General features: G+C 39.9%; 2 protein-coding genes, 1 non-coding gene and 2 pseudogenes across 5 annotated transcripts; 2 read left to right on the forward strand and 3 right to left on the reverse strand.

Moving 5' to 3' along the window:
* Window positions 1-24925: 24925 nt before the first annotated feature.
* On the reverse strand, window positions 24926-84051 carry APOO (apolipoprotein O). Its single transcript, XM_020285057.2, has 9 exons — window positions 83764-84051; window positions 58081-58188; window positions 55811-55930; window positions 53098-53152; window positions 49268-49363; window positions 44164-44255; window positions 40766-40846; window positions 29544-29609; window positions 24926-25091 (listed from the first exon to the last, which is right to left on the reverse strand). The coding sequence occupies exons 1-8, from the start codon at window positions 83770-83772 to the stop codon at window positions 29574-29576; spliced, it is 597 nt and encodes a 198-aa protein (XP_020140646.2). The 5' UTR covers window positions 83773-84051; the 3' UTR covers window positions 24926-25091; window positions 29544-29573.
* LOC142866081 (U6 spliceosomal RNA) lies at window positions 46266-46372 on the reverse strand. Its single transcript, XR_012916149.1, has one exon. It is a non-coding gene; the product is annotated as a U6 spliceosomal RNA (small nuclear RNA).
* On the forward strand, window positions 64744-74646 carry LOC105882310 (cell division control protein 42 homolog; annotated as a pseudogene).
* On the forward strand, window positions 83573-116098 carry CXHXorf58 (chromosome X CXorf58 homolog). Of its 3 annotated transcripts, none has more exons than XM_012784599.3 (9): window positions 83573-83660; window positions 87169-87307; window positions 88336-88435; window positions 90564-90658; window positions 94195-94306; window positions 102432-102563; window positions 112656-112885; window positions 115113-115269; window positions 115827-116098. In XM_012784599.3, exons 1-9 carry the CDS (start codon window positions 83615-83617, stop codon window positions 116001-116003), a joined length of 1188 nt encoding a protein of 395 aa, XP_012640053.1. In that variant the 5' UTR covers window positions 83573-83614; the 3' UTR covers window positions 116004-116098. The 3 variants fall into 3 exon arrangements, with proteins under 3 accessions (XP_012640053.1, XP_012640052.1, XP_075855782.1); XM_012784598.3 differs by lacking the exon at window positions 83573-83660 and adding an exon at window positions 84149-84267; XM_075999667.1 differs by lacking the exon at window positions 83573-83660 and adding an exon at window positions 84149-84267 and having other exon boundaries at window positions 115113-115263.
* A 5479-nt stretch (window positions 116099-121577) lies between these two features.
* LOC142865963 (uncharacterized) lies at window positions 121578-121696 on the reverse strand (annotated as a pseudogene).
* Between the last annotated feature and the right edge of the window lie 3021 nt (window positions 121697-124717).

Below are 124717 nucleotides of genomic sequence, written 5' to 3' on the forward strand. Positions count from 1 at the left end.
TCCTTGAACTCCCATCTTGTACAGCACAAGCCTGCCATATAGTAAGGTACCAGGTAAGACTTGGTAGATTTGGATGTTTTTTCTTATGCCAGAAAGTATAATAAAACCAGAATGTGATCACATAGGTGGCTGCTTCAGGAACCACATTTACTGTGCATAACTTACATTATCTTGTTTAATCAGGACAATCAACTTGTGAGGTGGATGTTCAAGTTTATGACCTTGGAATTTGGAACTGAGTTATAAATTGAGATAAAAACAAGTACCTCTGACTCCAAATTCTGCATAGGAAACTGCCTATAACCCCTCCACTTCATCCCCGCTCACCAACCAACAAGCAAAATTGCACCATATTATTACTAATATATCCAGAATCAGCTGGGCAGCCGGGCGGCCGGGCGCAGTGGCTCACGCCTGTAATCCTAGCACTGTGGGAGGCCGAGGCAGGCGGATTGCTCGAGGTCAGGAGTTCGAAACCAGCCTGAGCAAGAGCAAGACTCCGTCTCTACTATAAATAGAAAGAAATTAATTGGCCAACTAAAAATATATAGAAAAAAATAACTGGGCATGGTGGCGCATGTCTGTAGTCACAGCTACTGGAGAGGCTGAGGCAGGAGGATTGCTTGAGGCCAGGAGTTTGAGGTTGCTGTGAGCTGGGCTAATGCCACAGCACTCTAGCCCAGAAATCAGAGTGAGACTCTGTCTCAAAAAAAAAAAAAGGAAAAAGAAAAAAAGGAAAAAAATATATATATCCAGAATCTCAGGGAAAAGGACATTCAAGGACAAAGCCTTATTATATCAGGGGTCCTCAAACTACGGCCCTCGGGCCACATGCGGGTGTTTTTGCCCGTTTGTTTTTTTACTTCAAAATAAGATATGTGCAGTGTGCATAGGAATTTGTTCATAGTTTTTTTTTAAACTATAGTCTGGCCCTCCATCGGTCTGCAGGACAGTGAACTGGCCCCCTGTTTAAAAAGTTTGAGGACCCCTGCCTTATATGCTAACTAAACTAGGACAAATTCTCCACTTGAGTTTTGTCAAATACATCTCCCAAGCAGCAAAACTATGTGATTCAGCTTTAGGAAAAACCAACCACTGAAGCAGACAACACATTTGCTTAGAGAGCCTTAGGCCAACCTTCATAACCCTGCCTGCGAAGGAAGGCCTCCTCCATCTGGGGTGTAGGAGGAGGGAAGGTGCACTGGAACCTTCCAACACCACAGCTGCAGTCCTTAACAGGATAGCTGGCATGGGCCTTTCATTTGCTTTGACTTCATGTTTGCGTTTCATTCCAAAGTTGCAAATAACAGGAAATGAACCATGGCGTTAGCCAGTTAACATCAAAGGTAGAAGGAGACCAGGACGAAGGCTGTTAAAAAGAATTAAAAGGGTAAACATTCCAGTGAGTCACAAGCATTCAATACTCATGATGAACCACAAGAAGCAAAATTGCGTGGGAATCTACAAGTAGACATCCCAAGTAAGAGCAGACCTGGAGCTCTTTGAAAAGTGGAAAGTTCTATACAAATGGGAGAAATGATAGGTAAGCCATAGTGAGGGTAAATAGTTATAAGATTGAAAAATGATTTTGTTCATGGAAATTAATTTGGGGACACACCAATTTGCAGTGCATATATTTTATCCATTTGCTCATTCTCATAGAATGATCCTTGAGGGATCTTTGCTGTTATATTTATCAGCCCATAAATGTCACAGGACTATACAGCACTTCAACTTTGAAATGAAAGTTTGCGTGTTGTTCTTTAATAAGATGAATTGTTGTTCTTTTTTTTTTTTTTTTTTTTCGAGGCAGAGTCTCTCTTTGTTGCCCAGGCTAGAGTGAGTGCCGTGGCGTCAGCCTAGCTCACAGCAACCTCAAACTCCTGGGCTCAAGCAATCCTCCTGCCTCAGCCTCCCGAGTAGTTGGGCTACAGGCATGTGCCACCATGCCCGGCTAATTTTTTCTCTATATATTAGTTGTTGGCCAATTAATTTCTTTTTTTTTTTGAGACAGAGTCTCACTTTTGTTGCCCTGGCTAGAGTGAGTGCCGTGGTGTCAGCCTAGCTCACAGCAACGTCAAACTCCTGGGCTCAAGTGATCCTCCTGCCTCAGCCTCCCAAGTAGCTGGGACTACAGGCATGCACCACCATGCCCGGCTAGTTTTTTGTATATATATTTTTAGTTGGTCAATTAATTACTTTCTATTTTTAGTAGAGACGGGGTCTCGCTCAGGATGGTTTCGAACTCCCAACCTCGAGCAATCCGCCCGCCTCGGCCTCCCAGAGTGCTAGGATTACAGGCGTGAGCCACCGCACCCGGCCTTAATTTCTTTCTATTTATAGTAGAGACGGAGTCTCGCTCTTGCTCAGGCTGGTTTCGAACTCCTGATGTTGAGCAATTCGCCCGCCTCGGCCTCCCAGAGTGCTAGGATTACAGGCGAGAGCCACCGTGCCCGGCCAAGATGAATTGTTGTTCTTTAAAAACCATGATGCTGCTGGGAAAAGCAGTTGTCATCTGCTCTTTGTCTTAGGCACAGTTCTCAGGCCTGGGGAGCTTTACAAAAATACTGCCTGTGGCCGGGTTTGGTGGCTCTGGGATGTGGAGGCGGGCTGACGCCATGGCACTCACTCTAGCCTGGGCAACAAAGTGAGACTCTGTCTCAAAAAAAAAAAAAAAAATACTGCCTGTGTCCCACCTCCTAGGGATTCTGACACCTTTTGGTCTGAAATACTTCCCAGACTTTGGAATTTTTAAAATTGCCCCAGGTGATTTGAATGTGTGGGAAAGGGCAAGAACCACTGTCTTCTAGACTGCTTAGGAAGCAAGGCAGCTGCTCAGAAAAGGAAGGGAATTATCTGAGGTAGTTGGAATCCACAACCCTGATTCTATCCTCTTTGGTTTAGCACTCACCACCCCAGGATGTCCTCAGAGAGTTTCTACTCAAGAAACCTGGGTTTGGCCAGCCACAGTGGCTCATGCCTGAGCACTCTGGGAGGCAGAAGGATGGCCTGAGCTCAGGAGTTTGAGACCAGGCCTGAGCAAGAGCGAGACCCTGTCCCTATTAAAAATAGAAAAATTAGCCTGGCATGCTGTGTGCCTGTAGTCCTAGCTACTCAGGAGGCTGAGGCAGGAGGATTGCTTAAGCCCAGGAGTTGGAGGTTGCTGTGAGCTATGATGATGTCACTGCACTCTACTCAGGCAACAGAGCAAGACTCTGTCTCCGGAAAAACAACAAAAAAGAAACCTGGGCATCACATAACACCATTTAATCTTCCCATTCTTTCAGCAGAAAAAGGTAGAGAGGAAATGTCCATGGCTGACATCTGTCATGTTGGTTTGCTTACCTCCACCATTTAGGCTAAGAGTTTTGACACAGAAAATGTTCAAAAAGACACTATTTAAGAGATTGGACCTTCTCTGTGTGTGTGTTTTAAGAGTACTTTGGTGTAAAGGCGTAGCACAATAGTGCTTTATGTGAAACTTCTCATGCACATAATTTTAGCCATAAAAATAGTTATGTAACAGTGAGCATGCAAGAGCTTTGGTTTCTGTCTAGGTGGGCTTTTTGTTGTTGTTTTGTTTTGTTTGAGACGGGATCTCACTCTGTCACCCAGACTGCAGTGTAGAGGCATCACCATAGCTCATTGCATCCTTGAACTCCTGGGCTCAAGTGATCCTCCTGCCTCAGCCTCCCAAATATGTAGGACTACAGGCGTGCGCCACGATGCCCAGCTAATTTTTATTGTTTTTTATAGAGACGGGGTCCTACTATGTTGACCAGGCTGGTCTCTAATTCCTGGCCTCAAGCAATCCTCTCACCTCAGCCTCCCAAAATTCTGAGATTACAGGTGTGAAACATCGTGCCTGACCTCTATCTAGTTTTATTTCACCTGTTTTATAATTAAAGAGAGCTCTAAAAGAGAAAAAGTGTTTCAGTCTCAATTATCTCCTTGTGATTAACAAAAAGAAAAAAGTAATTAAGTAAAATAAAATAAATAAAAGAGAAAAAGTGGATCTCTAACTGTTCTTTATCTCTGAGAATTCATTCTAGTAGAGGAACTATGGTTTAATGAGAAGAGGCCACAAAAACAACATAAAGAAGTGAAAATCACAGGTGGAAAATGAATATAAATTTTGAAGAGTCTGATATCAAAATGAAACCGTTATTGATGTGACTCTGTCATAATTTCATTTTGTAATTTCAATTTGACATAAATTCTGTTCCATCTTTTTTTTCCTCATTGTCTGCCAAAAACATTGGCGTTTCCTTTAATCTGCAAACAGATTAAAATGTACATATCTCTGGGTTAAAATCAAAGGTGGAAAACAGTATGGAGGTTCCTCAGAAAATTGAAAATATAACTACCATATGATCCAGCAATCCCACTTCTGGGTATATGGGCAAAAATGAGTTGAAAGCAGGGTCTCAAAGGGATGTCTGCACACCCATGTTCATAGCAGCATTATGCAGAACAGCCAAGAGGTAGAACCAACCCAAATGTCCATTGACAGATGAGTAGACAAACAAAATGTGGTATCCACACAATGGAATATTATTCTGCCTTGAAAAGGAAATCCTGTCACATGCTACAACATGATGAACCTTGAGGACATTACACTAAGTGAAATAAGCCAGTCACCAAAAGACAAATACTGTCTGATTCCCTTTGAATGAGGCTCCTAGAGTAGTCAAGTTCACAGAGACAGAAAGTATAATGGAATGGGGGTTGCCAGGAGCTGGGGGCGGGGGGAGGAAATGGGAGTTGTTTAATGGGTATGGAATTTCAGTTTTGCAAGATGAAAAAGTTCCAGAGATCTTTCTCACAACAAGGTGCATTTCGTTAACACTACTGAACTGTACACTTAAAAATAGTTAAGATAGTAAATTTCATGTTATATGTTTTTTTTTAATCACAATGAAAAAAATCTTGGTTTCAAACACCAGAAACAGAATCTACGTAACTTAAGGCCAGAAAATTTTGGAAGCCTATGTGACCCCTCACAGAATCTCTGGGAAGATTAAAGATCCAGTCTTCAGTCTGAACTTCAGCTGAAGTTCTTCAGCCTAGATTCTACCCTCGACCGAATCCAAACTTCACAGAACAAGTCCCTTTATTAAAAGGATTTGGGCTGGGCGCGGTGGCTCACGCCTGTAATCCTAGCACTCTGGGAGGCCGAGGCGGGAGGATTGCTCGAGGTCAGGAGTTCGAAACCAGCCTGAGCAAGAGCGAGACCCCGTCTCTACTATAAATAGAAAGAAATTAATTGGCCAACTAATATATATAGAAAAAACTAGCCGGGCATGGTGGTGCATGCCTGTAGTCCCAGCTACTCGGGTGGCTGAGGCAGGAGGATTGCTTGAGCTCAGGAGTGTGAGGTTGCTGTGAGCTAGGCTGATGCCACAGCACTTACTCTAGCCTGGGCAACAAAGTGAGACTCTGTCTCAAAAAAAAGGAAAAAATTAGCCGGGCATGGTGGCACATGTCTGTAGTCTCAGCTACTTGGGAGGCTGAGGCAGAAGGATCGCTTAAGCCCAGGAGTTTGAGGTTCCTGTGAGCTAGGCTGACACCACGGCACTCTAGCCTGGGCGACCGAGTGAGACTCTGCCTCAAAAAAAAAAAAAATTGTTCTATAAAATTTGGACTCAGTCAAAAGGCTCTACTCAAGGATCCAGAAAGCCACATGTGGCCCCAAGGCCGCAGGTTCCCCACCCCTGGCCTAGAACAAGATGGGAATCATGAAATGTGTTCCCTTAAAGTTTGGGAGATGTGAATGTTCCCTTGACTGGGAAGCATCCAGTAATAAATCTCAGCTTTGCAAATATCACGAAAAAAAAAAAAAAAACAAAACATAAAAAAAGAGGAAGCCCGGGGTAAAGGAAGTCAAAGGGTTTAGGCAGCAGGTGCACCCCGTTCTAAATTAGGAGCGGGAAGAGTCGTGCAATTGCAGATTACGAAACAATGAAAGGCAGAGGACTCAACAGTACTCCTGAAAGATATTCCACTGTGACGTAAGTATTTTTGATCTGAGTCTGTTCTCATTGTATTAAAAAAAAAAAAAAGTCTCTCTTTGGTGGGAGCTAAAAACAAAATCTGATTCATAGCGAATTTTTTTCCCAAAAGTTACACAAAGGGAAGTAATAATGCCAACTGTGAGAATCGAAGTGAAAATCAGATCTCAGCCCAACCTGAACAACCAATGGGAACAATAGACAATAACTGTGACTCTAATGAAATTTATTTCTCAGCTGAAGGCACTGGGCCGGTGTTTCTCTTGCAGTGGCCTTCGTACTAAATCAAACTTTTTTCCCTTTCAGGGAAACAGCTCCCTTCAGAGTGAAACAATAGATATTCACACTGCATTTCATATTTTCTGGGTTCTCAGTGTTGCCTAAAATATCATGACCTCCTCTTTCCCCCACAAGATGTGACAAGATTGCCTCTCTCATGAGGGGGTCAGAGCTGTTTTAAGGACATGAGTGTGTAGAGTCAGGGTAAGTGGTACAATCGGCCATGCAAGGCAGCAGGAGCAGTAGTGATAAAGTGAGGGAAGACACAAATATAGGATATGGATGAAACCTGCAAAAATAATCTTGCAGGTTTAACCCACTTGCAGGGTAAAGTGGGAACTGACGACAATGGAAGGCAAAGATGACACCCTACATTCCTTTGTACAGTAACTTCCATCTTGTGGGAAACTCCTGATTAAACAGGACCTGTGGTTACAAGTGACAGAAAGTAACTCAAACTAGCCTAAGCAAAAAGGAAGTGTGTTTGGTCCAAACAACCAGAAAGGCCGAGATGGATCTAACTGTACTAACTGTGGTCATGATTAGATGCAAGGTTAACCACCAGGCTCTTTTTTTTGAGACAGAGTCTCACTTTGTTGCCCAGGCTAGAGTGAATGCCGTGGCGTCAGCCTAGCTCACAGCAACCTCAAACTCCTGGGCTTGTCAAGCAATCCTCCTGCCTCAGCCTCCCAAATAGCTGGGACTACAGGCATGCGCCACCATGCCCGGCTAATTTTTTCTATATATATTAGCTGGCCAATTAATTTCTTTCTATTTATAGTAGAGACGGGGTCTTCCTCTTGCTCAGGCTGGTTTCGAACTCCTGACCTCGAGCAATCCACCCGCCTCTGCCTCTCAGAGTGCTAGGATTACAGGCATGAGCCACCTCACCCGGCCACCACCAGGCTCTTGTCATCCCATCTCCTGACTCTGGAGGAGAAATAGGCTCCAACCCACCCAAAGCACAGGGAATATGTTTCTCAGTGGAAAGAGGGTTTATCTGATGAAGGGGGATGGAGTCCTGGGAAGACAAAAACAGCAGACACCCACTGGACAGTGAGATTTTTAAGATTAAAAACCATGTCTTACTATCTTTTTCTCTCCAGTGCTATGCCTGGCATTTACTGACATTCAGTAACTGTTAAAAGAATAGGATAGGCCGGGCGCGGTGGCTCAGGCCTGTAATCCTAGAACTCTGGGAGGCCGAGGCGGGAGGATTGCTTGAGGTCAGGAGTTCGAAACCAGCCTGAGCAAGAGCGAGACCCCGTCTCTACTATAAATAGAAAGAAATTAATTGGCCAACTAATATGTATAGAAAAAATTAGCCGGGCATGGTGGCGCATGCCTGTAGTCCCAGTTACTGGGGAGGCGGAGGCAGGAGGATCCCTTGAGCCCAGGAGTTTGAGGTTGCTGTGAGCTAGGCTGACGTCACGGCACTTGCTCTAGCCTGGGCAACAAAGCGAGACTCTGTCTCAAAAAAATAAAATAAAATAGAATAAAATAAAATAAAAGAATACGAAAAATAAGTTTAGTATCTTTATACCCAACACATCGAAATGAGCTCAAAGTTTTATGGTAGAAGTGGTTCTTGTATTATGACTGCTCCATAAGTGCTAAGGGAATGTGTGGTTGAATCAACTGGATTCCTTAGTGACCATGCCCACTCTGGCTTTTAGGCTGTTGTGGTACAGGCTCTAGTTGCCTGCTAAATATCTACTCTCCAGTTCTCTCTCAAAGGAATCCCAGTTTTTTCACTTGGCATACTGCTTCTCAGCTAAAAGGTACATTTGTCAGACTCCATTGCAGCTAGGTTAAGTTATAGGCAATGAGTAAGCTAAAATATTGGGTAGAACTTTTGGGAAGTCTTAGAAGGGAGATGGCATGTACTCCTTATTTCCTTCTTCCATTCTACTGCTTGGAACTATGATGTGATGGCTGGAGCTCCAGCAGCCATTTTAAATCTTAAGGATGAGGACCATACCCTAGGGACAGCAGTATGGAAAGCTGGAAGGAGCCTGGATCCCTTATGTCCATGGAGTTGTCATACCAATCCTAGACAGCTTATTTCTAAATTTCTTTCATTTGAGAAATAAACTTTTTAGCCACTAGTTTTAGAGTCTCTATTACTCACAAATGAACTCAATCCTAGTTGATACAGCTGTGGTCTCAGACCCCAGAGGCCCTCTTCAAGCCATCAAATCCAGTCTAGGAAGGGTACCAGTCCTCTACCTCCCAAAGGTATCCCAGCTTGGACTACTTTCATGATATATTCCTGTATAACCGTGAAGGTAGTTTAACTTGACTGGCAGTCTTTTGGCTCCTGACTCCTCTGCCTTGCTTCTAGAAGCCAGTTCAGTACCATAGTGCTTACCAAAAATTCCCCTTGCCTCGTCAAGGCCTACTTTTTCCATATGGCAAAATTGTCCAACACCTCCTTGTAATCTGATTAAACTAATCCATAGTAAGAGAATGAATAATAGTCTTAAACTGGGGAGAGGGTAGGAGCACACACATTCTCCAAGTCTCCAAGTATATAATTCAGAATGCAGTTGGGTTTTTCTGTTATTTTCATTTTAACTTTAAATTTCTTTTTTTAGAGACAGGGTCTCACTGTGTTGCCCAGGCTGGAGTGCGGTGGTGCAATCGTAGCTCACTGCAACTTTGAATTCCTGGCCTCAAGCGATCCTGCCACTTCAGCCTCCCAAGTTGCTAGGACTACAGGTACGAGCCATCACACCTGGCTAATTTTTTAGTTTTTGTAGAGATGCGATCTCGCTATCTTGCCCAGACTGGTCTCAAACTCCTGGCCCGAAGTGATCCTCCCACTTTGGCCTCCTAAAATGCTGGTATTATAGGCATGAGCCACCACACCCTGCCCAGAATGCATTTGTAACAAGCAGAATGCATGGGGATGTTTTGGGTGTGCAACAGTGGAACATCTGAGTAAAATGACTCGTCAAGGCCACACAGGCAGTGAGCAAAGAGGCGCAGACCTGGGACATGAATCCAGGCCTTTTAGCTCCTGTTTCAGCATCTTTTCCTTTGAGCCAGGCAGTCAGGCACCCTTGGCACTCCATTTCAGAATAGTTGCTACAAGTCCAAGATTACCATTAAAAGCCTGTGTGGGGCCGACTTGCACCTTACAAGTTCTGCCAAGTTAGAATGTGTTAGCAGAGCCAAAGCCGCAGGATGCCACCAGAGAGGGGGAACAGGAAAGGGGGATCATGGGTTTAACCTTCTACCAGAAGGCTCTGAGCAGCACATGATGGGAAAGGGAAGCGGTTCATGTCCTGCGCACGTGCCTTCTCTCATGTTCAGGGAAATGTCCCAAAGAAGAGATGAAACCATCCAGAAAGCTTCTCTATAGCTTCTTCCAGGGCTGAGTTTCTGGTATGAATCTCCTAGCTTCTTGGTGATATTCAGAAATAACCGATTATATAGGAATTGGGTTTGTTTTTTTTTTTTTTTTTTTTTTTTGAGACAGAGTCTTACTCTGTTGCCGGGGCTAGAGTGCCGTGGCGTCAGCCTAGCTCACAGCAACCTCAAACTCCTGGGCTCAAGCGATCCTCCTGCCTCAGCCTCCCGAGTAGCTGGGACTACAGGCATGCACCACCATGCCCGGCTAATTTTTTCTATATACATTAGTTGGCCAATTAATTTCTTTCTATTTATAGTAAAGACAGGGTCTCGCTGTTGCTCAGGCTGGTTTCGAACTCCTGACCTTGAGCAATCCTCCCGCCTCGGCCTCCCAGAGTGCTAGGATTACAGGCGTGAGCCACGGTGCCCGGCCTGGGGTTTGTTTTTTTAATGTGGTAAACTTCACATAAAATTTACCATTTTAACCACATTTAAGTGTACAGATCAGTGCCATTAAGTATATTCTCATTATTGTGCAACCATCACCATCATCCAGAACTTTTTCATCTTCCCAAACTGAAACTCCATACCCATTACACAACTCCCCATTGCTTCTCCCCCAGCCCCTGGCAACCACCATTCTACTTCTGTCTCTATGGATTTGACTACTCTAGGAGCCTCGGTCAAGTGCAATCAGACAGTATTTGTCTTTTTGTGACTGGCTTATTTCACTCAGCATAGTGTCTTCAAGGTTCATGCTGTAGTATGTGTCAGCACTTCATTCCTTTTTAAGGTTAAATAATAGGCCATTGTGTGCGTGTATACAAATTGCTTTTAAAGAAAAAATACATACATACACACCCATGTACATCTATACATAAACGAAGCTACTGAAAAGATCTTACTTACACTGTACAGGGGGTTTGAGTTTGGTTCTATGGGGTTTGAATTTTGATTTTATGCTTCATGCATAAAATGCTATTGCTGTTAGCTTTGCCTCGTATCGGTGCCAGTCAAGAGAGGTAATGCAATGCAGGCTGTCCTCCAAGAGAGCTCACGGTCGACCTGGGAGGCAGACGCAAGTAGCTAGCTTTAATACAAGGTGACAAATGCTATGTCAGAACTGAGGACAAGCAGCTGAATTCTCCCCAGGGGCGTCAGAATGATTGCATAAAGGTTGACCTTTGTTGAGGCCTTTAAAAACAATGAAGACAGACAGGGGTACCTGGACCAGTGACCTCAATGGCAGGGCTGCAACGCTCACAGGTGGAGGGTGGGTGTTCCAGTTACTATGGCTGCATAACAAATTATCCCAAAACTTGGAGGCATAAAAACGACCATTTACGGACGGGTGCGGTGGCTCACGCCTGTAATCCTAGCTCTCTGGGAGGCCGAGGCGGGCGGATTGCTCGAGGTCAGGAGTTCAAAACCAGCCTGAGCAAGAGCGAGACCCCGTCTCTACTATAAATAGAAAGAAATTAATTGGCCAACTAATATATATAGAAAAAATTAGCCAGGAATGGTGGCGCATGCCTGTAGGCCCAGCTACTCGGGAGGCTGAGGCAAGAGGATTGCTTGAGCCCAGGAGTTTGAGGTTGCTGTGAGCTAGGCTGACGCCACGGCACTCACTCTAGCCTGGGCAACAAAGCGAAACTCTGTCTCAAAAACAAAACAAAACAAAAAAAACAACCATTTATGATGCTCGTGGATTCTCTGAGTTGGCAATGCTGTCTCGGCACAGCATGGACAGGTTCTCGCTGTTCACAATGTCTCAGCTAGAAGATCTGAAGGCTGGGGGCTAAAATCATCTGGGGGCTCACTCTGTCACCTGTCTGATGGGTGATGCTGGAACAACTCCACGTGGCTCCTCCACAGGGGCCTAGGCTTCCTGACAGCATGATGGCTGGGTTCCGAGAGGGGCAGGTAGAAGGCTTTGACCTAACCTCTGAAGTCATGCAGGGTCTAGAGAAGGAAGTAACTAGGGTCAGCCTATATTCAAAATTAGACTCCACCTTTCGGTGGTCAGGTTCTACAGGAACATATGGAACCAGAAATATTGCTGTGGCCATTTTATTGGCAGCAGGTTTGGCAGTTATGTGCCTGAGGCTGGAACTGCCAGGGCATGCACTGGGACCTCCCTCAGGATAATGGCTGAGTCCATGAGGACAAATCAGCTATAGGAGTGGTACCTTTGGGCGACTGCTCCAGCCCTTGCAATTACTAATTTTCAGTAGTGACCAGGTGGCAATGACCACATGGTTGTCTTTCACTTAGGACTGATCCATTCAGACCTATACCACCCCGACAGTCTTGTCTTTTCTTTTTTTTTTTTTTTGAGACAGAGTCTCACTCTGTTGCCCCAGTTAGAGTGCTGTGGCGTCAGCCTAGCTCACTGCAACCTCAAACTCCTAGGCTCATGCGATCGTCCTGCCTCAGCCTCCCAAGTAGCTGGGATTACTGGCATGCGCCACCATGCCTGGCTAATTTTTTCTATTTTTGGTAGGGGGGGGGTCTCCCTCTTGCTCAGGCTGGTCTCGAACTCCTGAGCTCAAACAATCCACCTGCCTTGGCCTCCCGGAGTGCTAGGATTACACCCATGAGCCACCACACCCAGCCAAGACTTATACCACCCCGAAGTTCTTAAATACAATTTAGTGGCAGGCTGAGAGAGAGCACAACTGGATTGCCTACTAATTTAGGTATATGCATGTTTAAGCAACTGACTATAAGAAAGTGACACTCGTACCTCCAAGCTGGTGAAGTGGTCATAGATACTACAACTCTAATATGCTAATTTGTGTGCGTGCCTGCCTGCCCCAATACCAGATTAGAAACTCTTTTGAGGACAGGACCTGTCTTACCTGGTCTCCCCAAAAGATTTAACGATATGGGAACAACAAGCCAGTTAGCTCCTTGGAAAAAGCTTGGGCTTTGGAATCACACAGCCCTTGATTTAAGTCTCCACTCTGCCACTTTCTAGCTGTGTGGCCTTAGATATGGTATTTAATGGTGCCAGATTTTAGGGTCTTCATCTCAGAATTATTAATAGGATTAAATGACATTATTTTGTACTGTAATTAGATGATGCTTAATAAGTGTTAGTTCTTTTCCCACTCAGAAATATCGAGTGGCCAGGCAGACATGGACTCCTCCGACCCTACCCTTCCCCATTTAGTGTATTTATTTCCCTTGAGTCCTTCCTCTCCCCTACTCCTCAGATTGCAAGATTGAAATGCTCCAGAAACTTCCTTCAGCCCTGCACGTTCGCTTCCCCCAGGGGTCCCCCAGGAGTTTCACTGCTTCCCACCCTCCCCCATCAACTGCAGGTAGGAGCTGGTTTAGGCCACGGACAGGAGGGGGTGCTGGCTTGCGGGTGGGGGGAGGTGGGGTGCAGGGAAGAGAATTGCTACCGCAAGTTAAATTTTTCATTCACTGATGAAACAAATAGTGCACCTCCCTAGGTCCCAAACACTGTGCAAGGAGCTGGGGATACAACAGTGAGGAGGAACCAGGTCTCTAATCTTTGCAGACTTTTGGAATTTATATTACTCATTAGTGTATTGTATTTGGGGGGCGGTGGGGGGGCAGATGGTGTAGGTAAAAGATAAACCAACAAATAAAATGTAATATAGTGACAGTGCAACAAGGAAAATAAAACTACCTTATGCTGGCTGGTCAGAACCCAACCAACCAAAGGTTGATTAGGTCAAGACCTGGATGGTAACGAGTTAGCCTTGCAAAGGGCTAGGGCTCACCCCCTGCATGACTGACATTTGGAGCCGGGTAATTCTTTGTTGAGGGACTGTCCTGTGCATTGTAAAATGTTCAGCGGCATCCCTGGCCTCCGCCCACAAGATACCAGTAGCACTCCCGTCCCGAGCTGAGACAACCACAAACGCGTAGGGGACAGAATCACCTGAGAACCACTGGGCTAAGGCAAGGACATTTCCGGCAGAAGGAACAGTGAGTGCAAGGAAGGAAGAAGGCCTCAGCTTGCCCCTCTCTCTGGGTGAATCTGTCAACTGTGACAAAGTGGCCACTGATGCTCAGTGGGAAAAGGGGGTAGGAAACCAGGAAGTGAGAGCGGCCAAGGGGGTGGAATACTTCCTGCTTCAGTGCTTCAGTTGTGGGCTGCTCGTCTTCCCCACCTCGCAGTCTGAAACTGGGGCCAGACAGTCTCCGACTGCATGAGGGCACACAGTCAGGCGGGCAGCATGGGGCTGGGCTCTGTGTCACTTCTCCTTGCTGCCCACCGAACACAGAGAAGAGCCAGACACCCACTTTTCTATCACTCAGGACCAGATTTTTAGTTGCTTTTAGCAGCTCTCTTAGTTACTGGAAAAAATAAACCCATACTACTCCACCTCAAAGTTATATCCTGTAAATTCGCTGTCTCTAGCATCAGCTTCTTAGAAATAGGTAATAAAATTAAACAAGCCACAAAGAGATAAATAATTGAGCCAGTATATTTTGATTTCCCTAAGTATATTTTGATTATACATTGAGAAAGTTCCTCATTCTCATTTTAGAGACGACGTACAACACTGTATGTGACAGAAAAGGGTGTCAGAGCAGAGTTCAGGTAACAGGGGTGCTGTTCAGGCCATGCAGGACACAATCTTTTTGTTCATTTTTTTATTGTGGTAAAAACACAACATAAAATTTACCATCTTAACCATTTGAAGTGTACGGTTCAGCGGTGGTAAGTACATTCACACTGTGCAACAGATCTCCATAACTTTTTTGTCTTGCAAAGCTGAAACCCTACACCCATTAAACAACATCCCTTATCTCCAGCCCCCAGTAACCACCATTCTACTTTCTGTTTCTATGGATTTGCCTTCTTTAGATATCTCATATAAGTGGAATCGTGCAGAATATTTCTCATGAGTGGCTTATTTCACTAAGCATAATGTCTTGCAGCATGTGTCAGGATTTCTTTCCTTTTTAAGACTGAATAATATTCCATTGTATGGATAGGCATGTTTACCCATTCATCTGTTGATGGACATCTGGGTGGCTTCCACCTCTTGGCTACTATGAATAGTGCTGCTATGAACATGGGTGTGCACATATGCAGTTTTTAAAACATCTTTATTGAGATATAATTCATATATTGTAATTCACTTAACGTATACAGTTCAATAGTTTTCAGTATAGTCAAAGTTGTGTAGCCATCCATCCAAAAAGAAACCCCATAGAAGTCACTCCCCATCCCTCCATGGCCAATTTATGTGTCAATTTGACTACAGTCCCAGGTGTTCACTCATCTAGCTGCTGCGGTGAAGGTTATCTTGTAGATGTGATAAAAGTCCATTATTGGCCGGGTGCGGTGGCTCACGCCTGTAATCCTAGCACTCTGGGAGGCCAAGGCGGGCAGATTGCTCGAGGTCAGAAGTTCGAAACCAGCCTGAGCAAGAGTGAGACCCCCCATCTCTACTATAAATAGAAAGAAATTATTGGCCAACTAATATATATAGAAAAAATTAGCCGGGCATGGTGTCGCATGCCTGTAGTCCCAGCTACTCGGGAGGCTGAGGCAGGAGGCTCGCTTGAGCCCAGGAGTTTGAGGTTGCTGTGAGCTAGGCTGACGCCACGGCACTCACTCTAGCGTGGGCAACAAAGCGAGATTCTGTCTCAAAAAAAAAAAAAAAAGTCCATTATCAGTTGACTTCCTTCGATCTAAGTGGGCCTGATTCAGTCAGGTGAAAGGTCTTAAGAGCAGAACTGAGGTTTGCCTAAAGAAGAAAATCCACCTGTGGACTGCAGTGTCCACCTATGCCTAAAAACTCTGCCCTTTCTCATTACCTGCCCTATGGATATCGGACCTGCCTAGCCAGCACCCTCAATCACTGAACTCTTTGCAATAAACCTCTCAATACACATCTGCTTGTTCTGTGGTTGAACACCGATTGACACTCTCTGCCCTGCCCCAACCCCTGCAGTCCTAAGCAACTACTGATTTACTTTGTTTCTATGGATTTGCCTATTCTGGACATTTCAAATAAATGGAATCATATAATATGTGTTCTTTTGTGACTGGCTTCTTTCACTTAGCATAATGTTTTCAAGTATCATCAATGTAGTATGTATCAGTACTTTGTTCCTTTTTATAGCTGAACAATATTCCATTGTATGAAAATACATTTTATATATCCATTCATCAGTTAATGGACATTTGGTTGTTTCTACTGTGGCTATGATAATGCTGCTATGCATATTTGTGTATAAGCTTTTCTGTGGACACATGTTTTCATTTCTCTTGGATATATACTGGAGTAGAGTAAAATTGCTGGGTCATATAACTCTATGCTTAACATTTTGAGAAACTGCCAGACTGTTTTCTCCATATCCTTGCCAAAACTTGTTCTTGTTTTTTTTTATTTTAGCCATCCTAGTGGGTATGAAGTGGTATCTCACTGTCATTTTCATGTGCATTTCCCAGATGACTAATGATGTTGAACATCTTTTCAGATGTTTAGTGACCACTTGTATATCTTCTGAAAAATGTCTGTTCAAATCCTTTGTTCAGTTTTAATTGGGTTATTTGCCTTTTTATTGTTGAGCTGTAAAAGTTCTTTATGTATTCTGGATACAAATCTCTTATCAGATATATGACTTGCAAATATTTTCCTGTATTCTATGGGTACTTTTTTTTTTTTAGTGCTATATATAGCTGTCAAATATTTTCTTGATGGTATCATTTACATCACAAAAGCTTTTAAATTTTGAGGTAGTCCAATTAATGTATTTTGTCACTTGTGCTTTTGGTGTTATATCAAAAAAAACCACTACATAACCCAAGGGCATGATTTATTTACTCCTTTACTAAGATTTACTCCTATGTTGTCTTCTTAGAGTCTTATAGTTTTAGCTGACATTTAGTTGTATGATCCCACACAGACTTCTAAAAGTCTTACCTATTTGGTAGTGCTTTCCCAGGGAAATATTTATGGCACCATCAAAAAACAAACAATTCAACTATTGTGTTTAAAACAAAACGTGCAATGTGTGCTTTTTAGCATTCTGATCTAGGCTGAGAACAATATTTGAAATGAGCCAGCGCTCTCTCTGTAGGACAAATAAATGCTTTCATAAAGACGTCACTTTTGAATGGAGCGCAGTTTATGACCTATTTACTTATGAACCAGCCCAAACCGCTTGCCTCCATAGCGTGAGGAAGGAAGAAAGACTCTACTGTGAGAATCGAGGAAAAAAAAAGACCCAATCTCTAATTTGGCCTAAACAAGGGAGCTTAGAGTTTTCTGTGGCTTTCAGAAACTACTTTCTCTTTGCTTGAGGAAGATGAATAAAAACTGTTTTTTTAATGTCTTGTGACCTGGAAATACTTAATGTAAATATAATAGTCCTTTTATTTATGTTTTTCTTTTAAAGCTGAGGGGAAGATGACATAACATAAATAAAACAAATACCATCTTAACATGCTGTTTTTTTCAGGGCCCCTAAGATTTGCTTAAAATCACTCACAGGACTCAGCATATAGCTGTACTTATGGCTTAGGTTTATTGCAACAAAGGGTATACAAAACAGGACCAGCAAGAGAAAAAGACACAGGCAGAGTCTGGAGAAATCCACGTATAGGCTTCCTATGCTTTCTCCCTCCCAGCCTGGGAGGGGACACGTTGAGCATGTTCCCTTCTCCAGCAGCAAAAATGCAGCCACATGTGTGCAATGCTTCAGCCCAGGAAGCCTATTAGAGACTCAGCACCCAAAGTTTTTACTGGGAGCTGGTCACGTAGGCATTCTCTACCCAGCAACTACCAAAATTCCAGGTTCCCAGAAGGAAGCCAGGTGTTTGCCATAACCCACACCATTTGCATAATCTATGTGACCTGATACAACAAGGTTTGGTGCCCCAGCCTTATGAGCATAGGGAACTTTTGGGAAGCTGAATTTCCTAAGGGCCAACTCTGCAAACAGGCCTTTCTCAAGACGGCAGGCTCAGGCCTGCTATGTTAACACTCTTCCACACAGAGGCTACGCCATGTCACTCACACAAGCTTGAATTTTAAGTTTACTGAAGGAAATGCTCAAATTTGGTGTTTATTAATATTTTGAATTTGTAATCATTTTAGGGAGCTAAAGTTTATCCTATCTATGAATAAAAAAATGTAAGTATATTACTACAGTAAATATTATCTGGTGGCATATTTAAGCTACTAGGAGATATTTATAGGACAGTGGCATGCCTTCTTATGCAAATTGATATTAATTCTAAATTAAACATATCTATAAATTAAATCAGGGCATGCAGGATCTCAATTGGCACTATTCTTACCCAGATGTTCAAATCCCTATTCATATGTGAAAGTAATAAGACACTATTTTTTATATACAATAGCATTAATGAATGAACTAGAAGAATACATCAAGAGTGGCCCAAAAGCCCAACCCTGGGCAAACCCTTGTTGGACTTGCAAGGGACAGAAGGTGTTCCAAGGGAAAAACTGTGATCACAAAAAGAGCATGAGATAATCCTAACTCAGCAGAACCATCCATCCAAAGCCAATGTCCCCTCTTTTACAGGGCTTGTTTCCTCTGATTTACTTTCCTTACTTATCTAAAAGAGTTAGTGTAGGCCGGGCATAGTGGCTCACGCCTGTAATCCTAGCACTCTGGGAGGCCCAGGCGGGAGGATTGCTCAAGGTCAGGAGTTTGAAACCAGCCTGAGCAAGAATGAGACCCTGTCTCTACTATAAATAGAAAGAAATTAATTGGCCAACTAATATATATAGAAAAACTTAGCCGGGCATGGTGGCACATGCCTGTAGTCCCAGCTACTCGGGAGGCTGAGGCAGAAGGATTGCTTGAGCCCAGGAGTTTGAGGTTGCTGTGAGCTAGGCTGATGCCTTGACACTCACTCTAGCCTGGGCAATAAAGGGACTCTGTCTCAAAAAAAAAAAAAAAAAAAAAAAAAAATTAAAAAAAAAAAAGAGTTAGTGTACACAAAAAACATAAAACCATTGTCTAGGTACATTCTATTTATGTTTTTGACAAACATCCTTGGGTGCTTCTTTGCACAGACCAATATGGGCCATGCGCAGTGGCTCGAGCCTGTAATCCTAGCACTCTGGGAGGCTGAGGTAGGAGGGTTGCTTGAGCTCAGGAATTCAAGACCAGCCTGAGCAAGAGTGAGACCCTGTCACTACCAAAAAGAAAAAAAAAAAGACCAATATATGAAACTACTACCATAGATATTTAATTTGTACATTATGATAATGCTGCCCTGTAATTACTCTGATTGTTTCATGTGCTTGCTTTGTCTTTGAATCTGAATTGCAAAGGGTATTTCTTCTACCTGCTCACCATAACAGAATATCTAGACCATGCATTCAGTGGGTGCTTAATAAATCTAATAGGGAGAAGTCACAGAGATTGAAGGTCTTTGGAGAGGACCTAGCCCAACCTCCTCTGTTTTCAGATTTGGAAGTTGGAAACATAGGGACACATATTCTGAGGCTGGTGACAAATCAAATACTTATGGATATCCTCTCCCAAGGCTCTTATTGAAACAGAGTAACAATACAATTTTGAACTTTCAAGAATTCACTCAGCACACATTCACAATGTATGTATCACTGCATTAGGTCAGCATTGTGGGAACACTAAGAAGACACTTGCCCTGGTCTCAGGAAGATTATAGACTACTAGAGGAGATCAGGTGTGAACTAATAAGGGTAGAACATGCATGAGGCCATAAGAAATCTAGAAAATGATCCAGGAGTTCAGAGAGAAAAGGTTTTCATGTCTGGAAAGTCAGTTCTTCAGAAAAGTACCAGTCATGGTGGATTCAATAGTGGCACAAATAAGTTTAAAAGCTTTTGAAAGGGTGCAAGCTTTTCCTAAATCTTGAATCTTGCCAATAAATGAGTAACAAGAACAGAAGGTGTCCCAAGCAATCACACAAAGAAGTCTATTAGGAAAAAGTTAAGCATCTTTAAGTGAGCAGGACCACAAATAGACAACAATAGAAAGTGAGGAGTAGAGAACAATGCGTTTGCTTGATAAGATAGAGAGGAGATATGGAAAGGAGACACATTCTTCTCTCCACCCTCACAAAGAGTAGCAAAGTATGAGGGAGGAAAAGCCCGAACACATCTTTCAATCCTGGGAAACATGCCCCCCGCAACTGGTCACAGCCTCCCTCTTGAACAATGACGCAATTAGAGGTTGCATTCCTGATAAAAAAAATTCAGAAAATGAATAAAAGCTTTGACCAACAATGCCACAGACACAAGGACACATCATAATCTTCTAAAAACTTTTTTTAAATGGGGAGAAATGTATCATATGCCTTCCCTGTGGGAAGGATCCCAGTGGATACACAGAATCAAAGTTTACAAAGTAAATGTGAGACTTTAAATATTAACTCCCTTGTTTTTTGTAGAATTTGTTTCTAAACATTTTCATTATTTTTATTTGTGTCAATATTACATGGGCACAGAGTTTCAAGAATCACTGAGTCTGTTGCAAAAAACAGAAGTCCCATTGTCTTCCTCTCCTCATCCCTTTCTTGTGTGCTAATACCATCTTAAAAATCCCTTTGCTCTTGTCTTCCCAGGGTTTCAGAAGAAAATAACATATATATTAATATACTACCACTACCTGAAAGCCATTTTCTCATAATTTAGAAGGGACATGGAAGATAAATTAGATGGCTGATATTAAAAACCTGATATTTTCTCAATAGTGAACAAAACATTTAAAATCATCCTCTGACCATACACAAATCTGGGGTCACTCCTAACAAAATCCCAGTATTATGTCATCTAAGCATTTGAAGGACTTGTTATGACTTTACTTTTGAGTGTGGGGAGCAGAATTTGAATCCTGTATTATTCTCTATCTTTGCCTTTAACCTTCTCTTCTATACTCTCATCAATAAATCAGTGTTGAAGGGGGAGTCTCACAAGGTGTACCTGAGAGGAAAAAATTACAGACTAGATGGATATTCAGTCTTAAGACTATTTCACAGGTTGGGGGTGGGCAGGGAGAAGAGTCACTTCCTTGGTTATTCTTTTGCCTTCAGAGTCACAACTAAAGGACCAGCAACAAAGCTCTATAGTTGATTAAGAAGATAAAGGCCCCAAAATACAGGTGACTTAATTCTGCACTGCTAAGTGAATGAAATGTGAAATGCTTGCTGATGAAAACAAACTTTTCTACCACCAAGGAATTTCCTTGGCTATCATTTCATAAACATAAATAAGCTTGAACTTTGGTCACATCTGGAGTTTGACCTAATTATACCTTTAGTGTTATGTGCTGGCTAATTATAGATTGAGCATCCCTAATCTGAAAATCTAAAATCCAAAATACTCCAAAATCTGGAAACTTTTCGAGCACTGACATTCCTCTTCACTCTTTTTCCTTCCCTTTCCTCTCTCCCAATCTCTCTCTCTCTTTCTAAGAAGATAAAACAAATTTTATACTTTTATATCCTCATCTCAGCATTAAAAATTTTTCTCCATTCATGCCAAGTGGAAAATTCCACACCTGACATCATGTGATGGGTTGAAGTCAAAACACAATCAAAACCTTGTTTCACGGCCAGGTGTGGTGGCTCACGCCTGTAATCCTTGCACTCTGGGAGGCCGAGGCGGGAAGATCGCTCAAGGTCAGGAGTTCGAAACCAGCCTGAGCAACAGCGAGACCCCATTTCTACTAAAAATAGAAAGACATTAATTGGCCAACTAAAAATATATAGAAAAAAACAGCCGGGCATGGTGGTGCATGCCTATAGTCCCAGCTACTTGGGAGGCTGAGGCAGGAGGATCACTTGAGCCCAGGGGTTTGAGGTTGCTGTGAGCTAGGCTGACACGATGGCACTGTAGGCTGGGCAACAGAGTGAGACTCTGTCTCAAAAAAAGGAAAAAAACAAAAACCTTGTGTCATGCACAAAAGTATTAAAAATATTGTATAAAATTACTTTCAGGATATGTGTATAAGGCACATATGAAACATAAATGAATTTTATGTTTAGACTTGGGTCCCATCCCCAAGGTATCTCATTATGTATATGCAAATATTCCAAAATCCAAAAAATTCAAAATCAAAAACATTTGTGGTCCCAAGCATTTTGGATAAAGGATATTCAACATATCAGAAGGGACACAAAATATCAGACAGGAGGAGGTTTACAGGGTGAAAACCAAAACTTGAAGCGAGTTTATTTCAACTAGTGGTGAACAAAACCTTCATTTCAAATATTTACCTTTCATGAAAATTAAGCCTTGAATGAGAGTTTAGTCACACAAATATAGTGCTGGGCTCCTGACAGTGGTTTTTGTATCATCTTGGTTGGGTACATTGAATTAAAAAGTGAAAACTGGCTAGGTATAGGGGCTCATGCCTGTAATCTCAGCACTTTGGGAGGTACTTTGGGAAGTTGAGGCAGGAAGATCACTTGAGGCCAGGAGTTTGAGATCAGACTGGGTAACACAGTAAGACCCCATCTCTACAAAAATAAAAAATAAAAAAAAAATAGCCAGGCATGGTGGCACGTGCCTATAGTCCCAGCTACTCAGGAGGCTGAGGCAGGAGAATCACTTGAGCCCAGGAGTTAGAGGCCGCAGTGAGCTGGTGAAAACTTTAAGACTCATGGTAACTCATTCAGTTTATATAATAAGTATGAATATTGCTGGTCACAAAGAAAAGTGTTCTCTATATGTTAAGACTTTCCCAAAAGATGAGTGCAAAGTGCATTCATTAAGACAAGAACACAATCTTTGTCTATTTTTTTCCTGAATTCAAGGATTCTGAATTATATCTTTACACTAATAAAAATCAGTAATACTACATGGTCTAATTTTAACTGTCACTGATTGCCTATTAACCTCAAGCAAGTCACATTTTTCCAGCTATGTATGTTAACACAGGCATTTTGCCTATATTGTGAATTTTCTTTAGGCTATTTGCATATAACACCATTGATCTGTTAGGGTAAATGCTTTCCATCATATGGGCCACGGTTCGGCAGGATCCAGCATTGCATTTAGGACAAAAGCTGCTGACCTGGTTGCTCAGGGACCTGTACTCCATGGCCCTAGGTTCTTCTAAGTATTAATATTGTTTTGATTTTGCCACAAAGTGTGATAAAAGTCATAAGACTGCTTTAAGCATTCTTTAGGGCCCTGGTCACTTTTTTCCCATCGAAGCAACTGCTTTTAAATCTTGATTTTTGGCAAAGCCATCCTTCTTAAGAATCCAACTACATTCCATACCACATTTATCTCTTCAGAGGAGCTTAAATCACTCTGTATAGTAGAGAATGTTCCCTCCAAAGTCTCTAAAGTTATTCAAATAGAACTATGTTGATTAAGTCACAGATAAATTGGATGGAGAGTCATAGTTTTTATTACAAGGAGAAATGGTCAGAAGAGATGGAATGAAAAATACAAAAATAATAGAGAGTATTACCTTGGGACAAAGAAGACCAGAGTACAAATGTACTGAGGCCAGGAATAAGCCTAGGGAGGAAAGATATAAAATAGCACTTTGAAAAGTATAAAGAGCTAGAGAAACGCAAGATATTAAAGTATGCATATTTTATATTCCCTACAGTTCAGGATGCATGGAAGGCATACAAAAAGTGTTAAGGCGGCACTGGATACAAACAACCATGAAAGGAAAAGATCTTTGAGCCACCGTCCATCAATTGAAAATAGTTTAAAGGGCAACTGGGCTGTCCTAGTTGGGAGGTGATTCCCCTGCTGTACTAAACATAGATCAGACACCACTAGCAGGTGGCTCTATGATGCCTAAGCACACAACCTCACAGAGGAGTTAAGATGTTTTAATGCAAATGTTTCAATACTGACTAACGGGTTAAAAATGGGAGATAATACCTTACAGTGAGGAGGCACTCAAACACCTATTGATTAACAATCTCCAGGGCATGCTGTGGTGTAGGCCATTTCTTCTTAATCTTCTCTAGATCAGGAGATCTCAGGAAGAAACACCTGGCATTTCTACTTTCCAGAGGTGATGTAGGAAGCCAAGCCAAATGAAGAAAGCCTGAAATAATAATAGCATATTTATGAGATATGATGTAGGCACAATTTCAATATATTTGGATGATTGGTACAGTAACACAAAAATACTTTAGCATAAAAGGAAATGATCCCCCTGTTGTACCAAACACAGATCAGACACTACTAGGAGGCGGCTCTGTGACGCCTAACCACACAACCACACAGAGGAGTTAAGATGTTTTAAAGCAATATACAGCAGGGGAATCATAAAAGACTTCTGGGTGACCATGGGGATCATTCTAGGGACAAATTTGCTTCAGCTCATTAATCTGGTAACAATGGTGGCACTGTTCCTGCCATTTTGGCTCTATTAAATGTATTTATTAATAACACTAATATGTGTGTGTCTATTTGTGTATTGCTATCTTCCCAACTGCTGTCCATTCTGGAAGGTCAACAATTAGGAATTAAACTGATAATTTAAGAATACAAAGACTTACAGTTTCCAAATCTGATTAAAATTTGTAAATTCTAAATTCTCTTTCACATACTGTTCCCCTGCCATCCTTCCTGGCTGGCTGACAAGTTAAAAGAGGCTCCTGTTGATTCCACCAGTGCTGGGAATAGAGTTCAATGAGTTGTGCATTCAGGGGCCACACAGGAGGGGAATACAAGCCATACATACAGAGAACCCATACACACAACCACATCCCCATTCATCTACTGGCAGAGGACACATACTACTTCATTATGAATCTCTCGCTAGTATGCAAGAACCGGAAGATCTATACAACTAGGAGGTGATAGCCACAACAAGGGAGTCACTGTTACTGTTTTCTTTTGTATGTCTTTTAATCATTGTCAAGCAAACTGTATTACTTACACATTTTGTTCTTTGTGTTGGTTATTAAAGCATCATTTCTAAGCTTCAGGGCTACTCTACTTTGTGCTGTGGGATCTGGACTCTGCAGACAGCCAGCTGATACTGCCCTGAGAATAGTTAACAATTGTCTTTAACACACACACACACACACACACACACACACACACACACACACACACACACACACACACACACACACAAACACACGATGCATGTACACAGAAACATGTGCCACAAAACACAAACACACACACACGCCATGCACACAGGCACCAGATACACTTAAACTGTCACTCAATGATATCAGACAATTTTTTTAACTTGGATTTTAATTATGTACATAAATAGCAACATGAGAATGAGGAGTTCTAAGGCTTGTACATTATCACCAGGTGAAAAAATTTCAGATTAGTTTGCTTGTAGGATGGTATCACCCAAGAAAACAGAGGCCTAGTATAGTTTTTCCTGAAGAAGAAAGCCAGTTTAATACATTCAATACTGACTTCTCTGCCATTTTTCTGTAGAAATATTGATTTACTGTATGGAGTTTCCAATGTTTACCTATAACTAAAGGAAAGAAAAGAAAAACGTAAGTAAACGGTGTCAGAAAAAAATAAAAACTCCAAAATTTTACCTTTTGAAAATTCTTTTGATTTAAATACAGAATCATAAGCCAGAGAAAACTAATTATTCCTACTTTACAGATAGTTAAACTAAAAATCAGAAAGGTTTTGTGTTCTCCAATAGTACATTCAGATTCTCAACTGGCTGTGCATCTGAGCATAATGAAATAGATGAATGGATGAATAAATAAAAAATAAATGCCTAAGTGACATAGCACACACCACATCTCTTCCCCTCTGAAGATCACACAACTATATTTCCAGCTATCTGCTGGAGAAGAGCATGATTATATCACACTCAGCCTATTGTGTACCTTTTCTCATATCATCCCCATCATTCTTTTCTGGAATGAAACACACATAAATTCACAGACACACCAAAGACAAACCGAGTCTTCTCCAGATTGTTTTCCTAATATGTAATGAATAACTTAGCAATTAAGGTTTCTAAATATTTTAGAGGCCAGTGACGACTCACTTGATCTTTTAATATAAAAAATTCTTAACCATGTAAATCACTAACTTATCTTTTCTATTTCAGTTTATTAATCTGTCTTTGGCTTCTCTAAGAATTTGATAGATTTATTGTACTGTTAAAAACTAAAAACTAGAAACGACCTATGTTAATAAGGAGTAAGTAAACCATGGTAGTCCATATTAGGAAATCATTAAGCAAATAAAAAAGGAATGAGGTAGATCTATAAGTACCAACAGGGTAAGATGTACACAATATAGTAAGTGAAAAAAGCACATTAATTAATTAATTCATTCAACATAGCTAAACATAGTGCCATGAAATATTCTTTACAAAAAATTCAATCTAAATCTGATTAAGCCTTCAGGTCCAACTGTTTATGGGAAATACAGAGAAGAAAGGAACCAAGCGATAAACTGGCTCATGCCTGTAATCCTAGCACTTTGGGAGGCCGAGGCGGGAGGATTGCTTGAGCTCAAGAGTTTGAGACCACTCTGAACAAGAGCGAGATTCCATCTCTATTATAAATAGAAAGAAATTAGCCAAACAACTAAAAATAGAAAAAAATTAGCAGGGCATGGTGGCACGTGCCTGTAGCCCTAGCTACTCGGGAGGCTGAGGCAGAAGGACAGCTTCAGCCCAGGAGTTGGAGGTTGCTGTGAGCTAAGCTGATGCCACGGCACTCAAGCCCAGGCAACAGAGTGAGACTATGTCTCAAAAAAAACAAAAAACAAACAAACAAAAAAAAAAGATAAAAAAAGCAACACTAAATAGATGCATGCAGCCATGGCCAGAACATGGGAAATTCTTTTCTTTTTTCCCCCAGCTCAATCCCAGTAGAACATGGGAAATTCTAATGGACAAATAAGACAAGCTTTTCAATAAACAAATGGCAAGGGACAATGAGGGAGAGGGAACTATTACAGTTTAAAAGAGACTTAAGAGATCTATCAGTCAAACACAACAAGCAGATCTTGTTTGGATCCTGGTTCAAACAAAACAACTATAAAAAGTTATTAATGGTTGGCTGGGTGCAGTGGCTCACGCCTGTAATCCCTAGCACTCTGGGAGGCCGAGGTGGGAGGATCACTCAAGGTCAGGAGTTCGAAACCAGCCTGAGCAACAGCGAGACCCCATCTCTACTATAAATAGAAAGAAATTAATTGGCCAACTAATTTATATAGAAAAAAAATTAGCCGGGCATGGTGGCACATGCCTGTAGTCCCAGCTACTGGGGAGGCTGAGGCAGGAGGATCGCTTGAGCCCAGGAGTTTGAGGTTGCTGTGAGCTAGGCTGATGCCACGGCACTCACTCTAGCCTGGGCAACAAGGTGAGACTCTGTCTCAAAAAAAAAAAAAAAAAGTTATTAATGGGACAATCAGGGAAATATGTACGTTGACTGGATATTACACATATTAAGGAATTAGCGTTAATTTTATTAGGTGTCATAATAAAATTATGATTGTGCCTTCAGAAAGTTTTCTGTGTACTTGCAGAACAATATGGGGAATATGATCCCATTTTGTCAAAAAACCAAAATATGCATGTATGTATGGAGATATATGTTTGTGTATATATGTATATATAAATTAAAAAGCCTGAAATGGCTGGGCACAGTAGCTCATGCCTATAATCCTAGAACTTTGAGAGGCCAAGGAGGAAGCATAGCTTGAGGCCAGGAGTTTGAGACCAGCCTGGGCAATATAGTGAGACTCTGTCTCAAAACAAAAAACAAAAAAAACCCGCTAGAATGATATATCAAACTATTAACAAAAATTACCTCTGGGAAAGGAATAAAGAATAAGATAAGCTTTTAAAATATTTATCTAAAAAATTTTTGTTACAACCAACATGTATCACTTTTATAACTGTACCTCCTTAAAAAAAATGAAATCAAGGTTATATATACAGCAAGCTGAACTCTGGTCCAGAATATCTTTGAAAACTGAAATGGATATTTACCTAGTTTCCCTTTATTCTATGTCTTATTCATTGTCCCTGTAGAGAAATACAACCATATTCAATGTAAAGTCTCTAGGTCAGGGGTCCTCAAACTTTTTAAACGGGGCCAGTTCACTGTCCCTCAGACTCTTGGAGGGCTGTTGGAGGTGCGGCACATTCCACACATGCGCACTGTGGGCCCGGGATGAGTCAGCTGCTAAGCAGGACAGGCAGTGGCGGCAAAAACACCCGGTGCAAAAACACCCGGTGCAAAAACACCCGGTAGGCTGGATAAATGTCCTCCGCGGGCTGCATGTGGCCCACGGGCCATAGTTTGAGGACGCCTGCTCTAGAGGATATGTGTGGCTCTCTGGTTGTGTACCCTCTATTTGCCACCCCCCCCACCCCTGTTCTAATGGCACATGCCATGCACATCTGGCCCCATTTCCCAGAGAAACTGAGTCTGGGATGGGGCCTAGGCTTCTGCCTTTTAACAAGTTCCCCTGTAAGTTGTATCTAAGATCTACTGGCTTTGGGTTAGTGTATGAAGGGCTGTGATGTAAAAGAGGAACTGGATTTGTTTTCTGTGACCACAGTGTAGGAGTCACAAAGAGACATATTTTTTGCTTAGGAGAAAAACAGCTTCCTAAAAATCAGAACTGCCCAAAGATGGCTGTCCCATGGGGTGAGTTTCCTATCAGTGGTGGTATAAAAGGAGGAAGATACAGGGCTACAGGGGAGTCTGCTTGAGGCTGGGGGCTGGGCCAGCTGACTTCTCTCAAATTCTAAGTTTATATGACTCTCTGGGTCTCTAAAAATATGAAGAAAGCATGAGAAAGAAAAACTTCAAACCCAGGGTTTTCATGAATTTTAAATAGCAGCCATGATTTACAATAAATGTAACTGAATTTTTAAAAAGTTTCTGATTATTAAATAAAATTCATATTCCTTGTAGAAAATTTTTAAAAATACCGAAAACTAAAATGTAAATATTATCTTACTACTGAACGATCCTTAAATTTTCTGTTGTATCTCCTAGTCTTTACCCCTTCGAAAAATGTATCACACTACCTTTTTTTTCACTTAACAATAATTGTGCACATGTTCCCATGTAATTAAATATTGTTGAAATAGAATAATATTCCTCTTTATGGATATACCATAATTAAACAATTTTCCTATAGTTGAATATCTAGGTTGTTTCCAAAATCAATATAATCTTCTAATTACCAGGAAATCACAAGTGCTCTTATACAATTTTTAATATATACACAAAATATTATCAATATAACTACTGTTTTTGTACTTGGCAGGTGCTCAATGAGTAAATACTGAACAAAGGAAAATAAATTGTGATTACCAGAAAAAATCTCATTGATTTTCTGACTTTATCTGATATCTCACATTGCTCTAGCCTCGGGTTATTCAATCTTTAAAGAAGGAACAATTAACTCGAGGGGGGGAGCATGAACAATATATGTAACCTTAACACTTGTACCCCCATAATACGCTAAAATAAAAAAAAGGAACAATTACACCTAATAAACAAGGAATTCCCTATATCACTTAAGGTAATATTGCTATATAATCTTGAGCTTCTCTAAAATAGTCATGTATTCAACAAGTGTTTATGGAGTATTAGATGAATATAAGTGTGCTTCCTATAATAAAATGTTGTTTGGAAAAAAAATAAACTTAATAACGGTACTTTTCAATTGTTTGAAATAGATTTGTAGACAAATCCCAACTGTCTAGTTCTAGCTTATCTAAAAAACCCAGGTAACATCACTGGAACAAACACAAGTAAATAAACATGGCACTTAAGTCCAGAAATTAAAGATGGAATAAAAATGACCCTTCCTTATGTTTCCACATCAAGTTGAACTGCTGTAATTAATTTAATTAAATTAACTAAAGACAAGTCATTTCAGCTAGCACTAATAATGCTGAAAATAACCACAGTGTTTTATTGTTCTTTACCTGATTAATATGGGCAGAGCATGGAGTTTTCTACTTATTTCCAGGTGAATTCTTCACATTTCCTGGCTTGTAAAACAAAAGTAAGAACTTTAATGCAGTTTGAAAAGAAGGGCTGAACACAAACATTAAATATTATTATTTTGGCAAGGGGACAAGCCATTTTATTGAGGGCTTGGGGGGTGTCGAAGAAAGGCTGAGGGCAATGAGATCCCATGTTCGCAGTTGCCAACCATTAAATATTATTTTACTGCAAAATGATCCATTTCTCAGCAAACGGAAGAAACTGCTAGGGCTCCCTGAGGCCCTGCTGTAGAGAGTGACTTGGGCACAGAGGGCAGGAAATAAAGCTCCATTAATCCTCATTATTCAGGTTCAGCCAAACAGTTGAGTCTATAAAAAAATCAAATCAATAGTAAAAGGATTTCTTATTTCCTGAATGAGGAAGATTTATTACTTCATGCCACTGTCACAGTTGAAGAAGGCTTTATACCTATGGGAAGGCTTCTGTAGGTACTCTGCTCCGTGCATTAGCCACCACAGGGGCCAATTCATAAAACATGTTTACTCTGTAAGAAGTTAGAATGGGACCACACCCATTCTGCCTGGCCGCCATCCGAGAACATATAATTAGGCCATGTCATCCATGAGAAGTGGTGTAGGAAAGTTTCTAGTGGGAAAAGTTCACGTGCTAAGTGTTTAAGGCCTTACTTTCTTTTCTATAGGTTTTTAAGACTTTAATTCTGAAAACATGTTAATAACACCTGCTTTCCATCAAAAGTCTGTGCTCTCGTCTGAAATGTACCAGGTTGAAGCTGGGAGGGCAATGGTGCTGTGATTCTGTGCTCCAGACTTGGTGCAGGTTCTCCTGGTGGCCCTCTTTGAGAGTTATTAACAGGTGAAGGAGGGCAAAATATGTGAAAGAAGGAACATGTGACCAACTCTGTCATTTCAGAGCATGGTTTCTAGGCAACTTTGGGGCTCACTGGAGTGGCTGAGAGCTTGGTCTATAAAATATGGTTTTATATTTGTCCCAGTATAATTAATAGTGTCCTGTTTCACCCTCAAGAGTATCCTGGTTTGGATGATAAATTATATGGTCACCACATCCACTTGAGAGGGGAGTTCTGGGGAACAAGGTTATATGCATTGCTTGGTGGATGAACGTACAATACTCAGGTCTACTTGATGCTCTGGAATGGAGTTCTACAGGACTCAGCACCTGTGCCCTTATCCTCATACTCCAGAGCCACCCCCTACCCCTGTGCCACATGGTCACACACATGAACACACACACACACGATACAGCGCCAGAGGCCTTTTCACTGTTGCGTGAACTTGCCCAACTCCTTACTGGGATGAGACCTTTGCAAAATGTACCCCTTGATCTAGATTGGTCAATCCCAATTTTTGCCTGGCTAAATGCTATTCATCCTTTAGTTCAAGGATTTCTTTGTATCCTGCCCTTCAATTCAGGTTAGAACCTTTTATTCACTTTCATAGCACCTATGCACTTCCCTATTTGTGTAATTATTTCTTTCATGTTTGAATCCTTCATTAATCTGTAAGCTTCATGAGGACAGACTATCCCTGGGGCCTCCTAGCACATGGTATTCAAATATCTGTTGAATAAACAAATGAAATGGGATAGAACCTAGAGATCTGATGAGTGTAAAAAAAAAAAGTTTGGGTATATGATTAATGAAGAACAAGAAGAAATAAAAAGAGGCTTTGAGGATGGGTCAGATAACCATGTCCAACAACTGGGTCTGGCATAAAAACAATGTGGTTCTCTACCTAGTTAAATGTATTTTAAGTCTGAATTAACATAATGCTTGGCAAGTACTGCTAATGATATTCTTATATATTCTACTATCTATGCTTGCCAGTACCTCAATCTCAAAAAATAAGATGCTAAATTCATAAGCTTTCTTATCTTTTAGACAAGAAGAAAATGAGCACACAAAATCATTCTCCTGATTGAGGAAAACAACTCTGTTGTTAGGAAAATTTTCTTGTTTGATTACGTATCACTTACAGTATAATAAAACATGACAGTCCAATATCTCACTAAAAAAATATTGAGCCCATCCACCGGCCCTATTACAAATAAGACCTCTCTTGGCAGAGACTGCCATGATCTCAAAGAAAATAACATTCTGACTTCAAAATGCAGTTCGTGATTTAGCACAAGCCAGAAATCTTTTTTTTTTTTTGCATTTGTAGACAAAGAAACAGCTTATTTTTAAAAAATATTTTATAACTGATTCTCCTTATAATCTAATTTTAATACAGATCTGGTTTTGGATTTTAAATTTATTTTCTTACCATGTCCATGAACATGAAGGACAATTCCTGTTAGCAAAATTGGAACCTTTTTAAAAATCAAAGCATTGATTTCTTATTAGTATGCGCTGCCATGTAAAGAGGGATTGCCAGACAAACCTTTGAGCTACAGCAGCCTACTGAAATGTCTGAGTCTCTCAGAAGTTGAATTATTTTCATCAATTACTTAACTTCTCCAAAATGTAGTTTCCTCACTTGTAAAATGGGGGCAATAACAGAACCTGCCTCACAGACTCTTCCTGAGCAAAGAGCTTAGTGACCAGGGCCAAGTTCACAGCCAAATGCTCAATAAACATTACCTAGCCTATATGGTAGGTTACTTAAATTTTTTTTGATGAAAAAATAAAAGGTAAGGATAAATGACCTGTTAAAGATCCCAACAAAATTCTATTTCATTGGATGTGGTACGCAGGATAATGCCCCCCCAAAGACGTCTTTGTCCTAATCCTGGAACCTGTGACTATGTTATTTTACATGGCAAAGGGAAATTAAGGTCCCATTGGAATTAAGCTTGCTATTCAGTTGCCCTTAAAATAGGGAGATTATTTTAGATGATCTGGGTGGGCCCAAACGAATCATAGGAGTGCCTGTAGTCTAAGAGGCAAGCAGAAGAGGAGGTCAGAGAGAGGGGACTTAAAAAGGACTTGCTGCAGGCTTTGAAGATGGAGGAAGGAAGCTGGGAACAGTTCTTAGCTGACAGCCAGCAAAACAGTCCATGGTCCTACAACCTCAAGGAACTGAATTCTGTCAACAACCTAAATGAGCAGGAAAGGAATTCTCCCCTAGGGCCTCTAGAAAGGAATGCAACCCTGCTGATTCCTTGATTTAATATTGGACTTCTGACCTACAGAGCTAAGATAAATAAATCTGTATTACTTTCAGCCTGTAAATTTGCAGTCATTTCTTTCAGTAGCAATAGAAAATTTAAACAAACATATGTGGACTCCTGACTATGAGGTATGGTTTGATTTTGTATCAGTAGACAATATCTTCTGAGGCAGGAGAGAAATTGTGCAGTGTCACATGAGCGGTAGTTGGTGACTATCATGTGCTAGAGTCTGTCCATTTTATGTGTTCCTCATATGGAGAAACTCAATCCTCAAAACAGCCCCAGGAGGTGCTACCCCCAGTTCCCAGAGTGCTGGAGTAACTCGCCAAGGTTCCAAGGCTAATAAGAGGCAGAGGTGGAGTGGGAGCCTTGCTGCTCCTCTCCTCTTAGGCCCCTTAGCCCCTGGGCAACGCTGCATCCTGCCAGCAGATACCATGAAGAAGTGATTTTTTCAAGGTTTCTTTTTATTTTGCTAAGTAATGGTGTTTGAAAAAGGAAAGAAGAATCATTGCCTAATACCTTTATTTCTTAGAATTTTAGACAGCAAAAAACTAGAAAGGAAGGGCCCAAATGCAGAACAACTTTAGCTTTCTAGAAAACCCATCACATTGTCTTTATTTTTTAAAACAAGTTTTATAATCATAAGAACACTTAACATGAGGTCTACCCTCTTTTTAAGTGTACAATACAATATTGTTATCGATAGGCACATTGTTGTGCAGCAGATCTCTAGAATTTATTCATCTTGCTTGACTGAAACGTTACACCTGTTGATTAGCAACTCCCCATGCCTAACTCCCCAGGGCCTGCTTGGCAACCACCATTCTAGTCTCTGCTTCTATGAGTTTAACTATTTTATTTAAAAATTTTTTTTTTTAGTTTGACTATTTTAGATACCTCGTTTAAGTGGATTCATGCATTATTTGTCCTTCTGTGACTGGCTTATTTCAAAGATGAACATTTTTAAATTACTTAATTTACCTTCAGCTAAACTTTCACGTGTTTACAGAGAGCTGAGGAATTTCGAATGAAGGAAGAAGCAGCAGGGCATGTTTGCGAAGAAGGGGGCGGGTAGCTGCTGCATCCCTTTCATTTTCCCCCTGAGCCAGCAAGGGCTTAATAAAACTTTTTTTTTTTTTTTTTTTTTTAAGACAGAGTCTCGCTTTGTTGCCCAGGCTAGAGTGAGTGCCATGGCGTCAGCCTAGCTCACAGCAACCTCAAACTCCTGGGCTCAAGTAATCCTGCTGCCTCAGCCTACCGAGTAGCTGGGACTACAGGCATGCGACACCATGCCCAGCTAATTTTTTCTATATATATTAGCTAACCCTGGTGCTACTCCCAGTTCATCTGTAGAAGGAACTCCCATCTCATGCAAAGTATATCTGAACAAAAATTCCAGCCCATTTTTTGTAATCAACTTGTAAGCCAATATTTTTTCCCCAAGCTTCTTTCCCCTCATGTCTTGCAAAGCTGTTGAGGAAAGCATTCTGATCTTATTTATTTTTTATTGATTGATTGATTGATTGATTGAGACAGAGTCTCGCTTTGTTGTCCAGGCTAGAGTGAGTGCCATGGCGTCAGCCTAGCTCACAGCAACCTCAAACTCCTGGGCTAAAGCAATCCTACTGCCTCAGCCTCCAGAGTAGCTGGGACTACAGGCATGAGCCACCATGCCTGGCTAATTTTTTCTCTATATATTAGTTGGCCAATTAATTTCTTTCTATTTATAGTAGAGACGGGGTCTCGCTCTTGCTCAGGCTGGTTTCGAACTCCTGACCTCGAGCAATCCACCCGCCTCGGCCTCCCAGAGTGCTAGGATTACAGGCATGAGCCACTGCGCCCGGCCAATAAAACTATTAAAAGCTCAGTTTTAGAAGTCATGCTCAGTTTTCATGTTGGTAACAGGTTTTATGTTTCTGTATGCATTTTCCTGCCCTTTAAATCATTAGTTATTGTTGGCCTTTAACAATCATCCTAACGATTCATAGTAACTTGTTGCATTTCTAAAAACCTGTGAAAAACTAGACTATGACATTTACTGAGACACACTGCTGTGTTTAGCTAATTATAAGACAACTTTAAAAAAGCCATGAAGCCTGTGGCCCTGAGGACTGACACCCACAACTGGCCTCCACCGCTGATCCCAGACCATGGGCTGGGACTATTCTGAAAGGGTTTCAGATTAGCAATGGACAATCAATAAATATTCCATGTTTATATTAAGCTCCTAGAGTCAAAAAGTGAAAACCATATTGGAAAAGAGCAGTCAATCAACTACTTAAAGAACTTCTGATCATCAAAAGACACGAAAACTATTAATAAAAAGACAAGCCCCTCGCCGGGCGTGGTGGCTCATGCCTGTAATCCTAGCACTTTGGGAGGCTGAGGCGGGCGGATTGCTCAAGGTCAGGAGTTCGAAACCAGCCTGAGCGAGACCCCGTCTCTACCAAAAATAGAAATAAATTAATTGACCAACTAAAAATATATATACAAAAAAAAAAATTAGCCGGGCATGGTGGCACATGCCTGTAGTCCAAGCTACTCGGGAGGCTGAGGCAGTAGGATTGCTGAGCCCCGGAGATTGAGGTTGCTGTGAGCCAGGCTGACGCCACAGCACTCACTCTAGCCTGGGCAACAAAGCGAGACTCTGTCTCAAAAAAAAAAAAAAAAAAAAAAAAAAAAAGACAAGCCCCAAATGGGGAGAAGATATCTGCAAATATGCAACCAAAACTATTAACATCTAGGGAAAAAATAAAGAACCCTTATAAATCAATAAGAAAGGGACAAATGACCCATACCAAAAATGACCAAAAGACATGAACAGGCATTTCAAGAAGAAACCAATAAACATGTGAAAAGATGCTCAACCTCACTCGTAATGAGGGAAATGTAAATTAAAACCATGATGAAACATTCTGGAAACATCCTGACATGCCAAATAGCAAGAAAACTACCACATATGACTTGGGTCATGTCAAGAGGATCCAGGGCCAACTTCTACTAGCAAAATGAGACTGTTTGAACTGTAATAAGGATAAGAATTGCAAAGCATTCAAAGCCATAAAATATGTTTAAATCTATAAATATTTTTCCCTCATCTTCACCAGCCAAAATAATGACATTTTAAAAAAAAACTAATTGGTGACCTTCTTAGGATGAGAGAGAGCCAGTTCATGATTTTGAAACCAGGGGAATAAGAGGGAAAAAAATCAAGCATTTATTCTGTTTTTCCTATATAAACTATAAATAAGTAACTAAATAGTAGATGAGGAGATGGGGTTCCTTGTCAAAATATTCCATCTAATAATGTGCAACTGAAATGACAAGTGGAATATCATCATTTTCCAACCACCCAGTCAATGGGTCTAAGCATTAAGCATTAACAGTTGCTACCACCAAAAAAGCAAAGCAAAAACCAGACTATGTGCCTATATAGATCTACAGCCTTGCCAAAAGGATCAAAGAGGAACCAGATCAAACTGCCTCTGGATCTAGCTGCCAATTTTCAGGAAATACAGGGAACATATTGTACTGCACCATAAATGTATAATCAGCAAAACCCAAACTTTTAGTAACTCTATAGGTCAAATGGGCCAGGTTCTTCTAACAGATATACTGTAAAGCAAATAAAATGATCGAAGGGGAACCTGTAGATTAAGAGAGACTTAAGGGCAAAAAAAAAGTTGAAAAGCATATGAAGTCAAAAATAATGGGCAAGACTAAACTAAAGTGACAGGGATGAATACTTAAGTGAGAAAGCCATAAAGAAAGAAAATAAAGTTATTACAATAAAAGTCAGGATAGTAGTTATTTGGAAAGGGAGGAAAAGGATTGTGACTGGGATGGGCTACATTGAGGGGCTTTGAGGGGGGCTGGCAAAGTTCTATTTTTTTGTCCTAGATGATGGTTTACAAGGGTGTTTGCCTTATAATAAATCACATAGCTATAAAAAAATTAAAAAGTTGTTTAAGGAAAACACATTATTGAGGCAACTAGGAAAATGAAAATATGGGCTATATAGTACATAAAATTTATATAAACAATGAAATGTTAACTTTTCTGAATACAATAATGATACTGTGGTTATATAAATGAATTTCTGTGTTCTTAGGAAATACATGCTGAATTAGATATGGGTGGGAAAGTACAATGATACCACTAACTCTCAATTGGTTCAAAAAAATAAAATATATGTGTGTGTGAACACTGAGCATGTGTAAAAAGATAAATAGAGCAAATATAGCAAATGTTAATTAGTGAATCTAAGTGAAGGGTAGATTCATTGTTTACTAGTCCTGCAACTGATCTATACTTTTGAAATTTTTTCAAAATCAAAATTGGGAAATAAAGTAAATCACAAAAATACACATGCACACCACAACAAAAAACTCTTTTAAAGCCACCAGACTGGCAAAAATGGAAAGAACCACTTGGCATCATCTAGTAAAACTGAAGATATTCACACCCTATGAACCAGGAAATCAGCCTAGAAGAACTCTTCATAAATCATGAAGCTTTGCTCACAGCTGTGTGTGTAACAGCAACATACTGAAAACCACTCACCTAGCCACCAATATGGGTATTTTCCCACAAAGAATAGTCTACAGCAGTGAAAATGAATAAACTACTGCCATGCATAGCCCATAAACATAATGTTAAGGGAACAAAACAAGTTGCAAAATAATACATATAGTAACACTCCAGCTAGATAAACTTTATGTATGTATATATTTATCTTTCGTATATTTATATTATTAAGGCAAAAAACAGGTAAATTCAACTATAGTGTTTTAGAATATATACATATATGGTCAAAAGGAAAGAAAAGTTTAAAGAAAAACAAGGGAATGAAAAACAAAAATTTCAGACCATGACTCCCTCTGGGGAGGAAAGTAGTTTGGAGGACTTGGAAGGCATTGGTAATTCCCTATTTTTAAAGGTAGATGATGGGTTGGTACATGTGTGGTCATTATATTGTTGGATTTTAAACTGTATACATAGGTTATATATTCTTTTATCTACAAAAAAAAACTAACCCACACTATGAGGACAATATTTCTGGACACATCCATCACAGTTCTGACAGTTCATTTTAGCTGAAGCAGATAAATTCCTCTCAAGTGACCAGTGACAATGACAGATTGAAAGACTACTTCATCTAAACTTCACTGGTAGAAGACTCAGTGCAAACACACAGAAACAATTCCTATAGGGCAGCAGGATGTGGCAGAGCAGCAAAATGCCATAGACTTGTTTTATATATATATAGCCCCTTGGGAAAAAATACAATTAAGAATTGAGCCATCATTTGTATTATTTAAAACTTCAGGGCCCTGTTTAAGCATAATGTCCACAATTTCTTTGACTATGTACAACCAAAAGCATGTACATCTGTTACATCATTAAAGTACAAACAATTATGAATTAGATACTACCTAACTGAGACTGGTAATTAAAGCCTGACTTGAAAACCAACTTCCAAACAACCTAAGAAACAAACAAAAAACCTCCTTCATGAAATGAAGGAACCCCCCTGGTTCCCTTCAATGACACAGGATCTCTTCATCTAAAAGTTTATATTTGTTTTCTGTGCCTTTATTCAGGCACTTACCACATTTTGTCTTGTATTTTGGTTGCATGCTTTCCTCATTGCCTTTACTAGATTATGAATTATTTGATAGTCTATGAATACACTCAGCTCCGGGGCCCCAAAAGATTCCTGTTCCAGGGTAGCTTAACTCTTTGCTCTCATTAAAAAAACAAAAACAAAAAACTCTAGAAACCCACAAAGTCTAAATGGGAGATGGTGGAGGGAATCTGCAAAAAACCAAGGCACTTCATTATCAAACAATTCCTAAAATCTAAATATAATGAATCTCGAATTAATAGGGCCTTCTGACATTTTTCCTTTAAACTAGTAGTAAATGTTTAACATAGTCAACATCAATTTTATTACCTTCTATTGAGAACAGACAACTGTCAGGAAAATTATGCTTGGAGAATAAACAGATAGGAGAACACTTAAGATCTCAATGACTCTGAAGAGGGCAAGGATATAAAAGAGAAAGAAATGCAAACCAACCATTAACTCACTAGAAATCTTTACCACTCCACTCCAAAAAGACCCTCATATGAGTAGCTTTAATACCTAACGTTCAAATTATCACAAAATGCTGGCCTGTTTAATTGGCGTTCCAACCACAGTACCAATGCTTCTGCACTAGCTGGATTCTCAGCAGAGAGCTGTTTCCAAGCGAGGGGCTCCTGCAGCTCCCAGTTTAGCTTTGGTGTGTACATGTGTCTGCATAGACACTGCAGGGAGGCTCAGAGGGTCCTGGGGCAAACCCCCCCTCCCGAACGCCGCCACCCCCAGCCTCAGTCTGCGGTCACACCACAGTGAGCACTCGGAGTTGAAGCTGATTTAGTCTCACTTTTCACATTTCTTTCTAGGCCTGTGTGTAGTTTTCTTGACATTTTACTTCCTTTCCCATATAAAATTCAGTGTGGACTTGTTAAGAAATTTTTTTAAGCAGGAAAGAAAGCTTCCATAGAAAATGTCAGAGAAAAGAAAATAAAACTATGAATGTTTATTCTTTAAAAAGGATTGCCAAAGGACACTTCATATTGATACAGAACTTCCTACTCAAGAGCCAGTTTAAACAGGCTCAAGAGGAACTAATTCTTTTAGAAACCACCAATATAAAAATTAGTCTTAAGATTTCACTGGAAGATTATTTACATAAACAATGAAACGGGCTTATAATTTATTCTATACTGTTACTTCCAAACTCCAGTTCAAAATTCTGGATTTTAATTTTGAGACAGTCATTTATATATATATTTTAAAAGTATTTTCATTTGAAATAACTAGAGTCGAAATGAACTTCCCTCAATCTATGATGTAGAAGGTATGTTAATATAAGAACTCTAATTTGGCAGGGCATGGTGGCTCACGCCTGTAATCCTAGCACTCTGGGAGGCTGAAGTGGAAGGACTGCTTGAGCTCAGGAGTTCGAGACCAGTGTAAGCAAGAGTGAGACCCCATCTCTACTAAAAATAGAAAAATTAGCCGGGTGTCATGGCTATAGTCTCAGCTACTCAGGAAGCTGAGTCTACAGCCGTACCACCCTGAATGCACCCAGTCTCTCATCTGATCCCGAAGCTAAGCAGGGTCAAGGCCTGGTTAGTATTTGGATAGTGGGGGAAGCTGAGGCAAAAAGACTGGTTAAGCCCAGGAGTTTGAGGTTGCAGTGAGCTATAATCACACCACTGTACTCTAGCTGGGACAACAGAGGAAGACTCAGTCTCGAAAGAAAAGAACCCTAAATCTTCCTTAGCTGGCTATACCCCTTAATGCTTAGTGGAGACATAATGCCTTATTCTGTACTCATTCTTCCTTATCAGGGGAAAGGGAGAATGTTCCAGCAAACACAGCAAAAGGGCAACATTTAATTAGCTACGTGGCTGCTAGAAGAGATGAAAGGTAACAAGTTCTTACAATTACAAAACCACTATCCCCCTGCCACTCATCCACCAGACAGCATAGAAAAAGTGGCCTGCAGCTGGTGGCCAGTCCCCAACATACCAGGGCTCACACTCTCAGCTGAGCCGAAAAGCCTGAGGGATAAACAGAAACAGCACTGGCTAAAGGAAAGAACAGAGCTTAATGATAAGTGAAAAGTAAGAGGAGAATTATTTGTCTTTTTTTCTGGGAACACAACATGTTCCCTTTGTATCCAGTTTTGATAAAACTTTCAGATAATATGTTACACTTTGAGCAAATTATAAACACAACAGAGTGGAAATTATGGCCTAAGACTGTGGTGGAATGCATTTTATGGTCATCACTTATTTGGCCCTGCTGATAACCAAATGCTCAGCAGTTCTATTGCTCTTCCAATAAAGGTCACCAGAAAATCTGAGCTGGAGAGTTAACTAGAAACAAACAGAAAAAGCAAGTAAAGCAACAGAGTTATCAGGTATTTTACAAAACCCTAGAGAAAACACATATTTAAGCCAAAAGGAAAGTAATGAAAAAGATGTTTCTCACCTTTTGAAAGCTCCCCTTCCATAAATCTTCTACGACTATGTATCCTCGTAAACCCCAGTCATATAATTTCTCCCCGCTGACCTTGAAACAAAATAGAAAAGATCTATTGCTATTTCATACATGACTGGTAAGGAAGAGAATTTTCTATTTTCTTTTTTCTGTTTCCCAAAGAATTATATTTAAGCATATGAGTACTACAGGAAATCTTGGGCCATATACATCAAAACTGTATAACATAAGCCAATAAAAGGATAGTAAGAATGATAGACGATCTGTCTGTTGCCTTTCAGTATATAAGAAAAAAAAAAAGAAAAAGTAAAGAAAATTAAATATGTAAAAAAAAATAAAGGGGCTGGGCGCGGAGGCTCATGCCTGTAATCCTAGCACTCTGGGAGGCTGAGGCGGGTGGATCGCTCAAGGTTAGGAGTTCGAAACCAGCCTGAGCAAGAGCGAGACCCCCGCCTCTACTAAAAATAGAAAGAAATTAATTGGCCAACTAAAAATATATAGAAAAAATTAGCCTGGCATGGTGGCGCATGCCTGTAGTCCTAGCTACTTGAAAGGCTGAGGCAATAGGATCACTTGAGCCCAGGAGTTTGAGGTTGCTGTGAGCTAGGCTGACGCCACGGCACTCACTCCAGCCTGGGCAACAAAGTGAGACTCTGTCTCAAAAAAAAAAATAAATAAAATAAAAGGAAAAAAAAAGAATGATAGAAGAAGAAAATATTGTCTGGTTGTGTATAGTTATCTTTTAAAATAATTTGCCATAAATTACAGGTATATATCCTAAACTTTCAAAATTTCAAGGAAAATAAAATGTAGGAGACCATTGCTGATATGAGAAATTCCTGAAAATCAGACACAGAAAGAAGGCTTCTTCTACCTATCACATCTAGCATCCCACCTGGCACATTGCAGCCAACCACGTCACATTTGCTAAGCTGAAAATCAATCATTCATTTTAGAGGCTTAGATGAAAAATAGTTGAACTCAATGAAGATGCTCTCAGTTTTCCCAGGCCCCTTGAAACATAAACTCTTTTGAGTTTCTGCAGGGATTTTAGAGGTAACCTGATCAAGAATTGTCCCCCACAACATCCTGAGGTAGGCCCCAGGGTCAGGGAGCTTATGACTTTAAAACATGCTTGTTCACCTTTAGCTTGCTGGCTTGAATTGCTGAAAACTTTTTATTTTTTAAGTACCGAGCTTTCCAAAAAAATGCTTCTAGTAATTTACATCCACTGGTCCTATTTATGACAAGAATATTGATTACTTTTTACCATGATAGTACTTCGAATTTCTGAAAGCAGTTACTGTTCTCTACCTAATTTTTATAATAATTAATCTTTGTGTATAGCATTTTGGTTTACAAAGCACTTTCACATGAATTATCTCTATCCTGTGTAACAACTCTGTGTGGTACAGACAAAGACTACAAGGAAACACTCAGAGGCCTAGTGACTTGTCAAGGTCACAGTGCTAATCTAGCAGTCTTTGCAACATGCTGCTTTCTTATAAGCTATCTGCTTCCAGTTGCTCCTACTGTTCTTAAAATATATGACATGATACGATTCTTGGACCCATCAGTAGACATATTGAGCATTTACACATATGGCACTGTTTCCAGTGTTTTACATTTTTTTCTCTCCTTTCTTTTTTAAGAGACAGGGTCTCACTCTGTTGCCTAGGCTGGTGTGTAGCAGTACGATCATAGTTCAACTGCTGCCTCAAACTCCTGGGCTTAAGCAATTCGCTTGCCTCAGCCTTCCAAGTAGCTGGGACTACAGGGACATGCCACCACGCCCAGTTAATTAAAATAATTTTTTTTTAGAGAGATAGGTTCTTGCTATGTTGCCCAGGCTGGTCTAGAATTCCTGAGCTGAAGTGATCCTCCTGCCTTGGCCTCCCAGGGGCTAGGATTACAGGCACGAGCTACCACGTCCAGCCTTGGTTTGATTTTATTGTGGTAAGAGAAACATAACATAAAATTTACCATTTTAACCATTTTTAGGTGTACAATTCAGTGGCAGTAAGTATATTCACAATGTCATATAACCATTACCACTATCTTTCCCAGGACTTTTCCATCATCTCAAACAGATCACTAAGGTTTTATATCTAATGAAAATAAAGTTAATTGTTTGTTTTGGCTTATTCTAGGTACAAAAGACCAAAAAAAACCTCTTTCCCACTGACTTTAAAAATAAGTAAGAATGCAACTCAGATTTGCATCCTACAATCAATCTTGGTTGTGAATACAAAAAGATGCTTTGCAACATATGCTGTGGCATATGGAGACAGCCACATATGCTTCTCAACCAGTAACCTAGCCCACCCTCCCCACCTAGCTACTTACCATTTAAATCAAAACAGACTGAGATGATGTTTAATTATTTTCATTATCTAGGGTGGGCAGACATTACTCACTGTTTCTGAGCTAGGGCTAGAGCAGGGACAGGAACATTCACTATCTGCCTCCAGGACCATTATAAACAATGTCCCACAGCTGGGGCCACTGGAGTCCCACCTACAACTGTAGCTCGATTCAGGAATGTGGCCTGAATTTTGTCATGAGGAATCCAGGGAGCTCAGTATCAGGTTGAACTGGCTCAGAGCCTGATTCTAGTGACTGCACTGCTGTCTCCTCCTGGGACTGAGTCTCCATGTGATATGACAGTACTGGCAACTATGTCCCTGACTCTATAATCTGCTCAAGACCTCAAAACCTAGAGCATACCTTGTTCTTGCCAGTTTTCTGAGGGACTGTATGTCTGGAATCCCACTAACTCCAGACATCACCCCTCTCAGGCTATCTACTGATCTGTATCAGTGGTTCTCAAACATCAGAGGCAACAAAATCACTTGGAGGGCTTGCTAAAACATACTGCTGGCCCTTATCCTCATAGTGTCTAATTCAGTTGGTCTGGGTAGGGCCCGAGATTAGTCTCCTGAGTCCCCAACAAGAAAAGCAAGGCCTGCACCAGTACCAGGATGAAAGCATGGAGGTCAGAGCACAGCCTGTCTTGGCAAGCCCAACGAGAGCAGGTTGAGACCAGACATGCCTAAATGGAGCGACCCATAATTATCAGTTTTAGAATTTGAGTCTGTAGATTTCCCCGTAAGTATGCAAAAAAGGCATCTTAAACTTTGTTTGATTAATATTCAAATCAGCATGCAAACTGGTTTTCAAATTCTCTGAACACTGGCAATACTGGATGGAGGGCTGAAACTGAGGTATATAGTGGAGAAAATAATTTAAATCTGCTATAGTTCATCTATATGTGCAAACAAATTTTAGTCTGGTGTTGTACAAGCTGCAAAATAAAAAGTAAGCAGCAAATCCACACATATACAAGCAAGAATGAGGGACATCATAGCTTACTGGGCCATCTACCTTACCTGGACAAATGTGATGGCTTGTTGTGGATAATAGATAGAGGCAGCTAATCCCATGAAACCAGGTGGATATACCAGCTTCTTTACTTTTGAACCTAATAAATAAAAGGTTGTACATACCATCAGATGATTCATTATCCTTATCATCACAATTTACCCTATTATTTAATATTGAATAAGATTTCTTTGGTCCTAAATTGAGAGAATGTGTCCAATAATAATCATGCATACCAAATAGAACCACTACTTTTTCACCACTTTCTTGGGATACAATTCACTCATTTAAAGTGTATAGTTCAATGGCTTTTCGTGTATTCACAGTTATGTAACCATCACCACAATCAAGTTTAGAACATTTCAATCATCTCCAAAAGAAACCCCATACCCATTAGCAGTCACCCCCTAACTCCCCATACCCTCCCAGCCCTAGGCAACCACTACTTTCTATCTCCATGGATTTGCCTACTCCATACTCTGGACATTTCATATAAATGGAATCATGTAATAAATATGTGGTCCTTTGTGACTGGCTTCCTTCACCCAGCAAATGTTTTTCCAGAAAACTTCCCTTTCCAAGGGAGCAGAATAAAAGATTGTTTTGAAAACAAATAAACAAACCAGTATTTTGGTTTCTAGGGTTTATATTCTTTCACAGCAACTGGCTTCCTATTCAAATACTAAACACAAGCATTCTTCTCCTCTCTTTTCTGTGACCCCATTATAATAACAGTAAAAGAATAATACAGATTAGTAAACCCACAATGAAGAGATAATGTGTGGAGAGGCCATCTATAGCTAAGAAGTAACAACCAATTTTCAGAAAATGGAGAGTGAATGGAAACAAGAAGACATGCTGCCTTGAAGTCTTGAGAAGGGGCTGTAGCCTCAAAAGGAAGCAGATCTGTCCCAGGCAGCCCTAAAAAGGCTCCAGACCCAGAGATGGCAGGTACTGTGGGGAATGATGACAGCAATCAGGGATCAAGACAGGGGAACGGGACAAATACAAGTCCTATACACTGACCAGTTGACCCTTTCTTTCCCTATGCCATCCCAGTACAAAATCGCCCATGGCCAGGAAGCCACACCAGGCCAATTTTTTTTTAAAGGGACAGGATATCACTAAAGAAACCCCATGCATTTCCTGCTGAGAACCAAGATAGCTGGGAGGGGTGTGTGTGTTACTGCCTGAGAGTGAAGCCCTCCTCACACTGGCACTGGGTATAGATGCCCCCATGTAAGGTCAGTTCCCATCCAGCTCCCTGCATCAGCAGGCCCCATCTATGCAGAAAGAGTTCTTACACATGTTTCGATTGCCTCATTCTGAAACATGACCAGACAACCAAGGATCACCAGTCATTTGAAGAAAGCTTGAAACACAAAGGAGAAAGATCAAGACAAGGATGAAGGGCCGGGCAAGATGGCTCACACCTGTAATCCCAGCACTCTGGGAGGCCGAGGCGGGTGGATCGCTCAAGGCCAGGAGTTCGAGAACAGCCTGAGTAAGAGCGAGATCCCGTCTCTACTAAAACTAGAAAGACATTAATTGGCCAACGAAAAACATATAGAAAAAATTAGTTGGGCATGGTGGCACATGCCTGTAGTTCCAGCTACTCAGGAGACTGAGGCAGAATGATCACTTGAGCCCAGGAGTTTGAGGTTGCTGTGAGCTAGGCTGAAGCCACCGCACTCTAGGCGGGGCAAGAGTGAGACTCTAGGCCGGGCGTGGTGGCTCACACCTATAATCCTAGCTCTCTGGGAGGCCGAGGCGGGCGGATTGCTCGAGGTCAGGAGTTCAAAACCAGCCTGAGCAAGAGTGAGACCCTGTCTCTACTAATAAATAGAAAGAAATTAATTGGCCAACTAATATATATAGAAAAAATTAGCCGGGCATGGTGGCACATGCCTGTAGTCCCAGCTACTCAGGAGACTGAGGCAGGAGGATCGCTTGAGCCCAGGAGTTTGAGGTTGCTGTGAGCTAGGCTGACGCCATGGCACTCTAGCCTGGGCAACAAAGTGAGACTCTGTCTCAAAAAAAAAAAAAAAAAAAAAAATTAATAATAATCCTTATGCAGTTCTAATATAATGTAAGTGCTGTTTATTGGTTGTTTTTTATGAAACACTTCATGAATTTGTGTGTTATCCTTGCACAGCGGCCATGTTAATTTTCTTTGTATCATTCTGATTTTAGTACATGGGCTGCTGAAGTGAGCACTATTTATTGGTTTTAAAACTTTGAGCCGACAAATCCCCACAGATGGAACTGGGGTTACAGAAGATAATACAAATGTTATCAACCTAGACTATTCATAAATTAATGTTTCTCTCTTGGTCCTACTGCCTGGATTGAAAGGATAAAATTATCCTAGAAGAGAAAAGCCTGTGACAGAAATGGGATCAGCCCCTGACTCCAGCCAATTGAAGCTTTAAGCTTCTGGACAGCTCACAGGTGAAGACCAGGGGAAGCACAGCAAACCTGCCACCCAGTCATTTTTGACTCCTCTAGAGAAAGATGGTATGTGGCAGCCTTTAGGCCTCCAGCTCCTGCTGATTCACGCCATGAGCTAAAGACCCAGAACCCCAGGAAGGAGGTGTGATCACATGCTTCCGCCCCCACCTCCATGCCCACACCTCCCAAGAAGCCTGGTGGTGTGGGCTGTAACTATAAGCATTGCCAGAGGGGAACCACTGGCCAACACTGCTGGGGAGAGCCATCAGAAGGCAACAATAGTGGCAACAATCACCTGCCACCTTTGAGTGCGCTGACTGGGCCCACTTCCTCTGAATGATCATCTGCTCACCTCTCTGGGAGCCCCTTGTCACCACCACAGTCATGGCCATCCTCATCAACTGAGGCAGACTACCTTAGCAGATACACTCAAGAAACCTTACCAGGAGGGACCTTCTGCACCACTATACCTATCCTGCTGCCGCCAGCATACAGGCCCATCTACCTGGCGGGGCCAGCAAACCATTCTGGCCACCTGTAGACCTACCTACCATCCCACTCATCTTGTTTGGTGAACCTCTTGGATGTCACTCACCTTGGCCCTTCTACACCTAGTGCCCATGGGAAAAGATCTGCTGTTGTGCATGTATGAGTGTGTGTGCATGCTCATGAGAACATTCGTGAAAAAGAATTAAGGTTTCAAATTATTTTAATACTACTGAGCCCTCCCAGGAAAAGGATAAAGAGAGATAGGAACAAATGAACAAACAAAAACAAAAGAATAGGACCCAGAGTAGCGGGAGTCCTCATGCTGCTGCTGCTCTGCCCAGGTGAGCATGGTCCCCATCCTCCTCAGGATGGTCACACTGATGGATGTGCAGGGGACAATACCTGACAGTGTAGGAACGTACTCATAGCATACAGAGCTTTCTGTGGGCCTGTCAGACTTCTCCACAAACCTTAACCATGGACAGGAAGGGGGACGCTCATCTCACTCAACCCCACAGCCCCATCTCCTGAACAACAGCCCAAATCCCAACATCTTGGCCTTGGATGTTAAGCAATCCTAAACACTATCTAAATAAGATCGAGGCTGGGCGCGGTGGCTCATACCTGTAATCCTAGCACTCTGGGAGGCCGAGGTGGGTGGATTGCTCGAGGTCAGGAGTTTGAAACCAGCCTGAGCAAGAGCGAGACCCCGTCTCTACTATAAATAGAAAGAAATTAATTGGCCAACTAATATATAGAGAAAAAATTAGCCAGGCATGGTGGCTCATGCCTGTAGTCCCAGCTACTCTGGAGGCTGAGGCAGTAGGATTGCTTTAGCCCAGGAGTTTGAGGTTGCTGTGAGCTAGGCTGACGCCATGGCACTCACTCTAGCCTGGACAACAAAGCGAGACTCTGTCTCAATCAATCAATCAATTAATCAAAAATAAATAAGATCAGAATGCTTTCCTCAACAGCTTTGCAAGACATGAGGGGAAAGAAGCTTGGGGAAAAAATATTGGCTTACAAGTTGATTACAAAAAATGGGCTGGAATTTTTGTTCAGATATACTTTGCATGAGATGGGAGTTCCTTCTACAGATGAACTGGGAGTAGCACCAGGGCAGCATCTGCCCTTTAGATTTGAAAAAAATGGTAAATGCACACAGAGGGAAGATTTTTAAAACTGGTGGAATGGGTACCAAACTAGTCTCCATGGTTTTCTTTCATTCTCCATTAGGAATTCTTGTAATGTCTGAATTTATGCCATAAACATTTATTTTATAATCAGTGAAACTCCAAGTAGTTCATAATAAGTTAATTTCACCATTGTGAAGTATTTTTTTTTTTTTAGACAGAGTCTCACTTTGTTGCCCAGGCTAGAGTGAGTGCCATGGCGTCAGCCTAGCTCACAGCAACCTTAATCTCCGGGGCTCAGCGATCCTACTGCCTCAGCCTCCCGAGTAGCTGGGACTACAGGCACGAGCCACCATGCCCGGCTGATTTTTATTATATATATTAGTTGGCCAATTAATTTCTTTCTATTTTTATGGTAGAGACGGGGTCTCGCTCAGGCTGGTTTTGAACTCCTGACCTTGAGCAATCCGCCCGCCTCGGCCTCCCAGAGTGCTAGGATTACAAGCGTGAGCCACCGCGCCCGGCCCATTGTGAAGTATTTTATCACCCTTTACTTCCTATAGATGTTTTGTAATCAAGCACTGTAGTGTAGTAATATTTTTAAGTTGACATTTGTTAACTTTTAATTTTAAGCATTTTTAAAGTTTTTACATCATCACTGACTGAAGCCATGACACATCAAGTAGTTAATAAAATCTAATAGTGAAACATTTAGAAATAGTTTATTTCTCAGGTGTGAAAGACTTTGAGCAAAAGTTTACTCTTTCTGTACCAAAGACCAATAGGGACTTGATCAAGTATGTATACCTATAAAGGATAACTAATTTCTTTTTTTTTTTAACCAAGAGTATACAATTTCTGTGTATGCTTAAAATCAAATATCATGGAATAAACAACCATATCAATTATGCATTAAGAAGGCCATATTTAGAAACCAACTTCTTATTCTGAAAACTGGTAAATGAAAGGAAAAATGTAACATATATCCTATCTCTCTCATATGAACTGTTGAAAAGAAAACCACATAAATTGCACCTACCTCTAGCCAAAAGGAGTCCAACAAGTCCAGCAAAACCAATAACACCAAGTCTTGGGAAAAATCCAGGAGGTGCATTTTGGAGATATTCATAGCTGTCTACAATAGAATCAGATCAGGAAGAGGTCCCATAAATTGCTCATTAAAAAATAAACAAAAAAGTCTTATACAGTATCAAAGGCTTTTTGAATCATGTATGCTTTGCTTTCTGCTAGTATGCTTCTTTTCAAAACATTCTTTTTATGTGATACATAAATAAAATTTATTCACATAGCTAGTGTCCAATTTTCAAACACTTTTGGTCTGACAACCTACTGACGATAAAGTAACGTTAGATTACCTTCACATTCCTGAAGGCAACGCATTGAATTAGCTATTAGCTATTTGCACAGGGAGAAATACAAATAAAGGGATCTCTCGCTATCCAAACTCTCGTTATCCAAACACAGAAACAGAATAGATTTAGATAAATCTTTGGATAGATCTGTTGCTGTCTGAGGCTTTACCACTTGCTCTCTGAAACTCAGGAACCAAATACATTAGACTCAGAAAAATATGAATTCTTTGCCATCTGAACTCATTATTTGAACTGAAGAATAGAATAAATTTGGATAATGAAGGAAACTTGTAGTACAAGTTCATGCAGGAAACAGCCACTGTTGCTAGTGATAGAATAAATAAAAATAAATCCAACTTTGTAAGCCTATTTACCATGCCTGAACAAACCTTATGACTTCGTTCACATGATGCCTTCTCTCCTTTCTACTGAGCCAGTCCCACTACATAAAAGCCAGCTTGAGTCCTATCTTCTCAGAAAAGCCTTTCCTAAGCTTATCAGCCTAGACCTCTCTTCTTCCTCTAAAGTCCCATCGTATTTATTCTCTTTGCCATCACTTGGTATCTATATCCTATAGTACCTTGTGTTTAATTATTCAGGTGTGTATTTGATGTCTCCCCAAGGAGAATGTAAGCTCCTTAATGTTGGATTGCTTAGACTTCTGTGTTATCTTCCCTTAGTGGTGATAGAGGATGTTCATTCAACAGATTTTATTAAGAACACTGCCAGGAGTGGACGAATACTGGATGAATCAACAAATGAATTTCAGTGAGGTCATGATTTACAAAGCCCTCATGTCTCTCTCTCTCAACTTTATCTTCAGCACTCCCTATCTGCTTACAGTTCCCCAAATACTGAATATCAAGTCACACCTCTAAGCCTTGACCATGTTGCATGCACTGTGTGGAATGCCCGCCATCTGAAGTCCCACTCCTACATCTTGGTGTGGATAACACTGCTCCAAGATTCATATCAGAAATCATTCCCTCTAGCACTCTGGGAGGCTGAGGCGGGAGGATCGCTCAAGGTCAGGAGTTCGAAACCAGCCTGAGCAAGAGTGAGATCCCGTCTCTACTAAAAATAGAAACAAATTAATTGGCCAACTAAAAATATATAGAAAAAATAAGCTGGGCATGGTGGCGCATGCCTGTAGTCCCAGCTACTCGGGAGGGAGGCTAAGGAAGGAGGATCGCTTGAGCCCAGGAGTTTGAGGTTGCTATGAGCTAGGCTGATGCCACAGCACTCTAGGCCAGGAAATAGAGTGAGACTCTGTCTCAAAAAAAATAAATTAAAAAAAAAAAGAAAAAGAAATCCTTCCCTGACTGCTCCCATCTCCCCAATCTCTATTAAACTAGTCTCCTTCCTTTGTACTTTCAACAGTGGTCTGTGATTGTCTCTGTATTTGTGCTAGTATTGAATAATTTATTATATGTATCTCAGTAGCTGTGACTACTGTCTTAATCAACCTCAATCTTCAATGCCTGCCACAGTGGTGACTTAACAAATGTATGCTGAACTGAACTAATAAACTGGAAAACTCAGTAATTCTCTCTCCTAGGTAATACAAGATACATGCCAGTTTTCCTTTTCCTGGGTTCTTTGGAAAATGCAGTGATCATTGTAAATACTACTATAGGGCTTGTGTTGTTTTGCATTAATTACTGTCTGCCCTTTTACTTATTTTGCCTTTAACCTAGTTTTTATTTTCCATCCTCTAGTTTGGGTCATTTGAGGCAATTTTCGACTTCCCTTTATTTTTGCCTACCAGCACAGTGTTGCTCAATTCTAGATGTGAGCACAGAGCAGTTAACAGAAGGACACCCAGATGGCTTTGGTGAGCTGCGCCGAAGTGGGTAAATCACAAAGAAATGGGAAGGAAGATATGTTTTAAGACTGCACTGAAGCAGAAGCCCAGATTTTGGTAACATGCCTTGGCTGTGACTGCTGGAAACTGGACTGATCGCCTTGGCAGACAATGACACAATTCATAATGGAATGCTTCTCCTTCACAGCCTTTGCGATAACCATGAGTCCAGGAGAAGACAGACAAATGTTACAAATAATGCCTATTGCTATGAATTAATGGGAAATGATATCTGTACATTCACACATGTACACATAAAAGACTTTATCAGGAATTCTTTAGTTTTCTCAGATAAAAAAAATAAGGATAATAAAGTACCTGTCAGGGTTGTTATGAGGATTAAATAAATATTTTTAAAGCACTTAGAATAGTGCCTGATACACAGGCACTAAATGTTTATGAAATTAATAAAATTAAGATGTTACTTATTAACATGTCAATAATTAAAGAACCAGTAGGCAGCTATTATTATAATATATCAATCTTCAAATGAAAAATTTATTTCTCTGATAGTCTTAGGGCAAAGAATAAACTGTACCCATAGCCGGGCGTGGTGGCTCACGCCTGTAATTCTAGCACTCTGGGAGGCCGAGGCGAGCGGATTGCTTGAGGTCAGGAGTTCGATACCAGCCTGAGCAAGAGCGAGACCCCATCTCTACTATAAATAGAAAGAAATTAATTGGCCAACTATTATATATAGAAAAAATTAGCCCGGCATGGTGGCGCATGCCTGTAGTCCCAGCTACTCGAGAGGCTAAGGCAGGAGGATTGCTTGAGCCCAGGAGTTTGAGGTTGCTGTGAGCTAGGCTGATGCCACGGCACTCACTCTAGCCTGGGCAACAAAGCCTAGGCTTTGTTTTTTTTGAGACTCTGTCTCAAAAAAAAATTAAAAAAATAAAAATAAATAAATAAACTGTACTCATGTTTATTTTGTTCCATCATGGAAACAAACCTTTATAAAAATAAGATTTTGATTTGCTGAGATGCCCAATAAGGGGAATGAAATATGACCAGTGTCTCTGTTAATTTACCAGCTCCTGACTGAGATTAGTTAGAACATAGACTGTGAACCCAGATTATGAGTATATGTGTGTAAGTGGCCCACATGTGAAAAACAATCAAGGACAATAAAAATCAAATAAAAAATGTAAGAATACTACTAATTATATAATAAGATCTTTCCCAGGCATAGCAGCTCAGTTTCTTCCTGCCTCGAAACTTCTATAGCATGTATTAATGGCAGTGCAAATGAGTTACTCTGATTCTGAAAATCTATTGAGGAGTTAATGTGGTACACCTGGAAATAGGTTTCTTTTTGTTTGTTTTTAAATGCAGTGTATCTGCACTTGCTAGCCCAACAATCCTAAAGATTTTTTTTTATTTCACCCTGCAGGAGCTTTGACTAATCCTAAAGATTTTGAAGGGACTTGCCTGACTGTTTGGGAACACTAGTCCTCTGAAATCTGAGGAAAACAATAGATCCTCTTTCCAGAAAAATCCACATAGCTCTAAAATTCTGTATATAATTTTAAGGAATCCACAGATCTCCTGGAGCCCGTCCATACAACCCCAGATAAAGAGTCCAATTTGTTAATGAAGTAACTGATTATGCCTAATTAAAAATCAACTTACCTAACCCACATTGAATCAAAGTTTGTATCTTGGGCTTAGTTTGAGAGTATGTTTCCTAAAAACATAAAAAGAAAATGAATGAGTAGGATTTGCTGATTAGAAAGTAACAGAATAAATACATTTGTCTTTACTGAATAAATTATCATGTTATTAACACTTTTTGAACAAAGGGATATACTGTCTATCTGGGTTTTATTGTTTTTGTTTTTCCTTTTTTATTTTCCCTTCACTGCGAACCGCTCAGCAGAATAGCTTATGATTGCCACAGGAATCAAAGATTACAAGTACAGTAGTTTTAATAATCTAGCCTCTTGACTCTTCTATTAAAATTAAAGAAAACAGACTAAAACCAATCCCCTTGATAATTATAGTGGCAAGATTCCCCATGAGATTAAATCTTTCATATTAAGTCTATTTTCCGATTTTCCATTAATTAGGACCTATATCTGGAAACTGCCCATGTGAAGCAGGAATGACTAGCTTTAATAAGACAAAGGAGTCTTTATCTCAGTTTGGAGAGATACCTCAATCCTGAAGCAAATAAAGTGTCAACATTATCTTAACAACAACAATAAGAAGCCTTTGTACATGAACATCAGATGATACTAAAGGAAATGAGGACTAGCTAGAAAGTACTCACCTTCAAGAAGTCTACAGTAAAGACAGGAAAAGAGATACATGGGTATCAGAAGATATCAGAAATAGTTGCCACTTGGAAAAGGATTTGTTTTGTGTAATTCAGTTCAAGTCAGAACAAGTTATCCTCATTCTTTTAAATGGCCTTAAATAATAAATGCTGAATTTAGGGGAAGACATTAAGAATTGAATATCACTTCATTAAAATCCATTATTGATTCTTTCTGTGCATAAAAAAAGGAAGAAAATCTACGCATCAATGTCTAGAGTGACTGCCCACTTCTTTTGCTAGCTTAATCTTTTCACTATGAAAAAAAATTAGTTCTTTAAGAAAAGGGCTAGAAATTGCTAGTCTGAAAAAAGAGTCAAGAATTAGAAATATTTCTATGAAGACTTCATTCTACCTAGGAAAACAAAACTATTATAATTACAAGAAACCTTTTGTATTTAGTAGTGCAAATAAACATGTTAATAGCTAGTCTATCATTCAGAAAAGTATTTCACTGCACTGAGTATCATGCACAGAAGAAAACATAAAAAACAAAAATCAACCTTAGGTTGAAAGGTAAAGAGACAAAGTACTTTCATTATTTAAAAGAAAAGACAGACTAGAAATAAGAGCAATAATGCCTACATGATACAAAAATATTTGCACAAATTTACTGATTTTATCTTCACTACCAGCAGATGGTTTTTAAATCTTCCAGAGCAAGAGAATAAAGTCTAGTGATTTATAACGTGTTATATATAAAATCTTTAGGTATTTCTTAATTTAATAATATGGTTTTGATATGTAAGTATAATGGCCTAAGTTATATTGTTGAGAGAGCCCATGTTTATTGTTTTCTTTCTAAATTGGTAAACAGAAGTTCAGCCGTGGCACAGACAGTAGAGATTAAAAATTTTAAAACAAGCTCTGGATGAAAACTGAATTTGTAAATCTCAAACAATGTAAATCTAGACCATTTCACACACATCTACATATTAGTTTTTATTAATTTGCCCTCAATCTTCAAAATCAAGATCAAGTACAGGATGCATGGCAGGACGCGGTGGCTCACACCTGTAATCATAGATAGCACTCTGGAAGGCCAAGGTGGGAGGATCCCTTGAGCTCAGGAGTTTGAGACTAGCGTGAGTAAGAGTGAGACCCTGTCTCTACTAAAAATAGAAAAAATTAGCCAGGCATGGTGGTGTGCCCCTATAGTCCCAGCTACTCAGGAGGCTGAGGCAGGAGGATGCTTGAGCCCAGGACTTTGAGGTTGTTGCGAGGTACACTTAACACCACAGCACTCTAGCCCAGGCAACAGAGTAAGACTCTGTCTCAAAAAAAAGAAAAAAACAAAAGTACAGGAAGCATATGTATCAAAGCCTACAAAAGCATTCTGTAGACTATAAACCTCAGTTTTAGATGTTAAAAATTAGAAACACTTTTATTCACATTCAAATTTATTTCATTCACTTTCATTCATAATGACAAATGCCTGATCTAAAACATGGAAAGGGACAGAAGCCAATGTGCATATGTAGTTCTTCAGTCACTGGGGCAAATAGTTCAGTACTCTAGTATGTAATTTGACCCTATTTTACTATCTATCCTCCTATTATAGCATTCAAAATGCTCAATAACTATTCCTGTTTAAAGTGATACTCATTTGTAGACCCTCTGAGGGGAGAAACACTTCACAATTTTGATACAAATGCTTACATTAGATCTTTTTCCTTCCATTAGAGTGCCAGCCCCATATCCTCTATGGTAGATTACAACGTTTTTACAACTGCAACCAACAGGGCAGTTCCTAGTCCTCTGCTCTCTAGTCAAGGTACCACACACTACCCAGCAAGAGGAAAATTCTCTCTGCAGCTCTGGTGGCAACAGCTGCCACTAGGAAGCTAGGGCATCCTGGCATCTCTGTACCCCCTTCCCCAGATGGCACTGATGAACATTTGTAAACTCGGGCACTCTTAACTTGGGGCCCTTTATCATGCCTTTTTCCAAAATTATGCGGCTAACATAGACTTTTCACTATTGACTCTAAATAGAAAAGTATACACTCCATTTTTAGAACAGCTGTACCTGACACCAACGTGTATATGGCTCGCAGTAATGTCGGAGCTGTGAGATGCGTTCTTCAAGTTGGGTCCGTGGTTCTTCCACATATTTAGATTGACCCACGGGAACTGAGTAGAGTGAAAGCTGCACACGTTAAAAATAAAAAAAAATTTTTAAATAAAAAAACATATACAGTAATGAGATGACACAATAAATGATCAAATTTATAGGTATGATATTTCTAATAACTCATGAATTATTAGACTCTAAGGGTTATGTGCAACCTGAACTTTACTTCAAATGATCTTTGCACCTTACTTATTTCCTTAATCAACATGGACAAGGAGCTGGGTGCAATGGCTCACACCTGTAGTCCTAGCACTCTGGGAGGCTGAGGTAGGAGGATCGCTTGGGGTCAGGAGACCAGCCTGAGCAAGAGCAAGACCCCCGTCTCTACTAAAAATAGAAAAATTAGCCAGGCATGGTGGCACATGCCTGTAATCCTAGCTACTCGGGAGGCTGAAGCAGGAGGATCGTTTAATCCTGGGAGTTTGAGGTTGATGTGAGCTAGGCTGACACCAGGGCACTCTAGCCAGCAACAGAGGGAGATTCTGTCTCAAAAACAAACAAGGGGCCGGGCGCTGTGGCTCACGCCTGTAATCCTAGCTCTTGGGAGGCCGAGGCGGGCGGATTGCTCAAGGTCAGGAGTTCAAAACCAGCCTGAGCAAGAGCGAGACCCCGTCTCTACTATAAATAGAAAGAAATTAATTGGCCAACTGATATATATATATAAAAAATTAGCCGGGCATGGTGGCGCATGCCTGTAGTCCCAGCTACTCGGGAGGCTGAGGCAGAAGGATCACTCAAGCCCAGGAGTTTGAGGTTGCTGTGAGCTAGGCTGACGCCACGGCACTCACTCTAGCCTGGACAACAAAGTGAGACTCTGTCGCAAAAAAAAAAAAAAAACAAGGCCAAGGCCAACAGGGCAGGGCTATGAGATGTCCTACTCCCTTCCCATCCATTGAGAGCAAACAAAGCAGCTCCTCTTTATCTGTTTTATATAGTGGTATTTGGGATTCCACCTTAGATTTACTTTAGAAAAAGGATTCTATTACTTTAAATGGTGGGTGAGGAGGGTGAAGAAAAAAAAAGCTTGAGAGTAACTGAAGAGCAAGTTACTTAGTTCAAATGATCAGTCTGGTGCTAATCAAAGCAGGACAGCAGGTTTGTTCTCTACCAGAGAAGAAAATTTTCACAGCCACTACTGGCTTCTTTCTTTACCCTCAAAAATGCCACTGTCCCAAAGACCTGAGAAGAGAGTAAAGGGCAAAAGATAAGCTAATTAGCTTTATGTAAACACTGTTCACATAGCCCTGCCCAGAACAAAGGTAGATCTTTACATCACTTTACACAAATGCAAGAGAAACCAGAAATCCAAAATAATCACTGGGAAGTATGGATAAAAAAGAATGTAAACAATGTAGAGAAGATTTGTCTTATTTATTTAGTATTTATTAAGTATCTGCTTAGGAGCCTGTACTCCAGCCAAGAAACAGAAAGAATCCAGATCTCTAATTACTTAGAGAGGGAAAAATGTGAATATTGTCTTGGCTTGAGAAGAAGAATTAAGGTAAGCCAAGAATCAGGCAAACCACTTAGAAAAGTGAGTTGTCCTTTTAATCTACTGGGACATAGTAGATTCCCCACTAAAAATCTATAAAATATTCCTTAATTATGCTTTAGCTAAGTACGATTAAGGTTTACCTGTTGAAAAGCTATAGTTCAGTAATTTCCTGCAAAGAAAACAAACTCTAAGGAAATATGGTACCTTCTTTTAAATACCTTCTACACAGTCTTTTCTTCTTCTTCTTCTTTTTTTTTTGAGAAAGAGTCTCACCATGTTGCCTGGGCTAGAGTGCCGTGATGTTAGCCTAGCTCACAGCAACCTCAAATTCCTGGGCTCAAGTGATCCTTCTGTCTCAGCCTTCCGAGTAGCTAGGACTACAGGCATGCGCCACCATGCCCGGCTACGTTTTTCTATATATTTTTAGTTGGCCGATTAATTTCTTTCTATTTTTAGTAGAGATGGGGGTCTCCCTCTTGCTCAGGCAGGCTGGTTTCGAACTCCTAACCTTGAGCGATCCTCCTGCCTCAGCCTCCCAGAGTGCTAGGATTATAGGCATGAGCCACTGCACCCGGCCCAGTCTTATCTTCTTGATAGACAATTCATAAAAACTCTCCTACAGTAACTAAATCAGGTGTTCAAAATATATTACAGCATGATAGCATGTTACCTCATCAATCTTCATGGGATATGGGGGAGGTGAGTCCTTTTTCGGTGCTGCATAGACTTTTAAGGTGAGTAGGCTCAGGCTGGCTGGCCCCACGGACCTCTGAATTACCTGAAATGCAGAAGCAATCTTAAGCCTTCTCTCCATGCTACAGACCAAATGTGCAAAACATGAACATATCCATAACCTCGGCCACTCCTGCCCTGAAAGGCTTATTGCGATTTATGAGAAATAAATGCATTCCTGGAGTTCTGAGGAAGTCAGAATCTAAAACACATGTTCTCTCAGACTGAAAATTTCAGGTCAACTTTATCTTAATTTCCAAAAGACAATAGTTCCTAAGTTTTTCTACTTTAGCCTTTCAAGTAAAATGAAACATATATTAGACAAACAGATCTTTCTATAGCTATAGATCTACCTCTGTTTAGAACACGTCTGACAACAACTTAGCATCTTACCCTCTGACCTGCCCCTCTTTCTCTTACTTCCTCTCTCAGGAATGGTGTCATCACCCAATTTGAAAATCCTATCAGAAACTTCGAGGTCACTTGAAAACTGCTCTCCTAATGATATTCACAAATACAATACATTGTTAACTATAGTCATCTTGTTGTACAGCAGATCTCTTGAACTTATTCTTCCTGTCTAACTGAAATTTTATATTCTTTGACCAACATCTTTCCAACTCCCCAGCCTCCCTAGCCCCTTGTAGCTACCATTCTAATCTCTGCTTCCGGGAGTTCAACTTTTTTAGATTACACAAATATAGGTATGTGAGGTAATATATATGTTAATTAACTCAATTTAGCTATACCACAATGGATACATATTTCAAAACATCATATTGTATTTAATAAATGTACACAATTCTTGTCAATTTAAAAATTAATAAAAAGAGAAATTCTAGGTCATCATCACCACCACCCCATCCTACTGTTCATTAAGTCCTGCTAATTAATGATCTGACTTCTACTTCCTTCTCTTTATCCCTTCCTGTGCAATGTTTCCTTAGGCCTCCATTTCTTTCCTGAGTGGGTTTAACAGCATCCTAACTGGTCACCTGGCCCTCTAATGGCTCAAACCACTCTGAGAAAGAATGATCTTTCTAAATTGACCACTTGATTACATATTCTATCCTATTTGGGATCTTTTGGTTTTTATTACCTAGGACTTTTATGTTAGCTAAATAGGGCTCATTATAATCTGGCCACAATCACCTTCTCTAACCTCATCTCTTTGTCACTCTGCCCCCTCCCACAAAACTTGAACTCCCTATATTTCTCCCATGCTGTTTCCCAGGTTCATGGCTTCCCATATGCTGATTCCTATCTAAAATGTCTTATACGTGCTTTGCCTTCCTGTAGAACTGCCTGAGAGCAGGGAGAATTCCTGCTTTTATTTTATTGTTTTTACTTGTTCATTTGTTTGCATCTATCATTCTCCCTACCAGGTTGGAAGCCCTTTCAGGATGAGGCTGTGTACAGTACACAAGAAATGCTCAACAACTGTTTATTGCCTGCTCCAATAAGATAAAGGAAATGATGAAAGAGAGGTGAAAAACAAATGAATGGATGATCTTGTTCTAACATGATTTAGCATCATGGAAATCGTATTACTGAAATTTGCAGTGCCTGTAATGTGAACAATTAGGCTATTCTGTAAAATAAAACATAAAACATACAAGGTCAGATAAAATATAACAAATATGTCTGTTGAAATATATGCCTGGAGTCACACAAAAAAGGAAATTCCCGGCCGGGCGCGGTGGCTCACGCCTGTAATCCTAGCACTCTGGGAGGCCAAGGCGGGTGGATTGCTCGAGGTCAGGAGTTCGAAACCAGCCTGAGCAAGAGCGAGACCCTGTCTCTACTATAAATAGAAAGAAATTAATTGGCCAACTAATACATATAGAAAATATTAGCTGGGCATAGTGGCGCATGCCTGTAGTCCCAGCTACTTGGGAGGCTGAGGCAGCAGGATCGCTTGAGCCCAGGAGTTTGAGGTTGCTTGAGCCCAGGAGTTTGAGGTTGCTGTGAGCTAGGCTGACGCCATGGCACTTACTCTAGCCTGGGCAACAAAGTGTGACTCTGTCTCAAAAAAAAAAAAAAAAAAAAAAAAAAGAAAAAGAAAAAAAAAGGAAATTCCCATATTTCAGAGGCAAATAAAGAGCTGAAAGGCATACAACAAAAAAGAGTGGTTATTACTTTAACTGGTTTAAAAATAATTAACATGTCCTGAAGTATTAAGTGTGCATCTTGAAAAGTCTTAATTTCAAGGCAATATTGCTACAGATTTCTTTTGCTTCCAAGGTGAAGGTTAACCGGCTACTGCTGACATTCGTCAATGTGGTTTGTGCCTATCACAGTTATTATGCAGGACCAGAAGCACCATGTTATGACCTAAAAACTGCTGCAACCTTCATAGGAGGGGTCTGATTTTTTAAATTCACAGTTTAAGTTAATAAATCCATAGCTCTTCCTTCCCCGAGCTCTTTTAAAGAGGTCGAGCCACCTAAGGCTTGAGCCACCCAAGAGTAGGCTGCTGGTATCTGGAGGCACCAACTCATTGCTCTCTGCTTTCTGAGTCTACCCATGACCGACGGACCATGACAACGCGGCTTGAACTAATGACTTTCCACTGAGGCAAGCTAGCCTCACCTCAGGACTTTGTTTCCAACTCCCCTCACTTATCTGCTCCAGCTGGCATCCTGCCCACTTCCCACGTCCTCATTTATCCTCTAACCTGTAAGTGGTTTGGTTTCATAGTGTCCCTTTATTCTTGTTTTATAGACTAGCATCTGTGAGGGATTGGTTCCAGGATCCCTGAGGACACCAAAATCCACAGATGCTCAAGTCCCTTATGGAAGATGGCATAGTATTTGTATATAATCTACCCACATCCTCCCATATACTTTAAATCATCTTTGGATTACTATAATACCTAATACATTGCCTACACACCACTTCATTCACATGGATTCAATGTAGAACCTGGCATGCAGAAAATTCAAGTTTCATTTTTTGGAACTTTGTGGAATTTTTTGTCCTGAATATTTTCAATCCTCGGTTAGTTAAATCTACAGATGTGGAAACCACGGATACAGAGGCAGACTATATTGTCTTAGATTGACCTTTTTAATCCTCAATTCCTGTTTTCAATCCTTAATCCTATCTACTTTTCACACATTTCACTTTTTATTTCGTAGCCTTCTTTTTATTCCTATTTCTACTTTTATGTTCTTAATGACTATTCCCACTCACTTTCATCTTTGATTTTAAATCTCAACCTGTTTACTTTTAATTATTAATTTCTACTTAATTTTTCCCTCTTACTAGTTTTTCTAGCTGTAATATTATTCTGAGCCTCCCCCTTTATTGCCTAAGCTATTTTCCTCTTCCTCATCTCCTACTAGTTTTCCTCCTCAAGCCCACCCTGACTCCCATCCCACAGCAAGAACTGTGGCCACAGGGTGGTAGCCTGAAGAAAGGTAGCTCCTGCAGTGGCCTTTTCAGCTTCCGACAGGCTCTTAACCAACTTGGGAGACCCACAAATGAACACTCCTCAAGGCCACAAGTCTCTCTCTGCAGAGAGCACATGATTTAGTTCAAGGTTTCTCAACCTCAGCCCTATTGACATTTGGGCTGGGTCCTTCTTTGTTGTGGGGCTGTCCTGTGCACTGTAGGAAGTTTGGCAGTGTCCCTGGCCTCTGCTCACTAGATGCCTGTAGCAGCCCAGTTAAGGCAGTCAAAAATGTCTGGAGACACTGCCAAATGTGTCCTGGGGAGCCACCCCTCCCATTAAGAATCATTGTTTTGCTTAGATAAATATTATTTTCTAACATCTCCCACCATCCAGACTTTCTTAAGAAAGTCTGGATGTTTTAAAAACCACGGCCTCAGGCCGGACATGGTGGCTCATGCCTGTAATCCTAGCACTCTGGGAGGATCGCTTGAGCTTAGGAGTTCGAGGCCAGCCTGAGCAAGAGTGAGACCCCATCTCTACTAAAAACAGAAAAAAAATAGCAGGGCCTGGTGGTGCGCACCTGTAGTCCCAGCTACTCAGGAGGTTGAGGCAGGAGGATTGCTTGAGTCCAGGAGTTTGAGGTTGCTGTGAGCTAGGCTGATGCCGCAGCACTCTAGCCCAGGCAACAGAGTGAGATTTTGTCTCAAATACAAACAAAAAACCCCAAAAAACAACAACAAAAATCACAAAGGGGACAAAGAAAATCCAGGTAAAATAAAAAAAAAAAAAAAAAAAGAAAGAAAAAAATTAAACAACACACACACAAAAAAAATTAAACAACAACAACAACACAACAAAAAAACCCATGGCCTCAAACTTCATACATAGATAGTGATAGAAACCAAAACGGTCGCTGCCTGAGGGATGAGGGGGAGCGGACTTACCGTGATGAGGCACAAGGAAACCTTCTGGAGTGAAAGAAACAATAATCTATATCTTCATTAGGGTGTTGTTTTACACAAAGTGTATGCATTTGTCAAAACTCAAATTATGGCCGGGCGCTGTGGCTCACGCCTGTAATCCTAGCTCTTGGGAGGCCGGGCGCTGTGGCTCACGCCTGTAATCCTAGCTCTTGGGAGGCCGAGGCGGGCGGATTGCTCAAGGTCAGGAGTTCAAAACCAGCCTGAGCAAGAGCGAGACCCCGTCTCTACTATAAAATAGAAAGAAATTAATTGGCCAACTGATATATATTTAAAAAATTAGCCGGGCATGGTGGCGCATGCCTGTAGTCCCAGCTACTCGGGAGGCTGAGGCAGAAGGATCACTCAAGCCCAGGAGTTTGAGGTTGCTGTGAGCTAGGCTGACGCCACGGCACTCACTCTAGCCTGGACAACAAAGTGAGACTCTGTCTCAAAAAAAAAAAAAAAAAAAAAAAAAACTCAAATTATACACCTAAGATTGTACAATTTAAAATCTATGTATTTTGCTGCATATAAATTATACTTCAAAAAAATTTACAGCCTCTAGCACACCTAATCTGTGCCAAGTTCATGCCAAAATATAGGTGGGAACTTCGGGCCAAGGTCATTCCTAAAAATGAGCCAGATATACACCTGACCATAGTGAGGAACTAGGTGGTACAGATCTGTGTGACAGAAACCCATGGGAGAAGCCTTGGTAAAAGGTCCACAGGCAGACAAGGCTGATGTTAATGCACTCAACATCTTGGGTGGTTTACTTTCCTTTCTGGTATCAAAGGGAAGGCTTCTCTTGGTATGAGACTATGCTACCCTGACTTAGCACACTCACTGCCTTTCCTTATAATAGTAAAGAGGAAGCTGGCCAGACCAGATGTTATCACAAATGGGGGTTCTGGACAAGGAGGATGTGTGCCTGCCAGGTGGCTATCATAATTCATTAGGGCTCATATTGAGTATTCAGGCCAATTCATTCAGTAACAGAATTTAAGAAGGAAAAGGCTATTAAAATGAGCAGAGATAACCCTAGGAAAATGTGAGAACACAAAGAGGAGGCAAAGAAGAACCTTCTTCAATCTTTGGTCTCTCCAAGGAAGACCACTAACCTGAAGGTATGGTGACGGGGTCTGGGTCTTAATCACAAAAAGCTCTGGCTTTAAACTTTTCTCCTATCAGCACTCCTGTTGGGCTGTCTTGTGAGACACAAATACAAAGGTATTCTCTCTTTCCATGAGGGGTCCTGGCCCATATGGTAATATTAGATTGAATATACCTTCCAAGAAGTGAAATCTCCCCTGGATTTTTTCTGATGGGGGCTGGAATCTCTAGACTGCATGTACCCATGGCTTGAGCACTCCCTGTCCCAAGTGACAGTCCTTGAGCAGCCTTGTTTGCCAAGTTCACTCCCTGTTCAGGGCAGATGACTTGGCTCAGAAAGTGGGTACGTATGCACCTTCCGAGAACTGATTAGATATGCTCCACTTTGGATGAGCTTAGCTTGCCAGATCAAAGTCAAGCAAGTTCTGTAAAGAGCTGCATCTTCAATGAGTGCTAAGCTATAGACTAGAACCAAAGGCTGCATTTCTTTAGATCCAGCCTCTCTGGCATATACCCTTCAGTAACCAGATGCCTTGCCTAGAAGTCACCTAGTTGGGTGGGGGGAGTCTCAAAGTGAGGACCCCAATGTGTTGGCTTGTTTGAGGTTTCAAACATAGCTATGAAATCCACAGTCAGAGAGAAAGCTAAAATTTGGCTCAAGCAAAGGTGAGTTGGTGACACTTAGCTTTGCAAACTTCGGAGGAAGTGTCATTGAATTCCCTGGCTCATGTGGCTAAACCTTCTTTCTGGTCTGATCTATTACTCAGCAAGATATATCATACTCACCCTATCAAGGAAAATTCTCTCTCTTGGATCTTGGACACCCTGTGTCTTTTGACTTTTTTTTTTTTTTTTTTTAATTATTTTTTTTTATTTTGGCATATTATGGGGGTACAGATTTTAAGGTTTCAATAAATGCCCATTTCCCCCCCTCCCCCCGTCTTTTGACTTTTGCTTTACATAGTCCACAGGGGGCTTAATTTCAACAAAAACTAAGCAACCAGGATTGGCATTTCATTAGATGGGGCCCTAACAAGAAGGGTGGTAAAGGGGTAGGCTGCCATTATCTTAAAGGCATTCATTCACTTTTTACTCTCTCCAATGAGGCTTGCCAAGGACTGAACTGACGATGGCAAAACCAATCTGGCCAGGTAAGCAAGGTTATATATAACAATTAGAAGAGGTCAACTAGAATTTTATTTCAAAAACAAATATTTATTGCACACTTACTCCATGTCAGACATGGTGCTAAATGGGACACAACACTTAAGAAGACACGGTCCATACCCTTACATGGCTACCAGAAAGCTTATGAGTTTACTCAAAAAGACTAAGGCCACAATTTAAAAACCAAATTAATATTCTACAAAAGATTCAGACATAAGATTGAATTTATCCCTCAGCTCCAGCAGCAAGGGCAGCTTCTTAGACACCGTTAACCAAAATATCAATCTGGTGAGGTCATAAACACTGAAATCATAATGGGTACCCAAAAGGCTAAACCATTCTTGCTTTGCAAATAAAAGTTACATTGCCCAGGATTCTGTAGCTCTGGGACCACACTGTGATTGTGTTCAGTAAGACTGTTTTAAAGACAAATAAAAACCTCAAGCTAAATAAGACACCCTCAGAATTATCCAAAGACTCTCATGAATGGAGGGACTCAAATCCCTAACAACTTGCTTTATTTTCCAATTCTATGGAGAATCCAGTGTACAGTCTCTCCCATTTCTAAGAAGAGTGATCCTTTATTCTCCCATAATTATAGAACTATTATCTTATTGGAACTTCTATTTAAAATATATATCAATTTCCTTTTTTATAAAAGGCCTGTGTAAACAAAAGGTTTGAGAATCAGCTGGGGAACTTTTTATTTATTTTTTTTTTAATGTAATCAAGATGTTTGTAAAGGGGAACTTTTTAAAAGCATAGATTCCAACACCCTCCCCCAGAGTGTCCGACTCAGTAAATCTAAGAGGGGCCTAAGAATCTATATCCATGACAAGCCAAGTTTAGAAAACCACTTTTCCGCAAGCAGATGCTAAGGGAATAGTTATTCAACTCAAGTTTGTATAAACACTCAAACATAATTACTTTTTAAAACATTTGAAAAATGAAATGAAAACTGTCCTAAACATAAAAAGAAACAGAGTGACTGGCCACCCACTAGAAAAATTATGAGATTCATTTTACATTCAAGAAAATCTCTATCATCTTAAACAAAACACAACGAATACCCTCTACCCCTAATTCCCTTTCTAAATACTACCTCATCCTTCTACCTCCCTCCACTGACAAATTTATTTTAAAAACAGACTACAGAGGCCGGGCGCGGTGGCTCACGCCTGTAATCCTAGCTCTCTGGGAGGCCGAGGCGGGCGGATTGCTCGAGGTCAGGAGTTCGAAACCAGCCTGGGCAAGAGCGAGACCCTGTCTCTACTATAAATAGAAAGAAATTAATTGGCCAACTAATATATATATAAAAAAAAAATTAGCCGGGCATGGTGGCGCATGCCTGTAGTCCCAGCTACTCGGGCGGCTGAGGCAGAAGGATTGCTTGAGCCCAGGAGTTTGAGGTTGCTGTGAGCTAGGCTGACGCCACGGCACTCACTCTAGCCTAGGCAACAAAGCGAGACTCTGTCTCAAAAAAAAAAAAAAATAGACTACGGTTAGAAGGCAGAATAATGGATACCCTTAGCAAGCTTGGAAGTGATTAGGAGGGCTGGGAGGAGTGCTTCTAGAGTGCCCTAAATACACTAGTGTGTGAGCATGTAAAACTTCACTTATTTCTTTTGAAACCCCTTCTATTCTAGGATAAAGATTCACTTATCCGTGTACTTTCCTATACATATGTTATACAGACAGTCCTTGACTTATTATAGCTTGACTTTATGACAGTGTAAAAACGATAAGCATTCAGTAGAAACCATACTTCAACTACCCATACAATCGTACTTTTCGCTTTTGGTACAGTATTCAATAAAGTATATGAGATATTCAATACTATATTATAAAATAGGCTTTGTGCTAGATGATTCTGCCCAACTGTAGGCTACTGGAAGTATTCTGAGTACGTTTAAAGTAGGTTAGGCTAAGCTATGATGCTCGGTAGGTTAGGTATGTTAAAGGCATTTTCAACTTACAATATTTTCAGCTTATGGTGGGTTTACTGGGATATAACCTCATCATAAGTTAAGGAGCACCTGTACTTCAACACCTGTACTTCAAGTCAAAAAGATAGACTCACTCTGTTTGCTTTCTTGACTTTACCCCTTCTCCCTTAACTACTCAATGCACCTAAAACCATTCTTCCCAAGGCCACCAATGGCCTCCCAGTTGCTAAATCCCAATAGACATCTGGCATCTTGGTTGTACACTGAAACTGATGACCACTCCCCATCTTCAACTCTCTCTGGCTTCCAGGATTCTACTCTACCCCCATTCTACAAGCTTTCTAGGCACTCTCTCACTCTCCTTTTGGGCCTTCTCTTCCTCTGTCAGCTCCTCAAGGTTGATGAGTCAAGGAATCCTTAACTCTCTCCTCTTCTCACACCAGAGCAATTTCACTGAAATCTAAGTCTTTAACTCCCACACATATGCTATCAGTGCCCACCTCAAGTCACTATGCCAGCCCTGACCTCTCCCTAAGTCTCAGGCCTACAATGTCTAACTCCTTGATGAACTTCTTCACCTGGACTTTCAATTGCTACTTCAAACAGGACACATCCAAAAGTGAACTTTTTTTTTTTGAGGTGATGGAATATATTATTTCTTATATATATACACACACACACACACACATATATATTCTTTTTTTTTAGACAGAGTTTTGCTCTGTTGCTTGGGCTAGAGTGTAGTGGCATCATCATAGTCCACCACAGCCTCAAACTCCTGGGCTCAAGCAATCCTCCTGCCTCAGCCTCCCGAGTAGCTGGGACTACAGGTGTCCACCATCACACCTGGCTAATTTTTCTATTTTTAGTAGAGATGGGGGTCTCGTTCTTGCTGAGGCTGGTCTCAAACTCCTGACCTCAAGCAATCCTCCTGCCTCGGCCTCCGAAAGTGCTAGGATTACAGGCATGAGCTACCGCACCCAGCCTCTTTTATTTATTTATTATAAATATATTAAAATATATTATAAATATATATTATATATATATATTTAAACATTATATATATTTAAGGTATACAACATGATGTTTTTGAACATACCTTTCTCCGAAAATTTGTTTTTCCCTAAGATTCTCTACCTCATTTAGTGGTCCTACAAGCCACACAAAGCACAACATCAAGCAATTCTTGAACAAAACAATAAAAACAGATTTCAAAGACAATAAGATGTAGTCCCTGCCCCCACAGTCTAATAAGGTAGATAAATAAACATTAATAGTTACACCACCTGTGATAGGTCCACTAACCGACAAGGGATAGGTTTAGCACAGAAAAAGGAATAGATTACCACAACTGGGAAATTCTGGGCAACTACAGAGAGGAGGCAGGATCGACAATCAAAAAGTTTATATATTTCTTTCTTTTTTTTCTTTTTCTTTTTTTTTAGCAAAGTCACCCAACAGATTGATGTTAAGAATCAGTGTCACTAGAACAGCCACTGTAAAGAACAATAACAAAAGAAATCAAAGGTTTGGAACATGAGGATGATTTTCTACACACCACAATCTTTTCATTTACACTCGTGAGTAGATATGATTTCTAAACGGAACAAATACAGGCACCCATTTCATGATTCTTTATTCAATAAAGAATAAAGAATACCCTCTCCCATAATGAACGTTTAGTAATATCAAAAATATTCTTAATCAAGAAGTTCCTTTTTTGGGGGGAAGGCAACACACGTAACCTGAACATTTGTACCCCCATAATATGCTGAAATAATAAAAAAAATAAGTTTCTTTTTAATATCAAGGTCAGATGGGGTTTCAATGATAATCTACTCAGAATAATTTGGTATCAAAAACTGCACAAACATTCTTGAGGCACTCATGGAAAAATAAATAAAAATAAAAAACTGTACAAACAAATCTAATGCTATATTATTACATTTTAGCTACTATATAACTTAGCTGTCATATAATCTGTACATTAAAATGTGTAGCTGTTTCCAAAGTTGTTGTATAAAACAACTAAATCTGTAATTGTGGAAAATAAATGCATCTGGGGACATTTTAAAAGTAAATGCCATTTAAAATTAGATATTCCCTTATTTACAGAATGAAGCATAATCATGTATTTTTTTCCCAAATGTTACCCTGATTCTTTGATTTTCAATTGGCCTTTTCTGCAATAATTTCCATTCTGAAAGCATTTTTCATTTGAATCAAAATGCTTTTTAATCTTGATTCTTTTCAATTGTTTAAGAGGTAAAAATCTGAAATGGATTTTTTTTCACCAAAAAATCCTATTCTTTTTGTTAAAAAAGTCTATGAAAACTGACAATACTTTTGAAGTTATTCTTGTTCTAAGTAATTAACATAAAACAAAGAATAAACTATGTGAAAGAATTTGGGGTAAAACAAAATGATGAAAACAATCAAATATTTTGTCCAAATCAGGCTTCATTGTGTCCTTAGTAATGTGTTATAAATCAAATTAAAAATAAGGAGAAAATAAGTGAATCCATAATTCTTGAAACATCAAAAGAATAAAGAAGCCAGGCATGGTGGCTCATGCCTGTAGTCCCAGAGGCTCAGTAAGCTGAGGCAGAAGGATCACTTGAGCCCAGGAATTCGAGACCAGCCTGGGCAACATAATAAGACTCCATTTCTTAAAAAATAAAGAAAGAAAGAATAAAGAATACCCTCTCCCATAATGAGTGTTTAGTACAGTACATACATGTTATACAGCAGCAATCCTTTCTAATCTGGGGGGCCATATACCAAACAGAACAGAGGCTTTCTCTGGGAAGAGGGTCAGAGGGAGGCAGACAGTGGGAACTTGATTATTAACTGTACTATTTTCACTTTTTACAAGGAAAAGGTATTTCAGTATTATAAAATCTTTTTAAAAATAGACATTTTTCTCTTCAAAGTATTAATAGTAACCTTGATAAATCATGTATGGAGTCAGAATTTCCTGCAACCATTTATATAACAAATTAATAAATGAAATTTACTTTTAATGTGTAATCATACGACTTCCATTTCTAAATGCCTTCAGATCTAATTTTTTTTTTTTTTTTTTTTTTTTTTTTTTTTTTGAGACAGAGTCTCGCTTTGTTGCCCAGGCTAGAGTGAGTGCCGTGGCGTCAGCCTAGCTCACAGCAACCTCAAACTCCTGGGCTGGAGTGATCCTTCTGCCTCAGCCTCCCGGGTAGCTGGGACTACAGGCATGCGCCACCATGCCCGGCTAATTTTTTTTTTATATATATATCAGTTGGCCAATTAATTTCTTTGTATTTATAGTAGAGACGGGGTCTCGCTCTTGCTCAGGCTGGTTTTGAACTCCTGACCTTGAGCAATCCACCCGCCTCGGCCTCCCAAGAGCTAGGATTACAGGCGTGAGCCACAGCGCCCGGCCCAGATCTAATTTTTTTAAAGGTGGGAGGGGAGCATCTGGGGGGCGGAGGGGACTCTTGTCACCATTGCTCTCTTTGCTACCTCTCCCTCCAGATCAAATTTTAAGCCTTTGAGAAAATCAGTCTCAATACATTTGAAATAAGAGTGGGAAAGATTAGAAAATGGCATTTGTTAAAAAAAAAAAAAAAGAAGTGGATTTATGGTATGATTCCACTGAGTTTTTAAAAACATCATAACAAGGGTATATATAAGTATGTCCAGAAACAAGTCTAAAGAGATGCTAACAATGGCTATCTATAGATGGTAGTATTCTTTTGTTTTTCTCTCTTTTAGCAAATAGCGTCCTGGATATACATGGTAGTATTAAGGGTGATTCTTTAGTATTATCTATATTTCTTGAAGTTTTTACAATGACTTTTTTTTTTTTGAAAAAGAGTGTTGCTCTGTCACCCTGGCTAGAGTGCAGTGGCATCATCATCATAGCTCACTGCAACCTCCAACACCTGGGCTCAAGCAATCCTCCTGCCTCAGCCTCCCAGAGTGCTAGGATTACAGGCTTGAGCCGCTGCGCCAGTCTGGCCTACGATGGCTATAGATTTGTTTTGTAATATGCAAAGAACAAAAATGGCTGGGTCCTAAAGGTAATCTAAAGAATTTGCCACAAAGCATGAAGATAATTTCAAACAAAGAGGGGTAAAATGTTTTGATCAGTGATAATATTTTTGGAACAAATATATTGATTAGTGATAGAGTTTTGGAACAAATATATATATTAAGAGGATAATTAAATCTATTCTCTCATAACAACTTTTTTTGTTTGTTTTGTTTTGAGACAGTCTGGCTTTGTCACCCTGACTAGAATGTAGTGGCATCATCATTATAGCTCACTGCAACTTCCAACCCCTGACCTTGAGTGATCCTCCTGCCTCAGCCTCCCAGAGTGCTAGGATTACAGGCGGGAGTCACCTCGTCTGCCTAAAACAACTGTTTTGACAGGCATTCATTTGGATGTAAAATTTGGGAGCGATCATACTTTAAAATAGAAACCACAATCATTTCAATCTGTTTAATAGTAAAGGGGATTATAAAACCAATAATTTAAGAGTTCAGACTTTAAACAACAAGAAGAAAAACTGTCTTCCCACTATGACAAACAGAATTATTTTATGAGAAACTTTCAATTCCGTAGTTCTATACTAGAGTAATTGATATTTCCTGGTTCTTCCTCATCTACTGTAAACACTGCAATCTGGCCAGGCGCGGTGGCTCACACCTGTAATCCTAGCACTCTGGGAGGCCGAGGTGGGCGGATTATTTGAGGTCAGGAGTTCAAAACCAGCCTGAGCAAGAGCGAGACCCCGTCTCTACTATAAATAGAAAGAAATTAATTGGCCAACTAATATATATAGAAAAACTTAGCTGGGCATGGGGGTGCATGCCTGTAGTCCCAGCTACTTGGGAGGCTGAGGCAGGAGGATTGCTTGAACCCAGGAGTTTGAGGTTGCTGTGAGCTAGGCTGACGCCACGGCACTCACTCTAGCCTGGGCAACAAAGTGAGATTCTGTCTCAAAAAAAAAAAAAAAAAAAAAGACTACAATCTATACAGATAAGCAAAAAAAAAAGAGAGAGAGAGAGAGAGACTGTTTTCAAGATTAACATTATCTTTTTCTCACAGAAAACCAAGTTCTATTTTATCTTTGGAGGGCAGAATTTACCGCAAAATTAGGTCAGCAAAGAAACTGTTTCATCTGTACTTGTTTCATTTTCTGTTCTTTAAAAGCTATGAGATTTTGTTAAAAACCACGTAGAAAAATAATAAGCTTGTGTGATAAACAGGAAGGAAACTTCAAGGCCAAAGAGTGAGATAATTGTTCATTTAGACATGTTTTGAGTCATCCAGTTGAGCTGTGCTGGTTTCACAGACTTAGAACACAGATGATAATTTACCAGGTCCCAAATTTATTTTGAACTTCCTCATACAGACAGAAATTAACTGCTGCTTGCCTACAACTCCACAATATATCTTTTTTCTCTCTCTTGGAATGGCATCTTGAGATCTAGACTTTTCTAAGGCAAGGAAACATAGGAAAAAATCATAGAAGAACATTTACTTCAAGTCTTACTTTTTAAATGCATTTGTGTTTTCAAACAACTAAAAAAATGTACATGATTTAACAGGAAGAGATATTCTGTCAAAGTAAAATCTATCTAGACCTAGGTTTCATTTCCTAATAAACCACTGTATGCACAGAGAACTCTGAACTCACTGATGACAACTGTGTTCAACCTTATCTCAGTTGATCATGTGGTTTTTCTTCTTTAAGGAAAAGAAAACTGTAAAATATTTTTGAAAAAAACTCGTGTATAAGACAGAATTCAGCTGATGATAATCTAAATTCACAATGAAAATCTCTGCAAAAATAAGGAATAAAACCAAGAAGAGTAAGTATTTAGACTATACACAGTAACTTTAACAGAGCTCCCAAATCATATGACTCTATAAACAGGCTCAAAGTCCTATTTGCCAAGTAAGGTAAGCCATCGACAGACATTTAGGAAACTTGTTGGAGTCCTTGTATCACTTTTTTCTTACTTACTCATCAGTCTAACCCATGTCAGAATATGGCACATGAATCAGCACCTCTAAGAGAAGAGGAGATTCATTTCAGCAAGCACAAAGAAAAACAGGCTGCTATTTCATAAGGACTGAATTTTGTGAAATGGGATTTAAGAAAAAAGAACCTTTATTATTTATTTTCATATATCCTGTCTTAAAAGATGGTTGAAAAGAATGAATAGACATATCTGAAAAAAAGAAACTACTGGGTATCCCTCTTAACTAAGGCAATGAACATGCACTTGTGAATCTATCTCTAGCTCCCACAGAGGGCTCCTCATCCTCACCGAATCAAACAAAGAAGTCCTTAAGCAGGAGCCAGTGTGGGCTTTGAATAAAACAGTGCATTGCTTCAATGAGCCAGAAAGAAATAGGAAGACAAAGGGTGACTGTACTTAAAGTGCCTTTAAAAATATATTCACTCAAAATTCAACTATACTATCCATAATGCATAAGCTGTATCAGAAAAATACAGCTTAGCATTCAAAGCTATAGGTTTTTAGCATATTGAAAATTCTATCACTCTTGCTCTAAATTCTTGCTTCTTCAAGGTTGAGTGAACACTGAAGATGTTTTAAAACCTACCACAATATAAAATTGGCACAGATGAAGTTTTCTAAAAAAAAAAAAAAAAAAAAAAACTGGCATGAGGCCATGTAAAAACTAGCAAAAATTCAGCAAAAGTAAAAAAATAAGTAACTTCCAAATTCTAAAATATATCTTTAGACCAAGATGTTTTTCTAAAGTGCATGCCCCTGTCCAGCAGCTAAAGAGACCCCGAGCAGTGCTGCCAATGCCCTGGTAGAGACGCCGAGGTCAACATCAGATTTGAAATATTTAAAGTGGATACAAAACTATTTCAACAATACAGACAATTAAGTGCATGGTTGTGGGCAATGATGCTGTTGGTAAAACATGTCCCCTGATATCCTACACCTGTGGTCCCCAAACCCGAAGACTGGTTCCAGTCCATGGCCCTTTAGGAACTGGGCCGCACAGCAGGAGTTGAGCAGCTGGCAAGTGAACGAAGTTTCATCTGTATTTACAGCCGCTCCCCGTTGCTCAGATCACTGCACAAACTCTGCCTCCTGTCAGATCAGCAGTTGCATTAGATTCTCATAGGAGCGCAAACCCTACCGTAAACTGCATATGGGAGGAATCTAGGTTACATGGTCGTTATGAGAATCTAATGCCTGATGATCTGAGGTGGAGCTGAGGCACTGGGGAGTGGCTGCAAATGCAGATTATCATTAGCAGAGAGGTTTGACTGCACAATAAATGTAATGTGCTTGAATCATCCCGAAACCATCCCCCACCCCAACCCGGGTCTGTGGAAAAACTGTCTTCCATGAAACCGGTCCCTGGTGCCAAAAAGATTGGGGACTGCTGTCCTATACAAAAAATAAATTTTCATCCAAATACATTCTGTTTTTGACAACTATGCAGTCACAGTTATGATTGGTGGAGAGCCATATACTCTTGGACTATTTGATACTGCAAGGCAAGAGGATTGTGACAGATTACGACCACCGAGTTACCACAAACAGATGTATTATTCTAGTCTGTTTTTCAGTGATCTGTCCATCCTCATTTGAAAATGTGAAAGAAAAGCAGGTGCCTGAGATAACTCACCATTCTCCAAAGACTCCTTTCTTGCTTGTTGGGACCCAAATTGATCTCAGAGATGACCCATCTACTATTGAGAAACTTGCCAAGAACAAACAGAAGCCTATCACTCCAGAGACTGGCCTGTGACTTGAAGGCTGTCAAGAATGTGGAGTGTTCTGTACTCACACAGAAAAGCCTAAAGAATGTATTTGACGAAGAAATATTGGCTGCCCTGGAGCCTCCAGAACCGAGCTGCAGGTGTGTGTTGCTATGAACATCTCTCCAGAGCCCTTTCTGCACAGCTGGTGTTGGCACTATACTCAAAGCAATGTTTAAATCAAACTAAATGTTAAAAATTAAAACTTGTTTTTGAAAAAAAAGATGTCTTTCCCCTAAAAATATCTACATAAAGTTTCATGCCGTATGAACTAACTGTAAAGTTCCACTTCAGCATTATTGGGGAAAATCAATGGATACAAACTCTTTCAATACCTTTACTTTAAAAATCTTTTGGCATGTTCCTGTCATATTACAAATAAGTCTAAACTTTTTGAAACAGATACCTTGCTATAGAGATTTATTACACATCTAATTACATGTATTTATAAATCTAATTTTTGGGTTTTTTTTGAGACAGAGTCTCATTCTATTGCCCTGAGTAGAGTGCAGTGGTGTCACTGTAGCTCACTGTAACTTCAAACTCCTGGGCTCAAGTGATACTCCTGTCTCAGCCTCCTGAGTACCTGGGACTGTAGGCATAAGCCATCACACCTAGCTAATTTTTCTATTTTTTTGTAGAGATGGGGTCTTGCGCTAGCTCAGGCTGGTCTTGAACTCCTGGCCTCAAGCGATCCTTCCGCCTCAGCCTCCCAAAGGATTACAGGCATGGGCCACCACACACAGCTATGCATCTAATTTTAAACATACCATACAAATATCAAAGTTCATTTCCCAGCCTTTAAGCAGGTCCAGTCGCCTAGAAAGGACATGGGTGTGGAACATGTATACATATAAATAATAAATTAAGCCTGTAAGTCATAAAAGTCTACAAACATGAACAGGCCTCACGGGGTAATAAGTTCATTTATCATAAATGTCTAGTACATTATCTACTTTTCTCCTCCATTTTGTTTCCAACCTCCCCATTCTTTTAAGGTATGATTCATCTACTTCTTTCTTCTCCTCTTCCAGTGTTAGTTGCAACTGGGAGGCTATTTGCATTTTAGAAGTAGATGGTGGCTGAGCATGGTGGCTCATGTCTGTAATCCCAGCACTTTGGGAGGCTGTCAGGAGGATCACTTGAGGCCAGGAGTTTGAGACCAGCATAAGCAAGAGTGAGACCCTGTCTCTAAAAAAAAATATTAATAGAAAAATTAGCCTGGCATGGTGGTGCGTACCTATAGCCCCAGCTGCTCTGGAGGCTAAGATGGGAGGATGGCTTGAGCCCAGGAGTTTGAGGTTACAGTGAGCTATGATGATGTCAGTGTACTCTACTCAGGGCAACAGAGTGAGACCCTCTCTCAAAAAAAAAAAAAAAAAAAGTAGATGGAAGAAGAATGCTACAGTGTCCTGAGCAGAATTCACTTCCAAATGAGAAGTGAATTTATCCAAATTTGATCTACTTTTTACAGTCCTAAGCCCAGAGTGCTAACCTGCGACCACAGATCACTTCAGTAGACAGATATGATGGAGGGATGGAAAACATGTTCACATAGTACTCTGTAGTTCACCATTCTTCTCACGTACGTTACCTCATTTGAACCTACCAACAACCCTGTGAGATACTGCGGGGGAGCATATTACTATCCCCACAGTACCATGATCAAGGGATTCCGAGAGATTAAGAAATCCCATCAAGATCACTAAGCTAGAAAACAGAAACTGGAAACTAGAACCTGAGCCTGTGCTTTCAGACTGCATCCAGAACTGCAGGTCAGTTTTTTCTCCTTTGTGATCTACTGCCCAACTTCTTTGAGGGGTAAGAAAGGGGAAAAAACCCAACCAATTAATTCTGCACATAAAAAATGTATTTATGCAAGTAAAAATGTAGTTGCCATAATTCCTTAAGAAGATCCCTTGGAGATGCTTAAATTGTTAGGGGAAAAAAAACTTTCAGAAAAATCTTTCAAAAAAAATCTTTCAAAATATGTGGCATTAAAAATGATATTCAAGTATAGTAGAGTACTTTTCCAATTTGCAGATAATTTTCCTTTTCCATTTAGCATTGTAATTCTCCCCTCGGTTTGTACTTGTTAACATATTAGTAACATGGTAAGAAAATTAATTTCAGGAAGACAGACAGGCATTATAAGTATTACACCAAGCCACAAAGAATGAGTGAGGTAATAATGCCTTATAGCCACAGACACGTTCACTCAGGCCTCTCTTTGTGGTGAGCTCTGAGTACAGGTCACATGCTCACCCTTCAGGAAGGAACTGACTCAGACCAGTTTTCACTAGGCCAGTTTTCTTCTTGCCCTGCAGGTCTCAGTCAGCAGCCAATGAGTCCCCAGTCTCTAGCCCACATCTGTCACAGGAAAACTCCATGCCCTAGGGTTCCAGGTCAACTGATTATCACCTGTCAATGTCCAGATACTTGAATAAGCCCAGCATATTCCCATCCAAACTGTTACCTCCCCGCAAACCAAATTCAGCCTTCTTCCACTTCCTCATCTCAATGAATAGTTCCTACAGTCACTCAGTTTTCCAAGCCATAAGTCTGGGCAGCATTCTTGAATTCTCCTTCAGCCTTCTCTGCCACATCCAATCAACTATGAAGTTTTGAAATAAAAAATACTTTTGGGCCGGGCGCGGTGGCTCGCGCCTGTAATCCTAGCACTCTGGGAGGCCAAGGCGGGCGGATTATTTGAGCTCAGGAGTTCGAGATCAGCCTGAGCAAGAGCAAGACCTCATCTCTACCAAAAATAGAAAAAAGTCAATTGGACAGCTAAAAATATATAAAAAAAATTAGCCAAGCATGGTGGTGCATGCCTGTAGTCTCAGCTACTTGGGAGGCTGAGGCAGAAGGATTGCTTGAACTCAGGAGTTTGAGGTTGCTGTGAGCTAGGCTGACGCCAAGGCACTCTAACCCAGGCAACAAAGTGAGACTCTGTCTCAAAAAAAAAAAAAAATACTTTTGGAGAGCCCCAAGACTGTGCACTACCATAACACTAGCTTAGCGACTTTTTATAAGAGACCAACTAAAAGTTAATAACAGCTCACATTCCCTCACATTTCTTGAGCACTTAGTTTGTACCAAGCAGTGTTCTAAGCTTTGTGTATAAGTGAATTTAATCCACACAACAATTTGAGGATGCAGCTACAGAGAACTTTAGTATCTCTCCCAATTTACACAGTACAGCCCAAGGTCTTAACATCGTGCTGAACTCTCTCACTTCTGGGTCTGTGGCATGTGCTTTTCTTCTCTGCTTGGAAGGCCCTTCGAACTTGCTGGCCTAACTTCAAAGGTCAGCACAGGCATGTTCCTCTCTATAAGGTCTTCTGATGCCCCCTGCTGGTGCTCTTCTTCCTAAGTCAATCGTTCTCAAGGTTGGCTGCTAGCTTTAAAAACTAGATGCTTGGCCAGGCCGGTGGCTCACGCCTGTAATCCTAGCACTCTGGGAGGCCGAGTAGAAAAACTCAGCCGGGCATGGTGGCACATGCCTGTAGTCCCAGCTACTCAGGAGGCTGAGGCAGGAGGATTGCTTGAGCCCAGGAGTTTGAGGTTGCTGTGAGCTAGGCTGACGCCACAGCACTCACTCTAGCCTGGGCAACAAAGTGAGACTCTGTCTCAAAAAAAAAAAAAAAAAAAAAAAAAGCAAACTAGATGCTTGTCTCTCAGATGTGGATCTATCCCCCTACCCCCCCGAATCTCTGGTGAACACCACCCCCCTTTGAGAACCATATTGAAAATCAGTCAGTACCACATCTGAGAGACGTGCCGAACAGGGTGGAGGGGAGGGGCATACCTCTAACCTTTGCTAAGTAAAGGCAAAATTATAAAATCTAACCAAAATGTTATAAAAAAATTTATAGGGTGTTGGGCAGGTGGGAGGGGATGGGTTTATATATATACATTATAAGTGCACTGTGCATTGTCAGGGGCATGGACATGCTTGAAGCTCTGACTCGAGGGGGGAGGGAAGGCGATTGCAATGTATGTAACCTTAACATTTGTACCCCCTTATTATGCTGAAATAAAAAAAAAATAAAAAAATAAAAAACTAGATGCTTGGATCCCACTCCTAGAGATTCTGATGTCATTGGTCTAGGTTCCAGACTGGGCATCAGGACTTTTAAAAGCTCCCCAGGTGAGCAAAGTTGAGACCCACTACATCACAATGGACTTTTTTTTTTTTTTTTTGAGACAGAATCTTGCTGTGTTGCCCAGGCTAGAGTGCCATGGGATCAGCCTAGCTCACAGCAACCTCAACCTCCTGGGCACAAGCGACCCTCCTGCCTCAGCCTCCCAAGTAGCTGGGACTACAGGCTCACACCACCACGCCCCACTAATTTTTTCTATTTTTAGTTGCCCGCCTAATTTTTTTTTTCTATTTTTAGTAGAGACAGGGTCTCACTCTTGCTCAGGCTGGTCTTGTACTCCTGACCTCAAGTGATTCTCCTGCTTCTGTGGCCTCCCAGAGTGCTGGGATTACAGGCATGGTTGAGGTACAACATTTGGCCCGTAATGGACTTTTAATATCTATGTGGATAACCACACTGTGAGCTTCTGAAACAAAGTTTCACAATCACCTGGGGGGCTTTTTAAAACTAGAGGTTCCCAGACCCCACCTATAAAGTAAATCAGAACCATGGGCAGGGCCCCATGTGAATCTGGGGACTGGGCATATGTATTCAATATTCAAACTTCCTCCAACAGCGCAAGGAAAAGCTGCTTCTTACAATGGAATGCAAATACTGGGCAGCTTTTCAAATGTTTTTTTTTTAATCCACCAGTGCCCCCTATTGACCTGAGGATGAATAGCTAAATCAAAACAATGGTTACTGCTTAAGTATTTTAATTAAATATGTACATAACTAGACAGACACATTGTTCTTTTTCCACACCCTATACTATCAACTCCTTTGCCCTCCAGTCTTAGATGGCCCAAGCTGTTAATTCCCAAACCCAGATCAATCCTACCATTTTCTCTGTCCCCACTGGCATAGACCTGCAGTAGGAACGCTCTCAGTAGAGCACTCAAAGCATGTGGCCTATCTTTTTTGTTGCTTGATAAATGGCTCTTCCAAATACCGTCATAATCATAGAACCATCCAAATCCCATCATGGTCACAGAACCTTCTATCTCAAAAATAAAAGAAACCACTCATCTACTGATTTGCCTCAAATCTTGCTATTCAAACTGTGATAGGAGACAGCAGCATCCATAGCATCTGAGAGCTCCTTGAAAAATGGAGAATCTAAGGCCCCATCCCAGAACTACGGAATTGGAATCTACATTTTAACAAGAGTCCCATGCACATTAACGTCTGACAAGCATTGGTGCTCAATTACTGGACCTGACACCGCCATTTTATAAAAAAATTTTATAATACTCTTTTGCTATCCTGAAATATAATCCTCAATCACCTACACACGTAAGTCCAAAAAAGAAATCAGCACACTGATTTGATGGTAACATAAAGGTGAACAAAAGGTTAAGATTTATATGAATTATATTTCAGTATATAAATGTTCAACACAACTAAATTAAAGATATAAGGAAAACATACCCTAAGGGGGTGGTACCATCCAGTAGAGAACCACTGGTCCAAGATCCCTTGCACCTTTCTTTTCTTTCTGTCTCTTCCCACAAGTGGGAATATGTCTCCTCTTTTTTAAAGCTGAGATTCTGTCTTGTAAAAGTTCCCTATTTCCTCCCCTAGACCATAAACAATGCTAAATCTTCACTTTAACAACCATAAAACAACTCTAGAATCTTGACCAAACATTTCCTTCTAGTTACCATATTCTCTCTCCTTCACTTGACACTTACCAACTACCATTGTGTCCATTCACTCATCCCTCATTCACCAACCTCTGTTAATCTAGCTTTCACTTCCATCAGTAAACCTCTATGTATAAGGATCACGAAAGCTTTCCAAAGTGCCCACATCAATGAATACTTCTATAAACGCATCTAACCTATATCTCTATAATGGATATTATTGGTTACACATCCAGCCTCCATTTGCACTCTTTACCTCCTAAAAGAACCTCATTGTGTTCATGAATTCCTCTCCCCTGTAATTAAGGTAAAGTGACTCATCCTGGGGCAGACACTTGACCTAAGTTAGTCCAATCAGACTGAAGGGCATAATCCAAGCATAGGAGTTTTGTCCTCTCTCCTCCTCTGGCTCTTGTGGATGACAAATTGTGTATGTTACTGGCAGTCATCTTGCAACCATAAGGGAAACCAACCTTACTGTGGAATGCCAAGAAGAGAACCTGTCCTTCATGACAATGTTGACCCAGACTCCCTGAATCAATGAGCCTGGAATCCATTCTTCCTCTGGATTTTGTGAGATAATTTCCCTTACTATTTAAGGAATTGGGTGTTCCCAGCTGAAAACATCCTAACAGCCTGTTCTTGAAACTTTCCTCCCTTGATTTTCTAAACATCACTCTTTTCTGCTATTTCTATTTCTCAAGTCTTTTCCTCTGCCTACTCCTTACATTTTGGTGTCCTCCAAGGTTTCTGTTGTGATCTTTTCTACCCAAAGTACACGTTCACCTGGAATGAGTTCAGCTCACTGTATCTGACCAAAACTGAGCTACCAGCACTTTCCCTTATGGAGTACCACGGCCCATGTTCCCCAGATCACCTATTTAAAGAACTTCTACTTGTCTTTCAAAACTAAATTTAAGTGTCACCTCTGAGAAGCCTTCCCTAAAGTCCCCAGGGATTCTTTGCCTTTTTTGTGCCATGGACTTTTTTGGCAGTCTGTGAGCCCTTCTTAAAATAATGCTTCTAACTGCATACAATAAAATGTCAATTATATTGAAATAATTTAATTTTAAAATTCAAATTTCTGATATAGCAATCTGGGCTACTTTATTAGGCCATTAAATAAAAAGATCTAACATTGGGTCTTATAACTACCATTAAGTATGAAGTAGTGATAAGTATAAATGATATTTTGAGATCTGCAACAATTGTTATGTGATATGAAAATATCTGTGACTTGCATTGGTACTGTGACTTCTATTGGTGACAGGTAGTGTTAATATACTACTACTGTGGTCTGCTGCCGTAGGAACTTGTAAATTTAATGGCTCCCAATGAACCCCACCTCCTGATATCCATGCCCTTTTGCAGTCCCCTAACATATCAACTATGGCCTTGGCTACATGACTTGTTTCGACATCAGCAAATGTGATACAGGTGTTTGCACACTGGGACTTGCCTTCTTAGAACCTAGTAACCATGTAAGGAAGGCCATGGAGGGGGTCCAAGCCCCCTAGACATGGGAGTGAGACCACCTTTCAGTCAAGCCATCAGCTGAATTCGACCACTGGGGGGATGCCAGAACTACCTAGCATTATTGTTTTAAGGCATTGGTTTGCAGTGGTTCATTACCCAACAATAGATAACTGAAACAGTTACCCATATTTACAACTGAAAAAAATGCTCAATTTCAGTTAGAGATTGGTAAAAATATGGCTGGGTGTGGTGGCTCACGCCTGTAATCCTAGCACTCTGGGAGACCGAGGAGGGCGGATCTTTTGAGCTCAGGAGTTCGAGACCAGCCTGAGCAAGAGAGACACCCAGTCTCTACTAAAAAAACTAAAAAGAAATTAGCCAGAGAACTAAAAAATATATATATAATACATATTTATATATATCATATATATATAATTAGCTGGGCATGGTGGCGCATGCCTGTAGTCCCAGCTACTCAGGAGGCTGAGGCAGAAGGATTGCTTGCACCCAGGAGTTTGAGGTTGCTGTGAGCTAGGCTAATGCCACAGCACTCTAGCCCTGGCAACAGAGCGAGAGGCTGTCTCAAAATAAATATTTATTTTTTTTTCCCATCAGGAACCCCTTGAATTCTATCTACAGATCCTTTGAGGGGCTGAGGACCCCAGGTTAAGAACACCTGGTTAAATCAAGTAGCTCCTGCTTTTTTACTATCACACTGTTGTTGGTACCCATAGAGTTAAACTGATCACAGCATATGTTTCATTGTTATAACCCTAAAACCAAGTTGAGCTCCTAACAAATGAATGAAGTTTGCTTATGGGACCTGCCTGCCTCTTCCTGACTCAACTGTGTGCTGCCTGAAAACAGAATAAAAGCAAATACTTGGCCTTTTCCAAGTGCTTTACACATGCCAATTTACTTACTCCTTGTAACAACCTTATGAGGTAAATGCCATTATCCCAATTTCACTGATAGGAGAACAGGCACAGAAAGGTTATGTGACTTGTCAAAGGTCACACAGCTAGAAAGTGGCAAAGCCAGGACTGGAAGGCAGAATCAATGTTCTGATTTTATAGCCTTTACTAATGTGTCCAAAGCACATCTGCAGGAGCTCAATAAAACTTTTAAATTAGTGCAATTTTGAGATTTCATTATAACTATTTTGTGGGTATTATGCTTGAAGACTTAATTTTGTAGATTAATTTCTGATAGCTTGTGATTCTTTTTTTTTTAATATTTTTTATTTTTTTTAATTTTGGAACTACAAAACAGTGGAAAGTTTGTGATTCTTATGACAAAAATACAACTTGCTTTTTAAAAAGCAGAATAATGGCTTTAAGCTAAATGAAATTAAGTCTTCACTGTAAAAGTCGATTTCTTTTTTTTTTTTTTTAGTCAATTTCTTAAAAAGGATACGAGTTCATAAAACTTAAGGAAGGGGTCGACTTGTCCACATTCAATAATGTTCCCTGGGGAGTGGAGCAAAGCTCCAGCTTCCCTCCTCACCCAGCTATCCTACACCAGCCTACCCTACACCTAGCACAGCTTCTCCGAGAGTGACCCTCCCCCACTCACATACCAGGTTCTGAAACCTGACCCTGCCAGGCAACTAAAGCCAAGAAGCCCGCAGTGCCCTGAGCTGGCCTCATTTTACTCACGATCCCAGTAGGGCATCAGCCGAGTGAGTGGGTACTTTGGAGGGAGGCACTTAAACTTTTTATAGTGTTTTATTCACGAGAACACGACCCAAAGGGCCGCCCCACCCACCCTGGTTCTCACGCCTCCTCCCGGCAGCACTTGCCCCAAGCAGACCAGTGAATGAACCGCAGAGCCGGGACGCAGCTGGCCCGGCGGCGGGAAAAAGGTAGCTGGGCCTGGTCCGCGGAAGGGCCCCACGAGAGCGCAGGGGGGGCTCCGGGAGGCCGGGAGGGGGCGGTGACAGTTGTGACCCGGCTCCACGCTCTCACCTTGAACATGTCGCTGGCAGCGGCGGCTCCGGCAGGGTCACCGCGGCCTCGGCCACGCCCACTACAGAGAGGCGACTACGGAGGCCCAGTAGGGCCTTGATTCCTCCTACTGCAAGCGAGACGCTATGCGGATGACTGCCGTACCGCCAACTCGCTGCAGCAAAGGCTTAGTTCCCTCACTCTGGGCTGGAAGCGGCTTAGCTGAGATGTATAGCGTAGGGCCCCAGGCAGCCCGCGAACGCAAGCCCCGCCCTTCAGCGGGCTCTTCCCCTGCGCCAGCGGTTGCTAGGCGACAATAAAGCGCCGGTTCAGTGTGGGCGGTGCGTGGGGGCGCGAGAAGGAAGTCGCAGGCCGCCGCGCGGCGCTGGGAACCGGCTTTCGCCACGATGATTGGGCGCCCAGCGGCGTGGGCTGGGAATCCTGCGCAGAGGCAGTCGGGCGGTTCGAAAGCCTCACAGCCGGAAGCCGCCGATTGGAGGCCTGGATTTACCTCGCACAAAAAAGGTTGTGAGATTTTCCTGTGGGCTGGACGCTTCTCAGGCTTTAGATTTAAACTTTGCCATGTCTTTTAGTCTCAAAAGGCTCTGAATTTGTTTTTTTCTCTTCAAGACATTTAAGCGTAAGCCCCTCACTGGGAATCAAATGTTTGTCCCTTAATAGTTGTAGAAGTAAGTAATAATGGTAATAATTATCTTAACAAGAATAGCAAGCAGTAATACAGCTCCTAGGATGTGTGCAGCTCTGATTTAAGCTCCTTATACATATTTATCTAATCTTTCCAACAACCCAAGTAGGTGGACACGATTATTACTCCCAATCTATAGATGAAGAAACTGAGGCACAGAGAAGTTAAATAACTTGTGCAAGGCCACACAGAAAGTGAGAAGCCAGGATTCAAACCCAGGTGGTCTCCCTTTGAAACCTGTGCTCTAGACTAAACAATTGTTACACTGTCTCATAATGAGGTTGTATTTCAAATTTTATTCTGCATTTCTGTCCTAACCTGATAAAAAGTATAACCCCATCCAGGCAGGCATCTGGAACAGTTTGAAATTTGTACAGTGACATGTCTCTGCCCTGTAGCCAAAGAACACTAGGAACACACCTGAAATTGAATAAGTTGGGTTTCTCATTGCAGCAAAGAAAACACACATATGGGAAACCAGTGGGGTATTTCAGTAAGAGAGTGTTAGGAAGATTTATCATACGATTTGGGCTTTGGTTGGGTGATTTGGGGGTGAGTTCAAGGAAGCAGGGCTTTGCTCTGGATTGGGTATTATTAGGAAGCGGGGAGAACATCAAGGCCCAGCTGTGAGTGCCAAGCCAGCTCCCAGATGTTAAGGGCTGCTTTTCTCTTTCTCAAGAGAATCATATATTCCAAGCCATCCCCATCCCCAACCCTATTCCCATCCGCAAGGAGAAATATCGAATAGACTCTGAAGACTCTGGGTCAGTAATGGAATATCACACATATATAAAAGTGTAAAGGGTAGTGATAAATTAGGGCAGGCGTTCTTAATTCAGGGAGTATGTGAACTTGGATGGGGAGAAAAACAACATCATTTTCACTAACCTCTAACTGAACTTTAACATATCTTTCAATTATAGGGTAGGCAGCAAACCACAATAGTATTAGCAGTACCTGTGACTTTTTTCTTTTCTTTTCTTTTCTTTTCTTTTCTTTTCTTTTCTTTTCTTTTCTTTTCTTTTCTTTTCTTTTCTTTTCTTTTCTTTTCTTTTCTTTTCTTTTCTTTTCTTGACAGTGTTGCTCTGTTGCCCCTGTTGAATGCAGTGGCATCATCATAGTTCACTGCAGCCTCAAACTCCTGGGCTCAAGCCATCCCGCCTCAGCCTCCCAAGTAGCTGAGACTACAGGCTTGTACCACGACACCTACCTAATTTTTCTATTTTTCAGTAGAGACTAATTTTTCTATTTTTAGTAGAGACAGGGTCTCACTCTTGCTCAGACTGCTCAATCAATCCTCCAGCCTCCGCCTCCCTGAGTGCTGGGATTACAGGCATGAGCCACCATGCCCGACAAGTACCTGTGACTTTGTCAGCAATAGAAAATACAGATATTTTCATATTACAATCATGGCAGATATCTCGAAATACCATTTATGCTCATTACTACTTCAAAAGTACAGTAGTTATTAAATCTCTTATTTAATGCGTAAAGAAGACACATTCACTATAATTTTGTTCTAAAAATATTTTGATAATTTCGATATAATTGGAGCCCTTTGTAATCCTATGTATTTTATATTATACATTTTTTTTTTTTGAGACAGAGTCTCGCTTTCTTGCCTAGGCTAGAGTGAGTGCCGTGGCGTCAGCCTAGCTCACAGCAACCTCAAACTCCTGGGCTCAAGCGGTCCTCCTGCCTCAGCTTCCCAAGTAGCTGGGACTACAGGCACGAGCCACCATGCCCAGCTGATTTATATATATATATATATATATATATATATATATATATATATATATATTAGTTGGCCAATTAATTTCTTTCTATTTTTATGGTAGAGACGGGGTCTCGCTCAGGCTGGTTTTGAACTCCTGACCTTGAGCAATCTGCCCGCCTCGGCCTCCCAGAGTGCTAGGATTACAGGCGTGAGCCACCGCGCCCGGCCTATGTTATACATTTTTTTTTTTTTTTTTTGAGACAGAGTCTCGCTTTGTTGCCCAGGCTAGAGTGAGTGCCGTGGCGTCTGTTATACATTTTAAAAGAGTAATTCTTAGGAGGGTTACCTCCATAGGAGTCCATGGCACTAAAAGAAAAGAGCCTCTGGTTTAGTAGAAGAAACTAAGCAGTGACTAAGAATTTAGGAGCTATATCCTAATAGGAGTAATGCTTCAAAGAATAGAAAGAGGCAGAATCAGATAATTTAGTGCATACCCTCTCACTTTACCAGGGAGGGAACTGAACCACTTGAGAAGTTAAGTGACTTGCCCAAAGTATCACTGCTATTTGATGGTAAAACCAGGACAAAAAGTTTTCAGACAAGCATGTAAAAACTCCCCACTCTGCTAGGCACTGGAGATTCCATAGTTAGCATGATGCCTCCTGCCCTAATGAGCTTGTTGGGCTGACGGTTGGGCAGTGATAAGATTGAATTATTGCTCTAAAAAGTTAACCCCAGTTGTAGTGTGAAGACTAAATAGGAGGAGGAAGAGTCTAGAAACAGACCAGCTAGAAATCTATGGATACATCCACTTGTCTTTCCCATATACCACAAATAATTTTAGTACACAAAGAATATAAATTGTAAGCAACATGAAGAGATCCATGATGACTTCCTCTTTAAAGGGGAGAATTAGTACAACAATCCTATGGCTTTTGAGTCTAGTCCAAACAGTGTTATAATATAAATTATGACCTCAAAGGCTAAATTTATGTACTTTCAGATTACTTCGCTGTAAAGAAAATGAATGATTCCTCAAAAACGAAAGATCCTGGTGTTCCAAAATCAGGTAATCGACGCTCAGGAAAAGGCCACAAAGCACGCTTGGAAGCTCCTGCAAAGACAAAGCCAATACGACGACGGTAAGTACCCATCTTTTGCCTTGTGTCATTTTCCACAACTGAACAGTTTCCAAACAGTATTCACCCAAATAACTTCAACCACTTCTTGTTTTATAAATTAGAGGGGTTTTGTGTTTTAAAATTACTTTAAATTCCATAATAATCATTATAATTGTAGTATTTTCTAACTTACAAAGCATGTCAATACACATCTATTTGATCCTGATGTGGCCTTGTGAAACAGATTTATTATTCCATTTTATAAATGAAGAAGCAGCAACTGGGAGAAGTTAAGTGGTTTGCAGAAGGTTAAACAGCTAATAAATGGCATCAGCTAGGATTCAAAGGTTTGTTTGCATACTTCAGGCCTTTTCCTGTCTATATCTTGTAGTCTGCATTTTGCCAGCCAACAGTGACATTATGCAGTAGTACCTGTCTTTGCACATAGCTCTGTGAGAGGTAATGATGGGGTGGGAGGGTATTGGAAAGGGACACCCCCACAGTCTGCCAGTGCTGGGACATGATCAAAAGTAGAATAATTCTCTGACCTGACTGGGTTGAGCCCGATTCAAGCAAAGATCAGAGAAGGGAGTTTCTTTTTCTAGGGCATGGCCATCTGCCCCCAGGAGAGAATTGGGCCTCCTATAACTTCAACTATTCTACATTCCATTTTCATAGCTAGTTGGACATTGTTTTTAAGAACTAACTGTAACTGAATCATTTTAGGTCATGAATGTTTTTAGAAAAAGCAAGCTTGTCTCCTCATACTTTTTATTTATAATATATATGGCTCTTAATGATAAAGTTTTAGCCAGGATTTTTTTTATAATCTCAAGGGAAATATTCTCAAGTATTTCATATCCTCATTCTGACTAGAGTCTGCAAATGACCAGTTCCAATTACCACATCCAAATGTTCCTCATTAGGTCAGTCTTAGAGTGGGGGATGGGGAGGTACAGGAGGAAGAAGCATAAATTGAGAGTTCTCCAAGATTTTAGGAAAATGAAAACTACTTCATAAATATCAACCTCTTTTTTTTCCCCTCTCAGGGTGACTAGAGACTGTTCTGCTCAAATAATACAGAGAGCTTGGTTTTCTCATGCACACAAAATGATATTTCAACTCCTAAAACTCACAATTTGTGCAGCGGTATGTATTTAGCTTTTTGTTTTCTCTGACAGATTTAATTATTTATCAAGCTAAAAGATCTGTTCATTAAAGATAGAATAGATAACCTTCTTTATATCTTCTGGTTAGATCTAGTAATATTGCATGACATTCAGGAATTACTTCGTTAGCCCCAAATGAGTATTTCTGGATTTATTTTTAATGTGGATGACTGATTTTTTTTTTCCTTTACCTTCTGCCCAGCAATTTTACTTCTAGGAATCCATTTTACAATATATGTACAGTTTCATTGCAGCATTGTTTGTAACAGCAAAGAAAGTAAATTATATAATGTCTATTGATAAGATGCTGGTTAAGTAAGTGTTGCTGCTCTTAGAGTGTTAAACTTTGCAGCATTAACATGATTTTGCAATAGAAAGATAATCAAGATAGCTCGTTAGTGAAAAAGGCAAACACAGGAAAGTATGAAGAATATGATCCTATTCAAATAAAAACAAAACCAAAAAAAGATGTACATCTCTCCTCCCCCCCGAAAAACTCTGGTAACGCCAGCAGAGTAGTATTAAGCCTTCCTTGGGATAGTACCAAATATTCTCCTAATAAAACAATTCATAATTCCAGTTGTCTATTATTATTAGTGATAGTCACACTAAGGGAATTTTAGCAGCCCTGAAAAAAATCATGAAGTCTGAGCAATGTGTACACTTCTTCAACATCTGATCCGCACACCCATTTCTTTTTTATTTATTTATTTATTTTTTTATTTTTTGAGACAGAGTCTTACTTTGTTGCCCAGGCTAGAGTGAGTGTCGTGGCGTCAGCTTAGCTCACAGCAACCTCAAACTCCTGGGCTCAAGCAATCCTTCTGCCTCAGCCTCCAGAGTAGCTGGGACTACAGGCATGCACCACCATGCCCCGCACACCCATTTCTAACGTCAGTAAAAGCAAAATACCTCAGAGAAAACCCACCCAGGTAAACTCTTGACATTTCAGGTTCATTGTCCATTGTTTTTGAATATGGAACTTGTATTTAATTATCATAATACTGGTTTCATTGTAATTTTTGACTCTTTTAGTAATAGAACAGATAACAATCTGTTGTCATAATGCTTCAAGTTAGTATCTTATGTTAATAATGCTTTGTCCTTTTAAAAGTCCTGCAGTCTACATTTTTATGTGATTATCATAAACATAAAGGTTGGATGGGGTTGTTTAGGGGAAAGAATGGGGGCTTTAGAGTCAAACAGAAGTAAGTTTGAATTCTGGCTTCCTCATTTACTACCTTTATACCTTTGTATAAGCTACAAAAACTCCCTGAGTCTCAGCCCTCTCGTTTGTGAAATGGGAATGATAATATTCTAATAATAATATTGCTATTAGAAGGATTAAATGATCTCTAAAATTTTTTTTAAAAAACTAGCTGGGTGCAATGGCACATGCCTGTCATCCCAGCTCCTTAGGAGGCTAAGGCAGGAGGACTGCTTGAGCCCAAGAGTTCAAGATGAGCCTGGGCAATATAGTGAGAACCCGTCTCAAGAAAAAAAAAAAGGATTAAATGAGATTATGTATATAATATGTATATAAGGCACCAAACATAGTATGTGGTGCTTAAAAGCTAGTAACTTATTACTATTATCATCCTCATGTTATAGTGATTCATTAAACATCAAATACTTGTTAATCATCTTCTGTGTTCCAGGTACTGTACTAGATGCTAGAAAGATAACCAAGATAGCTCATTAGTGAAAAGGGCAAGCACAGGAAAGTATAAAGAATATGATCCTATTTGAATAAAAGGTGCAGAAGAAAGATACTGCTCCTACTTTCATGAAGCTTACAATCTAGTAGGAGACACAGACAAGTTTATAAGTAATTACGGTATATTGTGAAAAGTGTTGTCACAGGGAAGGAACAGTGCCTGCAATCTCAAGAAGGTACAGATACCCAAACTTGGAGGCCAGAAAGATTAAATAACTGACTCAAAGCTAGCTACACAGATGATGAGTGGAGGACACAAGACAAGAACCCACCTCTGCAGAACTCCAAGTCCAGTGTATTGTTCACTTTACTATGCTGCTTCTGTTATAGTCTGTAAATTATGTCTGGGCAGGGTACCACTTTCCATTTACAGCACTGTCATCTATTTCAGGAATTCTGTGTGACATATGACATACTGAAGAAAGTAAGCCCCTTAGAGGCTAAGCTTGTTAAAGATCCTAGCATGAAGTGTAAAGTCAGATTCAGGTAATGTGTCTATGCTGATTTATTCCCAAGAACTACTTAGTTAATATGAGGAAATCTTAGAAATGTATTTTTTAATATTCAAAACTTCTCAAGATACAATTACAAGGCCAGGCGCGGTGGCTCACGCCTGTAATCCTAGCACTCTGGGAGGCCGAGGCGGGCAGATTCCTTGAGGTCAGGAGTTCAAAACCAGCCTGAGCAAGAGCGAGACCCCGTCTCTACTAGAAATAGAAAGAAATTAATTGGCCATCTAATATATACATAGAAAAAATTAGCCGGGCATGGTGGCGCATGCCTGTAGTCCCAGCTACTCGGGAGGCTGAGGCAGTAGGATTGCTTGAGCCCAGGAGTTTGAGGTTGCTGTGAGCTAGGCTGATGCTAGGGCACTCACTGTAGCCTGGGCAATAAAGTGAGACTCTGTCTCAAAAAAAAATTAAACAATAAAAAAAACATACAATTAATTACAAAGTAAATGTGTTGTCCTTATTTACATTTGTTGTGTGAAGAGACTAAGACAAGGGTGGGAAACCTTTTCATGTTGAAGGCTGCATTAATTTAGCTGTAATCAAATAAGGCCACATTCAAGAAACTTCAATTAGATATACTTTAAAACGTGCATTACTTTGTAAAAATCTAACTACTATGTACTTAATTTCAAAAACTGAAAACTCTTTGTTAATTTTAAAATTAATTAACCTTGTAATGACTTTGTTGTGTCTGCTTTTTGTTGGAAAGGTTTTGAATATTTGGTTGCAGCATCGAGGTCCACAGTTTCAGTTGATCCTCTAGATGGGTATCAGTCATTTGTGACCTTAAGGGTGTCTTGATTTGGGTTAAGTAGGAGAATGTAGATTCAAAGCAGTAAGTGGTTGAAAACCAAGAAAGCATTTTTCAGGCATGTTGCCGAAGGCATGGGTATTCTACTGCATTTTTCCATGTTTCAATTGGATCTTAGCAACAAACAATGAATAAAATGTCATCTACTGAGAGCTCAGTCAATTCCATCTGTAGTTCTTTAGGTGCCTTGGTGATATCAATTAGGTGAGGCTGCAATGCTAATTTGAGTGTGATGTCATGATTCTCAAAGTCAGTGAACCTTTCATTATATTCTCCAGTTAATAGGTCTGTAACAGCTGCGTATTCTTCAGATGACTCACATGTATCATCCTGCTCATCAATGACCTTTGCTAACTAGGGAAAATGTTCATCCAAAATTTCCTTTTGAAGAAGCAGTATTTTGAAAAAAGATAGTTTTTTTGAAATGCTTGGATTTTTTGCCATGTATCATATACAGACTTAGTTTTTACCTTGTAAAGAAATATTAAGTCATTTTGATTTGACATGATATCACACAGATATGCTGCATTCGTATAGCAATCTTCTTTAAATAATTGACATTGTTGATTCTGTTCTTCATAAAATTTAACTATATGTTCTCACAGAAATAAAATTTTAGCTAACACCTGTCCTTGTGATAGCCAACACACAGCAACTCCACACTGAATATCTCATCGTTCAACTTTAGCGTGTTATACCATGTTGCATTTGCATGAGTATAGTTAACAATACTTATAACTCGTTGCAGTGCAACTTAAAATAGTAGCTTTAGCACAGAGATTTTGCTGATGCAAGACACAATGAAAAGAAATGAGAGTATCTGGATCTGTTAATACTTTTTTTTTTTATCTATGCAATAAACCCTTCATGTTTTCCTGTCAAGGAAGGTGTACCATCTGTACATACACTCACTAAATTTACCAAATTCAGTGCAACTTCAAGTTGTTGAAGATATCTATTCCCTGTGTTCTATTGGCAAGAGTGCCCAAAGTGAGTAACACTTCGTACCTGAGAAAATCTTCTGTTATGACCTAAATGAAGTATAAAACCTGCGCTGAGTCAGTAATATCACTTGATTCATCCAAAGTGATTGAATCATATGTATTTTCCTTTTGAAGTATTGCATGAAATTGTTCTGTTGCGTTGAAAGCTAATTCATGCTGCCTATCAGTTATGCTTCTCCTTGAAAGAGGCATTTATTTGTACTTTGAATTGTTATTGGGGTCTAAGCATCATACAACTTTAACAATGCATTCTTTCACAATTTCTACATCACTGAATGGCTTACCTTTTTTCCCAAGTATCTAAGCTATTTTATAAGTTGCTTCAGTGGCATAATTTCCAAGTCTTATTGCTGCTTGAAAGAATTGTCTTTGCTTTTGCTTTTCATCTTTTAATTTCTACAATACAACCTTTTGTGCCTCTCTAATTTAAAATATTTGTGGTTCTTATGAGTGTTATAATGCTGATGACCATTGAATCTCTTTAATGTTGATATTGTAGTATCACAAAGCAAGCAAAGCATCTTTAGCAGAAATGAGATAATATTGCAATTCTCAATCCTCATTTAAAAATCTGTTTTCTTCCTTCAGCATTCTCTTAGTCTTCTTTGACATGATGAGCTGTTAAGCAGACAGAATTAAAAAATCCTGTCGAGCTGTGCAACTATTCACAAATTCCACTTCAAACAGAAACACAGTGCACCATTATCAAAAGCTGATAACAGACTGGCATACTCGACCCCCATAAACTCTAGCCAACCAGCCTCGTGCGGTAGTGGCACTAGTCAGGTAGGGGAAGTTAGAACTAAATCATGAGTGTAGCAGCCGTCAATTTAGCCCTTATGGCTTACTAATAATGTTCAATCTGGGAGGATTATTTTGTTGAAACTTATTTTATTCTTTGGTATTTCAAATACATTCATTTTAAAAATAAAATATAGGCCAGACGCAGTGACTCATGTCTGTAATCCTAACACTCTGGGAGGCCGACATGGGCAGATCGTTTGAGCTCAGGAATTCAAGACCAGCCCGAGCAAGAGCAAGACCCCATCTCTACTAAAAAAATATATAAAGAAATTAGCTGGACAACTCAAAATATATATTAAAAAAAAATTAGCCAGGCATAGCGGTGCATGGCTGTAGTCCCAGCTACTCTGGAGGCTGAGGCAGGAGGATTGCTTGAGCCCAGGAGTTTGAGGTTGTTCTGAGCTATGCTGACGCCGCGGCACTCTAGCCCGGGCAACAGAGTGAGACTCTGTCTCAAAAAATAAAAATAAATAATAAAAAATATAAAAGACAAACAAAAATGTATTACTATAAATAAAAGGATTTGTTCTGTAAAATTTGGATTCAGTCTAAAGGTTGCACTTAAGGACCTAGAAGGCTATGTGTGGCCTTAAGGCCACAGGTTCCCCAACCCTGGACTAAGGCATGAATCTTTGACTGAAAGTTGCCATGAGAGTAGCTCTCATCTCTCATTCTGTGTCCAGTCTGACACAGATATGAGAATAGTTGTGAACACACAAAAATGTGGGTCTTTCATCCCCTGCAATCCATTTCATACTAGTTATTTGTATGCTCTGGCATAGCCTTTATCCTATATGCAAGAAACTATCTGAACTATCTTAAGTACAAGGGGGAGAAGTAACTGAGCCCAAAACCTGATACCGACTGGCTAATTTTTGATCTTTATTTCAGATTTAGTGGTGAAACATTTCCACCTTTCATCGTGTTTAAAATTTTTCTTCATACTGAAGGCCATGGTTACAAGTATTTTAGCGGAAGAAATTTATTAAAGCCATCAAGTGAGGTAATGTTTCACGATATACATTTTATGTGAATTTGCCTTCTTAACATATATGTAGTATTTGAATTGCATTCAAAGTACACAGACTAAGTTATTTTGCTATTAAACAGCCCACCAGGCAGCAGTGTTTTCTTAAGCACTGTGTGTCAAAGGAAAAAATATTGGAATAAATTACTTGTATATGGCTCTAGAAAATATCCACCCTTTTTCTTTGTATTAAAATTTTGGTCTTTTAATAATGGACTAAAGTGGCCTGTTGGTCAGGGCTCTTAAATTATGCAAAACATTTGATACAATTTTATTTGTTTTAATGGAATTTTATTGTTTCTTTGATTCTGGTAGTGCATTTAGAAAAAATGTGCTGGACTATGCAATTGAAGATGAACTTTTAAAATATTTATTCTTTTTTCATGAGTTCTCATCATACTTTTAAGTTTCATGAATATTCACCATAATTGTGTCTGCAGCATAGGAATCACCTGGGGATCTTGTTAAAATGCTGCCACTGCTGCTGGTCCATACAATACACTTTTAATAGCAAGGATCTGCAGCAGAGATTTTACCCCTTTGACCCTTATACATGACTATAATTGAGTAAAAACGTGGATATTCTTATATTTAGCCTTTTATAAACCATATATCAAAGGTTATTATCCTATAACCCCAACAAGATCCCCCTTCTGGAAATATTTTACACAGAAAGTATGGCCCATTTAAAATCATGAGTTCTAGCACGTTTGCAGGAGAGAAGACCACACAATCTGGCAGTTTCTGATGAGATCCTGCATGTGCAGCATTGACTCTCAGGAATATTAGAAAAGGAAAAGAGGGCTGGGCGCATTGGCTCATGTCTGTATTCCTAGTACTTTGGGAGGCCGAGGCAGGAGAATCGCTTGAGCCCAGAGTTCAAGACCAGCCTGAGCAATGTAGAGAGACTCTGTCTCTACAAAAAATAAATAAATAAATTAGCCAGGTATGGTGGTGCATGCCTATAGTCTCGGCTACTTGAGAGGCTGACGCAGGAGGATTGCTTGAGCTCAGGAGTTTGAGGCTGCAGTGAGCTATAATAAGCTACTACCTCGATAACAGAGTGAGACCCTGTCTCAAAAAAAAAAAAAAAAAAAAAAAAAAGAAAAGGGAAAAGGAACTGCTTTTCTCTATGTTCTCAGGCCATATTGGAGAAAATTTAACTTTCTTTCAATAATGTATCAAATGGATTACATGTTTTCATTATGGAAAATGGTGTTTCAAAAATATTAATATTTGTATAGATTGACTTCAAATGTGAAAATATATGTTTATCCTACATTTAAGGGATAAATTCATGCTACATTTATCTACAGAATAAGCTTATAGTTGTCCCTATAAAATATCATCAGTTGTTTCTTTTCTGAGGTTATATACTGGGGTTTTTCCAGGAACTGAAATTCTCCTGGGTCTGCTCCTGCCAGCCACTGTGCTGTGCCCGGGCCTGAGCAAATGAGAACCTTAGAGGCAGTGACTGCAAATCACTGTGTGTATATTAAAACTCATTATAATACTGTATAAAAACTTACATTTTTAAATTAGCCCAGAGATATAAAAAGAAAATATGCCTTTATGCCTTTTTCTCCTGTGTTACAATTTTCACTCTCCTGGGGTAATCATACTTACTAGTTTGCTGTGTATCCTTCATTTTTTCCCATTAAAATATACACACAAACAGATTTTTAAATGTTGTTTGTTCTTATTATAGAAATGTGATCATACTGTTTATTCAGCTTGAACTTTTCACTGAACCTCATAATGGGTTTTAAATGATCAGACCAGGCCAAGCGCGGTAGCTCACGCCTATAATCCTAGCACTCTGGGAGGCCAAGGTGGGCGGATCCTTTGAGCTCAGGAGTTCGAGACCAGACTGAGCAAGAGCAAGACCCCGTCTCTACTAAATATAGAAAGAAATTAATTGGCCAACTAAAAATATATATAGAAAAAATTAGCCGGGCATGGTGGCTCATGCCTGTAGTCCCAGCTACTTGGGAGGCTGAGGCAGGAGGATCACTTGAGCCCAAGAATTTGAGGTTGCTGTGAGCTAGGCTGACACTATGGCACTCTAGCCCAGGCAACAGAGTGACACTCTGTCTCTAAGTAAATAAATAAATAAATGATCAGAACATACCCAACTTGAAGAGAACAGTTTGGGGTTCCTTTTCTCCTTTAGTTCAGCTTCAAAGCAAACTCTCGTTACACATGGATTTGTGATTGATGAAAAACTTATAAAAGTGGAATTTTTATCACTCTAAGCTTACTCAACTCCTTTGCTCTTTGAATGTAGGTATTGTGTCTTTAACAAACTGATCCAACTTTTCTAAGTTTACTTCCTTTTTTTTTATTTACTTATTTATTTTTTATTTTTTTTGAGACAGAGTCTCACTTTGTTGCCCAGGCTAGAGTGAATGCCGTGGTGTCAGCCTAGCTCACAGCAACCTCAAACTCCTGGGCTCAAGCAATTCTACTGCCTCAGCTTCCCGAGTAGCTGGGACTACAAGGCATGCGCCACCATTCCCAGCTAATTTTTTCTATATATATTAGTTGGCCAATTAATTTCTTTCTATTTATAGTAGAGATGGGGTCTCGCGCCTGCTCAAGCTGGTTTTGAACTCCTGACCTCAAGTAGTCCGCCCGCCTATGCCTCCCAGAGTGCTAGGATTACAGGCGTGAGCCACCGCATCTGGCTAAGTTTACTTCTTTTTTTTTTTTTTTTTTTTTTTTTGAGACAGAGTCTCCCTTTGTTGTCCAGGCTAGAGTGAGTGCCATGGCGTCAGCCTAGCTCACAGCAACCTCAAACTCCTGGGCTCGAGCGATCCTTCTGCCTCAGCCTCCCGAGTAGCTGGGACTACAGGCATGCGCCACCATGCCCGGCTAATTTTTTTTTATATATATATCAATTGGCCAATTAATTTCTTTCTATTTATAGTAGAGATGGGGTCTCGCTCTTGCTCAGGCTGGTTTTGAACTCCTGACCTTGAGCAATCTGCCCGCCTCGGCCTCCCAAGAGCTAGGATTACAGGCGTGAGCCACAGCGCCCGGCCTAAGTTTACTTCTTAATATGAAAGAAATGAGTTGGTTTTAGTCCATTCAGATGTTTAGTCTAAGTTCGCTTCTAAAGGAGGGGGAAGTTTACAGACTTTTTGTTTTGTTCCATCTTTTCCCTCTTTTCCATTTCTAGTTTCATTTCCTTATTTTCTAACTACATTTCTCATTAATTCACAAAAAGCAAAAAGAAGTGAAAGGATATAGAATAGCCTAAACAACTCTGGAGAATAACAGAGTTACAGGATTTACACCAGGTGTCCCCAACCTTTTTGGCACCAGGGACTGGTTTCATGGAAAACAGTTTTTCCACTGACGGGCTGAGGGTAGGGGGAGGCAGAGCTCAGGTGGTGATGCAAGCCACAGGGAGCGGCTGTAGATACAGATGAAGCTTCGCTTGCTCACCCCGGTTCCTAAGTTTCATGGAAGACAGTTTTTCCATGAGGGGGGAGGGGGGCAGAGCTTAGGCAGTGATTTGAGGCCCAGTTCCTAACAGGCCGTGGTCTGGTGTTGGCCGTGGCCTGGGGGTTGGAGACCACAGATTTACACTACCCAATTTCAAGACTTATAGGCTGGGTACGATGGCTCACGCCTGTATTCCTAGCACTTTGAGAGGCCGAGGCGGGAGGACTGCTTGAGCCCAGCCATAAGTTCGAGGTTGTAGTGTGAACTGTGATGACACCACTGCTTGGACTACAGAGTGAGACCCTGTCTCATAAAAAAAAAGACAAAGCTACAGTGATCCTAACAGTGTGGTGATGACATAAAGATAAACATAGATCAAAGGAGAGAATAGAAACTCAGAAACAGGACCCACACATGGGTCTTATCAATTGGTTTTCATCAAAGGTGTCAGTGCAATTCAGATGGTGCTAGAGCATCTGAATAGCAATATGTAATAGCAATGTGTAAAAAAAATCTCATTTTAGTTGCCTACTTTGATGATCTATTTTCTGAATGATACTTATTTACAGAGGATTGTCACTATCATTGGTCTACCAGAGAATGTTCTAAAGCCTTACTACTCAAAGTGTGGTCTGTGGTCCTGCAGCACTGGCATCTGCTAGTGCTAGAGCTTGTTAAAAATGCAGAATCTCAGGCCCCTTCCTAGACCCAATGAGCCAATATCTGTATTTTACCAAGGCTCCCAGGTGATCCTAGACACAATACAGTTTGAAAGCACTGTCCTAAAGGTGCCTCTCCTCAGCCAAGGCCTGGCATACCTCTGGGTAATGGATAAGTCTTTTTTTTTTTATTTTTTTTTATTTTTTTTAATTTTTTGGTAGAATGGTCCCTCAAAGAGTTAAGTCTTAACCATTAACATTCAGCAACTGTTATTTTAAGTTGAAAATCTTTTTTTTTTTCTGAGACAGGATCTCACTATGTTACCCAGGCTAGTCTCAAACTTCTGGCCTCAAGAGATCCTCCCACCTCAGCCTCCCAAGTAGCTGGGATTACAGGCATGAGCCACTACGCCTGGCTAAATCCCTGTCCTTTTGAGGATTGAGCATTTATATAAAAAAGAAAAAACATAATTATTAATAATAGCTACCCTTATTGAGCACTTTCTATCAAGTATGATCTTAAAGATTTTATATATGTTGTATTTAATTCTCATAAACACTATAATGTGTTTTCTGTTATTATCTTCATTTTAAAAAGACTGAGTAACTTGCCTAAGGTCTCACAACTAGAAAGTGAAGGAACTGAGGTCTAATCAGCCTAATCCCAAATTCCATGCTCTTAACGACTCCTGAGAGTCCGGAACTATGCTAAACACCAGGTACACATTCTCTTATATGGCCCTCCAATAACTCTGGTGAGGTATGTGTTTTTCCCATTTTGCCTATGAGGAAGCTGGAACTTGGAGAGATTTGTCAGGGGCATAACTGAGAGTTGAACACTTTGTGTTTCCACTGTACTGTGCACATTTTGAGGTTGAAACAACCCCAGCACTTATGGTGGTTTTATTTATTGAGCCTGCATATAATTCAACTGTTCCAACCAAGAAACTGTTCCATGCAGAGATAACAGTTATTACTACCTTCATGAATGACAATTTCCAGCAGGAACGGGGAAGTGGCCTAAGATATTAGAGAAGCTTTACAAGCCCAAGTATGAATCTAGGCTAGCAAGTAGCCACAGGGCTGTGGGAGCTTCTGGCCATAGGCATGCTGAGTATTAGGGGAAGTGTCAGATTTAGAGATGCCTCGCTTTGACTCTTTGAGTCACCCACTGAGAATGGAACTTGCCTTTTAAATCCTCTGATTGGCTGGTATCCTGGCTTCCTTGCCTAGTTTTTGCCTTTCCTTTTCTCCTGGTGCTGGGTTATTCTTTCCCATTGCTTCCTATCCAGGAGGACTTTCTTGAACCTGGCCATAGATGGCAGATGTCTGAGAAAGAATATCTTGGTCATTGGATGGCAAACCTGCAAACCTTTTTCAAAGTTCTGTCATAAGTGAACAGAGAGCTTGCCCTATGCTGCCAGGCATGTTTTTCTTTGGCTAAGGGACCCGAATAGGCCAGACACAGCTGAGCCACAGAGCTGAGACACTGTACAAATTAGAAATGAGGATTTGGAGAGATTGTTGGTGGTGGCTAAGTGGGGCACTGTAGGGAGGAATTGACAATAAGTACCTTTTGTAAGTAACTTGAGCCAAAGTAAAATGTAGTTATGCCTATAGAAATTCCTAAGGCAGAAATTATATGGTCTCCATACCTGTTCAGTATACCATTATTTGTTTTTGCCTTTAGTGTCACTATGGGGCTGGTTAATTAGAAGGCACAGGAAATTAATTGCAAGAAAGCGTAATGGAGAGATGTGCCAATACTAGCTTTTCTTTGGATGCATAATGTATAAAGGAATTAATGAAATGAAAATCAAAAATGATCTACCTAAAGGAAGACTCCATGTCACATTTTTAGTAAACTATTTTCTCTCCCTTCAGTTGAGTATATTAGGTATAAACTACAACCATTTGAATATTTTCTTCCTTTTACATTTTCCATATGTGTCTGTGTTCTTCTCTAAGCTTTGGAATTTAAAAAAATAAAGGAATATTCTAGATAACAAAAAGTGAGAATTGGAATAGAAAACACATTGAGGCTTGCTATTATATTGTCTATTCAGTAAAAAGAACAGAGATTCTGGCCTGACATGGTGGCTCACACCTGTAATCTTAGCACCTTGTGAAGCCAAGGTAGGAGGATCATTTGAAGCCAGGAGTTAGAGACCAACCTGAGCAAGAATGTGACCCCATCTCTACTAAAAATAGAAAAAAATTACCTGGGCGTGGCACATACCTGTAGTCTTAGCTACTCCAGAGGCTGAGGCAGGAGGATTGCTTAAGCCCAGGAATTTGAGGTTACAGTGAGCTATGATAGCACCACTGCATTCCAGCCTGGGTGACAGAGTGAGATCCTATCTCTAAATAAATAAATATATAGATAAACTCTGACTTTTAATCCTGTCTCAACCACTTTTTTTTGAGACAGAATCTCCTTCTGTTGCCTGGGCTAGAGTGCAGTGAATGGCATCATCATAGGTCACTGCAACCTCAAACTCCTGTGCTGAAGCAATCCTCCTATCTTAGCCTCCCCAGTAGCCAGGAGACTACAGGCACATGCCACCACACCTGGCTAATTTTTCTAATTTTTGTAGAGACCAGGTCTCACTATGTTGCTCAGGCTGGTCTCAAAGTCCTGAGCTCAAACGATCCTCCTGCCTCAGACTCCCAGAGTGCTAGGATTACAGGTGTGAGCCACCGCGCCCGGCCTCAACCACTTTTTTACATCCTCATATCAGTGTTATAACACAGAGTTCCCATACTTTCATGAATATCACATTCTGAGATATAAGGGAAAAGAAAAATTGATCTGGAATCAAAGGATACTTGAATTTTCTTTTACGCTAGCCTCCCTCCACGTAAGCATACCCTTTGTGGCCAGAAGCACAAATATATAAATATGTATTACAAGAGTCAGCACATACTTGTGGGGGGTGCAGAGTACTTAAGTCTCTACTCACAATCTATGCATAGCTCTTAGCACAGGATAGGTAGGTGCAAATTGGGCCAGATAGGATCTGAGCCTCCATATTTTCTGTGATTCTTCTATCTCTGACCTCTCAGGTGCTTCCCTGGAGTAAAAAATGTTGACATTTGGGAGAGGGGGGAAAACCCTATATTTGCTACTGTTTGGCTGCTGAAAATGAAGTCTGAAGGGGAGAAAGGCACTAGCAATCTGAAACATACATGTTTCCATTTGGGGTGATGTATAAAAAGAGGTGGTTCCAGTAACACCTTTCATTGTTCCTTGGGCAACCCATTTAATCACCAGATAAATTTTCTCTGCATTGACAGCACAAACAAACTATAGGGTTTTTTGTTTTTTTTTTAAAGAAAAAGAATATTTTTTAAGGGGAAAAATCCAATCATTTTAAAACTATGGCTCTCTGAGGATTATGGACTCAGCTACTCTTCTAACTACCTTTTAAAACTATGTAGATATGGCCATGGAAACAAATTTTAAGTGGTTTAAAGATCCCTATATAATTTTCTCTTTGTAAATGCAGTCTTTCTATTGAATCTTCTAGCAAGCTGTTAGTAGAAAGGAACAATATTTGATGTATTTTTCAGGAAAAATATGTAAAATGTGCTGATAATTAATGTTATTATACTACTATTTTTTTTTTTTTTGAGACAGAGTCTCACTTTGTTGTCCAGGCTAGAGTGAGTGCCATGGCGTCAGCCTAGCTCACAGCAACCTCAAACTCCTGGGCTTGAGTGATCCTTCTGCCTCAGCCTCCCGAGTAGCTGGACTACAGGCATGCGCCACCATGCCCGGCTAATTTTTTATATATATATATCAGTTGGCCAATTAATTTCTTTCTATTTATAGTAGAGACGGGGTCTCGCTCTTGCTCAGGCTGGTTTTGAACTCCTGACCTTGAGCAATCCGCCCGCCTCGGCCTCCCAAGAGCTAGGATTACAGGCGTGAGCCACAGCGCCCGGCCTATACTACTATTTTAAAAGTCTGTTTCCTCTTTTCTTTGTAGGGAATTGTTGATGCTTACAAAATGATGGGGAAAAATAAATTTTACCATCAAGTTTTGGAAGATGAACATCTTTTCCAGAAGTTAAAAGTAACTGATGAAATAGATGTTGTCACCATGCAAGATTATATGCAGGTAAGGAATTTAGATTTAGATGTTGAAAAACAAACAAACAAAGTCTTCCTGACCCTGTTCTCCAAGATGAAAGAACTGTATACATTTTTTAATTGTGGTAAAATACGTACAACATAAAATTTACCAGTTTAACTACTTTAAAGTGTACAATTTAATGGCATTATGTACATTCACAGTATTGTGCAACCATCACCACCATCTAGTTCCAGAACCTTTTTGTTACCCTAAAAGGAAACCCTGCATCCAGTAAGTAGTCATTCCCCATTGCTCCATCCACCCAGCCCCTGCGAACCACAAGTCTGCTTTTTGTCTCTGTGGATTTGCCTAGTCTGGATATTTCATATAAATGAAATCATGTAATATGTGGCTTTTTGGGTCTGGGGGTTGATAGCTAAGGAATATGGGGTTTCTTTTTCAGGTGATGGAAATGTTCTAAAATATTGATAGGTAGTGATGGTTGTACAACATTGTAAATATATTAAAAACTACTGAATTGTACACTTTAAAATGGTTAAAATGGTAAATTTTATACTATGTAAATTTTATCTAAAAAAAATAATCAAAACATCAAAATAACTAAATGGTGCTAAAAAAGTACATGATGGGGATTTGACCTAGTAAGGAGGGGTTCTCTTATTGTTTGGATGCTTTCTGCTACAAACAACAATATTCCCAACCACAAGAGGCTTAAACAATAAAGGCCATTTATTGTTCTTTCTTATGCAAGAAGTCGCGGCATAGGTGGTTCCTGGGCTAGCTAACTCAGCAGCTCAGGGACATCAAGGCCTGGGTCAGCTGCTCTTCAGTCCTCTTGGCTTCCTTCACATGATAAAAAAGATGACTTCACATCAGCTCTATTCAAAAGCAGGAAGAAGTAGGCTCCTAGCATCTTTCTTTATCTCAAGAAGGAAAATCTTTCCCAGAAGCCCCCAGCAGACTTCCTCTCAGGTCCCATTGATCGGAACTGGATCATGTTCTCCCCAAAACCAATCAGGGAAATGGGATCATTTCCCACATTTGATTTAGAACAATCATGGTTCATATGCTGGGACCCTGAGCATATTGCTGTTCCATACCTGAAAAAAAAAAAAAAATCAGGGCTCCATGAGCAAGGGAGAAGTGGGAAATAGGGTAGGCAGTCACCAGTGTGAGTCACAGCCTTCCAGAGGCAGTGCTGACTGAGCCCAGTGTGGGGGTGAGCAGGTGGCAGAACCCAGGCAAAAGCTGTAGGGCCTGAAAGCAGGTTTGTGGAGCTGGAGAAGTGAGAGCATAGAGGGTATGGCATGGAGTCAGGCTGAAGGGCTGGCAAGAGAACAACATGCAGGACTTAAGACCATAGTAAGATGTTTATATTTTTCTTTATTCTGTGCACAATGAGAAGCTGGTGTGGTGTTTTAAGAAGTGAGGTAGGGCTGGGCACAGTGGCTCACATCTGTAATCTTAGCACTTTGGGAGGCTGAGGTGGGAGGATTACTTGAGGCCAGGAGTTTGAGACCAGCCTGGGCAACATAGTGAGGCCCTGTCTCTACAAAAAAAAAAAAAAATTATATGGGCATGGTGGTGCATGCCTGTAGTCCTGGCTACTTGGGAGGCTGAGGTAGGAGGATAACTTGAGCCCAGGAGTTTGAGGTTACAGTGAGCTATGATCATGATACTGCACTCCAGCTTGGGTGACAGAGTGAGACTTTGTCTCTATTAAAAAGAAGAAGAAGAAGAAGGAAATGAGGTCATTTAATCTAATGAGTGAAGAGATCCCTCCTGGCTGCAGTGTAGAAAACAGATTAGAGGGCAGCAAGAGCCCTCTACTAGTTAGGAGGCTTCTGCAGTATTCCAGGAGAAATGGTGGTAGCTTGATTAAGGGCTGTGAGTCTGGAGACACAAGAGATAATTGGAGAATAAAAGCAGTGGGCCTTGGTGACAGACGGTGGGAGGGGGGGAAGCAGGCAAGGTGTTCAGCACGGCTCCTAGATTTCTGTTTTGCATAATTGGATAGATAGTGCTGAATCAGGGAAATTAAACTAGATACCTGAAAAATAATAATAGCAGATGCTTCTGTAACACTAACTCCTTTTATTCTCATAACAACCCAAAGAGGCAGGTACTATTAATATTATTACCCCCAATTTGCAAGTTCTAAAGAAACAAGGGATCCCAAAATTCTAGCTCATAATAATAATATACAGGCATCCTAGTTTTATTGAGCTTCACTTCATTGAACTTTGCAGATACTGCATTTTTTACAAATTGAAGGTTTGTGGCAACCCAGTATCGAGCAAGTCTGTCAGTGTCATATTTCCCATAGCATATGCTCACTTTGTGTCTCTGTGTCAAATTTTGATAATTTGTGCAACATTTCAAACCTTTTCATTATCATTCTATCTGTTATGGTGATCTATGATCAGTGATCTTTGATGTTACTATTATAATTATTTTGGAGTACTATGAACTGTGCCCAAATAAGATGGCAAACTTAACTGATAAATATTGTGTGTGTTCTAACTACTTCATCGACCAGCCATTCCCCATCTCTCTCTCTCTCCTCTGGACTCCCTACTCTCTGAGACACAAAAATATTGAAATTAGGCCAATTAATAACCCTACTGTGACCTCTTAAGTGTTCAAGTGAAAGGAAGAGTCATGTGTTTCTCACTTTAAATCAAAAGCTAGAAATGATTAAGCTTAGTGAGGAAGGCGTGTTGAAAGCTGGGATAGGCCAAAAGCTAGGCCTCTTGCACCAAATGGTTAACAAAGTTGTGAATGCAAAGGAAACATTCGTGCAGGAAATTAAAAGTGCTACTCCAGTGAACACACAAATGATAAAAAAAAAAAAGCAAAACAGCCTTATCGCTGAGACAGAGAAAGTTTTAGTGGCTTAGATAGATCAAACCAGTCACAACATTCCCTTAAGCCAGAACCTAATCCAGAGCAAGGCCCTAGCTCTCTTCAATTCTGTGAAGGCTGAAAGAGGTAAGGAAGCTGCAGAAAAAATTTCTGAAGCTAACAGAGGATGGTTCATCAGGTTTAAGGAAAGAAGCCATCTCCATAACATAAAAGTGCAAGGGGAAGCAACAAGTGCTGATGTAGAAGCTGCAGCAAGTTATCCAGAAGATTTAATCTAAGATCATTGATTAAGGTGGCTATACTTAACAATAGATTTTCTTTTTCTTTTTTTCCATTGCTGTTTTGTTTTGTTTTTTTTTTTTTTGAGACAGAGTCTCGCTTTGTTGCACAGGCTAGAGTGAGTGCCATGGCGTCAGCCTAGCTCACAGCAACCTCAAACTCCTGGGCTCAAGCAATCCTGCTGCCTCAGCCTCCCGAGTAGCTGGGACTACAGGCATGCGCCACCACGCCCGGCTAATTTTATATATATATATTAGTTGGCCAATTAATTTCTTTCTATTTATAGTAGAGACGGGGTCTTGCTCTTGCTCAGGCTGGTTTCGAACTCCTGACCTCGAGCAATCCGCCCGCCTCGGCCTCCCAGAGTGCTAGGATTACAGGCTTGAGCCACCGCGCCCGGCCTGTTTTTTTTTTTTATTTCAGCATATTATGGGGGTACAAATTTTAAGGTTTCGAATAATGCCCTTGCCCCCCCTTCCCCCACAAGTCTGAGTTTCAAGCGTGACCATCCCCCAGATGGTGCACATCTCACTCATTATGTATGTATATACTCGGCCCCCCTCTCCCCTCCTACCTGCCCAATACCCAATTAATGTAGTTCCTATGTATCAACTTAGGTGCTGCTTAGTTAATACCAGTTTGCTGGTGGGTATATGTGGTGCTTGTTTTTCCATTCTTGGGAAACTTCACTTAGTAGTATGGGTTCCGGCTCTATCCAGGAAAATACAAGATGTGCTATATCACTGCTGTTTCTTAGAGCTGAATAGTACTCCATGGTATACAAATCAAATACCACATTTTATTAATCCACTCATGAATTGATGGGCACTTGGGTTGTTTCCACAGCCTTGCAATTATGAATTGTGCTGCTATAAACATTCAAGTGCAGGTGTCTTTTTCATAGAGCGACTTTTGTTCTTTTGGGTAGATGCCTAGTAATGGGATTGCTGGATCAAATGGTAGATCCACTTGTATCGCTTTAAGGTATCTCCATATTGCTTTCCATAGAGGTTGAACTAGTTTGCAGTCCCACTAGCAGTGTAGGAGTGTTCCTATCTCTCCACATCCACGCCAACATCTATTGTTTTGGGACGTTTTGATAAAGGCCATTCTCACTGGAGTTAAGTGATATCTCATTGTAGTTTTGATTTGCATTTCCCTGATGATTAGAGATGTTGAGCACTTTTTCATATGTTTGTTAGCCATTCTTCTGTCTTCTTTAGAAAAGTTTCTGTTCATGTCCTTTGACCACTTTTTGATATGGTTGTTTGATTTTTTCTTGCTGATTTTCGTGAGTTCTCAGTAGATTCTAGTTATCAGCCCCTTACCAGATGTGTAGGATGCGAAAATTTTCTCCCATTCTGTAGGTTGTCTGTTTACTTTCATGACTATTTCTTTGGCGGTACAGAAGCTTTTTAGTTTGATCATGTCCCATTTATTTTTTTGCCGCTGTGATTGAGAAGACCCCGCATATCAAAAGCAATTCTAGGCAATAGAAACAAAATGGAAGGTATTAATATGCCAGATATCAAACTATACTACAAAGCAGTAGTAATTAAATCAATCTGGTATTGGCACAAAAATAGGAATATTGACCAGTGGAACAGATCTGAGAACCCTGATATAAAACCATCCTTATATAGTCATCTAATCTTTGACAAAGCAGACAAAAACATACACTGGGGAAAAGAATTCCTTTTCAGTAAATGGTGCTGGGAAAACTGGATAGCCACTTGTAGAAGGCTGAAGCAGGACTCACACCTTTCACTTCTCACAAAAATCAACTCATGCTAGATAACAGACTTAAACCTAAGGTATGAAACTATTAGAATTCTAGAGGAAAATGTTGGAAACACTCTCCTAGACATCGGCCTAGGTAAAGAATTTATGAAGAAGACCCCAAAGGCAATCACAGCAGCAACAAAAATAGATTTTCAGTGTATATGAAACAGCCTTCTATTGGAAGAAGATGCCAGCTACAACTTTCATAACTAAGGAAGAGAAGTCAATGCCTAGCTTCAAAGCTTCAAAGGACAAACTAACTCTCTTGTTAGGGGCTAATGGAGCTGGTGACTTTAAGCCAGTGCTCACTTACCATTCTGAAAATCCTAGGGCCCTTAAGAATTATGCTAAATCTACTCTACCTGTGCTCTGTAAATGGAACAGCAAAGCCTGGATGACAGCACATCTGTTTGCAACATGGTTTACTGAATATTTTAAGCCCACCGTTAAGACCTACTTCTCAGGAAAAAAGATTCCTTTCAAAATATTACTGCTCATTGACGATACACCTGGTCATCCAAGAGCTCTGATGGAGATGAGGAGATTGATGTTGTTTTCAGGCCTCCTAACACAACTTCTGTTCTGCAGTCTATGGATCAAGGAGTAATTTTAACTGTCAAGTCTTATTATTAAATATTTAAGAAACACCTTTCATAAGGCTGTTGCTGCCATAGATAGTGATTCCTCTGATGGATCTGGGCTAAGTAAATTGAAAACCCTCTGGAAAGGATTCACCATTCTAGATGCCATTGAGAACATTCATGATTCATGAGAGGAGATAAAAATATCAACATTAAGAGGAGTTTGGAAGAAGTTGATTCCAGCCCTCATGAATGACTTTGAGGGATTCAAGACTTCAGTGGAGGAAGTCACTGAAGATGTGGTGGAAATAGCAAGAGAACTAGAATTAGGAGTGGAGCCTGAAGATGTGACTGAATTGCTGCAATCTTGTGATAAAAGTTGAATGGATAAGGAGTTGCTTCTTGTGGATGAGGATAGAAAAGATAGAAAATGCTTTCTTGAGATAGAATATACTCCTGGTGAAGATACTGTGAGCATTGTTGAAATGCCAACAAAGGATTTAGAATAGTATATAAACTGGGGAGGGTAGGACGGGTGGGGGTGCGGGATGAAAAATTACCTATTGAGTACAGTGTACACTACTCGGGTGACGGGTACACTAAAAGCCTAGACTTCTCCACTATACAATTCATCCATGTAACAAAAAACCATTTATACCCCCTAAATCTATTAAAATAAAAAATTTAAAATAGAATAGTACATAAACTTAATTGATAAAGCTGTGGCAGGATTGGAGAAGACTGACTACAATATTGAAAGAAGTTCTGTGGGTAAAATGCTACCAAACAGCATTGCATACTATAGAGAAATGAGAAATTTTTCATGAAAGGAAGTACCAATTGATTCAGCAAACTTCATTGTTGTCTCCCTCATACTCCTGGGTTCAAGCCTGCCTCAGCCTCCCGAGTAGCTGGGACTACAGGTGCAAGCCACCACGCTTGCTAATTTTTCTGTTTTTAGTAGATACAGGATCTCACTTTTGCTCAGGCTGGTCTCGAACTCCTGAGCTCAAATGATCCTGATCCTCCCGCCTCGGCCTCCCAGAGTGCTGGATTATAGGCATGAGCCACTGTGCCTGACCATTTTTGTCTCATTTTAAGAAATTGTCACAGCCACTCCAACCTTCAGCAACCACCACCCTGATCAGTCAGCAGCCATCACCACTTAGGCAAGACCCTCCACGAGCAAAAAGATTAAAACTTACTGAAGGCTCAGATGATTATTAGCAGTTTTAGCAATAAAGTATTTTTAATTAAGGTATGTGCATTTTTTGGACATAATGCTATTGCACACTTAACAGACTACAGAAAAATGTAAATATGACTTTTACATGCACTGAGAAGCCAAAAAATGAGTGTGACTCGCTTTATTTGGGGTATTCAGTTTATTGTGGTAGTCTGGAATGGAACCTGCAAACTCTCTAGGTATGCCTGTATGTGGCCTTAACTATTCAGTGAGTTGCTTCAATGTGAAACATAAGATTAATGCAGTGCCTTAGAAGCTCCCAATTGTGTTTTCTTCCTTTCAGAGCCTTAATCTATGAGTTTAGGGAATTTAAGCAGGAAGTAAGTAGAGCCTCAGATGCCAACTCTCTCTGCTAAGGACACAGATCACAGACTTGCAGGTTGCGAACACGTCAAGGATTAGCGTCAGAGAGACAAGTCTCCAGATAGACATAGTGAAAGAGAGAGATAAGATCATTGCTGACGTATATTGAGTCCTTATAGGGGCATATTTTTAGTTCTTTACATACATATTATCTCCTTTAATCTTCAAGTTTGTAAATTATGTGACTTTTTTTACAGAGGAGAAAAATGATGTTTACCAAGGCTCAAAAAAGGTTGCCCAAGGTCACACAGCTATTAAGTGACAGTGCAGATCTTTGGCAGATCCAAGATATTCACCCATTTTACTACTCCTCTCTTGGGAAATAAAATATATATGCAGTCTTACTTTGCATGGCAGTACGGGACCATAAAAATGACCATGCAAGTTGAAACTATGCAAAGCAAGCTTAATAATTAGTGGGGAAAATTATGATTGTCCTGAGACTTTAAAACAATTTTATCTGTAGTCTCAGCTACTCATGATGCTAAGAGAGGAGGGTCTCTTAAGTCCAGGAGTTTGAGACCAGCTTGGGCAACATATCGAGATCATCTCTAAAAATACCAAAAAACAAACATTTTTGTCAAAACATTAAAAACTCTATTACTATCTATTATACATACATAGGAAAATGAAATGAAAAGAAACAACACATTTAGTACACCATAATTTAAAACATTAGAAACATTGAGGTAAAGTGTTTTGTTTCTTTGCAAAAAAACTTATCAACTATGAATATACTGAAAACCATTGAATTGTACACTTTAAATTGGTGAATTGTATGGTACGTGAATCTCAATAAAGCTGTGGAAAAAAAAACAACCTATGAAGAGTAATTTGTTTTCTTCTGTTTTTTTTTTTATTATTTTTTACCACATTTACAGGAACTGACATGAAGAGTAATTTGAACAGTGCTACAGTGCTTGCCGCCTTCATTTCATATAACTTAAAATATGGAGTAAGCATCTTTTCTATATTTTGGTGAATTGTCATGTTTCTTTTTAAGTTTGGATCAGCTGCCAACATTTTATTCTTTGCACTTTCAATGTTGTGAAATATCTAAGAGTTCCTTCAATGCAAGGTTTTTTTTGGCTAGCATCACTTCCTCTGGGAAAGCTTCATCCTTTTCATTACAGCCTCTTTCCTCATTAATGTTGATAAGTTCACCCTCACCAGGTTCCTCTAGTTGCACATCTGCAGTGTCTTGAATGATGGCAGTGTCAGCATTCCCATGGTCACCTATTTCTTCTAGAACTTCATTTACGTTTGATTCTAATTTCACTTCCTATGTTACCACTTTTTGTTTCTTTGCTAGCCGATTCCCTCTTTCAAGTTTTCATTTTTATAGACTGACACATGAGTTTATTACTGGGGGACAAAGAGGCAACACAGCTACATACTTTGCTGCCTGTATGTGAACTGAATAACAAATTCACAGTGGCCAGTCACTGACAGACTTTGGAAGAAATGTCATGATGTGCCACTAATCATGATGCACATCTGTCATTTATGCAGTGATCTATGGACTGAAGAGCTAGCAGCAGAGTTTGTACTTTATGCAATTGCTCACAGTTATGCCATGCAACTGAAATTGGAACTATGTTGGGGGACTGGTATTATTCAACTAAACAGTGTTGACCAAAATTCATGCATGCCAAAAGGAGGACTGTGTGTATATGTGTGTGAGTGTGTGTGTGCATGAGAGTGTGAGTATGTGATATACTCTAAAGACCTTGCTGTTACTCTATTTGCTAGCATTGTAGCTCTTCCTGGCCTATCTCTAGCTCTTAAATGAACATTTATAATGTTAAATTCATTATATGTATTTGTATTTTTAAATTCCTAATTTGATATTTTATTTATTTATTTATTTTTGAGACAGAGTCTTACTCTGTTGCCTGGGCTAGAGTGCCGTGGCGTCAGCCTAGCTTACAGCAACCTTAAACTCCTGGGCTCCAAGCGATCCTCCTGCCTCAGCCTCCTGAGTAGCTGGGACTACAGGCATGTGCCACCATGGCTGGCTAATTTTTTCTATATATTTTTAGCTGTCCAAGTAATTTCTTTCTGTTTTTAGTAGAGACAGGGTCTCGCTTTTGCTCAGGCTAGTCTCAAACTCCTGAGCTCAAACAATCCACCTGCCTCGGCCTCCCAGAGTGCTAGGATTACAGGCGTGAGCCAACGCACCCAGCCCCTAATTTGATATTTTAAATTGGAAAAAAAGAAAAGTAGAATTTCTGCAAACACTCCAAATGAAAATAGTGAAATTCTCCACTTAGCACCAGAGGTGAACTCATTATTTCTAAAAAGGTTTGTGCAAATGTCCTTTCAATCCATGTCATAAACAAGTACTACCATGTATGCAGAACACATAGCTATTATCATTAATTTTAGGTCCACCTGAGTTTAATGTATCTGAGTTATATTTGCCATAAAAATTATTATATATTAAATATTTAGTGAGTGTGATACTATGTGCATGATACTCTGTGACATGGATCGTGCCTTTCAGCAGGGGAGCTAAGACATAGACAGGTAACTAAAACATTGAGTAGTCAGTAATAAGAGTCATAGAAGAGACATGCCCATAAAGTTCAGAGATGAGATCAAGGAATGCCTTTTGGGTGAAGTGACATTTGAGTGGAGCCTTGGGAAATGTGTCTAAAAACATTTTAGGGAACCTATAACCAATCATTCAAATTTTTTTAAGACAGAGTCTCACACAATCATAGTACACTGTAGCCTTGAACTTCTAGGCTCAAACAATCCACCTGCCTTAGCCTCCAAAGTAGCTGGGACTACAGGCATTTGCCACTATGCCCAGCTAATTGGTTGATTGATTGATTGATTGTAGAGACAAGGTCTCACTATGTTGCCCAGGCTGGTCTCAAACTCCTGGCCTCAAGTGATCCTCCCATCTCAACCTCCCAAAGTGCTGGGATTATAGGTATGAGTCACTGCACCTGGCCCTGCAACCAATCATTCTTAATTGTTTTTTCCATACAGTATTCCAGTCTTCTGGATGAAATTCCTGCATCTTCTGGTGGCAGAAATAACTACTGGCGAAGATTAAGCCTAGAAAACATTCCCAGGACAATGATAATGTATGACATAGTTGATTATGCAGAGTCTGGAGTAATGTCAAACCGTCTACGAAAAGAAATGAAGTATCTGTTACAGAAACCAAAAACAGAAGAGATTCGTCGGCAGCAGCTACGGATTGTTTCTGAGATTAGGTAAAAGAGATCTTTCATTGGGGTTACAGTACTAGGGGCATATCTGAAAATGTTCACATTCTGCCGGATAGCTCACTAAAGATAATAATAGGACATATGGGAAAAATAGAGTTGGGGCAGATTGCTCAAAACTTATGTAACTTTGTAAACAGAGAACTAACAAAAAGGACAATTGGTACTTGGGGAGATAACTTGTACCACCAGACAGGCACTTCAGTGTAGCTGGAGGCTGCCACAGAAAATATAAAAAATGTACAACGGTAGAGTAGAAATGCTGGCAACTGTTTAATTAGAGCAAGTAGTGGGCACAGAGACAGTGCAGATGGAAGTGGAGCCTTGGGCCAGCGTGGTTGCCTTTTAAGTGGACGTGAGAGGCAGTGCAACCTGCCAAGAACCAAGAGACATCCAAGGTGGAGGGGAGGGCAGCAAGGGAGGAGGGTGGAGGGCAGTACGAGTGGTTGTGGGAGCTGTACCTCTCTGGGGAGAGAGTCCTCAATGCAGGTGCTAATTTCTGTTTCATAAATGTAGCCAAAAGGGCTCCCATTGCCCATACAGCAGAGATCTGAAGGCTTTTTCTTTTTCTGCTGAAGGTTATAATTCTATTCTTGCTATTCTGGCTCCCCTTGCCTAGAATAAATTGCATATAAATTAGAGTGACATTATTCTCTTCTTTACCAATAGCATGTGAGCCAATTCACATTATAGAGGTGCATGTTGTAACAAAATAGATGTATTATGATCTGAAACAACATGGACAGAATATGGGTGCTGCAATTATGTTCCTTTTTTCTTTCCATTACTAAGTCTCACCTAGCCCATCTTATTTACAAATTAAGCTGGCTTTCTTAAAAAAAAGAAAGAAATAATAAGACTGATGAAGCCCTCTTGGTAATCTATTTTCACACACTCATATTTGAAATGAAAAATACTCTTTTAGTACATGAATAAGACACTGATGACCCACTGTCAAGCAAACATGCTGGGTTTTTTTTTTTTCAGGAGTAGAAACGAGTCATGCTGACCCAATAACATAATTTAACCCGTTGATTTTATGATCAGGGCTATACATTTGCCAGACAGATGGCCTGGTTTAGCGCACAGTCTGTCATCATGAAATAGATTTTCTCTAACTCATCCATATGAGCACTGAATAGAGAACTTAACCCTATTACTACGAAGGTCAAATAAATGATGTAATTTCTCTGCCACCATCTATAACCCCGGGCTCCTGCTATTTGGATTTATGCTACTGATTATCCAAGAATAAGTCACTTAAGAGTCAAATAAGTAGCCAAATTCTCAATCAATTGAAGAGGCAGAATGCTTTCCTAAAGGCATCTTTGAATGCTGTCTTAGTTTGGAATCTCCCAGAAGCCAACCCAAAGACAAAGATTTAAGTGTAAGTAGTTTATTTGGGAGGTAATCCCAGGAACCACTGAAGGGAGGGGGTAGAGAGGTGAAACAGAGAAGGAAAGGCAGCCAAAACAGTATGTGTTAGCAAGCAGGTTACCACTATTGGTAACTAGAGCTTAATCTCTCCTGGGAATGTCAGAGCCAATGTAGAACAAGCAACTCAGAGTTATTTCACAGGGAGCAAGGGAGTTGGGGTACTGGTATACCAGCACCCGTCAGTCATTGGTTAAGGGTTACTTAGGAAGGAAGGTATTATTAATGGTTCTCAGGCACTTTTGGCCACCCCTGCATATGGGCTCTTGTTTTCAAAGAAAACTTTCAGTCTGAGTGATGTAGATGCTGGCAGTTGAAAGTTGGGCCTGTGTGCCCTGCAGTGGTAATTTCAACAGGATTATGGGCATAGCACCAACTATATCTGATCCCAACACTGATAAAAACAGCTTGTTTTTCCAACTGTTAAGAAATATAATACTTTTTTGCGTTAGTGTATGGTTTCTTAAAAAACTAGATTCAAATGGCTACTACACAGTATTTTCCAGGAAAGCAAATTTTTGATCGATATCAGGTTTTATAATTTTCATCATTATCATTGTTGTCAACATTATCACCAATACACCTTCATAAAGTGCCAGATAAAGAAATATGCTATGTAAACTCAGGCAGAAATGACAGCTTTACCCTAAAAGCTTACATGCAGTGTTGCTCAGGCCTATGATTTATTTGCTAGAGAATGCTTTAATAAAATTTGGAACTTGCTTTACATTTAAATTTTGTTTTGTGTGATTTTTCTGTCTATAATACAAACATTTTCTAGGCGTCCATCTTTCTCAAGTATCCAACCTATATGTCGGTCCTACCAAAAGCAAGATCAAGTTAAACATCTAGGTCGTCGATCGAAGCAAGCACAAATGAAAGTTGAAAAAATGAAAAAAGCTTATTTGGCTAAAGAAAAAACTGCTTCTGAGGTGACTGTAAGTTGTACTGAATTCATTGTTTTGGACATTATTCAAATGCCTGTAAATAATTTTGTACTTCCAAAAGTGAAATTTTCCTAATGCACAAGTTCAAGGCTGAAACACCTTTGGCATATTATACCTTGCATAGTATAAAGCAAATTTCATCTTGGTAACATGTATTTTTAAAATTCTTAAACAATATTGGTAGCAATTCTGATAAACACCAGCTGTTTTGGCTCCACATCAGCATGAATTGGCAAAAAAAACCACTACTGTCTGTCTGTGTTGACACTATTGATTCAGCACATCTCTGATGGTGCTTTTCTCAAAATGGAAGTCATTTCTATCTAAACTTATTAAAAGCTATACTATGTAAAATCTGCCTCTGTATACTTTTACATTATAGAAATATTTATAAGGAGCCTGTATTTATGTATTACTTTGTAATTTTAAAAATATTTGCAGTAAATTTTGGGGGGATGAGGCTAAGTATAAAGAGTCAAATATAAAAGTATAAAGTAGTAAAAACCAAATATAAAACACTTCCCACTTTTATTTATAATTCTGCCTAGGAACCAAAAATGGACAAAGCAGGTACCAAGCAACGAAAGACAGTAGTCTTCTCCACCCCAGCTTTTAGCATTGTGAAAATTGATGAATCCTTGTCAGACACTGAATTGGAAAAAGAAAAAAAGGATGCATTTTCTTGGTATCAAGACTTACTTGTTGGTAATTCTCCATCTTGTTAACGCACAGCTAATTAACAGAAAACCAAAGTTGTTTAACAGTCTGCTTGTCTGTGTATAAATGATGAGTATGATTAATAAAGGAAAATAAAATAGAAGTCCTCAGTATGCTCTCTTCACCAAATACATGACATATTTTTAGGCCCTTTTATATTACCATAGGTGGAAATATTTTTTGCTGACAGAATTTTAATCTGAACGTATTATTTCTGTTAGATGCCCTCAAACTAGCAGTATACAGTTTTTCTTCAAGAAATGATGAATAAATTAGTCCCTGGGACTTTTATTTGATTTTGATTTTCCTTCACTTAAAGAAATATCTGAACAGGCCCTGCTTAGCATAAATATTAGAATTCACAGAATAAAAGGCTGCTCTTGAGTCAGCTTCCAGTGTCTTTTTTTTTTCAGTCTAATGTTGTTTTTACAGAACAGCTTGTGAATGACCTATTCTGAATGATAATAAAAATAATAATGGATTTGTTGCTACAGTAGGCGTGACATAGCATAGCTAATCATTATTGAGCACTGTAAGCACCTGGAGCAGAATGTTGCATCTGCTTTATTGTTGTAATTTGGATATTTTTCAAGTATAAAGACTGTTTTGAGTAATATTTATCAATTTCATTTTGAATTGATAAATTCTTATTCCTGATATAGTATAAATCATTGATTTCTTTTTTTGATCCAGGATATTGGATTATATCAAACCCTAGCAGAGGCTGTGATAATTAAACAAAGTACAATTATTTATTGACCTTTAAAATACAATTTTTGATTTTGCTTAACATTTAAAACACGTAGGTTGATTGCTGATCTAACTCAGGCATGGCAGCCTGTAAAAGGATCTCATCCTCTGCTAAAATATTCTCAAATGATAAAGAATATTAAAGTATGTGATTCTCACTAGAATATATTTAACAGAAACATGCACTCTTTAATATTAATACATCATCATTTGATGTCCAAAAAGGGAAGGATAATCCCCTTGTTTTCAGAGCTTGTACTGGACACTGATTGAATAGAAAAAAACTTGTTTGTCCTCATGAGTCATATATACTCTCATTCATTAATTTGGAAAGCAGTCTCTAATCTGATCAAATGCATATCAGATTCTGTCCACCTATAATATGTGTAATAACAAAGCTAAGGGAAGATTTCAGGTACCAAGATGGGGGAAAAGGACAAAGGAAGGACATATTCTTTGTATTTCAGGGTTCCCACTTCTCATATATCATTAGATATAACTTCATCTCATCATAACAGTTAGAAGGAAGGCTGAGAAATGTACTTTTGTTTTGGGCAGTTATGTACCCAGCTAAAATTCTATTGTTATTAAAGAAAGGGGTAATAGATATTAAGGCACACTAGCATCTGCTGCCAGACAGAGATCATGTTTTCTATTGATTCTTTTAACTCACAGTAGATAATCTAATCACATCATAGAAAATCCTTTTAAAAGTATAATTATACATAATCCCATCACCGTAATATAACAACTGTTTTCATTTGCTTATACCTTTCTAATCTGTCTAAATGCATATGTATTTTTCAAATGATCGTAATCATAGGTAACATATAGATTTAAACCTTTCACTTAATATTTTATCTTAAATATATCCATTTAAAAAATCATTTTTAATGGTCACGTAATAGCCCATTGGGTTGATAAAGCATAATTTACCTAGCCATACCCATATCGTTGGATATTACAATTTCTATTTTTTCACTACTATAGGTAATCAACATTAGAATAAACATCTTCATACACAGTGTTCTTTATTTTGGTTATCTTTCTGTTATTTATTATATTTTTAACCTAATAGCACTATAATCAAGAGAACATGATTTATATGATACTGATTCTGGGAAACTTGCTCAGACTTGCTTTATAGCCAAGTACATGGTCAGCTTTTTTTTTCTTTTTATTCCTTTTATGATTTTTCAGCCTAGAAAAGTTTTCACAAATGTTTCTTATACTCTTAAGAAAAATGTGCATTCTCTATAGTTGGATACAAAGTTCTGTACAAGTCCTTTTGATCAAGCTTATTAGTTATATTGTTTATGTTTTCTATATACTATTAATTTTTGGTCTGTGTGACATCTATTGTTGAGAAAGGTATATTTTATGTATGTCCCTCCTATGGTGGTGGACTTGTCAGTTTCTCCTTATAATTCTGTTCATTTTTGCTTTATGTTACTTGAAGATATCATTAAGTATATATATAATTTTGGAACTAGCATCTCTTCCTGGTGAATCAAACGTATTGTCAGTATGCAGTTACTGCCTTTATTCTTAATAATGCATTTTGGCTTGAAGACTATTTTGTCTAATATGAACAGAGCTACTCTAGTTTTCTTCTGGTTAGTGTCTGCCTGGCATATCCCTTTCCATCTCTTTTTTTAAATTTTCAACTTTTTCATTTGTCAGAGACTGGCTAGATGCTCACTAATTCCATTAGTGATGGTATAATTTCTCTTCCTGGGAACACAGGATAGCATTTCCCAGCTTTCTTCACAGTTATGTTGGGACCATGTGAGCTGATTTCTGGCCAGAGGGATGTGGGCAGAAGTGATGTATACCTCTTCTAGCCTTGGTCCCTAAAATGTTGTACATGGTCTTCTATTCTCCCTGCCCCTTCCTTTCCCCTATTCATATGGCTGGAGGCAAAGAACTCCAAGGTGGTAGAAGCAGGATTGAAGGATCTCAGATTCCCATGTCACTGATTGAAGGAGAGACAGCCAGAGCAGCAGCCTGACTTGATGAACTGTGATGTGAGCAAGAAATAAGCTTTGTTGTGTTAAGCCCCATGCATTCTTAGGAGTTATTTGCTACAACAGCTAACATTAATTACTCTGATATAATGTCAAACACCATGCCTTTGTGTGTTAGGTTTTCTGTAGGATATAGCAAGATATCTAGATTGTTTTGTTTTAATCCAATATGAAGAAGACATCTTCCTTTTAACTGGTGAGTTTAGTCCATTTCCACTTTATCGTAATTTTATTTTATTTTTTCTTAAAAATTTTTTTCTGTAGATCTTCTCTTTGGTCATATTGTAATTTTAATTATTGATATATTTGGAATTATTTTTACCATTTTATTTTGTGCTATCTGTCCTGCCTTTTCTATTTCTTTCCCTACCACTTCCCTGTTTTCTTTCAGATTGTTTTTTTAATTCCATTTTTCTCCCTCTGCCATTTTGGAAGTTATACAGTCTATTTTTATACTTAGTGATTCTTAAATTTTAGCACATGTACTGAAAGTCTAAAGTTAATCAGTAGCTCTACTCTCCTTCCAAACTGAGAATGCTAATCACCATTCTTTTGTCTTACAAATTATTGTTATATCTGACATTTTAGCACTGTTTTCTTTTATGCCTCCAAATTAGACATTGTTATTGTTTTATAAATCTTAGACTTTCCTTCTGGGATCATTTTTTTTATCCTGATATATATATATATATATATATATATATATATATGTATTTTTTTTTTTGAGACAGCGTCTCGTTCTGTCACCTGGGCTACAGTGCAGCAGCAGCATCATAGCTATTGCAACCTCAAACTCCTGGGCTCAAGTTAGCTGGAACTACAGGAGAGTGACACAATGCCCAGCTAATTTTTTTCCATTTTTTGTAAAGATGGGTCTCACTCTTACTCAGGCTAGTCTCAAACTCCTGGCCTCAAGTGATCCTCCTGCCTCAGCCTCCCAGAGTGCTAGGATTATAGGTGAGAGCCACCACACCTGGCCCTGATGTATACTCTTAAAAGCTCTTGTAATGAGCATCTGTTGGTGACGACACTTCAGCTTTTGGTTTTCTGAAAATGTCCTCATTTTGCCCTTATTTTTTTTCTTGTCATTGAGTTTTAGCTTCAAATATATTTCCATTAAAAATCGTATTTTTTTCCCAAAATTGGAAAATAAAATACTTCTAGATTTCAACTGAAAGTAAATCCAAGTACAACTTGACACTTAGATAATATAGAGAGAAATAGATATTATAGATAGAAATGATGATTCGTATAACCACAGCAATGTTTGTTTTGTTTTTTTTTAATGTTGAAGATCATTTTATTTGCCATTCTGTTGGTTAGTGGAAATGAATTGTAGCTCATCTGACATCTTAGCGGCCTTCATTCTTTCCCTTATCGTTAGCCTTGGGTCTTAGCCAAGTGGGTAGTCGTAAAGTTGAAATATTCCCCAATGCCTGTTTACATCCCACATCCTCCTGGTGTGGGTCATAGTGATGAATAAGTCCTAGAAAGGTAAGTGAGGACACCCTGATTTTGTAGCTGTGTCAGAAAAAACTCAAGATCCCCAGGAAATTGCTTTCTTTTCTGATCTTACCTTTAGCAACAAATCTCTGGAGGATGAAGTAGAATGTTCTGATGAGGATGAACCTGATCTCGATGGAGACACATCCAGTGAATGCCCTACCATCTGGGTCATAGCATTGTTTTAAAATGGTGCAAAAGGCCAGGCATGGTAATGACAGCTCACTTGGGATGCTGAGGCAGGAGGATCACTTGAGCCCAGGAGTTTGAGGTTGCTGTGAGCTAGGCTGATGCCATGGCACTCTAGCCAGAGTGAGACTCTATCTCAAAAAAAAGGTTCAAAAATTATATTATGTGATACTGGCACAAGAATACGTTTTCATGAATATTCCTAATTTAAATTGGAATACATTTTCTTGTTAAAATAATCAATGGAAATTACCCACAATTCTAATAGATGATTTTTTTCTACTCACTAATGTTTCATTAAAAAATCCTGAGATAAACATAATAGAGGTTAGAATATTTTACTGTTGTATGTTATACAACTTTTTCCATAAATTTTATTATTAATTACATCTTTTTATATTTCAAAATATTATGAGGGTATAAATGGTTACATGGATCACTTTTGTTATGCTTGAGTCAGAGCTATAAGTGTACCCATCACCCAAATAGTGTTCATTGTACCTGTTAGGTAGGTTTTTGCCCATCCCCTCCTCTTCCCCTCCCCACCCCCCACTTGATTTCCACTGAGTTTTACTTCCCTTTGTGCACATGTGTGCTCATCGGTTAGCTCCAATTTAATAGCGAGTACGCGTGGTGTTTGTGTTTTCATTCTTTAGATAATTCACTTAGGATAATGGTCTCCATTTCCATCCAAATTGTTGCAAAAGGCATTCATTCATCCTTTTTTATGGCTGAGTAGTATTCCATGGTATACATATACCACATTTTGTTAATCCATTCATGAATTGATAGGCACTTGGGTTGATTCCACATCTTTGCAATTGTGAATTGTGTTGCAGTTAACATTCACGTGCAGATGTCTTTTTAGTCAAATGATTTCTTTTCATTTGGGTAAATACCCATTAGTGGGATTGCTGGATCAAATGATAGGTCTACTTTTAGTTCTTTGAGGAATGTCCATACTGTTTTCCATAGAGGTTGTACTAATTTGCAGTCCCACCAACAGTGTATAAGCGTTCCTTTCTCTCTGCATCCACGTGCCCTTATTCTTAAATACATATGTAGGTATCAAATTCTACATTAACAGTGGTTTTCTATATTTTTATTTTCAAAAGCCTACAGCACCAGGTATTCCCAAGCAGTCTCTCATCCAAGTATTAACCAGGCCTGACCATGCTTAGCTTCCAAGATCAGACGAGATTGGGTACGTTCAGGGTGGTATGGCCATAGACAACAGTGGGTTTCTCTCAGTAATCTAAAGTTATTGTTCCACTGTTTTCTGGCTGCTACCTCTAGTCTAGTTGTTATTCCTTTTAGATGATCTCTCTTTTTTCCTCTGGCAAATTTTAGATTTTGTATTTTGTGTTCTTCAGTTATACTGAGGAAGATTGACTCTCTCACGTTCTGTTTTCATTTCTTTTTACCTTACTGTTCTCTGAGAGTCTGAATTATGCAGAGCTGTCAATTTCAACCCCCTACCTTCCCTGAGTCCAAGATCTTGTTTCCCACACACATGAGGTCACTAAACCTGAAATTTTAGGTTCCTAATATTGACATATGTGGTCAGGGCATCAGTTACTTACCATGCTAGTTTGTAGCTCCCTCTATTTTTCACTCCTGAAGATTTTCCTTCTTACAAGCTCAACCATGGCTTATAAAACAATTTTGTAGCCAGGTGCAATGGCTCATGCCTGTAATCCCAGCTACTCAAGAAGGTAAAGTGGGAGGATCACTTGAGCCCAGGAGTTCAAGGCTGCAGTGAGCTGTGATTACACCGCTGCACTCCAGCCTGGGCAACGGAGCAAGACCTCATCACTTAAAAAGACAACATGTTTTTATATTTTATCTAGAATGTCTGTGGCTTTTGCAATGGGTCAGTTTTTTCAGAATATTCAGTCTACTGTTTTCTCATAAGCCAAAGTCTACATTGTCACTTAATTGTGTTGTATCCTTAGGATAAAATCTTGAGAGTGATACTACTTACATCAGAGATTTAAAACATTTTATAGCTGTTTATATGCATTGTCATATTGCTTTCTAGCCGTTCTCTGAGTTGTGAGTACTATGTTGATGTTTGTTTATCTACTTCATGGAGGCAGAGTGCTATAATAGAGTGTGAGCTTTGAATCAGCGAAATCTAGCCCCTTCTCCTCCTATCCCCATCCCTTCCTTGATTCCTCACTATTCACATATATAGAGGTTAAAGAAATTCTTTTCCTTAAAAGTTTTGTTGTAGTTTGAGATGCAACAGAATTAAGAAAGAAGGTGCCATTTGAGAGGGAGAAAATGAAGATACATATAGGAGAACTTCTGGCTAAAAATGCTAGCTTGAGCATCTAAGTCTCTGTTTCCCCTTCAAAACTCAATAAAATAAAAGTAAAGAGCTTTTTCTTTTTAAGGCATAAACCTTCAATGATAAAGAGAAATCAGAAAACAGCAGCAAAATTTTGTCAGTTGGAAAGTTTGTGAATGAGTGGGGGTTGACTTAGCAGATCTGAGAAAACTGAATATGAATATGCTGTTTTAAAAAGCTAAGAAGCAAATCAGTTTACACTGTGGGACCTCCCAACCTCCAAAGACTCAAGAATTGGCAACAGCAGGTTACCTTTGGAAGTGAGGGGTGAAGGAGAAGGAATTGATTGAAAATCTGTTTAAGAAGCAATTAGGGCTGGGCATGGTGGCTCAAGCCTGTAATCCTAGCACTCTGGGAGGCCGAGGCGGGCGGATTGCTCAAGGTCAGGAGTTTGAAACCAGCCTGAGCAAGAGTGAGACCCCCGTCTCTACTATAAATAGAAAGAAATTAATTGGCCAACTAGTATATATAGAAAAAAATTAGCCGGGCATGGTGACGCATGCCTGTAGTCCCATCTATTCGGGAGACTGAGGCAGAAGCATCGCTTGAGCCCAAGAGTTTGAGGTTGTTGTGAGCTAGGCTGACGCCATGGCACTCACTCTAGCCTGGGCAACAAAGCGAGACTCTGTCTCAAAAAATAATAATAATAAATAAATAAACAGAGACCCTGTCTTTACAAAAAAATAAAAGCCAGATGTGGTAGTGTGTGCCTCTAGTCCCAGCTAATCAGGAGGCTGAGGCAGGAGGATCACTTAAGCCCAGGAGTTTGAATTTGCTGTGAGCTCTGATGACACCACTGCACTCTAGCCTGAGCAACAGAGCAAGACCCCATCTCAGAAAAAAAAACAAAAACAATTAGAACACCAAATCCCTTCCCCACTGTTATGGGTCGAATTATTACTACCATCCCTAGCCCCCAACCCTCCCTTGAAAAAATATGTTGAAGTCCTAATGGTTAGGACCTAACCCCTAGTACCTCAAAATGTAACCTTATTTGGAGATACAGGGTTGTTGCAGATGTCATTAGTTAAGGTAAGTCATACTAGAATAGGGTGACCCCCCAATCCAACATGACTGTTGTCCTTGTAAGTCAGCCATGTTAAGACAAAGACACACAGGCAGACCACCATGTGATGACAAAGAGATTGGAGTTACACAGCTGCAAGCCAAGGGATGGCAAAGATTGGCAGAAAACCACCATAAACTAGAAAGAAACAAGGAAGGATTCTTCTCTGCAGGTTTCAGATGGAGTATGGCCCTGCAGACACCTTGATGTCAGATTTCTAGCCTCCAGAACTGTGAAGCGATAAATTTCTGTTCTTTTAAGCCACCCAGTTTGGGGTAGTTTGTTACAGCAGCCCAGGAAACTAAGGTTTCTAGCATGAAAGACAGAGGTGCAGAGAAAAAAGCTTGAAGGAAACAGATAATTCAAATGTAGAAACCTAAAAAAATAAAGAGATTACTAATAAGAGATAAGAAAAGATGTTGCTTTAATAAGAACATCATGATTACATATATATGTGAAAATTCTGAGAATTTTGGATTTTAAAGCCTCAATATAAAGGTTTGAATTTAAAGTTAAGGAACTCTCATAGAAGTAAATCAAAACCACAAAGTTTCATTGTAATATTTGAGAATACTGAGGACAAAGAAACAAACAAATAAATGGTTCCATAAGTTTCCAGAGGGAAGAAATCGATTTTACATAAGGGATCAAGACCAAACTTCTCAACCACAACACTGGCAGCCTTTAAAATTCTGGGCAAAGGACATGAACAGAAACTTTTCTAAGGAAGACAGAAGAATGGCTAACAAACATATGAAAAAATGCTCAACATCTCTAATCATCAGGGAAATGCAAATCAAAACTACAATGAGATATCACTTATTTCCAGTAAGA

This window comes from Microcebus murinus, chromosome X (assembly GCF_040939455.1).
Source record: "Microcebus murinus isolate Inina chromosome X, M.murinus_Inina_mat1.0, whole genome shotgun sequence".
NCBI lineage: Eukaryota > Metazoa > Chordata > Mammalia > Primates > Cheirogaleidae > Microcebus > Microcebus murinus.

Coding starts and splice junctions, on each gene's coding strand:
- APOO (XM_020285057.2), bottom strand. Junction 53,153..55,810: donor CATATACACGTTGGTGTCAG/GTACAGCTGTTC, acceptor TTATGTTTTTAG/GAAACATACTCTCAAACTAA. Junction 40,847..44,163: donor AAGCCATCACATTTGTCCAG/GTAAGGTAGATG, acceptor TTTTGTTTCAAG/GTCAGCGGGGAGAAATTATA.
- CXHXorf58 (XM_012784598.3), top strand. CDS start 84,150: ATGATTGGGCGCCCAGCGGCGTGGGCTGGGAATCCTGCGCAGAGGCAG. Junction 87,308..88,335: donor ACAAAGCCAATACGACGACG/GTAAGTACCCAT, acceptor TTCCCCTCTCAG/GGTGACTAGAGACTGTTCTG. Junction 94,307..102,431: donor TATTAAAGCCATCAAGTGAG/GTAATGTTTCAC, acceptor TTTTCTTTGTAG/GGAATTGTTGATGCTTACAA.